Source organism: Dendrobates tinctorius, unplaced genomic scaffold (genome assembly GCF_039654945.1).
Source record: "Dendrobates tinctorius isolate UK_male_01 unplaced genomic scaffold, ASM3965494v1 ptg000099l, whole genome shotgun sequence".
In the NCBI taxonomy this organism is placed as follows: Eukaryota; Metazoa; Chordata; class Amphibia; order Anura; family Dendrobatidae; genus Dendrobates; species Dendrobates tinctorius.
This window is the reverse complement of record NW_027361767.1, coordinates 6,513,200-6,616,962: the sequence shown is the minus strand read 5'-3', so window position 1 is coordinate 6,616,962 and position 103,763 is coordinate 6,513,200. Positions and strand designations below refer to the sequence as shown.

At 48.5% G+C, this 103,763-nt stretch overlaps 2 protein-coding genes across 11 annotated transcripts; one reads left to right on the top strand and one right to left on the bottom strand.

The window, feature by feature from the left end:
* Nucleotides 1–9,111: 9,111 nt before the first annotated feature.
* Nucleotides 9,112–92,353, bottom strand: DOCK6 (dedicator of cytokinesis 6). Of its 9 annotated transcripts, none has more exons than XM_073587510.1 (50): nt 92,145–92,341; nt 59,811–59,901; nt 59,549–59,724; nt 58,671–58,739; nt 58,367–58,496; nt 49,382–49,594; nt 48,189–48,274; nt 44,228–44,294; nt 43,742–43,891; nt 43,452–43,532; nt 42,911–43,064; nt 42,332–42,456; nt 42,147–42,240; nt 41,360–41,522; nt 36,954–37,071; nt 36,801–36,871; nt 36,482–36,620; nt 36,035–36,136; nt 35,850–35,936; nt 34,841–35,072; nt 34,441–34,605; nt 33,816–33,994; nt 31,472–31,576; nt 30,927–31,010; nt 29,047–29,142; nt 28,834–28,974; nt 27,321–27,434; nt 27,023–27,193; nt 26,454–26,593; nt 25,981–26,150; nt 25,614–25,765; nt 25,336–25,518; nt 20,711–20,837; nt 20,506–20,590; nt 20,320–20,416; nt 20,078–20,212; nt 19,832–19,984; nt 19,411–19,569; nt 19,121–19,221; nt 18,516–18,708; nt 18,293–18,436; nt 16,822–16,953; nt 15,756–15,770; nt 13,063–13,188; nt 12,850–12,939; nt 12,211–12,447; nt 11,500–11,643; nt 11,310–11,416; nt 10,352–10,519; nt 9,112–10,253 (listed from the first exon to the last, which is right to left on the bottom strand). In XM_073587510.1, exons 1-50 carry the CDS (start codon nt 92,183–92,185, stop codon nt 10,211–10,213), a joined length of 6,345 nt encoding a protein of 2,114 aa, XP_073443611.1. In that variant the 5' UTR covers nt 92,186–92,341; the 3' UTR covers nt 9,112–10,210. The 9 variants fall into 9 exon arrangements, 8 of the variants coding, with proteins under 8 accessions (XP_073443611.1, XP_073443610.1, XP_073443613.1 ...); XM_073587509.1 differs by having other exon boundaries at nt 25,614–25,768; nt 92,145–92,340; XM_073587512.1 differs by lacking the exon at nt 92,145–92,341 and adding an exon at nt 87,381–87,412 and having other exon boundaries at nt 25,614–25,768.
* Nucleotides 33,901–40,290, top strand: ANGPTL8 (angiopoietin like 8). 2 transcript variants are annotated; one of them, XM_073587520.1, is made up of 5 exons: nt 33,901–34,029; nt 37,861–38,265; nt 38,430–38,576; nt 39,251–39,361; nt 39,948–40,289. In XM_073587520.1, exons 2-5 carry the CDS (start codon nt 37,942–37,944, stop codon nt 39,969–39,971), a joined length of 606 nt encoding a protein of 201 aa, XP_073443621.1. In that variant the 5' UTR covers nt 33,901–34,029; nt 37,861–37,941; the 3' UTR covers nt 39,972–40,289. The 2 variants fall into 2 exon arrangements, with proteins under 2 accessions (XP_073443621.1, XP_073443622.1); XM_073587521.1 differs by lacking the exon at nt 33,901–34,029 and adding an exon at nt 34,600–34,774 and having other exon boundaries at nt 39,948–40,290.
* Nucleotides 92,354–103,763: the final 11,410 nt, after the last annotated feature.

Here is a 103,763-nt window from a genome sequence, read left to right as displayed (position 1 = left end):
CATCTATATAGCACGATAGGAAAAAGGATCTGAATAAATTAGTTTTTTAGGGGGTTTTATGGTACAAACATACATCATGTATGCCACAAAAACATGGAGGGAAACAGGTTTTATTTAGGTTTGATAAAACTTTTAAGTGATAAAGTTATGTACCAATTACATGTGTTATAACAGCATTTTCGCAACAGAAATCCAATAAAAATCACGTTTTTTAAAAAAAATTTTAATTTATGGATTTGATGCACAATTTAAAATCTATGGGAGGGGAAATCGACAAATAAAAGAGAAAATGATGTGTTGCGGAATCAAAAAAATGCAGCAGAAATCAATTTCCGGAGAGTAAAAAAAAAGAAAAAAAAAAAGAAAAAAAAAACTGAGCACAGGATTTTCATAAATATCAACCGTAGCCTAAAATAAGGTAATCTTCATCTGATCGCCACTATTTAACCCATTAAATGCCACAAGCAAAACCAGCAGGGCATACATAAAATCGATTGTCTCATAAAATATTGATGTATAGTCCCGCCCCTGAGGAACAATCAAAACTGTAAAGAAGCTTCTGAGTGGGTTTTATAGCCCTGCCCTTTTAAGGCAGGAATCTATTTATATAATTGCCTTGTAATGTTTTCATTTCCTGTTCTGTCCAGATGTCACCGTATCCCAGAATTCCAAGCAGAGGAAGTTCACCAACGGCCATATTGGCATACCCAAGTGAGGGTGTCTCAATATAGAAACTGCTGCTAGTACCAACCTGTTGCGCGGTACCACCAGTGGAACACCGTCGCACCACACACACTCCCGCAGCCTCTTGCACGGTACCACCAGTGGAACACCGTCACACTGTGCCTGCGCAAATTCCGCGCAAGCGCAGTGAATCATTCGGCTGATCCCGACGGCAGATGCGCGATGTGTCTACAGGCAGAGGAAGCCGGTCACATTAAAGGGGTTTTCCCATGAATGAAAGTTCATTTTAAAAATTGTCTGTGTCTGAGCGTGTACAGAGCATACCTTATCTCCTGGGCAGGGGAGGAAGCTAAAGACAATACTGACATTACAGCAAGAGATCACAGAGGATTCATTTTGTGAGGTAAAATATTTCACTGACTGTTTTTAAACAATTTTTTACCTTTCAAAATGTATCCTCTGCGATCTCCTGCTGTAATGTCAGTATTGTCTTTTGCTTCCTCCCCTGCCCAGGAGCTGTGGTATGTTCTGTACTCGGTCAGACACAGGGGTGAGAGAGACAGAGCACAGGGGGGAGACAGCTCAAACGGGACAGCACATGAGGGGAGAACACAGCACAGGAAGGAGAGAGACAGCAGACAAGGGGGATAGCACATGGGGTAGACAGGTCAAAGAAGAGAGCACATGGGGAAAGAGAGAGTGGATAGGTGGGTGAGCACATGGGGGGAGAGATTCTCAACGCTGCAAAGCCTGCCGTCATCATGACATTACCGCCCTCCCGATAGCATCGGGCCTCCATCTAGTATTTTCATATTTGCCATGATTGGTTTATGAAAATTGGGGACAGAGCTGGAAAATTCAGGACTGTTGGAAACTACAGTATGATCATGCCATTTTTTTATTTTCTGGAAGAGATCCTGGCAGCTTAGGGTCCATAAAAAGACCATATCTGACCATATTCCTTGAAGTTAGGGCATACTTAAAGGAAAAATAATATGTATTATAATAAACTATATTTACTTACTAGACCCCACTGATCCTCAGTTGGTCTCCTGTTTTTTTCCTCTGACTCTGACAAAGCTTGACTGCTGCAGCCAATCATCTGTAACTGATTGGCTGCAGTGGTCACCTCTTATCCTTCCAGAAATGGAGGGCAGAAAAATCGGTGTAAGACACAGAGGTCTGATATGTGAGTATAGGTTTTTTTTGCACCACTCTGGACCCCATAATAATCCTTTTTTATACTAGTGAGCACCCCCTGTAGCACCAGTTTATAGATACATGTTAGATTGCCAGAAAATTACATTATAGAAAAAAAAATAAAGAAAAAAATGAGATAGGAGTAAAAAAAAAAAAAAAAAAAAAAAAAAGAAAAGAAAAGAAAATAAGTGAAAGAAGTAAAGAATTTAAGTAAAATAAACCACAAATGAATTTTTTTATAATAAATTTTATTAAATAGCAGTCCGAAGGCATAAAACAATATTAACATATTTGACATTGTCTCGTCAGTAACAAGACCTAGGGCTTCATGTATGATGATTGCTGGAGGATGTAAGAAAAATAAGTTTAAAATTATTACATTTTCACTGAAATCAAAAATTTTAAAAAGGAAATAATAATGCACCTAAATAAAGAGCAACCCTTCCTGCAAAAATCGAAGCCTCATACAGCTACGCCAAGCACATAGGACCCCATAAAATTATATTGTGACCCTCCTCATCTCTGGAGGACCAGACAGGTCCAAACATCACATACGCAAGAAATAGAAGAGGTGCAATACCTCATTTTGCCTGCAGGGGAGCTGCAGAGCTATTAAACACTACATGAAATGAGTGCATGGCTCTTCTTGGTCAAAAGCATCATTCTCAGCAGGGGCATGCTGAGACTTATAGTTTCACAATAGCTGGTGAGCTACAAATGAGACACAGCCCTGTTAAAATAAAAAAAAAAAAAAAAAAAAAAAAGCTCAAAGTCGATTTTTTTGATGTTTGGAAAAAATGTTCTTGCAAGAGCTGGAAAATCCTGTTTTTGCCAACCTCATTTTATGTGCCCTATTACGGCATTTGCCAAAAGCGGGGAGGACTGGCAACTTTTTGAAGAAAATATCCAGCCCCGATGGCGCTGCCCAGGATGAGGTGGCCGGTTGGCATCAAATGTTATTATCTAACTTATAGAAGCTGATGTCATCTGCTCTTGTGAAAGGAAGAAGATTCCAGAATAATAGCAAAATCAGCAGCACAGAGTATTTCAGGATAGAAGTCCGCTGATCTTGATGAGCGAGCGACCTGTTATCTCATGTCCCGTGTTCACAGACAGAAGCAGAAAGCTGAGTGAATCGGAGCAGTAGCCCACAGCAGCCCAGAGTATATAAGCCGAGTCCTGTGTTCTGTTACCGTGGCAATGGAATTCTACAAGACCTTGTTCACACCTAGGCTGGAATAAGGTGTAAGGGGTTAGGTGATGGTGTACTGCGGACGGGGCACTGGGGAGAGCTACTGCTGCCTTACAGAAGATTACACTGTATAGGAGGAAAGTGACGGGTGTGAACTGTGACCTACAGCAGCGGTACAGAGGCACAGGATAATGGTTCAGATCTCAGCAAAACTTCTTAAATGACAAGAAGGATGACTGCAAAGACCCCCCTTCCCCTAAATTTTTCCCCAACGCTCTAGAACGATGCCGTCTGTGCCCCCCACAGCCACAACACACAATGGACCCTTCTGCAGATCTTCATTAAACTCCCCAGTTTGTCTTCAGACTGTGGGCGGAAACTGGAGCCCATGGCGCGGCCACCAACAGAGCCCAGAGAGGCTCGTAACCACCACAACACCCATCAGGAGAAGAGAGAGTCAAGTATGACATCTCGGGGTTCAAGAACTCTGCCAAGATAACTTCCTCTGATCTCCGTATCCCGAGACCTCAGATCAGTGATTCATCCTCATGTTCCCAGGATTTACTCAGAACCCACCTCCCCTTTTACAGACTGGTAATTATCGCGGCAAAACCAGCAAATGGCTCCAGGATGATGGGCAGAGTAATGACTACTCCAGTCAGAGGCAGCGCCCGCTGATGTCACTGCCCGCTGCACCAAGAAATCTCAGAAGGAATGATAAACACAATGAGAACGGCTCCAGTCGTAGAATTCATTAATAGACCTTTCTATTTTTACCCCAAGATCATGCGAAGAACCAGGGCGAGATCTGGGATGAAAGAGCGGGCAAGGAGCCTGTGATGGCAGCACGACCCCGTCCTTGACCTCTAGGCTTCTTACTCCCAATGATATAAGGATTGGCCCTCATATAAAGTCTTGACAGCGGAGTTTGGAGGGGCACCACTAGGGCCAAGGTCACGTACCGCCAAGATCGTGCCGGACTGGGACCAAAAGGCAGATACCTGAAAGCAGACCGACTCCCGAGTAAGGCAACAGTTGTGAAATATAGTCGTTGCATCCAGAGTAAAAGATGCTGCTCGTTAATAGTGCCCCCTTGCTGTGCCTCCAAATAGTAATAGTTCCCCGTCCCTATGTGTAGTAAGTGTACCCCAGCGACACTACATATTAATAGTGCCTACATGTAGTAATAGTGCCCTCTCTGTGCCTCCATATAGTAATAGTGCCCACCCTCTGTGCCTCCATATAGTAATAGTGCCTACCCTCTATGTCCTCATATAGTAAAAGTACCCCCACTAGGTGCCTCCATATAGTAATAGTGGCCACCCTCTGGGCCTCCGTATAGTAAAAGTGTCCCTCTCTGCGCCTCCATATAGTAATAGTGCCCACGCTCTGTGCCCTCATATAGTAATACTACCCCCACTAGGTGCCTCCATATAGTAATAGTGACCACACTCTGGGTCCCTATATAGTAATAATATCCCCCTCTGTGCCTCCATATAGTAATAGTGTTCCTTTCTATGTCTCCATGTAGTAATAGTGCTCACCCTCTGTGCCCTCATACAGGAATAGTACCCCCTCTCAGTCCCTTCATATAGTAATAGAGCTGCCTCCTAATGCCCTGGCTGTAAAATTAATAAATATAGTATATTTATATACTGAATCTCCTCTCATTCCGCTCTAAACAATAAATAGTGGTATCCTCTTCCTTGTTCCTGCAGCTCGGCATGAAGTGACGCCTTGACTCCACCAGATGTCCCCAGACTAACCATCAATCTCTGGCCTGAAGCAGTGGCTACACTGAGTGGCGGAGGAGGGAGCCGGCGGCCACACTGAGTGGCGGAGGAGGGAGCCGGCGGCCACACTGAGTGGCGGAGGAGGGAGCCGGCGGCCAGACTGAGTGGCGGAGGAGGGAGCCGGCGGCCACACTGAGTGGCGGAGGGGGGAGCCGGCGGCCACACTCAGTGGCGGAGGAGGGAGCCGGCGGCCAGACTCAGTGGCGGAGGAGGGAGCCGGCGGCCAGACTCAGTGGCGGAGGAGGGAGCCGGCGGCCAGACTCAGTGGCGGAGGAGGGAGCCGGCGGCCAGACTCAGTGGCGGAGGAGGGAGCCGGCGGCCAGACTCAGTGGCGGAGGAGGGAGCCGGCGGCCAGACTCAGTGGCGGAGGAGGGAGCCGGCGGCCAGACTCAGTGGCGGAGGAGGGAGCCGGCGGCCAGACTCAGTGGCGGAGGAGGGAGCCGGCGGCCAGACTCAGTGGCGGAGGAGGGAGCCGGCGGCCAGACTCAGTGGCGGAGGAGGGAGCCGGCGGCCAGACTCAGTGGCGGAGGAGGGAGCCGGCGGCCAGACTCAGTGGCGGAGGAGGGAGCCGGCGGCCAGACTCAGTGGCGGAGGAGGGAGCCGGCGGCCAGACTCAGTGGCGGAGGAGGGAGCCGGCGGCCAGACTCAGTGGCGGAGGAGGGAGCCGGCGGCCAGACTCAGTGGCGGAGGAGGGAGCCGGCGGCCAGACTCAGTGGCGGAGGAGGGAGCCGGCGGCCAGACTCAGTGGCGGAGGAGGGAGCCGGCGGCCAGACTCAGTGGCGGAGGAGGGAGCCGGCGGCCAGACTCAGTGGCGGAGGAGGGAGCCGGCGGCCAGACTCAGTGGCGGAGGAGGGAGCCGGCGGCCAGACTCAGTGGCGGAGGAGGGAGCCGGCGGCCAGACTCAGTGGCGGAGGAGGGAGCCGGCGGCCAGACTCAGTGGCGGAGGAGGGAGCCGGCGGCCAGACTCAGTGGCGGAGGAGGGAGCCGGCGGCCAGACTCAGTGGCGGAGGAGGGAGCCGGCGGCCAGACTCAGTGGCGGAGGAGGGAGCCGGCGGCCAGACTCAGTGGCGGAGGAGGGAGCCGGCGGCCAGACTCAGTGGCGGAGGAGGGAGCCGGCGGCCAGACTCAGTGGCGGAGGAGGGAGCCGGCGGCCAGACTCAGTGGCGGAGGAGGGAGCCGGCGGCCAGACTCAGTGGCGGAGGAGGGAGCCGGCGGCCAGACTCAGTGGCGGAGGAGGGAGCCGGCGGCCAGACTCAGTGGCGGAGGAGGGAGCCGGCGGCCAGACTCAGTGGCGGAGGAGGGAGCCGGCGGCCAGACTCAGTGGCGGAGGAGGGAGCCGGCGGCCAGACTCAGTGGCGGAGGAGGGAGCCGGCGGCCAGACTCAGTGGCGGAGGAGGGAGCCGGCGGCCAGACTCAGTGGCGGAGGAGGGAGCCGGCGGCCAGACTCAGTGGCGGAGGAGGGAGCCGGCGGCCAGACTCAGTGGCGGAGGAGGGAGCCGGCGGCCAGACTCAGTGGCGGAGGAGGGAGCCGGCGGCCAGACTCAGTGGCGGAGGAGGGAGCCGGCGGCCAGACTCAGTGGCGGAGGAGGGAGCCGGCGGCCAGACTCAGTGGCGGAGGAGGGAGCCGGCGGCCAGACTCAGTGGCGGAGGAGGGAGCCGGCGGCCAGACTCAGTGGCGGAGGAGGGAGCCGGCGGCCAGACTCAGTGGCGGAGGAGGGAGCCGGCGGCCAGACTCAGTGGCGGAGGAGGGAGCCGGCGGCCAGACTCAGTGGCGGAGGAGGGAGCCGGCGGCCAGACTCAGTGGCGGAGGAGGGAGCCGGCGGCCAGACTCAGTGGCGGAGGAGGGAGCCGGCGGCCAGACTCAGTGGCGGAGGAGGGAGCCGGCGGCCAGACTCAGTGGCGGAGGAGGGAGCCGGCGGCCAGACTCAGTGGCGGAGGAGGGAGCCGGCGGCCAGACTCAGTGGCGGAGGAGGGAGCCGGCGGCCAGACTCAGTGGCGGAGGAGGGAGCCGGCGGCCAGACTCAGTGGCGGAGGAGGGAGCCGGCGGCCAGACTCAGTGGCGGAGGAGGGAGCCGGCGGCCAGACTCAGTGGCGGAGGAGGGAGCCGGCGGCCAGACTCAGTGGCGGAGGAGGGAGCCGGCGGCCAGACTCAGTGGCGGAGGAGGGAGCCGGCGGCCAGACTCAGTGGCGGAGGAGGGAGCCGGCGGCCAGACTCAGTGGCGGAGGAGGGAGCCGGCGGCCAGACTCAGTGGCGGAGGAGGGAGCCGGCGGCCAGACTCAGTGGCGGAGGAGGGAGCCGGCGGCCAGACTCAGTGGCGGAGGAGGGAGCCGGCGGCCAGACTCAGTGGCGGAGGAGGGAGCCGGCGGCCAGACTCAGTGGCGGAGGAGGGAGCCGGCGGCCAGACTCAGTGGCGGAGGAGGGAGCCGGCGGCCAGACTCAGTGGCGGAGGAGGGAGCCGGCGGCCAGACTCAGTGGCGGAGGAGGGAGCCGGCGGCCAGACTCAGTGGCGGAGGAGGGAGCCGGCGGCCAGACTCAGTGGCGGAGGAGGGAGCCGGCGGCCAGACTCAGTGGCGGAGGAGGGAGCCGGCGGCCAGACTCAGTGGCGGAGGAGGGAGCCGGCGGCCAGACTCAGTGGCGGAGGAGGGAGCCGGCGGCCAGACTCAGTGGCGGAGGAGGGAGCCGGCGGCCAGACTCAGTGGCGGAGGAGGGAGCCGGCGGCCAGACTCAGTGGCGGAGGAGGGAGCCGGCGGCCAGACTCAGTGGCGGAGGAGGGAGCCGGCGGCCAGACTCAGTGGCGGAGGAGGGAGCCGGCGGCCAGACTCAGTGGCGGAGGAGGGAGCCGGCGGCCAGACTCAGTGGCGGAGGAGGGAGCCGGCGGCCAGACTCAGTGGCGGAGGAGGGAGCCGGCGGCCAGACTCAGTGGCGGAGGAGGGAGCCGGCGGCCAGACTCAGTGGCGGAGGAGGGAGCCGGCGGCCAGACTCAGTGGCGGAGGAGGGAGCCGGCGGCCAGACTCAGTGGCGGAGGAGGGAGCCGGCGGCCAGACTCAGTGGCGGAGGAGGGAGCCGGCGGCCAGACTCAGTGGCGGAGGAGGGAGCCGGCGGCCAGACTCAGTGGCGGAGGAGGGAGCCGGCGGCCAGACTCAGTGGCGGAGGAGGGAGCCGGCGGCCAGACTCAGTGGCGGAGGAGGGAGCCGGCGGCCAGACTCAGTGGCGGAGGAGGGAGCCGGCGGCCAGACTCAGTGGCGGAGGAGGGAGCCGGCGGCCAGACTCAGTGGCGGAGGAGGGAGCCGGCGGCCAGACTCAGTGGCGGAGGAGGGAGCCGGCGGCCAGACTCAGTGGCGGAGGAGGGAGCCGGCGGCCAGACTCAGTGGCGGAGGAGGGAGCCGGCGGCCAGACTCAGTGGCGGAGGAGGGAGCCGGCGGCCAGACTCAGTGGCGGAGGAGGGAGCCGGCGGCCAGACTCAGTGGCGGAGGAGGGAGCCGGCGGCCAGACTCAGTGGCGGAGGAGGGAGCCGGCGGCCAGACTCAGTGGCGGAGGAGGGAGCCGGCGGCCAGACTCAGTGGCGGAGGAGGGAGCCGGCGGCCAGACTCAGTGGCGGAGGAGGGAGCCGGCGGCCAGACTCAGTGGCGGAGGAGGGAGCCGGCGGCCAGACTCAGTGGCGGAGGAGGGAGCCGGCGGCCAGACTCAGTGGCGGAGGAGGGAGCCGGCGGCCAGACTCAGTGGCGGAGGAGGGAGCCGGCGGCCAGACTCAGTGGCGGAGGAGGGAGCCGGCGGCCAGACTCAGTGGCGGAGGAGGGAGCCGGCGGCCAGACTCAGTGGCGGAGGAGGGAGCCGGCGGCCAGACTCAGTGGCGGAGGAGGGAGCCGGCGGCCAGACTCAGTGGCGGAGGAGGGAGCCGGCGGCCAGACTGAGAGGTGGAGGAGGGAGCTGACGGCTCACTGCTCTGCCACCATTTATAATGGTATCCGAGTACTTAGATTGCAGATACTGTTGTAAGTAATGTGGAGCCAATCATTCCACCACCAGACCTGACAGATGGCTGGTCCGGTCCCTCAATGAGATGAAGTACATATACGATATGACGGCACTGATGAAGGAGGCAGTGGACCACATTGTTCATATTAGAAATGCAGCGAAACCAATGACGGTGGATGTGGCGCCCCCTAGGAATTGAGGTGTGAACAGCCAGTATCTGCACCAATCAGATGATAGCACCATAGTAAATGAGAAATAAATATGGATTATTTCAAAACTTTTATTACAAAAATAGCCCATAGACTGGCATCATTTATACAGCAAACTGCCAACCGGCAAGACTACGACACAGTGTGCGATACAGGCGACGACTAAAACTCAGGCGACCAATCAAATGTCAGCATTCATCTCCCGAGACAAAACTGATGACTAGAATCTGATTGGTTGCCTCAGACAATGCGACTGTGATGCCCTCCTATATTACAGCAGAGCCAGTGTGGGCGACAAGGATTACATAGAGGGGCACAGCGGGATGATGACGGGGGCATCAGCAGTCACACGACACAGGGGGCATATTACAAAACTAGTGCAAGAAAGAGGAGCTCGGCAACCAATCAGATGATTAGAAAAGCAGTTATCTGATTGGCTGCCATAAGCAGTGTATACTTTTTTTAGTGGTTTTTTTTTTGTAAATGAGCCCCAGTGGACGGACGGCGCTCGATGCCAGGTACGGGCCATCTTCCATTAGTGTTATATTTGGTTGTGTTTTTGGTTCCTTCGAGTGGTGCCATTGTCCAGCCAGAGGTCCCCACCCGACCCCTCTTGTGGGGGCTTCAACTTCGCGGCCAAAAAGTCAACAACTAGGACTGGCCCATAACCGATGCCTGCGGGCCGACGCTGCCCTGAGACCAGACTGACTTGACATTCAGATTTCCTTCTGGCATCATTAGAGCTGGAGTGGACGAGCGGGCGAGGCGGCGGCGAATGGAAGGAATGCCTGCTGAGGTGGGCATCCGGGCATGTCTAACAAATCTAGCACCCTCCTACTCCATCTAATCATCTGCCCGCACACTCGGGATCTTCCTCATGTATCCCTTACTACTACCCTCATCTTTGATTCCTGAGCCTCGCCGGCTACTCTCTCTCCCTCCTTAGTTTTCGTCCTAGCAGCTCTCCATTGCATTCCTTATGTTCTCCCACCTCGGATCCTTCCTCCCCCCTCCACATACGAATCCACGGGCGATAACAATGTAAACATTATAAAGTTCAGAAGATCCGGTTCTGGCGTCACCATGGCCGGAGCTGTACGGACACAGAAATCGCTGATGCCCCCTGGTGGCGAATCCGATATCTGCACATCCATATTTATGTGTCAATTTTGCGCAGACTTGTCCGGGTGAGAGAGTCCCTGAAATAAGAGCAAGTACCTTATTATATAGAATTAAGAACGACGGCAAGATGTGGCACGTGGCTGCGGGCATACATGGCGCATGGGTGCAGGCATACCTGGCGCTTGTGTGAGGCAGCAGATCGTTATACAGCTGTGGGATCTTGCGAGACGTTAGTGGGGCCAGAGCTTCCCGGAGACGTTGGTAGTTCCTCTCCAGCTCCCGGTGATACTCCCGCTGATCAGCTCCGATCAGAGTCTTATTTTTTCGCAGGGCATCTTCACACCTAAAAATGGGCAAATATACACCAATATGAGCCGGTGCTTATTAGGGGATGGCATGATATCACATAGGGAACCTGTGCTAGCACCCCAGAAAGTACCCGCAGCATCAGCTACAACATGTGGACCAGAACAGGTCGTTTTCTGTTCGGTCTCCATCCCTATCTGTCATTTTCCATCTATACGGCTGCTCTTTATTCTTTTGCTTCAATTTTGTGGCCCTTGTTGGACTTCACCCATCACCTTGCAATGTGTGGCGCTGTATGGGCCTACCCAGAGCTGTGGGCTCTTTGGGCCTCCAACCTCATCATTGTCACTGTTCCAGGTCCACATAGTCACCTTCTCTATTTTGTCAATTTCTAGGCCCCTCTAGGCTGCCACGATTATTAGGATTTTCTCTCTGGGTCCCATCGGTCTCTAGCCCAATTATTATGGCCCTCTTTGGGCCCTCTCAACTTAATACTCGGTGTTCACCAATGTAACTCCATTATCGCTTTCTTTTCGTCACATATTAAGAAACAGAAAATCCAGTTTGGGCTTCTCCAATATCCAGTTGTTCCCATTGAGCACCTCTCGGAGCTATACCAATCCCCATCTTCTCTTTCCATTGTGACCCATTCAGTCCCTTAAATCTCCCACCCCAACCCCCCACTTTGGCACTGTTTATGCCATCCAATCTGCCCCTGACATTGTAGTCCCCCCCTCTGGATCCCTAAGGCTCCTCTCCCCTATTTTGGTCTACTTGAGGTCCCCCGTGTTACAATCTTATATTCTCCATTCTTCTAAAGTTCACACCGCTTGGTGAAGTCCCTGAAGCAAAGTCGGAGTTTGTTGTGGAGTCGGTAGAGACGAGGATCCTCTGGTATCTCAGAGAGGAACACTTGTGCCACCTCCAGCGGTCCCTGGAGCAAGAAATCACACATTAGTCTCCTCATGTCCTGGAAGAGTCTAGATGTGACCTTCCCTTGTTCACGTCTCCAATTACCTGGTTAACAGTTGTCCCCACACAGCCCTGAAGCACCATCTGCAACATCTTGGCATCAGCTGGGTCCTGGTGGGTTGCAAATGCCAACTCTTGTGTCTTCTTCTGCATATCTTCAATCGCAACTTCAACTGGTATCAGCACCACCTAGAAAACCAACAGAGATGTCCTAAATGTCTGCCATAACAGAAGGATGGCCCCAGTATGAAGGCCCCAACATGCTGAGCAATGGATGACCCCAGCATGAAGAGCAAAAAATGTCACCCCAGCATGATGAGGAGCCAAGGACGACCCCAGCATGAGGAGCAATCGATGAACCCCACCATGAGGAGCAAAGGATGACCCCACCATGAGGAGCAAAGGATGACCCCAGCATGAGGAGCAAAGGATGACCCCAGCATGAGGAGCAAAGGATGACCCCCGTATGAGGAGCAAAGGATGACCCCAGCATGTAGACCAGTACGGTGATAACCCAGTAGAAAAAGCCCCGGCATGATGACCTCTACCATGAAGGCAGAAGGACGGTCCCAGTATAAAGACCCCACCATAATGACAGAAAGATCACCTCATTATGAAAACCCCGCCAATATGACAGAAGGATGACCTCAATATTAAGACGCCGCTATTATGACAGAAGGTTGGCCCCAGCATGAAGACACCACCATGGTAAAAGAAGGATGACAAGTGTGTTTTGCCTGCCCCTGATGCCATTACCTCCTCCCGATGTAGGACGTTGACCCGCGTCTTGATATAGGGGAAGGCATGTGACGTGGTCAGCACGGTCTTGCGCTTGTACTGCTCATGGAGATCTCCGTGCGCCCGGCCGTCCAATGTGAACGGTGTACAGAAGAGGAAGGTCCGGAGGTTATAGTTCTTATCAAAGTAGGTGACCCTGTCCTTCAGTTCATATGTGTCAAAATATGGCTCCACGTAAGTGATCTGGATGAATGCCTGGAGAAAAAAAGAGGACGTGTCATGTCGAGGGTCACAAAGAGGAATAAGGGCCCCCGGCTTACGGAGAAGATGTGAGACCACACAGATCTGTGAGAATAAATGGTGGGATCTTAAAGTGATCCTTTAGATTCTAATCGCTTCTGAATTCAGGGCTGCCTTGTGTGGCTCCTACTGTAAGAAACTGCTCATGAGCCATTTTCAGACAAAAAGCTAGTGCCTTGAGTTTTGCAGGAACTTGGAAAAAAAAAAGTCCTGCAAAACAGATCTCATTCAAAAGGAAGAAAACTCTCCAGCTCAACCAATAGGTAGCCATTATGTACATCAGTGTCCGAACAATTATCAGGCCTTGAAGCGTGACTAGGGGCATCAGCCATCTGCCAGCATTGAGTCGCTGCCCACCTTGTTGGGGTCCAGTTTCGCTTTGTCCACAGGATTCGAGTCCTTCACCACCTGCACCGTCCCTTCTCCAAACTGTTCAGTGTAAAACTCCTGAAATCACAAGACGATATGGAGGCTGAATCACAGGTGGATATGAAGATGTAGAGCAGCCGGGAGAAGCGCACATACACAGGGTATATATACAGACCCAACAATGGAGCCCCCTCTACATACCTCCAGGCGGTGCGAGATCTCAGCCAGTTTAGTGATGGATGGTTCTTTATACACAAATTCTTGCTCGTCCAGGTCACCAAATTTGGAACCATAAAACCCAACACGGAAATATGTCCCAAACATCCGCTGCGCGTCTATGGGAAAAGAGGGACGGCCACATTAAAATATATTTATACATATGTAACATACATACAAATACAGTGGTGTGAAAAAGTGATTGCCCACTAAACCTAATAACTGGTGCCCACCCTTAGCAGCAACATCTGCAATGAAGTGTATGCGATAACTGGCAATGAGTCTTTTACAATGCTCTGGAGGGGTTTTGGCCCACTCATATTTGCAGAATTGTTGTAATTCAGCCACATTGGAGGGTTTCTGAGCATGAGCCGCCTTTTTACAGTCATTACAGCATTTCAATTAGATTAAGGTGAGGACTTTGACTAGGCCACTCCAAAATCTTAGTATTATTTTTCTTAGCCATTTAGAGGTGGACTTGCTGCTGTGCTTTGGATTATTGTCCTGCTCCATAACCTAAGTGCGCTTCAGCTTGATGTCACGAACAGATGGCCGGACAATCTCCTTCAGGATTTTTGGTAGACAGCAGAATTCATGGTTCCATTTACCACAGCAATTCGTCCAGGTCCTGAAGCATCAAAACAGCCCCAGACCATCACACTGCCACCACCATATTTTACTGTTGGTATAATGTTCCTTTTCTGAAATGTTGTGTTACTTCTGCGCCAGGTGTAATGGGACATACATCTTCCAAAAATTTCATCTTTTATCTCGTCAGTCCACAGAATATTCTCCCCCAAATCTTGGGGATCATAAAGATGTTTTCTGGCAAAACTGAGACAGCCTTTATGTTCTTATTGAACAGCAGTGGTTTTTGTCTTGGAACTCTGCCATGCAGGCCATTTTTGCCCTGTCTCTTTCTTATGGTGGAGTCATGAACACTGACCTTAACTGAGGCAAGTGAGGCCTTTAGTTCTTTGAATGTTGCTGTGGGGTCTTTTGTGACCTCTTGGATGAGTCCTCGCTGCGCTCTTGGGATAATTTTGGTTGGCCGGCCACTTCTGGGAAAGATCACCACTGTCCCATGTTTTCGCCATTTGTGGATAATGGTTCTTAGTGTGGATCGCTGGCATCCCAAAGCTTGAGAAAAGTCTTCATAACCTTTTCCAGACTGACAGATCTCAATGACCTTGTTTCTCACTTGTTCCAGAATTTCTGTGGATCGTGGCATGATGTCTAGCTCTTGAGGATCCTTTCTTCTATTACACTTTGTCTGGCAGGTCCTATTCAAGTGATTTCTTGATTGAGAACAAGTGGCAGTAATCAGACCTGGGTGTGGCTAGGGAATTTGAACTCAGCTTTCCAAAGATGTGATAAACCACAGTTAATTTATGTTTTAAAGGGGGTGGACAATCACTTTTCCAAACAGAGCCCTGTAGGTTTGGATTTCTTTTTCCATTAATAAAGACCTAATCCATTTATAATTTTGCAGATATTACAGACTTTGAACACGTCACTCGGATGCTGTTTTATAGAAAAAAAAGATTTTTCATACTTACGGGAAATCACAGTCCCAGGTGTGGAGATCAATGTGTGGTGCAAAGAGAAGGGAAGAGATAAAGAGAAAATTACAAATGGAATCTGATGATGAGTGATGCAAGCTGCCCACACATGGCATTGACTATAGGGGAACACATTGGGAGTCTTAGAAGGAGCTCCATAATATCTCAGATAGGATTCACTGGCTGATACTTAGTTGAGTGTATAAGGAGCATCGGAGATGACCATGTGTGGCTGCTCAGATGTGAATCCATCATTTACATGCCGTGCAGCAGCCTCTTGTGACATCGGGCAGAGTACCTGCACTTCTTTAGAAGTCACATCCATTTCTGGAAGAAATGAGAATAACGGGGGTCTCCACCTTGAACAACCCCTTTTTAATCATATGTTGTGAGGATGGATCCGCGGTGAGAAACCTGGTGACAAGTCTTTGGTGGTTTCTCTGCAGCACCACCGTAGGAGAGATGGAGCAGTGCACCCTTCCTAATGTAATCAATGGGCTTTTGAGTCCTCCAGAACAAGAGGGCCCTGGTTAATAGAGAAATATCCTCCTTAAAATTCTTAAATAGGGCATTTATGAATGGAATTTCGAAGCCAGGTAAACCCAGATATAAGTCCGACCCACAACATGGCTGCTAACTCCGAACACACATGATGGGTTCACAAACTTTGGTGAAGTTATTGTGAGTGCACTACAATACACATGTGACTATACAAGTGCACATACTACAGTCACACGCAGAACATGCCAAAACCAAGGCGTGCGCCCGTCATCCACAAGAACCCGTGACCGGCGCTCAGTAAATAGCCTCATGTGATTGCACATACACAAAGCCACGCACTGTCCTCCATCCACACCAGCTCTAGTTATGTAATAGGACTCAGCTGCTCTGATTTGTCTCCGGTTCCCATCAGCGGGTATGAAGCGTCACCCACCTACGGTAAATGACTGTCATCCGGAGGGCCGAGGAGGCCTACGGTCTCAATATCTCTGCTTTTCCTATTGCATAAATAGATCCTGGCAGCGCACTGGGCGGTGAGCGTTAGCTGCCGTGCAGCAAGTGATCGTGGGTCAGAAAAGCGAGGTGAACGCATGAGTTAATTTTCACACTTCCTACCTCCCAGCTTGTGATCTGCCCGGGAGCAAAGGGGAAAAACAAAGAAGTGGAGAAAATAAGATCATTCAGCAGGAAGAGGCAAACATAAGGACAAGAGAGGAGGAAGAATGGGGGAGGTGGAGCATAAAGGGGAAAGGAGGAAGGAAGAGTTACAGACAGAAGAGCGAGTAACAACATGCATATGTGCTAGAACCAAAGACGGAAGAGCAGAAGCCTCTAGCGCCAGAGACTGGAGAGCATGAGTATGTGCTAGATCCCAAAGAGCAAGCATATGCGCTAGTGCTAGAGACCAAAGAGCATGTGTACGAGCTAGATCCCAAAGAGCATACGTACGCGCTAGTGCCAGAGACCAAAGAGCACGTGCACGCGCTAGTGCCAGTGACCAAAGAGCACGTGCACGCGCTAGTGCCAGAGACCAAAGAGCACGTGTACGCGCTAGAGTCCAAAGAGCATGCACTAGAGTCCAAAGAGCATGCACTAGAGTCCAAAGAGCATGCACTAGAGTCCAAAGAGCATGCACTAGGGTACAAAGAGCATGCATACACGCTAGAGCCCAAAGAGAATGCGTATGCACTAGCGCCAGAAACCAAAGAGCATGCATATACGCTAGAGCCCAAAGAGCATGCGTACGCGCTAGAGGAACATATGTAAGCATTAAAGCCTCAGGTGTATGTGTACGTGGTAGAGCCAGAGGCCAAGCAGAAAGGAGAGGAAAAAGCAAAACCGCGAAAGGCGAAGAAGGAATTAATCAAGGAATATAAGGAATAGAGAGAGATAATACACAGTAACAAAACAGTAACACCCAACATCTCCTCACTATCTATACTAATCGCAGCAGCAGCAGGGTTAATCTGCACTATGGAGGGTCCTGTATGGAGCAGAGCTGAGTGTGGGGGGTCTGTATGTATCTGTAGGGAGATTGGTCCCGCTGCTCTCTAACCATAAGTGACTCTCCGCTGGGGGTCTACATCGCACAACTCTGAGTCTATAGATCTTTCAGCCGCCCCGCTCTGTCTCAGCTATCTGGCTTCACTTATTTACCCGTAGAAATAATAGCGCCCCTTACCTGGTTAGTGATTTTGTTGAATGCCTCCTGCAGCTTCCCGTGGACTGACGCCAGTTTCTTGTAGTCTCGATGGGCTTCATAAATGGGGATGAGAATTTTATAGACTTCGTTCACCGCCTCGAATAATGACCCCTGAAGACAGAAGACACAACATGAGCGCGCACGTATACGGTATCACCCAGGAAATAAATACACCGTATATCCAGCAGCTGAAAAGTTGTCCATATTTGGAAAAACATAACTGCTGCCTTCCAAAACCAGCAACAGACTTACTCAGCAGGAACAGTGGGACACGGGGCGGACATACGGGATAGGGAACAGAGGGACGTGGGGCAGGCAGAGGGAATAGGGAACAGAGGGACGGGCAGAGGGGAGCATGGGAGGAAGAGGGGAGAGGGAACAGAGGGAAGCGGGGCAGGCAGAGGGGAGCGGGAACAGAGGGATGCGGGGCAGGCAGAGGGGAGCGGGAGCAGAGGGACGCGGGGCAGGCAGAAGGGAGCGGGAACAGAGGGACGCGGGGAGGGCAGAGGGACACGGGGCAGGCAGAAGGGAACGGTAACAGAGGGACGCGGGGCGGCCGGAGGGACGCGGGGCGGCCGGAGGGACACGAGGCAGGCAGAAAGGAGCGGGAACAGAGGGACACCTTCCAACACGGACTTTCCTGTGTCTCTCATTTCAGAGATGTCAGCGGTCCTGGAAGAGCAGCTATCTCTCGGACCCCAATATACTCGCCTCCTCCCTGTTGCTGCCCTCATCCTCCTCACTATTTTGCAGCATCGCAGACATTGTTTTGGTGTTAGGGTCATTACGCGGACGCTGACTGCGGCACCGCCCAATAGTGAGGAGAAGAGCAATGGTCTGTATATAAGGCTAGTCTCTTCTAAGCTGCGTAGTATAGAGCTTTGCTAGGCGCACATTTAGGGGGTCTCGATTTGGGGGCAGTCACATGCGCAATTTTGGATTTGCCATAGGTCCAGATATGGGTAGTGTGCCATTTAGTTGGCCAGGTCTTGTGTATGACAAGTGTGTCTTACAGATGACCGGAGAGTCCACAGACATTAATTCACTTGTGTCCAGTTACATGGCCTTGCGCTGCTATATCAATGAAAATACTTTATTGCCCAAAAAGGACAGAAGGAGTGATAATTCTTCTGATTAGCCAATAAAGGTATCACTCCTAGAACACTTTTGTCATTTTTGAGCACAAACGTATTCACATTGATTTTTCTGGCTAACAAGGCACCACAATATCATTTTTATTGTACTATATCGGAAATTTAAAGGGATATTACACTGATGGCTTGCCTTCCTTGTGGTGAATTAGTGCCCTCCGATGTCATTGTGTAGCATTACATAGGAGTTGGTCTTTGCACTATATATACATTACAGCAGTGTCTATCCACTGCAGTTGGGGAACTATAACTCCCAGGCTGCCCGGGCATGCGGGACCCACATATAATGACGTCCTTACCATAGAGAAGCTGACACAGGCTTGCTCCAGCAGTCCCACCAGCCCAGCCTCTGTGAAATATTTCCCGGCACAGATCCCCTCCTCATCTGGTGACACGACATCATCCGACACCGCTGACTCCTCCAGCACATTGGAGGAGATGCTCTGCGGGGATACGAGGCAGACCGGTATATGACATATACACGCTGACATCGGACGCCCCCCATCGTAATAGTCACACTACCTGGAAACTAACGCAGCCCACGGGCAGGTGCCTGGCGTCCTCAATCATGCTGAGATACTCCGACACCAGTGCGGCTCCGTGGACCAGGCAGTGAGCCGCCTCGGCGTGGTTCCCACGCTCCGTGTGCTTGGCGGCCATGTTCTGGAGCCAGGTCAGACGCAGATCCGGGGAGTTCTGGTAGCCTTTAGCAATCCTGAATGATAAATGTGACATCAAGTATATTAAATAATGCCAAATCTCTCCCTCCTACACGTGTGTATATCTGGCAGGGCACGTCTCTGTGTATTCTCCCCTTCTAATATTGTGATACTTCCCTGTATGTACTGACCAGGAGGGCACTAGAGAAGAAGCCAACCAATACAAGAACTGATTGTAACGTGTCCCAATTCTACAGCCCTTGAGGGGATCGTAGCTTTTTTGGGGTCTCCTGACATGCTGCACATCTGGTTAGTGCACCTATATATTTTAACGGGACCCATATAGGAGCACGATGACTACTGCTGTGTGGACTGGATTACTGGGATAACTTACAGGCCCAAAGCCTGAGGCTGCACTACTGAGACTGAGGATAACACATGGAGTATATAGCCACTGAGTACTCTCACCGGTACATGAGATCCAACAGCATCTCCGGATCCTCCTGGTGTTCCTTCATCTTCACCGTATCCGTCAGGATCATGTGAAGATTAAACACCAGATCTTGGACCTGGAAAGCAGAAAAGAAATAAAGAACATGGCTGCTTACTTACCAAAACAGCGCCACACTTCTCCATGGTGGTGTCAGGTATTGCAGCTACTGAAATAAATGTGGCTCGGCTGTAATACCAGACACAACCTGCAGGTAGGAGTGGCGCTGGGGCATGGTGTGGTGAGTCTATGTGGCCGGGGGCATTACCTGCTCCGGGAAGGTGGTGTCTCTCAGCTCCAGATCCTCCTCCGAGTAAGTCAGGATAGTTTTCAGGGATCGCCGGAGATACTCTTCATTAAATTTCTGGGAGGTCCCCACTAGGGAGGACAGTGACATGGTCACCTGCATCTTCACACGGGCAAAGTTCTGATCCAAAATATTTAAAAAGAAAAAAAATCTATTAAAGAACCAGAGAAAGAAAATGTTTGTGATTGTTGCTGCCCCCTGGTGGGAATAACTATGTATTACAAGCAAGGCACGAGTAATGTGACGGAATCTTAGAATTTATCCCTTTATTATGGAGGTCCAATGATGGTGGCAGATTTCCGATAATCCGGAATCTATCGATACTGGACTATAAGAAGTTTGCTGTGTCAGTAATGATTACCTGGTGTGGTTTATCACTTACATTCCCGATCTCAAAGTTCTGTCTCATGAGCAGGTAGAGCGAGGCGCTGGCGTGGGTCCGCACGCTGCTGATGCAGTAGCTGCAGTGGCGCAAGAGGCGCAGGCAGAGATCGGAGCAGAGTTCGGTGTCATCCTCAAACAGCATCTCTGGGAACTGAGGGTTCAATGCAAAGACTGGGTAGAGAAAAGTACTGAGGAAGGGGAAGGAAATGACGGGGGTCCTCTGTGCTGCATCTGGCGCACTCACCTTGCACACCAGCGCCCGCTGGCTGGTGAAGCAGTGCTGCAGGTACAGGGCACTTTGGTCGCAGCTCATGCTGAGCAGTAGCACCTTCAGCACTCCTACCAGGACGCTTTCCTTCATTTCAGACAGCATGACCGTCTGAAAGACAAATGGGTGGTGGGCTAATCTGTGCGCCACCGTGATGGCAGGAGACTCCTCGAGAGCCACTGTCCAAAAACTATCCCCTGCCACGGCAGAGTACTCACCTGCACGATGATCTCCAGGGTGTCCAGCACCACCAGGTTGGCCTCGGCCGCCATATTTCCATCCACGGTGATTTCCAGGTCTCGTTCTGCCTGTGACCTGAGATTAGAGGGAACGGAATTACTTCAAACCTCGATTTGTTATCTGTATATTAATATGCTACAGATGATTGGGATTGTAGTACTCACTTTTCAGTTTTCTCACCGCTCGGTTTCCACTGAGTGACGTTTTTCCTCCATCGCACGTTTTCCTGGGTGGCGAAGGGGCTGCGCTCTGTAAAGAAAACCAGAGGGTGTGGGGGCACAAGACACGATCAAGGGGCAGCGTAGCCGCATTCAACACACTGGTCGTACAGTCCTGACCGTGGTGCCGCATTCACGTCAGGCTTCTCACCTCGGCTGCGTTTCACCATGTCTTGGCGGGCACCGATGGTTCCCAGTATGGCCTCCTCTAGTCTCGCTTTCATATCCAGAGATTTCTTGAAGGTCAGGCTGTTTATGCGCTCAAACGCCTTCTTACCCTACAGGAAAAAAAAAAATATAGAAAAGCACAAAAATATTAAAAAAAGAAAAAAAAAAGTACAGCGGACCCCTCATCTCATAAATATACTGAAGAATGTCTTATTGTGGAGGCATGAAGTGTCCACTGCACAGACTCAGCCCTTACAGATAACAGAGGTGGTCCGGGGGTGCTGTGCCTCTGTATACTGGTAGTAGGGGGTATGGAGACCCTCACCTCGTACTGGAAGCAGGACACTCACAGACTCAGCCCTCACAGATAACAGAGGTGGTCCGGGGGTCCTGTGCCTCGTGTATGCTGGTAGTTGGGGGTATGGAGACCCTCACCTTGTACTGGAAGCAGGACACTCACAGACTCAGCCCTTACAGATAACAGAGGTGGTCCGGGGGTGCTGTGCCTCTGTATACTGGTAGTAGGGGGTATGGAGACCCTCACCTCGTACTGGAAGCAGGACACTCACAGACTCAGCCCTCACAGATAACAGAGGTGGTCCGGGGGTCCTGTGCCTCGTGTATGCTGGTAGTTGGGGGTATGGAGACCCTCACCTCGTACTGGAAGCAGGACACTCACAGACTCAGCCCTCACAGATAACAGAGGTGGTCCGGGGGTCCTGTGCCTCGTGTATGCTGGTAGTTGGGGGTATGGAGACCCTCACCTTGTACTGGAAGCAGGACACTCACAGACTCAGCCCTTACAGATAACAGAGGTGGTCCGGGGGTGCTGTGCCTCTGTATACTGGTAGTAGGGGGTATGGAGACCCTCACCTCGTACTGGAAGCAGGACACTCACAGACTCAGCCCTCACAGATAACAGAGGTGGTCCGGGGGTCCTGTGCCTCGTGTATGCTGGTAGTTGGGGGTATGGAGACCCTCACCTTGTACTGGAAGCAGGACACTCACAGACTCAGCCCTTACAGATAACAGAGGTGGTCCGGGGGTGCTGTGCCTCTGTATACTGGTAGTAGGGGGTATGGAGACCCTCACCTCGTACTGGAAGCAGGACACTCACAGACTCAGCCCTTACAGATAACAGAGGTGGTCCGGGGGTGCTGTGTCTCGTGTATACTGGTAGTAGGGGGTATGGAGACCCTCACCTTGTACTGGAAGCAGGACACTCACAGACTCAGCCCCTACAGATATCAGAGGTGGTCCGGGGATGCTGTGCCTCGTGTATGCTGGTAGTTGGGGGTATGGAGACCCTCACCTTGTACTGGAAGCAGGACACTCACAGACTCAGCCCTTACAGATAACAGAGGTGGTCCGGGGATGCTGTGCCTCTGTATACTGGTAGTAGGGGGTATGGAGACCCTCACCTCATACTGGAAGCAGGAGACTCACAGACTCAGCCCTCACAGATAACAGAGGTGGTCCGGGGGTGCTGTGCCTCGTGTATGCTGGTAGTTGGGGGTATGGAGACCCTCACCTTGTACTGGAAGCAGGACACTCACAGACTCAGCCCTTACAGATAACAGAGGTGGTCCGGGGATGCTGTGTCTCGTGTATACTGGTAGTAGGGGGTATGGAGACCCTCACCTTGTACTGGAAGCAGGACACGCACAGACTCAGCCCCTACAGATATCAGAGGTGGTCCGGGGATGCTGTGCCTCGTGTATACTGGTAGTAGGGGGTATGGAGACCCTCACCTTGTACTGGAAGCAGGACACTCACAGACTCCGCCCCTACAGATAACAGAGGTGGTCCGGGGGTGCTGTGCCTCTGTATACTGGTAGTGGGGGGTATGGAGACCCCCACCTTGTACTGGAAGCAGGACACTCACAGACTCAGCCCTTACAGATAACAGAGGTGGTCCGGGGGTGCTGTGCCTCTGTATACTGGTAGTAGGGGGTATGGAGACCCTCACCTTGTACTGGAAGAAGGACACGCACAGACTCAACCCTCACAGATAACAGAGGTGGTCCGGGGGTGCTGTGCCTCGTGTATGCTGGTAGTTGGGGGTATGGAGACCCTCACCTTGTACTGGAAGCAGGACACGCACAGACTCAGCCCCTACAGATATCAGAGGTGGTCCGGGGATGCTGTGCCTCGTGTATACTGGTAGTAGGGGGTATGGAGACCCTCACCTTGTACTGGAAGCAGGACACTCACAGACTCCGCCCCTACAGATATCAGAGGTGGTCCGGGGATGCTGTGCCTCGTGTATGCTGGTAGTTGGGGGTATGGAGACCCTCACCTTGTACTGGAAGCAGGACACTCACAGACTCAGCCCTTACAGATAACAGAGGTGGTCCGGGGGTGCTGTGCCTCTGTATACTGGTAGTAGGGGGTATGGAGACCCTCACCTCATACTGGAAGCAGGAGACTCACAGACTCAGCCCTCACAGATAACAGAGGTGGTCCGGGGGTGCTGTGCCTCGTGTATGCTGGTAGTTGGGGGTATGGAGACCCTCACCTTGTACTGGAAGCAGGACACTCACAGACTCAGCCCTTACAGATAACAGAGGTGGTCCGGGGATGCTGTGTCTCGTGTATACTGGTAGTAGGGGGTATGGAGACCCTCACCTTGTACTGGAAGCAGGACACGCACAGACTCAGCCCCTACAGATATCAGAGGTGGTCCGGGGATGCTGTGCCTCGTGTATACTGGTAGTAGGGGGTATGGAGACCCTCACCTTGTACTGGAAGCAGGACACTCACAGACTCCGCCCCTACAGATAACAGAGGTGGTCCGGGGGTGCTGTGCCTCTGTATACTGGTAGTGGGAGGTATGGAGACCCCCACCTTGTACTGGAAGCAGGACACTCACAGACTCAGCCCTTACAGATAACAGAGGTGGTCCGGGGGTGCTGTGCCTCTGTATACTGGTAGTAGGGGGTATGGAGACCCTCACCTTGTACTGGAAGAAGGACACGCACAGACTCAACCCTCACAGATAACAGAGGTGGTCCGGGGGTGCTGTGCCTCGTGTATGCTGGTAGTTGGGGGTATGGAGACCCTCACCTTGTACTGGAAGCAGGACACTCACAGACTCAGCCCTTACAGATAAGAGGTGGTCCGGGGGTGCTGTGCCTCGTGTATACTGGTAGTAGGGGGTATGGAGACCCTCACCTTGTACTGGAAGCAGGACACGCACAGACTCAGCCCTCACAGATAACAGAGGTGGTCCGGGGATGCTGTGTCTCGTGTATACTGGTAGTTGGGGGTATGGAGACCCTCACCTTGTACTGGAAGCAGGACACTCACAGACTCAGCCCTTACAGATAACAGAGGTGGTCCGGGGATGCTGTGCCTCGTGTATACTGGTAGTAGGGGGTATGGAGACCCTCACCTTGTACTGGAAGCAGGACACTCACAGACTCCGCCCCTACAGATATCAGAGGTGGTCCGGGGATGCTGTGCCTCGTGTATGCTGGTAGTTGGGGGTATGGAGACCCTCACCTTGTACTGGAAGCAGGACACTCACAGACTCAGCCCTTACAGATAACAGAGGTGGTCCGGGGGTGCTGTGCCTCTGTATACTGGTAGTAGGGGGTATGGAGACCCTCACCTCATACTGGAAGCAGGAGACTCACAGACTCAGCCCTCACAGATAACAGAGGTGGTCCGGGGGTGCTGTGCCTCGTGTATGCTGGTAGTTGGGGGTATGGAGACCCTCACCTTGTACTGGAAGCAGGACACTCACAGACTCAGCCCTTACAGATAACAGAGGTGGTCCGGGGATGCTGTGTCTCGTGTATACTGGTAGTAGGGGGTATGGAGACCCTCACCTTGTACTGGAAGCAGGACACGCACAGACTCAGCCCCTACAGATATCAGAGGTGGTCCGGGGATGCTGTGCCTCGTGTATACTGGTAGTAGGGGGTATGGAGACCCTCACCTTGTACTGGAAGCAGGACACTCACAGACTCCGCCCCTACAGATAACAGAGGTGGTCCGGGGGTGCTGTGCCTCTGTATACTGGTAGTGGGGGGTATGGAGACCCCCACCTTGTACTGGAAGCAGGACACTCACAGACTCAGCCCTTACAGATAACAGAGGTGGTCCGGGGGTGCTGTGCCTCTGTATACTGGTAGTAGGGGGTATGGAGACCCTCACCTTGTACTGGAAGAAGGACACGCACAGACTCAACCCTCACAGATAACAGAGGTGGTCCGGGGGTGCTGTGCCTCGTGTATGCTGGTAGTTGGGGGTATGGAGACCCTCACCTTGTACTGGAAGCAGGACACTCACAGACTCAGCCCTTACAGATAACAGAGGTGGTCCGGGGGTGCTGTGCCTCGTGTATACTGGTAGTAGGGGGTATGGAGACCCTCACCTTGTACTGGAAGCAGGACACGCACAGACTCAGCCCTCACAGATAACAGAGGTGGTCCGGGGATGCTGTGTCTCGTGTATACTGGTAGTTGGGGGTATGGAGACCCTCACCTTGTACTGGAAGCAGGACACTCACAGACTCAGCCCTTACAGATAACAGAGGTGGTCCGGGGATGCTGTGCCTCGTGTATACTGGTAGTAGGGGGTATGGAGACCCTCACGCCTCACCTTGTACTGGAAGCAGGACACGCACAGACTCAGCAGCTCCAGCACACGTGTCAGCTGTGCCACGGTCAGGCTGGAGAACCAGCGCTGCAGACAGTCCTGCTCGGCGTTCTTCAGCACCCACAGGGCACATACCAAGAGGTTGCGACTGGACTCGGCAGAGAGGACACTGCCGGTGCGCATAGGCTGGGGGAGGACAGGACACAGGATGTAATAATAAAAAGTGGGGATCCCCTTTTTTAGGGGTGGGCGGGTGTTATTATTTCTGTACTTATACTTACAGCAGGGGGAAGAGAAAAGCTTGTGGTCTTCTGCGCTGTGGGTAGTGGAGAACCTGCGATTGCCAGAGCGACCGTCTGGCTGATGGTGCCGCTATCCGAGTCCACGTCATCCATCATGGAAGAGGCATGGCGGACCCTTTGGGCATGTGGATCTGCTGAGAAAAGGACAGGAGGGGGGTCAGCATCTTCTCAATAGACAATGCTCCTGTTCCCAGATCTCTGCTTGCTGTCAGTGAATGATTGGACACAGCAGTACTTGTCAGTGGTCAGGAAAGGTTTTTCCAAGACAAGCTGTTGCCATTCACTGACAGCAAGAAGGAATAACCCCATTAAGACTATTCAGTGTGTGTGTGGCATGGATAGTCACCCGTGAAGTCGTACAGCTGGGGCAGCGTTTCCATCACGATGCCAATCAGAGGAAGATAAAGTCGGGATATGCTCCGCTTTACCGCCGGCTCTGTATAGCGCGGGTCGGTGTCGTGGCTGCAGAGCAGATTGTGCAGAGTGCTGATCGCCTTCTTCTGGAGGAAGAAAACTCTGCAAAGGGAAGAACAACACGAGATGACGGAGGGAGGAAAACTTCATCTGACACACCATATATTACGCAGATCTCCGATTGCCAGCGGTGAATGGAAGCCAGCGTTAACAGGCTGCACATTCACAAAGCAGCGAGCAGAAATCGGAGGCTGCACGGGCGAGGATCGGCCCCGAGGTCATGGAAAGATGGAGCGGCAGAATCCAGTCTGCGCAATCCTCTGTCTAGCTGCACTGACATATTGTAGCAAATGAACATGTCCTTTTTTTATATTTAGGACATTTTCACTTTAAGACCGGACTCACCCTTCGACATCGGGCTCCAGTATTAGGGCGAGCTCGGTCAGGATGATGCCGGAGAGGAAGTGCTGCTGCCGAAACGGGACCGACAGCTCAAACATATTGGTGACCGTCTTGTCCTGAGCCGGGCTGGAGAAGATGGAGCTCTGAGGAAGACCGGACGGAAACAGTCAGTGCAAGCCAGATTATCAAACGTTCTGGATCATTGGACGGTCACACAACAGGATGCAGAAACCCGCTTGGGTAATTCTACGGTATGTTGCTGTTCTACACCCAGATTATGGGACTTTCTGAATCAGATGCCAGATTAAAGGACTTTTACTGGATGGAAACACTTCAGAGAAGGATAAGAAGCTTTGAAATGATCTTATTGCAGCCGGTGATGACTCTAGGACCATAGATTAGACAGCTGTGAGCTCTGACGCTGTCTCCAGGAAAGAGATAAGCGGCGGCGGGACACTCCAGGCACCTCTTATCGATAACAACCATACTATCCCCAATGGCTGGGGTCTATGGTGTCACGGTATATATATTAGATGGACAGCTCATGCTAATCAACGTGGGAGTTTCATTACCTGCGAGGTGGTGGAAGAAACAGAGGGCGACGGAGAATTGGGTGGGGAGAGGCGGCCGCAGGGCAGGTTTAAGGTGACATAGTGTTCATGTGAGCACACGATGCGGATCAGGTCCATGCGCAGGGAGATCAGCACATTCGGGTTCGGAGCCTTTGGTAATTTACTGTTGATCTGTAAAACATGGCAGCTCATATAGGGTGGGTATAGGAACGTGGAGTCCTTTATCTGCTCTGTCACAAATATGTACTGCCCCCCCCCCCCCCCCGTGACCCCGTACGCCAATATAAAATATCCCCACCTGCTTGTAGTATGAGCGGAGGAGGTGAAACACAAATCCCCGATCCATGAGGGACAAGAGATCGTTCAGGAAGAAGGCCAGGCTGCTGTTCAGCCGCTCGGCAAGTTCTGCATCCTAAGAGACAGGAGAAGGACGTTAAGAATAACTGTAAATGGAGGGAAAAAAGAAAGGGGAGAAAGAAAGAAAGAAATAAAGAAAGGGGAGGAAGAAATAAAGAAAGGGGAGGAAGAAATAAAGAAAGGGGAGGAAGAAATAAAGAAAGGGGAGGAAGAAATAAAGAAAGGGGAGGAAGAAATAAAGAAAGGGGAGGAAGAAATAAAGAAAGGGGAGGAAGAAATAAAGAAAGGGGAGGAAGAAATAAAAAAAGGGGAGGAAGAAATAAAGAAAGGGGAGGAAGAAATAAAGAAAGGGGAGGAAGAAATAAAGAAAGGGGAGGAAGAAATAAAGAAAGGGGAGGAAGAAATAAAGAAAGGGGAGGAAGAAATAAAGAAAGGGGAGGAAGAAATAAAAAAAGGGGAGGAAGAAATAAAGAAAGGGGAGGAAATAAAGAAAGGGGAGAAAGAAATAAAGGGGAGGAAGAAAAAAGGGGAGAAAAAAAGGGGAGAAAAAACAAGGGAGAAAAAAAAGAAAGGGGAGGAAAAAAAGAAAGGGGAGGAAAAAAAGGAAGGGGAGGAAAAAAAAGGAAGGGGCGGAAAAAAAAGATAGGGGAGATAGAAAGGGAAGGGGAGAAAAAGCGGAAAATAAAAAAAATAAAAAAATGGAAAACCACGCCCCATGTCCATAGGCTGCGTCTGGTATTGCAGTTCATCCCCATTCAAGTGAATGATGCAGCGTTGCAATATCAGACTAAGCCAAAGTAAAAGAGTGGCGCAGCTTCTGAATGCTTTTGATCGGTGGGCCGCTGTGCTTAGTTTCCCAACGTACGGGCAGATAAGGAATCATGGGAAATAAATTGTTAAAGGGGTCCTCCACTTCTTATGAAAAAAGGACCTTCAAAAATAATCTGATCAAAGATTGACCCATTGCGCTAAGGATCTCAGCGATCAACTGTGAGAAGCGTATCATTCCCCTGCAGCGCCACCACAGGAGAAACAAAGCATTACACAGTTCTCATGTGAAACAGACGAAATGTTCCTTTCGGCATTTTCTCCCAGACTTGGAAAGTGATCGCATGTCCTACTTCAGGAGCAGGTGTTTTCTCTTTCACCATTTCACCAGACCTTGAGTGTTTAAGTTAAGGGGGGGGGGGGAGCAACACAAAAAATCTTAATGTCTCTTGTAAAAAGGGAAAAAAAAAATGAAAATGAAAAATTGACCACATTGGGAATAGTGGCCATAGCCGACAGCCATTTCTACACTCTGGGAACACTCGACTTTAATAAGGGTAGATGAGATTAGAAAAGGGGGTCTTTTTCCCCCACTCTTGCATATGTCGGGTACTTCAGCGCAGTCCCATGCAATGCATTAAGGAGGGGTCAGATGAGGAGTCACAAGCGAGGTGTTAGACTGGTACCTTCAGGTATCGGCTGGTGATCTCCGTGCAGACGTTGCACACAAGGGCAGATATGTCGTCCACGAACCTCTCTGGGAACCTCTGTAGGCGGGGCGCGTCCAGCCGCTCGGAGTTGTGGAGGTGCAGCGTCATGCTCTTGGTCTGAGTCGGGGAAGATGGCAGCATTATGTGGAGATGCTCCCTCCCAGTACATCCCAGTCCAGAACCACTTACCATAAGCTGGAAGAAGAACCAGGCCTGGCTGAGGGCCGCCTCTCGCACTGGAGTACCGCTCACTACCCACTGAAGTGCCAGCTCCTCGTGTAACAGCTGCACAGAGAGAAAAGCGTCACATCCTGACCGCCGATTATCTGTACAGCCCCAGCCTTCAGTGTAGCCTACAGGTGCACACTGCCCCTCATTAATGGGAAATGTCCACATTCACAGGGTGCAGGCCTTATACCTAGCACCTCCTCCCTGCATGTCACATAGCTCCTCCCTCCCGTCACCCTGCATGTCACATAGCTCCTCCCTCACTGCAGTCACCCTGCATGTCACATAGCTCCTCCCTCCCATCACCCTACATGTCACATAGCTCCTCCCTCCCTCCTGTCACCCTGCATGTCACATAGCTCCTCCCTCCCTCCTGTCACCCTGCATGTCACATAGCTCCCCCTCCTGTCACCCTGCATGTCACATAGCTCCTCCCTTCCGTCACCTTGCATGTCACATAGCTCCTCCCTCCCATCACCCTGAATGTCCCATAGCTCCTCCCTTCCGTCACCTTGCATGTCACATAGCTCCTCCCTCCCGTCACCTTGCCTGTCACATAGCTCCTCCCTCCCGTCACCCTGCATGTTACAAAGCTCCTCCCTCCCTCCCTCCTTTATGTCACATAGCTCCTCCCTTCCATCACCTTGCATGCCACATAGCTCCTCCCTCACTGCAGTCACCCTGCATGTCACTTAGCTCCTCCCTCCCATCACCCTACATGTCACATAGCTCCTCCCTCCCTCCTGTCACCCTGAATGTCACATAGCTCCTCCCTCCCATCACCCTACACGTCACATAGCTCCTCCCTCCCTCCAGTCACCCTGCATGTCACACAGCTTCTCCCTCCCTCCTGTCACCCTGCATGTCACTTAGCTCCTCCCTCCCATCACCCTACACGTCACATAGCTCCTCCCTCCCTCCAGTCACCCTGAATGTCACATAGCTCCTCCTTCCCATCACCCTGCATGTCACATAGCTCCTCCTTCCCATCACCCTGCATGTCACATAGCTCCTCCCTCCCGACTGTCACCTGTGGTGGGGGGGGCAAATTCCCTGTCAAATAACTCCTCATCTGACTGTCACCCTGCCATATAGTTTCTCCAACTGGATTGTCACCCCATGGTGGGCAGGGAACACTCCACATCACATAGCTTCTCCCCCACTTTTGCTGTGACTTAGAATGTGCTTACCCATCACAGGGTGACAGTGAGGAGGGAGGAGCCATGTCATCAGGTAATGGGAGGAGCAGTTTCTATATTTCATTGCTCCTCCCTCCTGACTTACCATCTAGTAGGTGGGGCAGACTCCATATTTCATAGGTTCTCCCTCCTGCTCACTACTCTGTTGGGGGAGGCGCAAATGCCATGTCACATAGCTCCTCCCTCCTGACTGTCACCTTAGGGTGGGGGGGGCAGACCCGTGTCACATAGCTCCTCCCTCCTATCACGGTGCTGTGGGAGGGGCAGACCCCATGTCACATAGCTCCTCCCTCCTGACTCTCACGGTGCTGTAGGAGGGGAATGCACCATTTGACATATCTGATCTGCTCCCTTCTTTCTGTGCCACGCCGTGGTGGGAGGTCGGCTGACAGCTCATCAATAGGAAACATTTTGTGGCTCCTGAGCATAAGACGGTGTTCTATAAAGAAGCTATTACTGGTTAGTCGGGTTAGTGAGTCATTGAGAGATTTGTCAGAGCCCCCTCCGCCCCGCACAGAGGCCCCCGCTATGTATTACAATGAACTAGCGAGTTACCAATTACAACTTATTACAAGTCAAGGTCCATTTCTGTCTCCCTGCGTCCTGTGACCATTATCCCACAGACTGCCCTTTATTATATACCTTTCTGGCGACGGGGCGAGGCTGGGCGGAAGCAGCGTCACCCTCTATGTAGCTGGAGATGCGGTTGGGGCTGCGCTCATTGCTCTACGAGAGTTAGAAGGCGGCAGAGAGAAGGCGATGGAGAGGTAACATGGAAGAAAGGATGACGGGTTAGAGATCTGGTGACTATGGGAGAGAACACGACACAAGGTGGGTGGAGGACCACCATAAGATGCTAACAAGGGTGACATAACAGTAGTCTAGATCTGCAGCGGTGGTCTCACGCCTGTGCTGCCCCAGATGTGGTAAGACTACAATTCCCAGCATGTCCAACAGCTGGAGTACCACGGGCTGGAGCACATGGACCTACAAGACGTGCCTAAAGAATCGTGGCTCATACCCACCACTGCTACATACAAGGAATTTGCATGTGCCGCGGTGGGAGACATAAGGAACATGCTACACAGAGAGAATGGAGATGGCACAGATGAGGGGCTACATAGGGCATGCATGGATGGAGAGGCTGGCACATGCATCACACATATATAATGGAGGGCGAGTGCCACCTGTCGAAGCTCAGTGTTGGAACTGGGCTGGGTCCGCCGTTGCACAGATTTTGGACCCCCGGGACAATAAGCTGAATTCACCCAAGAGTGAGAGCGATCGATCCCCTGCAGAAGACAGAATTACCAGGAAGAGTGGCTGGATCAGTGGAGGGAAAATCAATGTAACCAGTACAGGAGGAAGGCACACCCAGTATAGACCAAGATGGAAGACATGCCCATAATATACTATGTTCAGGGAGGAGGAAAAGGCAGAACGTGAAGATGGAGGACACGTCCGAGAAAGAGGAGAAGAAGGGTAAAGATGGAAGACACGTCTGAGAAGAAGAAGAATGAAGGTGGAGGACAGATCCAAAAAGGAGGAAAAGAAGGGTGAAGGTGGTGGACAGATCCGAGAAAGAGGAGAAGGATGAAGGTGGATGAGAGATCCGAGAAAGAGGAGGAAGGTGAAGGTGGAGGACAGATCCGAGAAAGAGGAGAAGGGTGAAGGTGGAAGACAGATCCAAGAAAGAGGAGCAGAAGGGTGAAGGTGGAGGACACGTCTGAGAAAGAGGAGGAAAAAGCGTGAGGATGGAAGACACCTCCAAGAAGTAGAGGAATGGTGAAGATGAAAGACATGTCTGAGAAGGAGGGTGAAGGTGGAAGACACATCCGAGTAGGAGGAGAAAAAGGGTGAAGGTGGAGGATATGTCTGACAAGGAGGAGAAAAAGGGTGAGATTGAAAGACAGGAGAGTAATGGTGAAGATGGAAGGCACATCTGAGAAGGAGGAGGAGATTCAGGGTAAAAATCGAAAAAGTGTCCAGGAGGAGTAGGTGGGTGAAGACCGAAGATGTGTCCATCGGTCTCCCATGCAGGAGAGTGTGATATGGGGAGACTCAGCAGAGATTACATCAGGAGGATAAAGTATGAATATATAGGATGAAGCAAGGCTAGGAGGAGGAGAAGGAGGAGGATTGAACACATGCACAGTAAAGATTACGACACCAGGTGGACAAGGGTGAACAACGGAAAACAAGTCCAGAAGAAGAATGAAGTGGTGAAGAAGCAGAGCGGACCCGAGAAAGATTATCCCGGGCGCCGAAGGGTGAAGTAGGGATCGATACTTCATATTCTGTACATTAAACTGAAAGAAGGATGGAAAAAAAAAAAAGATTTAGGACTGACTAAACCAGAAGCAGGAGAATTAAATTGAAAGCCTTGCCTAGGAGGAGTAGGGTACAGATAAAGAACAAAGACATACCCAAGGATATGATGAAGGAAAGAGGATGAAGTATGAGGATACGTTTAGTATAAGGAAATACCAGGACGAGACGAAGGGTAATCAGGAGAGAACACATGAGCAGTATATACTACCCCAGAGAAGAGAAGGTAGGCATGGCTGACCAAGCAGGGATAAGAGAGGATGTAGAAGGAACATTTGAAGTAGTGTATGGCTCAGGGAGGAGAACAAGGACAATAAACAAGTACACTATAGCCAGAAGACACATCTCGGGGGCAGGGTGGGACTGGAGTATCATAGCCCACCAGGCCAAACGCTTTGAGGACCATCCATTATTTATTTCCCCATGAGGTCTTCAACTTTTCGGGTTCATGACTGCACCAGAATCAAGGCCCAATGTAGGGTCTCCCGTTATTCTGCCAGTCCGACAGTGCCCAGGAGGAAAACGCCAAGTATTGGCAATGCCCAGGAGGACGAGGAGAAGATGAAGAGGCATTATTTACCCAGTACAGCAAATAGCCATCAAAGTGAAGACATAATCAGTAAGAAATAAGAGACAAGAGAGAAGACATAAGCCCTGGCTGAGGCCCAGCTGCCCTGTGTACCAACGCTGCACGGCCCTGGCGCTCATGTCAATCATCTATCTGGATGCCAAATCTTCATTGTAAGCTGTAAAACTGAACTAGCGCCACTCTTGTTCCTGGGCATTATCTGGAATTGCAGCTCAGCCCGATTCTTGTAATGTTTACTTGGCTGCAATACCAGATGCAACCATGGACAACAGTGGCGCTGTTTCTGGGAGGAAAAACAAAAAACAGACTTTTTTGCCTGCTCCTACATAACCTATTATAATGGCGTGCCAGTCTTCAGTGCACATTTAGCTGGGAGCCCCCTCTAGTGATCCCCCCCGTGACTGACAGCCCTTTCATAGCCACATCCGGGCAGAGCTGGTACACCGGGAGCTGGAAATCAGGGAGTACACGACGTATAATACAAGTACAGAGGAGGACATGAAGGCAGAGAGGCATTACAACAAACAGGAAACCCCCCGCTGAGGCGAGCCGAGCCCCCACTTCCAGAAATAACTACGGCCCGGCCCTTATGCACAGGATGACGCAGCGTGTACCTTGCCTCCCATGATCTTCTGCACCTCCTCATCATCCGTGGAGCCGGGCGTACTGGTCAGATCGGGGTTACTGTTACTAATACTCCTGCAACGCGCCAGGTTGACGCTGGCGGGCCGCCCCGTGGCACGAGAGAGCGTGGCAGACTGGTATGCGGCAGTGGATGAAGCGTGGGAAATTGCTGTGGAAAGTGAAGAGGACGAGAGCGTCAGTGAGGTACCGGTGGGGGTGAATAATGCGACAGTGAACTCACCCTTCTTATCTTGTGTGACGGCCATTACTGCAAAGGGTTAAGTAAATCCGAAAAATGTACTTCAAAACAAAAGAAAAATGTGCCATACAAGGCCTTAGCCAGCAGATGGCGCCCATGTGACACGTTTAGTGCGTGTGGCCACTGGATGATAACAGAGAACAATTACTTCCGAAAAGAAATAAACAAAAAATAGTTTATACTCAAATATTAGGATTTAATCACATTAAGCCTGGCATTGATGGTTGTTTTTTTCTAATTCTATACCTTGACTTCTGTCCCCATGCTTTACACTGCAGCTCTGCTCTATGAGCAAAAAGCTCTCCAGGACGTCCGAGCACTGTAAGGTTATGCTGGGATATTAGATTGGCACTTACAGCTGCTGAGCTGGGCCGGCATGTCACTGGGAAGGTGGAAGGCGTAGTACAGATAGGATGCCAGGAGGCCGTTCCTGCCGTGCTGATCCTGAGAGCCCTCCAGCGTGCGGTGAATCTGGCTCACCAACAGGGCCACCACTTCAAAGGCCGCCCGGCCCAGGTTCACTGCCAACAAGAATGGGACAGGACTCAAATTGTGCAACAAACCAGTAAATCACGCCACACGCCAGGATTAGAGAGTCTGGGGATTTAACGTGACCATGTGCCGTGTCTGCAATACCAGACATGTCCATGGATCAGAGGGGCGCAGTATCTGGAGGAAAAACAAACACAGGTACGAATTTTTCTAATCCTGGAAAAACCATTTAAGACGCCATATGTAAGAACAAGAAGTACTGACCGATCTGCCCCCCAATGATTGGTGGTCTGACGATAAGCAGTATGAGCTTGTCCAGGAGCTGGTGACAGAAGCAAACAGAGGGGCCGAGGGCGGCGAGGCGCAGGTTGCCCATACTGCTCTTCAGCTCAGACTCCACGTTACTTTCTGTAATGATGACGTCCTTCAGCCGGAAAGGAAAACTCTGCTCCTCCAGCACCTGCACTAGGGTGAAGAACTTGTCCAAATGGGGGTCCTGGAGGGACAGAAAGAAAGTGGGTGACTGACATTCATGTGCAGAGCTCCCCCTAGTGGTGGCTGTATACATACATATGTGCAGAGCTCCCACTAGTGGTGGTTGTGGATATTCATATGTGCAGAGCTCCCCCTAGTGGTGGTTGTATACATACATATGTGCAGAGCTCACACTAATGGTGGTTGTAGACATTCATATGTGCAGAGCTCCCCCTAGTGGTGGCTGTAGACATTCATATGTGTAGCGCTCCCCCTACTGGTGGCTGTAGACATTCATATGTGCAGAGCTCCCCCTAGTGGTGGTTGTAGACATTCATATGTGCAGAGCTCCCCTAGTGGTGGCTGTATACATACATATGTGCAGAGCTCCCACTAGTGGTGGCAGTATACATACATATGTGCAGAGCTCCCCCTAGTGGTGGCTGCAGACATTCATATGTGCAGAGCTCCCCCTAGTGACGGCTGTAGACATTCAGACTTATGTACTGTATGAAGGGGAACGGAATTTGGAGACAATGGGCAGATCATCAATGTAATAATGACATTTCTCTATCATAAATGTTTTGTGGCAAACACCTATTTTATAACAATTTTCTCGCAGCGCTTTTTTCTATACATTTAATAGTGGGCAAGCCTTATAAGGGCCCTTTATGAGCCTTTTCTACATATCTGGAAAAAAAAAAATGGGAAAAAAAATGGTTCTATGATTTTCAGATATCACCAGCACTATTGCTGACCGACCAGTGACAGCAGAGGCCCCGCTCCACAAGTACTCCACCTGTGTGTGCACCGACGATGCTGCCACCAGATCTACCGTGAAGACGGCTTTATGATTATCTACCCACTTCATCCCCGGGAGCTGGACCTGTAGAACAACAAGTGGGATTATTACTGATCCTCTACGTATGCTGACTAACGTCTCCCACCCATATGGCGGACAGACGGTGCTGTCTGTGCACTCACATCAGGGGTCAGGACCGAGTAACTGGGTGGTGGTTTTTCCACAGACACCGGAAGTGAGAAAGATCCAGATCTCAGGCGGCCATGTTGCATCAAAGGGATCCACTGTGAAAGAGACACCGAGATTTACATAGGCATCTTAAAGGGATCATTCTCAGTAACCCTTCAGGAGCGCACCGCTCCCGTCTCCAGGCTTCGGTGGTGCGCTCCTGATGATTGATAACACATGTAGAGATTTTCAAGCCTAGAAACCGATCTAATTATCCAGTCCGAGTTCCAACCTGTAAAATCCTCCAGAGCTGAATGCACAATTCTGCCAACTTTAGAGCTGAAATCTCACAGGAAAAATACCACACATTGGATGAATGTAGAGGACCAAGTCCCAGCAAGCAATCTATCTGCCACGTACATTTTTATGCTGGGACTTGTAGTCCTTTTGGTCTCGCTCACCGTATATCCCGCAGGGGTCTCCAGGGAGGTGACCTGGTTCTGCCGGCAGCTCACATGGTAGAAGGTGAAGAGAAGGTGATGGTTTTCCGTCAGATTTCCAGGAATTTTCATCTTAAATTCTTCATAAAATTCCGGAGATCTGAGAAAGGATTGGGACTCGGATTAGGCGGAGGGACGGATGCCCGCATGGGAAGTACCTGGGCCTGTATTCAGTCTGCTGCTCCCTGTTATTATTAGCCACATGCCCACCCATTATAATGACATGCTCATTACAGGTATATAAAGATGGCCGCCACCTCAGAGGACAGACCCAACTCACTTATTGTGATACACGACAGCGGTGTAACTCTCGCTGTAGAACTCATTGCAGCTGGACCTGCCGAATATCACCTGCGAGGACGGAGACCGGGCATCAGTACAGGGCGTTCAGCAACATGGCGCCCGCTGAACCGCTCCACCTTCTTACACTCACCGGCAAGGCTTGGTTGGGGTCCTCTCCCGCCATGAACTGCACCTTTATGGCAATGTTCCTGACCGATCCCTGGCGGCTGCTGAAATTGAGGCACTTGGGGTAGACATATAGCAGGTTCCTGTAGAGATGGAGCGAAAGGAAACATATATATGGGTTCATATACCAAAGCTGAGAGATGACCGATCATACCAGGGCTAAAACGGAAAATATCTAAGCTTCTAGGTTTGACAAGCGGCATCAGATATGCGATAGGCGCTTATATCCAGAGTTCATGGCTGCTGCCCACACAGCTACCTAGATGGTGGTGATAGGGGCCTTCACCGGGGCGCTGGCTGACAAAGCAGCCCATCAGCCATCAGTGTGACACTGGCAATGAAGTAGTTAAACAGCAGCAGTCTGAGCCAGCTCCAGTCACTTCTGTACACACAGCAACATGGTGCAGGAAGGGGTTAAATAACCATAATACGTCGGTGGCCATCGGTCAGATCTTGATCCTTTCTCCTGCATTCTGAAGCATTTTCGGGTGGGAATGATAAATCGTATCTTTGGCACTGAGCGGGGTATGCCATGGATGCCAGTGAATGAGCAGCGACGGCCGTCATCCCTCCTGAATGATGTGGGCTCAGCCACAGAGGCCAATGAGGAGGCAGCAGACGGTGTCACCTCTGGGTAACCCCGGGGCGAGGTCACCTGTGTTTACCTGGCAATGACACCAGACGGGAGAGGACGGGTGAATGAACTCATGTAACAACTGAATGAATGGGGACGAGTCCGACATATAAATATACAGATTATATATATACAGAGCGGTGCCCGTTACGTAATATTATATAATATAGTTTAGAGCTTGATCGAAAACGTGCAGATCTGCCCAGATAAGCAGTGGCCTCTCGCCCTTCTCTTCCAGGACCTGCTGTAATCTGCAGCCTGGCTTACACAATCCAGCACCTCCTCACGCACACCCACCTCTCAGGTGCCTTTAACCAGCATGCAAGCCACATCAGCCTCCTCACTCTGCCCGGCACCCATTCCCTGCTGTGCAATGCTGCTCGTGCTCCTCATGGTGCTGCCGCTCTCTCTGGGTGAGGAGCAGAAGACTCCTGCCATGCAGGAGGACCTCAACGTGCTGGTGTACGGGACGCTGCAGCTGGGGCAGGCGCTGAGGGACACCTACAGCTCCACCAACGAGAAACTGCAGAGGATCGCCGGCCGACAAGGCAAGATGGAGAAGAGGATCGAGAGGCTGCAGGCAGAGGTGTCCAGGGCGAGGCAAGAGGTCGGGAGGATTGGCGAGCAGGTGGACATGCTGCAGGTAAAGTCCAAGCTGGGTGACCATCTATAACGCCATTGTTAGTGGTCATCTTCCCCCGAACAGAAGCCTCTTCTCTTATTTCCGCACCCCTCCACGGGACACATCAAATTTTCCCATGATGTCATACATAGTACAATGTTCCAATTTTCTGACCTCCCGGGCAGAGAGAAGAGCACGAGAGGAGATCACTCTCCCACAGAGCGGCGGAGGATCTGCGAGAAACCCAGAGGGAGTACACAGCGCTCCAGAGATGGGTGCACGATCTGGAGAAAGGGGTGCGAGCTAAGGAGCAAGTTCTTCCTGACCTCAAGGTAAGAGGGCACCTACATTATCTGCCATAGTGTCTACAGAGCGATGCTTTACACTCCCAGCACCCCCCACCACTATAATGATTCATACATTAAACCTTAAAAGGGTTCTCCGCCCAAATAATCACACCAGAGGGAACCCATACTGTAGAAAAACAAGGCATACTCACCCTGTGACTGGGTTCCCGCTGGGTCCTTTACCACTTGGGCAGAGAACCCCTTTAATAGTACATTTGGCTGAATATTTCTAAATATCCATTGCCCGCTTGGGAAGCAAAAGTGAGGGGGATATAATGTTCTAACTGGGGAAACAAGCCAGGTAACTGAGAACCCTGGAACATTAAAAGGAGTTCTCCGCTTTGGACTACATTATTCATAGTTTTCACTGGGTTGTAGCTGGTGTTAAATTTCCCTATAGCACCCCCGCAGGGGAAATGAAGTATTACACTGTTCTAACTCTGAAATCAATGGTCTATATGTGTAATACAGAAGCGGACGGGTCCTCCAGGAGGAAGACACTCTACATTTCGTCATAACCTGTGTTGTACAGTGAGCAGTGTCCTAAAACATGTTAGAACTACAAGACCACTAATGTTATATTCCAGAGAACCCCTTGTGTGGGCATACAACTAGCTTCCTCCAGATGACACCCGCTTGTTTTTTTTTTTTCACTATAGGACCGCGTAGAACGGCAGAGTCTAATCCTCCAAGTCATCACGGAGGAAACGGCGCGGCAGAAGAAGCAAATGACGGAGCAGAAGGAGCGACTTCTAACCGTCCTCAGACAAGTATGTGTGAGCGAGACTTCTCACAATTCGCCTAGCCCTGAAGTCGCATATTCCCAATGGCCAGCATGTTATAGAGCAGGAGGAGCTGAGTAGATTGATATATAGTTTGATGAGAAAATAGTCAGAAGAAATAGTATTTATTTTTTTTAAATTCTGGGCTTAAGTCAAAGGGGCGGTCCTATTCATTGATAAGACCACCCACTTAACTTTAAAAATATTTATGTATATATTGTACACATACACTAAATACTTTTAAAAGGGAAAAGATTCACATAAACCAAACATTTTTTTTTGCTCATTGCAGGCTCCGTAGTCAAGTGGATGGTCTTATTCATAGACAAGATGACCTACTGGACTCCTAAAATGGGTTAAAAAAAATGTGTAAAAGCTTATTACTGAATCTTTTAAAGTTACATATTAATGTGCTCAGTTCTTTCTGCTCTGTAACACGCTGCCCACCCACAGATCGGACTGCATGTTCTGTATGACAAGTTCCCTTTCAGAAAGTAACCTTAATGTCAGTATCTAAAAAAATGATCAACACAGATTCAATGACAAACCTCACATCATTTTTTTTTCTTAACAGGCCTCTGCTATTGGTTCTAGTTGAGAAAGTGCTCCAAGGGCCATTATTCTACCGGGTCAAAGCCCCTGTGACCATGAACTGAGGACAACATGCTGTGGATCGTGGCTTACCATTCAGGGGCAGCTAGTAGCCAGAGTCATGATGGCGTGAGAAGTAGGCGCTACTATCCCACAACATTATATACTAACGTAGACATCACAATAGACTGTAAATCTGAAGGACAACCCTTAAAGGCAGCCATTACTGTGCCCATAGCGGTTCCCATAAAGTAAAACATTTCCCATTGATCTGCTTCTGCAGATGTCATTAAAGGAGTATTCCCATCTCCAAGATCCTATCCCAATATGTAGTGGGTGTAATAATAATAATATTTGCAAATACTTCCAATTAGAAATGTAGTGCAGTTTTTCTGACTCGCTATGCCGCTTACTCCATGTGCAGGGCATTGCAGTAGCTTAGGTATCCATTGTTACGACCACTAACTGTCACTATATGAGTGGTTGTAACACTGGATATTTAAGCTATTGCACTGCCCTGCACAATGAGTAAGAGACATAGCGAATCAGAAGAACCAAACTACATTTCTAATTCGAGGTATTTAATATTATTATTACATGTACTACATATTAGGATAGGATCTTAGAGATGGGAAGTAGTTTCTAGCATTGTATGCATGCACCAGGAGGTCCAGGATGAACAAAACTCTAGTATATGTATGACTAGCAGTGTATGGACTGATGTATATAATTGTACGGTCTTTTTTGTACGGATTTTGGCATGTATCTGAATATTATAGCGCTTCCCGCAATGAGCGAGAAGCTGATGTATTATTTATTTTCTATGAGTTTCTGAGTAAATGATAATAAAGACGGAAAAAAAAAAAATCAACAATAAAATATTAGCCAATAATGATGTGTCAGTAGCCAGCGGAAATTTGTCTTCCTCTTTAGCCAACTTTGGTTTTAAAAGTATTGGTAAATTTATTGCTCATTCTATCTCTAAAGTGAAATTGCAGGGTGTTCTCCGTTATCAGCCATTTTTGGCTGGGAAGAAGGTGTCTGAAGTGGTGATAAATGGACGACTATCACCCAGGAGTCGTGCACATGGCTGCCATTATTCAGCCTCTTGTAATAAAGACCTTTAAAGGCAATGATCACAAGGAGCTAAGGATTTTTTGCAGCCCCCCCACCCATAATAAGTCACTATGGGTCTGTCCGCTGGGGATGGAGGTCATGGGAGATCACTGTCCGCCACATGCCCTTATTAATAACTTGGTACTGCCTCCAGATCTTCTCTTGTGCTGCACGCAGACGGCAGTCACAGAAAAGACTACAAGGAAGGTGAAGTGTCGTGTCGTTAAGGGTCCAGTGGGGTCTCGTGTGCTATCTGGTGGGGTAGAGGGACGCTCTGACCTGTAAGAGGTGTAGGGGGAATACACGTCCCGCGGAGTGATCTCCAGGATCTCTTTGGTGGGCCGCACACGCGGATCAGGATACGGCTTGACATGACGAAGTTCAGGAGAAAGGCAAAACTGTGGGGTCTCCGGAGCCGGGGAGACATCGATCTTCAGCTGAGCTGAAAATAGGACATTTCTAAGCTTAGACACACATACTCCGTGGACAGTACCACACACAAAAGGCCTTCTTACACTTGTCCAACACACAGTATCAGCAGATTGCACTGAACACATCGGCCTAGATATATACGCAGCAGATAAGTGTTACACACGATCGGTTTAGATACACTTGCTGAGCAGACAGTATCGCACACCAGAAGCTTAGACACAGCAGCTCAGCAGACTGTATCGCATGCTATAGGCTTCGATATGGCGACTCTTTTCAGTCGGTACCATGAATGACGAGCTCAGACACATTGATAGCCTTTGCTGAGCCTGTGTATCTGAGCTTGTTATATGTGATACCATCTGTAACAGAGTCACCATATCTAAACTCGTCATGTCCGATAGTCTTTGCAGAGCCTAACATAGAGCTCAGCAGGCAGAGGCACGCATGACAGTCTAAGAGATAGCAACTGGAGGCTTAGATACACATGCTTGGAAGACAGCATCACACATGATAAGCTTAGATGCACTTGCTCATCAGACTGTATCACACAGGAGGTGCTTAGATACAGCGGCTCAGCAGGATCACCGACGCTCGCTGGGGTCTGACGAGGACTATGTACAATGTCCGCCCGTACCGGTCACTGGCCGCAATCTCCGCAGGACCGAGGTCGGTCTTTTCATATCAGCCAAGAACTTGTAGAGATCCTCATCGCTCAGACGATCTCCTTCCTGTGAAGACGACAAATCGGCACCGCTTATCCCTACTCTGACCCCCATGCTCCTTTTAGGCAGTGGACAGTCACGGGTCGACGTTTCTCACCTGCTTAAAGAAGTTGGTGACGGTGAGCGTTGCTGGTCTGAAGGAGTTAAACCCGCACACTTCATCCCCGACGCTGAGCCTCTCGAAGGCTTTCTTCTTCCTTTCATTCCACGTTCCCTTCCTTTCTACAAAAGGGAGAAGAATGGAGAAGATGACATAAAGGTCACAGGAAACATCTGCTAATGGCCGAGACGGAGGAGCGCTAATTCAGGGAGGACGCGTCAGGAGTAGTCAACTGGGAAAATGGGGCATCGGACCGTTGTGACCAGTATGGCTGTGACCTTAACATTTTCCAGTCTGCCTTAAGCGATGTTACATCTGCCATAGAATGAGCCGTGTACACAAAGTCTAAGCAATGTCTGTCCCTTTAAATAAACCCAGTTTTAGTTTTAATTCTACATCTTTCTAACAGACTTTAGAAAGGGGTTAAACACCCTTTAAATCTCATCTGAAGACATTGGGGTGGCTGTATAAATGCCTTTACATTACCTTGACTGTTCCCCCTCGATAAAGTTGTCGAAAACCCACCTCTTCTGGGAATAAGTAAGGTCCCGATGACCCATTCAGTATTTTTCTTACCGCTCTCGGAGTCGGAGTCTCGCTCTGATGTCACCGCGCTGTTGATGATGTTCATCAAATGAATGGCCGTCCAGGCAAAAGGCATACGGTACCGGCCCAAACGGGAGCAGAACTGTTCCGCCTGGGCCCTCAGCTTGTCCACTTTCTCCTTGTTCTGGTGCCAGAAAGAAAAAAGGGAAAGATGATTTCTGCAATGTGACTCCAGATTCAATGCAATATCATATCATATTTTGAGCTATACCCAAGAGCTGACGGGGGGGGAGGGAGGGGAGAGGGAGGGGGGGGGGCCTCGCGATGTGACTCCATTGTAAAGGAATCAACCCCAGAAGAGAAACCCTGTCCACATAGTTAATAGGAACAATCTTGCCATAAGTAGCAGCTATGAGACAATGTCGCTATTTGAATGGCTGCACTCAGTGTCAAGCAGCTGCCGCTAAAGCAAACACAATATTGTTCGTGATATAAAAAAAAATTAAAATAGTATTATTGATTATGTCACCATACAGGCAGCATTATTGAATGCCATGATATAGTATCTCACCTTGATGCCGTCACTCTCCTTTAGGACCATGTAGGGTTCGCAGCATTCCCCTATGTCCCCCTGCTGTAGGACCTTCTCCAGCTGGACAACAGATCATACAAATCATTATAAGGGCATCTGGATACATACGCACACCAAACAGTGGCCAATATGGAAAATGGAAGACACCCCGCAACCCCTCCCTTTATAATCCCCCCAAAGATGAATATCGATAGAACAAACCCCCCTCCCACCGCTGCGGCTACTAAACCCAAATACAGAGTCACGGCCACTACCCTGTTCTAAAGCACCTTGATGACGAGAAATATGTCAGGTGATGGGTATGTGATGGAGAAGATGGCGGATCTGGCGAGGGTGGAGGGCGCCTGGTGGCCACCTTGTGTCCGCAGCAAATTTTTCATGGCGTCTGAGTTCAAGTCGAAATGAAAGCTTTCTGATATCTGAGGATAGAGCAAAATTAAATGAAAAAATTATATATTTTTTTTTTTTAAATATACACACACACATACCATACAGAACTGATCTATCATAAAAAATATGTATCAGTATATAAAAAGTGTGTTACAGAAGCAGCTGCCATGACGCACAATTGGAGGACCCCTTCCAATTTTTAGATAAGGGTGAAATTCTTGCTGTTGTCACAAAGAGGTGCACTTTAAAAATAAATCTATAAATAAAAATGTAGGTACTGCATATAAAGTTATCTCATTTACTGCATTATGTTTCTATATTGGGAAATAGGAGCTCATTATACACGGCAAATTCCAGAAACTGACCTTTTTCTTCTCTTTAGCGTCATACAAGGCCATGACACAAAATATTGGTTCAATCTCAATCTCAAACCTGAGAGAGAAAAACATAATACATTAAAAAAAAACAACACAGACGTAATAATAGCAGGATCAGAAGTCTGCCAGAGTCGGTGGAACAAAACAAGTTAGAGGAATCCCTGCGCTGCATTTTTAATTCTATACTGAATGTCCCATGTGACTCGGACACAGAATTTGACAGGGCTCATAGGTCCCTACAACCCAAATCCACTGATTCAGCCTGACCGAGAGATGTAATATGTCGGATACATAGATACAAAGTAAAAGAGAATATTCTTGCGGGGGCCCGCACAATGGAAACCATCAAATATAAAGAGCACGTTATCCAAGCACGATCTGTCATGGTGCACACTCCAGAAAAGACGCGCTCTGAGACCCTCACTAGACATACTGAGACAACAGAAATAAAAAGAGAGAAGAGCCAGCACTGCCAGTGGTCAGAACGCATAACATGAGGTGCATATGCACATATCTTACTGCATTCAAAATGAGACATTTAGCAAAATATTGATCAATATATTGAGCCACCCCGCCACACCAAGGCAATCTCATATGGGGGGTCCTACTCTACATTTTTATTTATTCACTGTGCCATTGCAGCCTCCTAAATGTTTTAAAAGCAAGACCATATCAAATGCAATCCATACCTGAAGCATATCTGCATCACTCCCGTGCAGCCAGATGGAGCAGGTGCAGATGAAGGCCAACCAGGTCTGAACACAGACATCTCAGGTTTGACCTCCACACACTGCCTGACCAGCAAACACAGATGAAGGGCAATGCAGGCTCAGACATGGATGCAAAAATAAATAAAGCCTGGGGCAGGGCGGGGCTGCCGTGAGTGTGCACAGCAGCCTAGATCAATCACAATAAACACAGAAAAGATGGCGAACATGACCCAGCGTGCACGGCAACAGTGGTGGTCAGCCACAAAACCAATTTGCAATAAAAAGAGAGAAGAGCCAGCACTGCCAGTGGTCAGAACGCATAACATGAGGTGCATATGCACATATCTTACTGCATTCAAAATGAGACATTTAGCAAAATATTGATCAATATATTGAGCCACCCCGCCACGCCAAGGCAATCTCATATGGGGGGGTCCTACTCTACATTTTTATTTATTCACTGTGCCATTGCGGCCTCCTAAATGTTTTAAAAGCAAGACCATATCAAATGCAATCCATACCTGAAGCATATCTGCATCACTCCCGTGCAGCCCTTCATCTGTGTTTGCTGGTCAGGCAGTGTGTGGAGGTCAAACCTGAGATGTCTGTGTTCAGACCTGGTTGGCCTTCATCTGCACCATCTGGCTGCACGGGAGTGATGCAGATATGCATGGACATTAAATTATTTTCAAAAATCTTAGCTGAGAGGCTAGCCCCTTTACTTCCTTCCCTGGTCAATAATGATCAGGTGGGATTCGTCAAAGGACGAGAAGCCCGGGATAATATTAAGACATTACTTATCTCCAAGGCAAAAACTAGCTCCACACCACTAGGTCTTTTATCTGTAGATGCAGAGAAGGCTTTCGATAGAGTCCATTGGGGGTTTATGGAGGAAGCCTTGAGACAGATAGGTCTAGGTCCTCACTTTCTACAGAAAATCTTAGCCTTATATAATGGTCCAACAGCACGGGTTAGAATAAATGGTTCATTATCCAGCCCATTTAAGATCAACAATGGAACCAGACAGGGCTGCCCACTTTCTCCATTACTTTACGTAGTGGTAATGGAACACCTAGCCAACGCGATCAGAAATAATATCAATATTCATGGATACACGATAGGACCTAACTCTTATAAAACAGCTCTGTATGCAGATGATTTACTCCTTTATATCTCACAACCACAAATATCGTTTCCAATGATTTTAAAAGAATTTGATAGGTTCGGATCACTTAGTAATTTTAAAGTCAATTATTCCAAATCAGAAGCCTTAAATATATCATTTTCTCAGAATGAGGTCCTTCAAATCATGAATAAATTTCCATTTAAATGGCAAGGAGAGTCATTGAAATATCTAGGGGTCGTGGTCCCTTCTGATCCTAATAAATTGTTCGAGCTTAACTATCAAGCTTTATTACGCAGAACATACAGAGACCTGGCGAATTATAGTAAATTTAAACTATCCTGGTTTGGAAGGATGAATGCTATCAAAATGGACGTTTTACCCCGTTTCTTATACATATTCCAAACTATACCGATTTCCCCCCCCCCTCATAGTTTCTTCTGTAAATTACGATCAGCTTTAACCAAATTCATATGGGGTAAACGCAAACCTCGCATAAGCATACAGACCCTTTCTCGACCTAAATCTATAGGTGGTGCTGGTTTTTCCAATTTTAAGAGGTATTTTCAGGCTACGACATTACTTAGGATTCTAGACTGGCACTTTTGGGCTGATGATAAACAATGGGTGGGGGTGGAGCAGGAGGGTTTGGATGTCCTTTTAAGACATCTGCCGTGGTGTTCTGGGGAGTCATTGACTGTCAATTGTAATTTAACTAGAGACACACTTAAAATACGGCACACTCTGAGAAAGAAGGGGTTCCCAGATAGGAATATTAGCCCACTTACATCATTGTTTTTCAATCCATCCTATCTCCCTGGATACTTGCGCGGATCTTTTCTCGGTCGGAGGGCACTGGAGGATACCCGATTGTTTCAGGTGCTAGAAAATGGGGAATTGCCTTCTTTTGTCTCTATACAGGCTCAGTTTCCAAATGAGAAAATTAGGTGGTTTGAATACTTGCAATTACAATCCTTCCTAGTAACACAATTTTGATAAAATTTCGATTTCAAACTTCACCTTTTTTGAGAAATTGTTCGTAGAGGAAAATAAGCCTCCATATGCTATATCTGTGATTTATGGGGGATTAAGCAGAGAGGGTGAAGCAGAGAAGTTAACATTTCAGCAGGCGTGGGAGAGAGACTTGGGGATAAGCTTGTCTCCTGAGGAATGGGAAAGGGGGTTTCTCTTCACTCAAACTTGCTAGCGCTGGGATTGCACAAGAGAAGAACTATAAAATACTTATGAGATGGTATCATTACCCTTCTAAACTACATGCAATATATCCAGCAGTTTCAGGGGTTTGTTGGAGATGTGAGAGGGAGGTGGGCTCTATGATTCACATTTGGTGGGAATGCTCTAAGATCAAACCATTCTGGGAGAAGGTTTTCGACAATTATCAACGAATCACGGGAAACCGTGTAGCAAGGTCGCCTCAAATAGCTCTTCTGTCAATTCCACCTTCTTCAAAAGGGACTCAGAAGAGAGATATTCTTCGGTTTTGTCTAACAGCAGCATGAATGGTAATCCCGCGGTTTTGGAAACTTACAAACCCCCCTGACATATTAGACTGGTATAAGGAAATGGCCAATCTGTGTAGAATGGAGGAGCTGTCTGCAGACTGCAATGGTACAAACGATAAATCTAGAAGGATTTGGAGTGGAAGGATTTTGTTTCAGGACTCACCTGATTTCCAGAATTTGTTCCGCTGAATGTTTCAGTTACATAGGAATTTGCACATTAATATATACATGATTTTAAGGACTGCTTTTTCCATAACCTTTTTTTTTTTCCCCTTTTTCCCCCTCTTCCCTTGTCTTTCTTTCCCGCTTTTTTTATCCTATGTCTTTCCTCTGCATAATATAGAGGATACTTCCGCTCTTGATACCTTGTTGGCGTTCGCCATATGGCTACTGTTATTGTCTACCATGATATGTTTGATTTACTGATAGATGGTTGTATTGTCATTTTTGAATATTAGATATTTTCTATGATTCTATATATTATCTGTTTGCATATAATATATTCTTTGTTTGTAAAATGCTCAATAAAATAGATTGAACATAAAAAAAACAACACACAAATGCCAAAGGAAAAAGTGGCGACTAAAACTCACTTAAGCGATATACACTTCACTAAGATCCTCTGTCCAAAGTGCTCCTTGGGCACCTCGGGAATAGTGGAGCGTTCAACAGCTTCATCCTACAGAAGAAAACCATGGAAAAAAGAAACTGTGAAATAAAATAATACAAGTTTACAGGGCAATAACAGAATAAGGAGCCAGGTTACTGTAATAAGAGGTTACAGGGGTAATAAGAGGATCAGGAGCCGGGTTACTGTAATAAGAGGTTACAGGGGTAATAAGAGGATCAGGAGCCGGGTTACTGTAATAAGAGGTTACAGGGGTAATAAGAGGATCAGGAGCCGGGTTACTCTAATAAGAGGTTACAGGGTAATAAGAGGATCAGGAGCCAGGTTACTGTAATAAGAGGTTACAGGGTAATAAGAGGATCAGGAGCCGGGTTACTGTAATAAGAGGTTACAGGGTAATAAGAGGATCAGGAGCCGGGTTACTGTAATAAGAGGATCAGGAGCCGGGTTACTGTAATAAGAGGTTACAGGGGTAATAAGAGGATCAGGAGCCGGGTTACTGTAATAAGAGGTTACAGGTATAATAAGAGGATCAGGAGCCAGGTTACTGTAATAAGAGGTTACAGGGGTAATAAGAGGATCAGGAGCCGGGTTACTCTAATAAGAGGTTACAGGGTAATAAGAGGATCAGGAGCCAGGTTACTGTAATAAGAGGTTACACGGTAATAAGAGGATCAGGAGCCGGGTTACTGTAATAAGAGGTTACAGGGGTAATAAGAGGATCAGGAGCCGGGCTACTGTAATAAGAGGTTACAGGGTAATAGGAGGATCAGGAGCCAGGTTACTGTAATAAGAGGTTACAGGGGTAATAAGAGGATCAGGAGCCGGGTTACTGTAATAAGAGGTTACAGGGGTAATAAGAGGATCAGGAGCCGGGTTACTGTAATAAGAGGTTACAGGGGTAATAAGAGGATCAGGAGTCGGGTTACTGTAATAAGGGGTTACAGGGGTAATAGGAGGATCAGGAGCCAGGTTACTGTAATAAGAGGTTACAGGGTAATAAGAGGATCAGGAGCCAGGTTACTGTAATAAGAGGTTGCAGGGTAATAAGAGGATCAGGAGCCGGGCTACTGTAAAAAGAGGTTACAGGGGTAATAGGCTTAGGCAGTCACATACAGTATATTTGCGCTCTCCTGGCAGTAGTAGTGCTCATATTACCTCATCAGGGGCAGGGTATAAGGACAGTATGTGGGGGTGTCTGCTGTCCCTCCTCTGCTCCTCATTGATCCTGTCCTTCTCCTCAGGAGGGGCTCTGTCTAGAAGGTTCGCTAATAAGGCGTCAGGTGCAGAGTTCTTCAAATCAAATATACTAGAGGCCCAGCTGCCCCGTGGGGTCTCATCCATGGATACAGACCCCCTTTTCTTTTCCTCCTGTGAAATCAAGGGAAAAGATGAAGACTGTTAATAATGACGTGGACATGGCGTACATCACCCATCACTTTTCAGCCTTCCATTAAAGAGGGTTTTTACAAAAAATGATGCCCCTTTCACACGGCATCCAAACACACAGAAAAAAAAAACAGTCAATGGTTTTCAGTTCCTCATCCTTTTAACCCCTTAAGACCAATGGGTCCTAAGTGACAAAACAACATTGCACCCAAATTTAATTTAAATTCTTTTCTCCCTCTTTCGCCTTCCCCTCATGGTCCCCCCGGCTGTGTCTGACACCCCTACGGCCATGACGCCACAGATGGGTAGACTGAGACACAACATCTGTCTCCACAGAGATGAAGAAATGGATGGGGTAGGGCTTGCAGATAAGAAAATACAGTACCATGCCTCATTTTTCAAATCGGTTTGCCCACAGCAACCAATCAGAACCCAGCTTTCATTTTACCACAGCAGTTTTGAAAATGAAAGCTGGGCTGTGATTGGTTGCTATGGGAAAGTACATAATTAATCCCATAGCTACAGCCACCATACATGTTTAGCGCATGTACACACGACATGTATGGAGCAGCCTCAGGAGTTGAGCACACGCCATATAGCCCAGGGTGTCAGCTGTGTTGTACAGCCGGTACCCGAGATTAGCTAGCTCGAATTACAGTAGTTTAACCTCTTAAATGCTGTAGTCAAAGCTTGACAGCGACATAGCAACGGCTTCAACATGGAGTATCACTGTTCTGCTGGCCATTAGCCCCCCACACAACAGCCAGGGTTCCTACTATAGTCCTCCATGTTTTCCTGCGGTTAGGCATTATAGGAGGTCCCCAGTTTTCCAATACAGTCCATTAAATAGGTGATTGCGGTTTCAAATTGCTTAAGAAAATTTAAAAAAATATATATATCTCAATAAAAAGGAGACAAGCAAATCTTTGGTTTGAATACTAAAAAGGAGGATTTTTTTAAAAACTACAACTGGTCCCGCAAAAAAAAAAAAAAAAAAAAATATAATAATAATAATAATAATAATAATTATTACAAATAGTACCAGAAATATTTAGACAGTGACATAAGTTTTGCATTTTAGCTGTTTATCAAAATATATTCAAGATAATTAATATGGGCTTAGGGCCCCGTCACACATAGCGACGCACCAGCAATCCCAACAACGATATGACCTTGTCAGGATCGCTGGTGTGTCGCTACATGATCGCTGGTGAGCTGCCAAACAGGCAGCTTCACCAGCCATCAGCACTAGGGACAGGAGGGTAACAAGCGAAGCACGTCACTTAGTTACCCACTGTGTACCTTAGTTACCAGCGCGCTGGTGCAGGGAGCTGGTAACCAAGGTACACATCGGGTTTCTAAGCAGCGCGCGGCACTTAGAAACCCGCTGTTTACCTTGGTTACCAGCTCCCTGCACCAGCGCACTGGTAACTAAGGTACACATCGGGTTTCTTAGAAACACGACGTTTACCTTAGTTACCAGCGCGCTGATCGCTGGTCTCCCGCCTGTCACACACAGCGATGTGTGCTGGCCAGTGGGAGACAAGCGATCAAAAAAATGTCCTGGCCATTCCAGGACGATCAGCGATACCCGGCAGGGGGGCGGTCGCTGGTCAGTGTCACACACAGCTATCTCGCTAGTGAGATCGTTGTTGCGTCACAAAACTTGTGACTCAGCAGTGATCTCGCTAGCGAGATCGCTATGTGTGACGGGAGCTTTATAGTGCCATCTCTCAGCTTTAATTCAAGGGTATTCACATTCTAATTGGATTAAGGGTTTAGGAATTACAGCTCTTTAATACGTGGCTGCCTCTTTTTCAAGGGACTAAAAGTAATTGGACATATATCCCAAAAGTTCTTTAATGGACTGAGTTGACTATTCCTTCATTAATCCATTATTGATTAAGCAGGCAAAAGGTCTGGGGCTGATTTCAGGTGTTGCGTTTGGAAGCTGTTGCTGTGAACCCACAACATGCGGTAAAAAAAGCTCTCAATAGGAGAGAAACTGACCATCATTAGGCAGCAAAAAAAAAAGAAAGAAATAAGCAGAGAGATAGCAGAAATGTTAGGAGTGGCCAAATCAACAGTTAGGTATATTCTGCAAAAAAATTAAAAAAGTGCACTGGTAAGCATGGAAACGTAAAAGTGCATGGACCTCCACTGAAGACAACAGTGGTGGCACAGACCTCCACTGAAGACAACAGTGGTGGATGATGGAGGAATCCTTTCCATAGTGAAGAAAAACCTCTTCACAACATCGACAAAGTGAAGAACACTCATCAGGAAGTCGGTGTTTCAGTACCTAAGTGTACCATAAAGAGAAGACTTCATGAGAGCAAATACAGAGGTTCACCATGGAAAACCAATTCCCGACCTTGGGGTTTTCCCTTTATGAGTTTCTGTTTTTGTCTCCCCTTCTTCCCAGAGCCATAACTTTTTTATTTTTCCGTCAATGTGGCTATGTGAGGACTTGTTTTTTGCGGGATGAAATGGACTTTTGAACGACACCATTGGTTTTACCATACCGTGTACTGAAAAATGGGAAAAAAATTCAAAGTGCGGTGAGAGAGAGAGCGCCATTTGCATTGCATTTTATTGCAAATGTTGCGGTGACCAAAAAAAAAAAAAAGTGATTCTGGAACTTTGATTTTTTTCTCCTGTTACTCCTTTAACCAATCGGATTCATTCTAGTTATATTTTGATAGATCAGGCGATTCTGAACACAGCTATACCAAATATGTGTATTGTGATTTTTTTAAAATTTTATTTTGAATGGAGCAAAAGGGGAGGTATTTTATATATTTTTTTAAAAAAAAAAAACTTTTTTTTTCTACTTTTTACATGCTTCAATCTTGGAGGAGACTTGAAGCTGTAATCCTTTATCGCCTGTGCCACACATGGCTATACTTCTGTATGTGTAGCAAAATTGATCATCTGCTAAGAACGCTGGCCATGGGGCAGCATTCACAGCAGATCAGCAATGACAACCGCAAGGGGTCACATGCAGACCCTGGGTTGTCATGCCAACTCTTCAGCGTCCGGCCATGATGTGAGAGGCGCGCTGTTGGGTGGGATTAGTGACGTCCTTCCAGCGCGGCCATGTTAAATGCCACTGTGGGAGATTGAAAGCGGCATTTAACAAATTACCAGCAGCGGGTGGATCGCGATTCCAACCGCAGCTGTTAGGGGCACATGGCATCTGATCAAATCAGCTGTCATGTGCCGAAAAAGCTATTTTTTTCTTATTTGCATAGTGTCAGCCTCCTAGCGACAGCAACATACACCTATGGTAACCTCTGTCCCCCAGGAAAGAAAAACAACACATGCGGGCTCAGGAATGTGGGGACACGACCTATGACGTGAAGGGGTTAAAGTTGACCAATTTATTTATGGTAAAGTTAATTTGTCCAATTACTTTTGATCCCCTTAAATGAGGAGGCTTTGTAGAAAAATGCCTGCAATTTCTAATCTTTTCACAGGATGTTTTTATTCGACCCCTTTAAAATAAACCTGAATGTCTCTTCAATTCAATTGCTTCTCAGTGGTTTCATTTTACGTCCAAACTCGTGCAGAGTAAGGTGCTAAATAATAGCCGCAGTGCAAATGATGATGTCCCCTGGAAACGCCAAGCCCCGACACACTGAAGCCGAAACGCGCGTCAGGGCTTGGCGCGTCCAGGGGACATCATCTGTGTGTGCATGTAATGTAAAATGTCTGTAAGATCTGAAGTGAAGTATGATGTTCTAGAACCTTCTAGAAATCTCCCATTGCTACACACTGAGGAGACGAGCCTGTCATGTAGCTGCAACCCCCCCTCCTTATCAGCTCTGTGCTTGCTGGTAACATGAAACCGTCCATTTCCTCTCGCAGCCTTCCCCCCTGCAAGGGAAAGCATTGCTGTGTTCTGAAACCATGAAGCTTGAATACAGGTATAGGAAATATTAAAAGAAGCCTAGTGCGCACTTCGCTTGTGACAGAGATAAGAAACTCAAATTTCTGCAAAAGGCACAAAGCCAGCTTTCCAAACCCCTAAGTTTCACGATTCTCGGACTTCCAGAAATTGAGATATGGATTGCTCCCAAATGGAGTGTCCTATTTAGTGCATTCTTGATGTTTTCTTGTTGGGTTCGTTACACTGGGAAACATGATACCCTTGGTGAGTTCATACGAGCTTCCCCCATTAAGATATGGATATCATAACCTTTTTAGTTAAGTTATAACTGAGAGAGAAGGCGGGTTGGACCTCACCAGACCGCCCATTTCGTGAGGTCACAGACCCTAGGCTATAGGTATTCCCTACCAAATTCCAGTCAGTTCAGCTGGAGTCCTCCTGCCAGAGAGACGTGCCGATGAGTGGGGACGTTTGGTTAAGCGCCCCTCCCCCAGCCACATGGTCTGCCTGATACCGACTAAGCACATGTGAGTGTTACTTTCTGTCTTTTTAATCCCCTTTATGTTACATTTGTATTGTACATATGTAATGTCTCAACTTTATAGCAACTTTTATCTATGTAGTCACTGCCCGCATTCTTTTGGGAATAAATGATAAAATCCATTAGCTCTGTCTCCATGCGCTAAGAAACGAACTCTATGCACCTTTTTTAGATAATCGCTACTAATTTGGGGTTTGTCACGGACCCTCTTAATTAACCCTTTGATTAAGTAAAGCGTGGCTGGTGGCAGCGTGGTGTGCGCGGCTGGCGAGGCTAGCTGGCAGTACAGAAGGGTCTTATATTGCTGAATGAGTGTTGAGGCCACAGCATTGATAATTCCCTTACTGCAGTAGTCTAATTGCCTGTGCACAACAAGCAGCCAGTCCGGAGACTAATTATCCTAGGTGCAGTTCCCCGACTGACCTGAGGGTAAGGGGGGCGCCGGAGTGCTGCGAGTTCCAAAGTGGAACTGAGAAAGTGGGATATACATAAATCCCCGCAGTTCTTGGAAGGTTGTTAGCAGTGGGGGGGCAACCAAAATACCCCCCTGCGATAAACTGTTAGAGCAAGATTAGCTTGCTGTGTTTTTGCCACATGGTGCCAGTGGTGGGATAACTAAGATAAGCCCCCACTGTGCCTGTGATAGCCGTGTGCCGGCTGTGTGTCGTGTCCCACCGTCCGCTGACAAACCCGTGTCGGTGGTGGAATCGTGACCTATTGGTGGCACAGGGTCCGCTGTCCATCACAATTTGGCGGCAGCGGTCCGCTGTTCGTCACAGTGCACTTTAAGGTAATCCACCCAGAGGCATTAATTTCAGCTATATTTATATAATCTTATTAATATTGTGGTCCTTATTACTTCCTCTATTCATTTTGACATGTATCTTTTGGGCCCCTCTTGGATCATTTTTGCAATTTGCACTGTGGCTACTATTTAGCACCTTACTCTGCACACGACACTTTTCCTTATTGCACTTTATTTACCCTTTGCATCGGCACCTTTATGGTATTGATAAGCTTATTTATGATACATTGATAATAGCAGTTTTTCTCCGCAGGGTTGTAATAATTTTATATTATTGGTGTCCCCTGCGTTGTGCCCTATTGTTCCCACCCCCTTCATATATATATTGTGGTGTAGTAACCACTGTGTCCGCTAGGGGGTGCTGTGCGGATGTTCTAGGAGAAAGGATGAATGGTAGAACCATGAAGGACTGTTATGTATCTCAAGGTGGGTGGCCTTGAGATGGAGACTGATGTCATATTTGAAGATGTGGGGCAGGAGGGTAGAGACGTGTCTACTGTAGGGCTAGCAGACACAGACGTTGACGCATCCTAATGTGGACAGGCCGGACGTAGGGGCGACCGGAGAAAGAATGGTGTCGGACGAACTTACTGACCTGACGTCACCTGATGGGTACCACAGTGTGAATGAGAAGGGTGTGGTAAACAAAAAGAGCGGAGCTGACACACGGACAGAGAGTGTCTTGGGGGTTTACCGTACGATGTGGTGTGACTGTGACGTGTTATTGCCAGTAGCCACCACTAGGACAGAATCTAGTGCTGTGCTGACTGAAACTCGTGACAGGACTGATGGTGAAAATAACAGGAGTAGAGACACAGTCAGAGGGTAACTGGGGGGTTCACTCGACTAACGGGACTAACCCAGGAGTACCCTTTGACGATATGATTAAAGAAGTAGTGGTGCAACACATACTGGTCAAAAGAGAACTAGAGCAGGAGATACAGTTAATAAAAGAGACAGTGAAGGAACATCTCGAACGAGAAAGTGTGAGGAGACAAAAGGCCGAGCACAGAGTGAAGGAGCTCGAGAAAGAAGTCTTGAAGCTCAGAGGTCACCTGTCAACGTGGCACAGCGTGAACAACACCTTAAGAGAGGATGTGGAAGGGTTTGAGAAAGAAGTCTAGGCGCTCAGAGATCACCTGTCAATGTGGCAAGATGTGAACAAGTCCCTTAGGAAAGAGATGAAAGAACTCAGAGGAATAGTTAAAAGTCTTCTGCAGGAGAAAATTGGACGAAGACTCACCGTGGGTGAGCGTAAGTGATAACAGGACAGAACGGCCAGTAGCCCTCGGGGCAAAGGGTCATGAAGTGGTCAAATCGTGTGAAGTTGGTGAGTTAAGAACGGAAGAAGACAGTCAACCGGTCGGGTCAACGGCAGTGAGGGAAGTGTCCGTGGTAAAGCTAGAGCCTTCGGTCCAGAAAGAGAGCAAGACCACAACCTTTCAGTTTGTGATTGAGGTACCAGAGGACATGCAAGAAGCCTGTGCGGAGGAAGGTGTGCATGAGGCTTTCAAAGAAGCGGTCAAAGCGTGTAAGGTGCGCTGGGCACCTGAGACTCGGCAGTTGGTGATAGTATCGGACAGAGAAGATACATCAAACCGAGTAGCTGTCCTGAAAGAGATGCATCTACAATGTTTCCACACCAAACAGCGGGTCAGGCAGAGTAATGTGAAGGCTGCTCGACGCCTAGAGTTAGAAAGGGAGGCTATGGATCAGCTGGGTTTGCGGAAAGATGTGGCGCCGGTACCCAAAGCTCTGATTGGGAGAATCATTGGAAGATCCGGGAACGTAATGCAAGACCTTGTGAATATCTCCGGTGTGGTGAGAGTGAGGATCCCTCCTGATGATGAAGACCAAGTATCCAGTGAAGTGGGTAGGATTCCCATCATGGTGGTTGGCTCCGTGGAAAGCCTGAGAGACTTTCGGATGCTTGTGGAGTATCGAGTGGAGTACCTGCAAGAAATTGAGCAGTTGAGGCTGGACCGTCGGCGAATTAATGAAGAAGTACGGAATACCAGGTGGCGGCCGCCTCCAACCCAACAAGATGTAACGACCCGAAGGGTTCCACCAAGAACTGACCGGGCAAGTGGCCGAAGAATGTCAGTGAGTGGCAGTTCGGCGGGTCGTACGAGGCTGAGAGACATTAGTTCCTTTGAGACGCTGAGTGGGTCAGACTCAGGCCAGACAGTAGACTCAAGTAAGACGGATGACCGTACCAACCGGGGGAGCTGGACGGGGAACGGAACAAATAGAGAGACGAAGGTGGTGACTAGACAGTGTCTGATGACGCAGACAGACTGTAACTGGAGGGTCAAAGATCAGGACCGATATTCTAACCGCTGGGGGCAGGGGAGGCCGAACGTAGAGAGGAGGCCGTATGACAGATGGAAAAGGTTCTCTCAACCTGTGGGGCAAAGTGTAATGAGTGCCCGGTCTCGAGAGCCTGATGTGATGTTGTGTGTTCAACCTCACAAGTTTGAACAGAGGGGGGAGGTATGTGGTGTAGTAACCACTGTGTCCGCTAGGGGGCGCTGTGCGGATGTCCGAGGAGAAAGGATGAATGGTAGAACCATGAAGGACTGTTATGTATCTCAAGGTGGGTGGCCTTGAGATGGAGACTGATGCATGTATTGACCAGCAGTGATACTGCTGAGGTGTCGTTTCAATGTGTAAGGGAGAAGTCTTAAGGTAACTAGAGAGATGGGCGGGTCTGGTTACCTACAAACCCACCCAGGGGTGTGTCTGAAAACGCCTGTAGTAAAAGGCTGTGTGTGTGTGTGAAGGACCTGTGATGAGGTCAGAATCATGTGACCCAGTGGGCGTGGCTATGAACGATATAATGTGGCCAGGGTGAGTCACAAGTGGTGAATGCAGGGACCTGGTTGGTTCAGAGCGGAAGGTCCCGTGCGCAGGATTGTCTCCTGGCTAACAGCCGGTGTGTGGCTGTGTGTAATGGCTGCCAGAGCCTGAAAGTTCCCTGGAGGGATATGGACGTCTGCAGCATGAGTGACGGAACCATGTGGAGACCCTGCCGTGGGTGAGATAAATGAGGCTAAGAGAGCCTGTATGCTGGACATTGAGCAACCTGTGTGAACACGGGGTTTACAGAGGGAAGCTATAATTGGACGCTCTGCTGTTTATGTGAAGTTTTGGTGATTGCTTCTATCGGTTTATACTGCATAATAAACCGCATGGACTGCTATGATTTATGAAAACACGGTGCCGGATGTGTTTTGTTCGCTGCCAAGCGAGAATTCCCCAAGTAAATGACAGCGCTACCTCACTATATATATATTTTTTTTTTGTTCTGTATTGTTAATAAAATATATAATATTGTACTATTGAACTTATTTAGTTTTTTTCTTCTAGAGCTGAAATAACGATGATTACATCACTGTCCAAATATTTCTGGACCTAACTGTATATTAGTTTTATTGGGACCTGCAGTGTGAAGGGCAGAAACTCTAACAGTGAGCCACAGGCTGCCCTGTAATATCTGACAAACATATAACATACCTGCTCCTCTGCACTTGCCTTCTCTTCGGGAGCCTCATCTAGCTCATAGATCTGTCGGGTGAGGTTCTTCTGACGTTGTCTCTGGCGCTCGGCAGTGATCGGGGTGTACGCGGTGCTTTGTTTTTGTGATCTAAATGGAGGTGTATTTTATATAAATAGAAAAGGGAAGACTGGCAAACCAGAAAAAAACACCGGTTGAGAATACCCCATATAGATTAGAAGAGTGGTCGTAAACTTGTGAATCTTTAGCCATTGCATGCTGGGAATATAGTGTGTGTCTGAACCCTGCGGGTTGATCACTTACCTCCTCTGGGCAATAACCCAGTCGTGCGTATACACCTTTAACGCATCTCGGACTCGAGCGTCCAACTTTCTGTAAAAGAAAAATGGGGGGGGAAATAAAAATGACTAAAATTGAAAACAGTCTATGACTGAAAATGAAAAGCAAAAATCATAAGTGGGAGGGGGGGATGTCGATGACACCGGAAATATTAGGATCTGTTGGATGGGATTCTCAGGTAGTTGCAGGGGACAAGGGAGTATTGGACCCCCAGATGAAGTGGGGTTGACGCGCGTCGGGGTCCGAGACGGAGGCTGATGTGGTGACACTATTTTTGGGTATGTCTGACTATAATACATCTCTATCTCTTTACCATTAGCTTAATTTTGTGTATTACATTGCACTATTTGTGTGTATTACATTGCATCAAATTTTTATAGACACAACTTTCAGAACGGCATTGTAATTAGCTTTGTGGATATACATGCCCGTTATCATTACTTTTTTGTAGTATTTTCCCATCCAGTGGCTACCCCTTGTATGGTCTTCATTATTTTGTTTCTATCATGCGGCCGTTGCTTCATGATTTTAATTACTTTTAAGTTTTACTATATAGTTGTGTACCTCAATAAAATATTTATTGCTTATATACATTTGTTTGATTTCTGATTACTGTCGAGTAACCCTTATATATTTTAGGCTTGCGCTGTGTGCTCATTTATATTGGAATTAACTTTTAGAGTATGTGTTTTTTTCTCTTCCTTCTCTTAATGCAGAGGGCCGTCTAGAATTTTCTGCCTAACGATCTAAATTTCCTTCTTCTTTACAGGCACATTGTACTGGTATACACATATATCTCTACATACTGGTACATAACCCTCCCATTGACTCGCCAAGCTCACCCTTCTTCCGGTGCAGCAGGTTCTAGTGTGCGGCATTCTCGTGGCTCGTACAGGATCTCAATATCATCGGTAGGAAAATCGTAGAGATCCCTCAGGGCTTCACATTCTGAATCAGGGGGGTGGTTGGTCAAATACGTCTCAAAATCCAGGGGCTCAACCACATCCGATAGTGGGACCTGCACCAGAGGTGTACAAAAGGAAGTGTAATGGAAAGGATGACAAAAAAAAATGATAACCATGGCTGAAAAGATCAGAGACTCACAGCCTGCATCCCCCCGGCACGCTTCTTCGATGGCTGTGGAGACCCCCCATACTCTCTGGAGACCTGCTTCCGAACTTCAGATGCCACAGTCCTGTAATAGGAAACAGACACTCATCATCATCATCATCATCATCATCATAAACAGCGATAAATCAGGATTGCATGTGGTTATCTATGCAGGGTCAGGGCAAGTGGAAATATGGCCCCAGGCAGGGGATGCATCCAGGGCCCGACCTCCGGTCTTTATCCTCTGTGCCACTTGTCTCATGTAAGCTCCGTAATCCTAAGTCATGGGACTATATACAAGTTGTACCTTCTATACAGAAGATGCCCAGGTTATACCAACTGTACATATATTATGAATAGAAGATAGCAGGTTATACCGGCTGTACATATATAGTTATATACAGGAGATGGCCAGGTTATACCAGCTGTACATGTATATAATTATATACAGGAGATGCCCAGGTTATACCAACTGTACATAAATAATTATATACAGGAGATGCCCAGGTTATACCAGCTGTACATATATAATTATATACAGGAGATGCCCAGGTTATAACAGCTGTACATATATTATGTATAGAAGATAGCAGGTTATACCAGCTGTACATATATAATTATATACAGTAGATGCGCAGGTTATACCAGCTGTACATATATTATGAATAGAAGATATAACCTGCTATCAGCTGTACATATATAATGAGTAGAAGATGCCCAGGTTATACCAGCTGTACATATATAAATATATACAGGAGATGCCCAGGTTATACCAGCTGTACAAATATAATTATACACAGGAGATGCCCAGGTTATACCAGCTGTACATATATAAATATATACAGGAGACGCCCAGGTTATACCAGCTGTACATATATAATTATATACATGAGACGCCCAAGTTATACCAGCTGTACATATATAATTATATACAGGAGATGCCCAGGTTATACCAGCTGTACATATATTATGTATACAAGATAGCAGGTTATACCAGCTGTACATATATAATTATATACAGTAGATGCCCAGGTTATACCAGCTGTACATATATTATGAATAGAAGATATAACCTCCTATCAGCTGTACATATATAATGAGTAGAAGATGCCCAGGTTATACCAGCTCTACATATATCATTATATACAGGAGATGCCCAGGTTATACCAGCTGTACATATATAATTATATACAGGAGACGCCCAGGTTATACCAGCTCTACATACAGAATTATATACAGGAGATGCCCAGTTTATACCAGCTGTACATATATAATGATATACAGGAGATGACCAGGTTATACCAGCTGTACATATATAATGATATACAGGAGATGCCCAGGTTATACCACATGTACATATATAATGATATACAGGAGATGCCCAGGTTATACCAGCTATACATATATAATTATACACAGGAGATACTCAGGTTATACCAGCTGTACATATATAATTATATACAGGAGATGCCCAGGTTATACCAGCTGTACATATATAATTATATACAGGAGATACTCAGGTTATACCAGCTGTACATAATTATATACAGGAGATGCCCAGGTTATACCAACTGTACATAAATAATTATATACAGGAGATGCCCAGGTTATACCAACTGTACATAAATAATTATATACAGGAGATGACCAGGTTATACCAGCTGTACATATATAATTATATACAGAAGATGCCCAGGTTATACCAGCTGTACATATATAATAATAATATACAGGAGATGCCCAGGTTATACCAGCTGTACATATATAATAATATACAGGAGATGCCCAGGTTATACCAGCTGTACATATATAAAAATATACAGAAGATACCCAGGTTATACCAGCTATACATATATAATAATATACAGAAGATACCCAGGTTATACCAGCTATACATATGTAATTATACACAGGAGATGCCCAGGTTATACCAGCTGTACATATATAATAATATACAGGAGATGCCCAGGTTATACCAGCTGTACATATATAATAATATACAGGAGATGCCCAGGTTACATAACTATGAATAGAAGGCAGCAGGTTACACCAGCATGATACCCGCACTGTGTATAAGACACATATTTATATGTAATTAGCAGGCAGGTTCCTCCAGACTCGTGATTTATAATGACTATTGTGGTCAGTCTACAGTCAGTCCTCCGTCTCCAGCACATCAGGAAGTTTCGCTTTCACCCTTCACCAGGTGATACCTCCACCGCAGATTCTCCTACAGAGCCGGCTCTTCCAGGGTTACATAAACTCCTCGCCTCCGTATAATTATAGATGCAGCCTTCTAGATTCTTTGCATTTTAATTTAGATCACAGACTGAATATGAGTCAACAGTGTGATGCAGCAGCAAAAAAGGCAAATGCAATTCTAGGATGTATTAACAGAAGCATACAGTCTAGATCACGTGAAGTCATTATTTCCCTCTACTCCTCTTTGGTCAGACCTCATCTGGAATATTGTGTCCAGTTTTGGGCACCACATTTTAAAAAAGACATCAACAAACTGGAGCAAGTTCAGAAAAGAGCGACCAGAATGGTGACCGGTCTGCAAACCCTGTCTTATGAGGAAAGGTTGCAGGATTTGGGAATGTTTAGTTTGCAAAAGAGAAGACTGAGAGGAGACTTAATAGCTGTCTACAAATATCTAATGGGCTGTCACATTGTAGAAGGATCAACTTTATTCTCATTTGCACAAGGAAAGACTAGAAGCAATGGGATGAAACTGAATGGGAAGAGACACAGATTAGATATTAGAAAAAACTTTTTGACAGTTAGAGTGATCAATGAGTGGAACAGGCTGCCACGAGAAGTGGTGAGTTCTCCTTCAATGGAAGTCTTCAAACAGAGGCTGGACAGACATCTGACTGGGATGATTTAGCGAATCCTGCTTTGAGCAGGGGGTTGGACCAGATGGCCCAGGAGGTCCCTTCCAACTCTATGATTCTATGATTCTAATGTCTGGTAACGTTTAAGGACTCGTCAGTGACAAGTACGCGGTCTGTGCCGATCGCCAGTCTCAGGATGGAAGCGAACGCATTCCTTCACTTCCAGTGAGCGGAGACTTGGCTCACAGACAGATATGCATCAGCATAGGTTTGTTACAATGTATCAGTGCAGGTAAAACCTATTATCCTTGCTGTTTATATAGGAATGTCTGCACTAGGCCATGAAAAAGCCTCTCGGTGCCTTGTGATCCCATTCACTGACAGCAGGCAGAGTTGTGGTGGAGAATGGAGTCCTGAGAGATGTCAGAAGGATTGCCCAGGCAGGGGGAACGCCCGCAAGCCCCGCCACCCACCGTGGGTTACTGACACACTTCCACTCATTATACCCTCAGAGGAAGCGTGCACAAAAAGGGTCCGGAAAGTGGGGAGCTATAAAAGAGGACTTAATGGCATTACACCCCCCCCGCCCTGCAGGGCTTATCCGCTATTGTGAGGACCCGAGACAGCCTGACGAGCGAGACACGCACCGAACGAGAGGCAAGGGGGAGAGCGAGACGCTGAGAACGCTGCCATTCATTACTGCATTTGCACCTCTTTTTGTTCAATTCATGCTGCGTTTCGCCCATTTTTCATTTGCACCTCATTTGTATTTTACTTTTTTTTTTTAAAAATTTGATTTACTTATTTATTTAAACGAGTGGTTTTTATTTTCTGCCGATTCTTCAACTGCAACCTGTATTTAAAAAAAAAAAAAAGTTTACAAAATGTTTGCGCAACGTAAGCGCACTCCAGTCCACCCCGCAATGACTTCATATACAGCGGAAATTCTTTGCGCCAATTTTGCAACATTCAGCAGAACATGTGACTCTGCTCTAAACCCCCTTTCGCCTCCCCCATCCAAAAAATGGATGCCAGACAAAAATAAAAGAGCATTTTGGGTTTTGGTTTTTTGCAAATGTTCATAGTCAAGTGCGCCATTTTGACAAATTTATATAAAAAAAAATATATCAACAAAAACTACAAGGCAAAAATGTAAATGAAATTTATATACAAATATTATCTTTTTTTTTTTTTCTTAAATTGCAAATGACACAATCGGGTCCATAGTGATACTCAGAATGCATCACACACTGGATGGGTTTAAATACTCCAGCTCAGCAGACAGCTCACACACGGCACTCAGCTCAGCAAGCGGTATTACACACAATGGGGTTAGATAAGTAACAGTATCACACATGATGAGATTTGGATACAACAGCTCAGGCAGCCCAACCCAGCTCATCAGGCAGCCCTGCTCAGGTAGCCCAGCACAGCTCATCAGGCAGCCCAGCTCATCAGGTAGCCCAGCACAGCTCACCAGGCAGCCCAGCTCAGGTAGCTCAGCACAGCTCATCAGACAGCCCAGCTCATCAGGTAGCCCAGCACAGCTCACTAAGCAGCCCAGCTCCAGCACAGCTCAGCAGGCGGCCCTGCTCAGGCAGCCCAACTCAGGCAGCCCAGCACAGCTCAGACAGTCCAGCTCAGGCAGCCCAGCACAGCTCATCAGACAGCCCAGCTCAGGCAGCCCAGTACAGTATAGCTCACCACGCAGCCCAGCTCAGGCAGCCCAGCTCAGGCAGCCCAGTACAGTATAGCTCACCACGCAGCCCAGCTCAGGCAGCCCAGCACAGGCAGCCCAGCATAGCTCACCACGCAGCCCAGCCCAGCTCAGGCAGCCCAGCTCCGATTTAGTAGACGGTAACACACGCAATGATTTGATATATACCAGATCAAAGACAAGCTAGTTACTTCGATTTAGTATAAACTGTCAGACATAATAGGATTAGATACAGCATCACCATTTTAGATGACACAGTAGGATTACAGCTCAGCAGTTAGTAGGACAAATGATGGGATTAGAAAGTCTGCCGCAGCAGACAGTATCAAATAGGATACAGGTTTAGAGACCGTGACATACATGAGATTAGCTACACCAGTTGGTAGACATGATAGGATTAGATACTCCAATTTAGCAGACAGTATCACATATGATGGGATCAGATATATTATCAAATCAAATATAATATAGGTTTAGATACACTGATTCAGCAGATGATACAATAAACTATGGAATTACATAGTCTGATGGAGTAGATACAGGCTTAGATACACTGGCTCAGCAGACAGTATTACACACGATAGACCTAGATACAACAGACAGTATCACTCATATACTGAACAATTACAGGTCTGCATTTCTAACATACATCACTACTACATGTGTACGGTACAGAGCGTTACCAGGAAGAAGTGTTCAGGCAAGTTGGAAAAATGCAATTTATTCAATGGCCAGTGTAATAGCTAAAGGGCAGGGGGGCTACAACGCGACACCACCAGACTAGACAATTTTAGGTTGATAATTGCAGTTCCCACTATATAGAGACTCAATTTGTATTAGGGTGTGTTCACACTGCGTCTTTTCCCACTTGGTCAAAAACGTGTTTTTCATGCAGAAGATTTTTCAGGAATTGAGCCTTTTTTCTGGAGTTTTATAAACCTAAAGTATCTTTTTTTTTTTTTGCAGTTTTTTTGCTCGTTTCCTGAAGGTTTTTTTTCCAGCATATTTTGGGACATCTTTATGAAAAGCAAAAACATTGACAGAAATGTTCAAAAAGGATACCCGGGCAGTGGAAAACACCAGAAGAATGGACGCTCGCTTGTTACAAATGCTCGGGCATCTTCAGAGTGTTCAAAAGATACTCCAGAGACTGAACATATGACCAGAAAATTGTTTTCCATCCTAATTAATAACACTATTCTATTTTGATAGTTTGGTTAGCGCTTTTTTTGCCATTTTTTTTATTTTTAAGAGGACCTGCTAAAAAAAAACAGCAGAACAGAGAAGTTGTGTGAACAGTCCCTTAGATTTCTGAAAACCTTTGATCCTGGTTCTCGTTCTGCTGAATGCAATACTCCAGGGGCAGAAATATGCAAATTGAGCTCCTTTGTTGAAATGAACTGGTCTCCATTCTGAATGGGTTTTCACGAACACGACCCATTGAAGAGTGAGACATTGTTGATGGCCACCATCCATGGTGCTGCCAACGTCTTCTAGTCATCTACATAGACCCAGGCCACCTTATCCTCTGTAGGAATCAGCTTATAGAGCGAGCTTCTGTTGGAGCAATCATTTCATGATTTGGTCAAGGATCTACTTTGATGGTGAGGACTTAATCACTAGGTCGAGCTTTGGGCTCCTTCTTAATGACTGATCGAGTTTCTTTTGAGGAGAAGCCGGACCAGTTGATACCAAACCTCCAATTGTCCACGTTCCTCAGTTCACCCTGTATTGTTTTCTGTAAAAACGAGTCATGAAGTCTTCCGAGTTCTTGATGTGTCCTATCATGTTATACTCTACATCAGGACCAAGTCTATCATGTCTGTCCACCATTGTCACCTGGCACCACCCAACCCTGACATAAACCACTTGTCCCAGCCCAAATCATCTTCTAAGGTCAGAAGCCATACACACCTCAACCCTACATTCAGACGGGATCAATTACCCCAGTCTACGGTAATCCTGTCGGCTTTAGTAAATCACAAAGGCTTCAAAAAGATCAGCACAAGACTGACATGGCCCTACAGGGATATTTTGTAGGCTAAACAAATATTTAGTATATGGCTAGAAACATCCTCGTCATATTAGATACTGATGCGGCGGACACAAGAAACGCATAGGTCGCAGGTGAGGGCATACAGGTGGGTTGCACATCAACATAGCGCGATAACCCACAGCCATGTTAGAATCCAAGTGACCATTAGCCATAATTTTTCATCGCGGCCGGAAAGCTTCAGTGCAGGAGTCTGGTAGGAAGAGAAGGCCGGTCACTATAAAGTCTCCGACACCATGGACCGGCAGTTTATGACACAGCACAGAGCTCAACCCATAGGTGATTTATGTGTATTTACACTGCGCACTCTGCCGTAGAGGCCCACATAGCGCCAGAAGGCGCGTACAGTCACAAAGCCCATGTAATGACTATGGAGCCTCACAGGTACAATGGCAGGAGGGGAAGGAGTCTGAGCTGACACAAGAAATATGTGCCTACAAGAGGAGACACCACCCAGCATTACGACTTACACATGCCAGATACCGAAGGGTATATATATATATTATATATATATATATATAAAAAAAAAAAAAAAAATTATATATATACACACACACACACACATACATACACACACAGTACAGACCAAATGTTTGGATTGGACACACCTTCTCATTCAAAGAGTTTTCTTTATTTTCATGACTATGAAAATTGTAGATTCACTCTGAAGGCATCACAACTATGAATTAACACATGTGGAATTATATAATTAGCAAAAAAGTGTGAAACAACTGAAAATATGTCTTATATTCTAGGTTCTGCAAAGTAGCCACCTTTTGCTTTGATTACTGCTTTGCACACTCTTGGCATTCTCTTGATGAGCTTCAAGAGGTAGTCACCGGAAATGGTTTTCACTTCACAGGTGTGCCCTATCAGGTTTAATAAGTGGGATTTCTTGCCTTATAAATGGGGCTGGGACCATCAGTTGTGTTGTGCAGAAGTCTGGTGGATACACAGCTGATAGTCTTACTGAATAGACTGTTAGAATTTGTATTATGGCAAGAAAAAAGCAGCTAAGAAAAACAAGTGGCCATCATTACTTTAAGAAATGAAGGTCAGTCAGTCCGAAAAATTGGGAAAACTTTGAAAGTGTCCCCAAGTGCAGTGGCAAAAACCATCAAGCGCTACAAAGAAACAAGCTCACATGAGGACCACCCCAGGAAAGGAAAACCAAGAGTCACCTCTGCTGCGGAGGATAAGTTCATCCGAGTCACCAGCCTCAGAAATCGCAGGTTAACAGCAGCTCAGATTAGAGACCAGGTCAATGCCACACAGAGTTCTAGCAGCAGACACATCTCTACAACAACTGTTAAGAGGAGACTTTGTGCAGCAGGCCTTCATGGTAAAATAGCTGCTAGGAAACCACTGCTAAGGACAGGCAACAAGCAGAAGAGACTTGTTTGGGCTAAAGAACACAAAGAATGGACATTAGACCAGTGGAAATCTGTGCTTTGGTCTGATGAGTCCAAATTTGAGATCTTTGGCTCCAACCACTGTGTCTTTGTGCGACGCAGAAAAGGTGAACGGATGGACTCTACATGTCTGGTTCCCACCGTGAAGCATGGAGGAGGAGGTGTGATGGTGTGGGGGGTGCTTTGCTGGTGACACAGTTGGGGATTTATTCAAAATTGAAGGCATACTGAACCAGCATGGCTACCACAGCATCTTGCAGCGGCATGCTATTCCATCCGGTTTGCGTTTAGTTGGACCATCATTTATTTTTCAACAGGACAATGACCCCAAGCACACCTCCAGGCTGTGTAAGGGCTATTTGACCAGGAAGGAGAGTGATGGGGTGCTGCGCCAGATGACCTGGCCTCCACAGTCACCAGACCTGAACCCAATCGAGATGGTTTGGGGTGAGCTGGACCGCAGAGTGAAGGCAAAAGGGCCAACAAGTGCTAAGCATCTCTGGGAACTCCTTCAAGACTGTTGGAAGACCATTTCCGGTGACTACCTCTTGAAGCTCATCAAGAGAATGCCAAGAGTGTGCAAAGCCGTAATCAAAGCAAAAGGTGGCTACTTTGAAGAACCTAGAATATAAGACATATTTTCAGTTGTTTCACACTTTTTTATTAATTATATAATTCCACATGTGGTGATTCATAGTTTTGATGCCTTCAGAGTGAATCTACAATTTTCATAGTCATGAAAATAAAGAAAACTCTTTGAATGAGAAGGTGTGTCCAAACTTTTGGTCTATACTATATATACACACACACACACACACCCCCCCCCCTGTATATATATATTTTTTTACTTTTCTCCTCTGACGCTGACCAATCAAGACACAGCTAGGCCCACAGAGAAGTTCTGTGTTATACACCTATTATTACTGAGGGACACAGCTTTAAAAACTGAGGGGCCCAGAAGAGATTAAAAAAAAAACAAAAACTGTTCCATAATCAGTGGAGGAGGAACTCAGATTGAGGCCACGTTCCCAAATTCAGTATTTGATCAGTATTTGTAAGTTAAAACCAGGAGAGGAACAAATCTGAGGAATATTATGAAAGAAACACATCACGACTTCGGCATTTTTCTAACCACTCCTGGTTTTGGCCTCACAAATCCCGACCAAATACTGAAGGTTTGAACTTGGCCTACGAGTTCGTGCAGACGTCGGGGCACGGACTGGCCGCGGCTTTCCCAACCTGAGCGTTATACATATATGAAACTGTCACACTCAGATTGGGAGACCCGCGGCCAGTCCCTGCTCGCATGTCTGCATCAACCCCAAACGTAAAAATCCAGACAAAGGTCCGCAGCTACACTCCCACAATGGGGATCTGATGCTGCAAATTTTCTGCGTCCATTCAATAACTTGCGTTTTTTAAATGAGTTGTGACTGCAGTTTTGCCTCTTTTTGGTTTGTGAAACTGTGAATAAAGGTTTATTTATTATAGTGGTTTGAAAAAACCACTATATTGTAATCCGAACGCTGCTAACTTATTCTTCTTCTTCTTATTATTATTATTAAGTTGATTTCCGCAATTAATGCGGCCCGAACCGCTACACGCACAGACTCCATTGAGGTGTCGTTTCGAAGCCAGCGTCCATGAGAGGTGTGCTAAGTATTTTTCGTGTCGATCGGATTTGTAGTTTTTGCGCAATTTGCGTTTGAAATTTTTTTTTCCCGTCATTGGAATGCACTGTCTCCAATGCTTTTCAATAGGAAATGGCAAAACATGCCCTGAGGCGATTGAAATGGCAGTTGAGCTCATTGATATGCGCAGGCACACCCAGTTACTATGCCAACGCCTACGAACTTCACCTGAACCCCAGCACAGAGCCTCTGCCACATAATATCAGCTCTTAAAGCGAAACCCACAGCACAAATGCAAATATAGCTTCATCACATGACACATGCCCCTGAGAGTGAATGTGTGCACCAAAGTGGATTTAAAAGAAGCCCAGTGAGCCAAACTAGCTCTTAAAGGGCCAGCGCACCCAAATGAGTCTTAAAAGGCCGACACACCAAATCGGAGGCAGAGCCACCCCGGCCTCCAAATCGGAGGCAGAGCCACCCCGGCCTCCAAATCGGAGGCTGAGCCACCCCGGCCTCCAAATCGGAGGCTGAGCCACCCCGGCCTCCAAATCGGAGGCTGAGCCACCCCGGCCTCCAAATCGGAGGCTGAGCCACCCCGGCCTCCAAATCGGAGGCTGAGCCACCCCGGCCTCCAAATCGGAGGCTGAGCCACCCCGGCCTCCAAATCGGAGGCTGAGCCACCCCGGCCTCCAAATCGGAGGCTGAGCCACCCCGGCCTCCAAATCGGAGGCTGAGCCACCCCGGCCTCCAAATCGGAGGCTGAGCCACCCCGGCCTCCAAATCGGAGGCTGAGCCACCCCGGCCTCCAAATCGGAGGCTGAGCCACCCCGGCCTCCAAATCGGAGGCTGAGCCACCCCGGCCTCCAAATCGGAGGCTGAGCCACCCCGGCCTCCAAATCGGAGGCTGAGCCACCCCGGCCTCCAAATCGGAGGCTGAGCCACCCCGGCCTCCAAATCGGAGGCTGAGCCACCCCGGCCTCCAAATCGGAGGCTGAGCCACCCCGGCCTCCAAAATCGGAGGCTGAGCCACCTGGCCTCCAAATCGGAAGCTCAACGACCCCGGCCTCCAAATTGGAGGCTGAGCAACCCCAGCCTCCAAATCTTACCCAGAGTGGCCCCACCCACCAAATCGGACCCTGTGGGGCCCCGCTCACCAAATCGGACCCTGAGGCCCCGCCCACCAAATTGGACCCAGAGTGGTTCCGCCCACCAAATTGGACCCAGAGTGGTCCCGCCCACTAAATTGGACCCAGAGTGGTCCCGCCCACTAAATTGGACCCAGAGTGGTCCCGCCCACTAAATTGGACCCAGAGGGGCTCCGCCCACAAAATCAGACCCAGAGGGGCCCCTGCCACAAAATCAGACCCTGAGGGGCCGCGGCCACAAAATTGGACCCTGATAGGCCCCGGACACAAAATCGGACCCTGAGGGGCCCCAACCACAAAATCGGACCCTGAGGGGACCCAACCACAAAATCGGACCCTGAGGGGACCCAACCACAAAATCGGACCCTGAGGGGACCCAACCACAAAATCGGACCCTGAGGGGACCCAACCACAAAATCGGACCCTGAGGGGCCGCGGCCACAAAATTGGACCCTGATAGGCCCCGGACACAAAATCGGACCCTGAGGGGCCCCAACCACAAAATCGGACCCTGAGGGGACCCAACCACAAAATCGGACCCTGAGGGGACCCAACCACAAAATCGGACCCAGAGTGGTCCCGCCCACCAAATCGGACCCAGAGGGGCCCCTGCCACAAAATCGGACCCTGAGGGGCCACGGCCACAAAATCGGACCCTGAGGGGCCACGGCCACAAAATCGGACCCTGAGGGGCCGCGGCCACAAAATCGGACCCTGAGGGGCCCCAACCACAAAATCGGACCCTGAGGGGCCCCAACCACAAAATCAGACCCTGAAGCCAAAGTGGCCCCTGAGAGGCACCCACAGTTAAATCGTATCCTGAGTTGAAAGTCTTGCAGGGGCAGCAGGCAAGTCTCTCTTAAAGGGGCAGCCCGGGCACCATTTCAAACCACTATCTGTACTTCCTTCAGGAAATACACATCTAGTATTATTGTTACTATTCAGTTGATTTCCGCAATTAATGCGGCCCGAACCGCTACACGCACAGACTCCATTGAGGCCTCGTTTCGAAGCCAGTGTCCACGAGTGGTGTGCTAAGTATTTTTCGTGTCGATCGGATTTGTAGTTTTTGCGCAATTTGCGTTTGAAAAAACATTTTCCTCAATGCATTTCAATGGGAGAATGTTGCCATAGGGAAAACATGGGACAGTCGTGAGGTGGCAGTTAAGCTCATTGATATGTGCAGGCACACCCAGTTACTATGCCAATGCCTACGAAATTCACATGACCTCTCCAGGACAGAGTTTCTGGCAGATAATTTCTGCTCTTAAAGCGAAACCCACAGCATAAATGCAAATCTAGCTTCATCACATGACGCATGCCCCTGAGAGAGAATGTGCGCCAAAGTGGATTTAGAAGCCCAGTGAGCCAAACTGGCTCTTAAAGGGCCGACGCGCCAAAGTTATTCTTAAAGGGCCGGCGCACCGAAATGAGTCTAAAAGGGCCGGCGCGCCAAATCGAAAGCTGAGTGACCCCAGGCTCCAAATCGGAGGCTGAGCCACCCTGGCCTCCAAATCGTACCCAACGTGGCCCTGCTCAAAAAGTCAGACCCTGAGTGACTCCACCCACCAAAACGGACCCAGAGTGGCACAGCCCACCAAATCGGACCCTGAGGGGAACCTCCCACCAAATTGGACCCTGAAGGGCCCCACCCACCAAATCAGACCCAGAGTGGCCCCGCCCACCAAATCGGACCCTGAGGGACCCCGCTCAACAAAACGGACCCAGAGTGGCCCCACCCACCAAATCGGACCAAGAGCGGTCCCACCCACAAAATCGGAACCTGAGGGGCCCCAACCACAAAATCGGACCCTGAGGAGCCCCGGCTACGAAATCAGGCCCTGAAGGGCCCCACCCACAAAATTGGACCCTGAAGGGCCCCGGCCACAAAATCGGACCCTAAGGGGCCCCACCCACAAAATCAGACCCTGAGGGGATCCGGCCACAAAATTAGACCCTGAGGGGCCAAGGCCACAAATCGGACCCTGAGGGGCCCCAACCACAAAATCGGACCCCGAGGGGCCCCACCCACGAATTAGGAGCCTGAGGGATCCCGGCCAACAATTCAAGCCCTGAGGAGCCCAGGCCAAGGAATCAGATCCTGAGGGGCCCCACCCACCAAATCAGACCCTGAGGCCAAAGTGGCCCCTAAGAGGCACTCACAGTTAAAAAGGATCCTGAGTTGAAAGTCTTGCAGGGGCAGCAGGCAAGTCTCTCTTAAAGGGGCAGCCCGGGTACCATTTCAAACCACTATCTGTACTTCCTTCAGGAAATACACATCTAGTTATTATTATTAAGTTGATTTCCGCAATTAATGCAGCCCGAACCGCTACACGCACAGACTCCATTGAGGTGTCGTTTCGAAGCCAGCTTCCATGAGAGGTGTGCTAAGTATTTTTCGTGTCGATCGGATTTTTAGTTTTTGCGCAATTTGCATTTGAAAATTTTTTTTTCCCGTCATTGGAATGCACTGTCTCCAATGCTTTTCAATGGTAAATGGCAAAACGTGCCCTGAGGCGATTGAAATGGCAGTTGAGCTCATTGATATGCGCAGGCAGACCCAGTTACTATGCCAACGCCTACGAACGTCACATGACGCCCCGAGGACAGAGCTTCTGCCACATAATATCAGCTCTTAAAGCGAAACCCACAGCACAAATGCAAATCTAGCTTCATCACATGACACATGCCCCTGTGAGAAAATGTCCGCCAAAGTTGATTTAGAAGAAGCCCAGTGAGCCAAACTAGCTCTTAAAGGGCCGACGCGCCAAAGTGATTGTTAAAGGGCCGACGCGCCAAAGTGATTGTTAAAGGGCCGACGCGCCAAAGTGATTGTTAAAGGGCCGACGCGCCAAAGTGATTGTTAAAGGGCCGACGCGCCAAAGTGATTGTTAAAGGGCCGACGCGCCAAAGTGATTGTTAAAGGGCCGACGCGCCAAAGTGATTGTTAAAGGGCCGACGCGCCGAAATGAGTCTTAAAGAGCCACCCCGGCCTCCAAGTCGGAGGCTGAGCCACCCCGGCCTCCAAGTCGGAGGCTGAGCCACCCCGGCCTCCAAGTCGGAGGCTGAGCCACCCCGGCCTCCAAGTCGGAGGCTGAGCCACCCCGGCCTCCAAGTCGGAGGCTGAGCCACCCCGGCCTCCAAGTCGGAGGCTGAGCCACCCCGGCCTCCAAGTCGGAGGCTGAGCCACCCCGGCCTCCAAGTCGGAGGCTGAGCCACCCCGGCCTCCAAGTCGGAGGCTGAGCCACCCCGGCCTCCAAGTCGGAGGCTGAGCCACCCCGGCCTCCAAGTCGGAGGCTGAGCCACCCCGGCCTCCAAGTCGGAGGCTGAGCCACCCCGGCCTCCAAGTCGGAGGCTGAGCCACCCCGGCCTCCAAGTCGGAGGCTGAGCCACCCCGGCCTCCAAGTCGGAGGCTGAGCCACCCCGGCCTCCAAGTCGGAGGCTGAGCCACCCCGGCCTCCAAGTCGGAGGCTGAGCCACCCCGGCCTCCAAGTCGGAGGCTGAGCCACCCCGGCCTCCAAGTCGGAGGCTGAGCCACCCCGGCCTCCAAGTCGGAGGCTGAGCCACCCCGGCCTCCAAGTCGGAAGCTCAACGACCCCGGCCTCCAAGTCGGAAGCTCAACGACCCCGGCCTCCAAATTGGAGGCTGAGCGACCCCAGCCTCCAAATCTTACCCAGAGTGGCCCCGCCCACCAAATCGGACCCTGTGGGGCCCCGCCCACCAAATCGGACCCTGTGGGGCCCCGGCCACAAAATCGGACCCTGAGGGGCCCCGGCCACCAAATCGGACCCTGAGGGGCCCCGGCCACCAAATCGGACCCTGAGGGGCCCCGGCCACCAAATCGGACCCTGAGGGGCCCCGGCCACAAAATCGGACCCTGAGGGGCCCCACCCACAAAATCGGACCCTGAGGGGCCCCACCCACAAAATCGGACCCTGAGGGGCCCCACCCACAAAATCGGACCCTGAGGGGCCCCACCCACAAAATCGGACCCTGAGGGGCCCCACCCACAAAATCGGACCCTGAGGGGCCCCACCCACAAAATCGGACCCTGAGGGGCCCCACCCACAAAATCAGGCCCTGAGGGGCCCCACCCACAAAATCAGACCATGAGGCCAAAGTGGCCCCTGAGAGGCACCCACAGTTAAATCGTATCCTGAGTTGAAAGTCTTGCAGGGGCAGCAGGAAAGTCTCTCTTAAAGGGGCAGCCCGGGCACCATTTCAAACCACTATCTGTACTTCCTTCAGGAAATACACATCTAGTATTAATGTTGTAATCCGAACGCTGCTAACTTTTTCTTTTTATTCAGTTGATTTCCGCAATTAATGCGTCCCGAACTGCTACACGCAGACTCCATTGAGGTGTCGTTTCGAAGCCAGCATCCACGAGAGGTGTGCTAAGTATTGTGTCGATCGGATTTGTAGTTTTTGCGCAATTTTGCGTTTGAAAAATTTTTTTCCCGTCATTGGAATGCATGTCTCAATGCTTTTCAATGGGCAACTTAAAACGTGCCCTGAGGCAATTCAAATGGCAGTAAAGCTCATTGATATGCGCAGGCACACCCATTTACTATGCCAACGCCTACGAACGTCACATGATGCCCCCAGGACAGAGCTTCTGGCACATAATATCAGCTCTTAAAGCGAAACCCACAGCACAAATGCAAATCTAGCCTCATCACATGAAGCATGCCCCTGAGAGAGAATGTGCGCCAAAGTGGATTTAGAAGCCCAGTGAGCCACCCTGTCTCTAAAACGGCCGACGCGCCAAAGTGATTCTTAAAGGGCCAGCGCGCCAAATCGAAAACTGAGTGACCCCAGGCTCCAAATCGGAGGCTTATCCACCCCGGCCTCCAAATTGGAGGCTGATCGACCCTGGCCTCCAAATCGGACCCAGCGTGGCCCCGCTCAAGAAATCGGACTCAGAATCATAGAATCATAGAATCGTAGAGTTGGAAGGGACCTCCTGGGCCATCTGGTCCAACCCCCTGCTCAAAGCAGGATTCGCTAAATCATCCCAGTCAGATGTCTGTCCAGCCTCTGTTTGAAGACTTCCATTGAAGGAGAACTCACCACTTCTCGTGGCAGCCTGTTCCACTCATTGATCACTCTGTCAAAAAGTTTTTTCTAATATCTAATCTGTGTCTCTTCCCATTCAGTTTCATCCCATTGCTTCTAGTCTTTCCTTGTGCAAATGAGAATAAAGTTGATCCTTCTACAATGTGACAGCCCTTTAGATATTTGTAGACAGCTATTAAGTCTCCTCTCAGTCTTCTCTTTTGCAAACTAAACATTCCCAAATCCTGCAACCTTTCCTCATAAGACAGGGTTTGCAGACCGGTCACCATTCTGGTCGCTCTTTTCTGAACTTGCTCCAGTTTGTTGATGTCTTTTTTAAAATGTGGTGCCCAAAACTGGACACAATATTCCAGATGAGGTCTGACCAAAGAGGAGTAGAGGGAAATAATGACTTCACGTGATCTAGACTGTATGCTTCTGTTAATACATCCTAGAATTGCATTTGCCTTTTTTGCTGCTGCATCACACTGTTGACTCATATTCAGTCTGTGATCTATTAGTATACCCAAGTCTTTTTCACATGTGCTGTCACTTAGCCCTATTCCTCCCATTCTATATATGCTTTTTTCATTTTTATTGCCCAGATGTAGTACTTTGCATTTCTCCCTGTTAAAAACCATTCTGTTAGTTGCTGCCCACTTCTCCAGTTTATTTAAATCTTTTTGAATCTTCTCTCTCTCCTCTCTAGTATTAGCTATCCCTCCTAGCTTTGTGTCATCAGCAAATTTAATCAGTTTACCCTCAATTCCTTCATCTAAATCGTTGATAAAGATGTTGAACAATACAGGGCCCAGGACAGAGCCCTGTGGTACCCCACTTGAGACATTCTTCCAACTGGATGTGCAGCCATTTACGACCACTCTTTGGGTCCGATCACTAAGCCAGTTATGAATCCACCTAACAGTTGCCTTGTCCATTCCATACTTAGTCATTTTTTCAATAAGGATTGTATGAGAGACTTTGTCAAATGCTTTGCTGAAGTCAAGATATACTATATCTACAGCATTTCCTTGATCCACCCAATCAGTGATACCGTCATAGAAGGAAATTAAGTTAGTCTGACATGACTTATTAGTTACAAACCCATGCTGACTCTGTTTAATCACTTCATTCTTATCCAGGTATTGACATACATGTTGTTTAATAATTTGTTCAAAGATCTTTCCTGGTATAGAAGTCAAACTCACCGGCCTATAGTTGCCTGGGTCCACCTTCTTCCCCTTTTTGAAGATAGGAACAACATTTGCTCTTCTCCAGTCTTCTGGCACTTCTCCTGTTCTCCAAGAATTTTCAAAGATTATGGAGAGGGGTTCAAAAATTTCTTCTGCTATCTCCTTCAGTACTCTGGGGTGTAATTCATCTGGACCTGGAGACTTGAATTCATTTAGGTTAGCTAAGTGTTTCCTCACTATCTTTCTGTTTATAGATATCCTGGATTCTTCTATTCCCTTAATAGGACAGTGAATAACAGTTGATGTTGCATTTCCTTTCTGAGAGAAAACAGATGCAAAATAGGAATTTAAAAGTTCAGCCTTCTCAACATCCTGTCCAGCGTGGCCTCGCTCAAGAAATCGGACCCAGAGGGGCTCCGCTCACCAAATCAGACCCAGAGTGGCCCCGCCCAGCAAATCGGACCCAGAATAGCCCCGCCCACCAAATCAGACCCTGAGGGGCCCCGCCCACCAAATCGGCCCCCGAGTGACTCCACCCACCATATCGGGCCCCGAGTGGCCCCACCCACCAAATCGGACCCCGAGGGGCCGCACCCACAAAATCGGACCCCGAGGGGACCCACCCACAAAATCGGACCCTGAGGGGCCCAACCCACAAAATCAGACTGAGGGGCCCCAACCCCAAAATCGGACCCTGAGGGGCCCCAGCCACAAAATCGGACCCTGAGAGGCCCCACCCACAAAATCGGACCCTGAGGGGCCGCACCCACAAAAACGGACCCTGAGGGGCCCCACCCACAAAATCGGTCCCTGAGGGGCCCCAACCACAAAATCGGACCCTGAGGGGCCCCGGCCACAAAATCGGACCCTGAGGGTCCCCACCCACAAAATCGGACCCTGAGGGTCCCCACCCACAAAATCGGACCCTGAGGGTCCCCACCCACAAAATCGGACCCTGAGGGTCCCCACCCACAAAATCGGACCCTGAGGGTCCCCACCCACAAAATCGGACCCTGAGGGTCCCCATCCACAAAATCGGACCCTGAGGGTCCCCGGCCACAAAATCGGACCCTGAGAGGCCCCACCCACAAAATCGGACCCTGAGGGGGCCCCGGCCACAAAATCGGACCCTGAGGGGGCCCCGGCCACAAAATCGAACCCTGAGGGGGCCCCGGCCACAAAATCGGACCCTGAGGGGCCCACGGCCACAAAATCGGACCCTGAGGGGCCCACGGCCACAAAATCGGACCCTGAGGGGCCCACGGCCAAAAAATCGGACCCTGAGGGGCCCACGGCCAAAAAATCGGACCCTGAGGGGCCCACGGCCAAAAAATCGGACCCTGAGGGGCCCACGGCCACAAAATCGGACCCTGAGGGGCCCCACGGCCACAAAATCGGACCCTGAGGGGCCCCACGGCCACAAAATCGGACCCTGAGGGGCCCCACCCACAAAATCGGACCCTGAGGGGCCCCGGCCACAAAATCGGACCCTGAGGGGCCCCGGCCACAAAATCGGACCCTGAGGGGCCACACCCACAAAATCAGACCCTGAGGGGCCACACCCACAAAATCAGACCCTGAGGGATCCCGGCCACCAATTCAAGCCCTGAGGAGCCCAGGCCACCGAATCGGATCCTGAGGGGTTCCGGCCACAAAATTGGACCCTGAGGGGCCCCGGCTACAAAATTGGACCCTGAGGGGGCCCGGCCACCAAATCGGACCCTGAGAGGCCCCACCCACAAAATCGGACCCTGAGGGGCCGCACCCACAAAATCGGACCCTGAGGGGCCCCACCCACAAAATCGGTCCCTGAGGGGCCCCACCCACAAAATCGGTGCCTGAGGGGCCCCAACCACAAAATCGGACCCTGAGGGGCCCCGGCCACAAAATCAGCCCGAGGGTCATCGACCACAAAATCGGACCCTGAGGAGCCCCACCCACAAAATCGGACCCTGAGGGGCCCCATCCACTAAATCAGACCCTGAGGGGCCCCACCCACAAAATCAGACTCTGAGGGGCCCCAACCACAAAATCAGACTCTGAGGGGCCCCAACCACAAAATCGGACCCTGAGGGGCCCCGGCCACAAAATCGGACCCTGAGGGGCCCCGGCCACAAAATCGGACCCTGAGGGGCCCCGGCCACAAAATCGGACCCTGAGGGGCCCCACCCACAAAATCAGACCCTGAGGGGCCCCACCCACAAAATCGGACCCTGAGGGGCCACACCCACAAAATCAGACCCTGAGGGATCCCGGCCACCAATTCAAGCCCTGAGGAGCCCAGGCCACCGAATCGGATCCTGAGGGGTACCGGCCACAAAATTGGACCCTGAGGGGCCCCGGCTACAAAATTGGACCCTGAGGGGGCCCGGCCACCAAATCGGACTCTGAGGGGCCCCGGCCACAAAATCGGACCCTGAGGGGCCCGACCCACCAAATTGGACCCCGAGGTGCCCCGGCCACAAAATCAGACCCTGAGGGGCCCCACCCACAAAATCGGACCCTGAGGGGCCTCAGCCACAAAATCGGACCCTGAGGGGCCCCACCCTCCAAATCAGCCCCTGAGGGGCCCTACCCACCAAATCGGACCCTGAGGGGCCCCACCCACCAAATTGAACCATGAGGTGCCCCGGCCACAAAATCGGACCCTGAGGGGCCCCACCCACAGAATCGGACCCTGAGGCCAAAGTGGCCCCTGAGAGGCACCCACAGTTAAAACGGATCCTGAGTTAAAAGTCTTGCAGGGGCAGCATGCAAGTCTCTCTTAAAGGGGCAGCCCGGACACCATTTCAAACCACTATTTGTACTTCCTTCAGGAAATACTCATCTAGTTTTTTTTTAATATTTCCTGGTATTTGGCTTTCACAAAGCCTTATTGATACAGTCATGTGGGGGTCACATACGTTTTTTTACCTGCAGATTTTCTGCATCTGATGCAATTCTATGGGGAAAATCTGCATATAAAACTCTGCATTCTGGCAAGAAAAACTGACGTGCTGCAGATTATAATAAAAGGAATTTTGATATCATTATGTGTGATATCTTGAACGATTTCAATATTTCACTTATAAGCCATGGTACTGCTTAGGAAAGTTTTTTTTTTTTCTGCAAGCGTCTGCATCATCATGCCCAATAGCAACACACATTTTTTTAAGAGTCTTCTTTGGTGCTGAAACCCACTGATCCTGCATGTACAAAAACGCAATTGCATTTTTTATCTATATGCATTTTTTCCCCAAGTAGCCTATAGTGAAAGCAACAACTAAAAACAAGCAAAATAAAAAAAAAATGCAGTTCAACAGCAATTTTAAATGCACAGTGGGAAAGAGTTCAGTAAATCACATCCACTAGACTTGATCTGTTAAAATACAAAAAAAACCATGCAGAGTTTACGCTATGTGGGAACACTGTCTTGCATGTGAGAGAGTCGGGGTTTTGAGGATTTTTTTTGGGAACTGGTTCTGCTCCAAAAACGACAGATTAAAAAAAAGACAAAAAAAGACAAAGAAATTCAATTTTGAAATAGCCTGTCGGCTTTTAAAGAAGAAACTGAAAAGATGCATGTAAGTAACGCCGCTGCATAATTAAACCACAAAATAATAATTTAAAAAAAAATTATATATATATATATATATATATATATACATATATATCCATCCAACAATGTAGACCAGCTCACTCCTGTGAACCACCTGGAACCTCAGCTGACCTGGTTAACTCCGTTGTGCCCGGATCTGGATGTAGGAGTCCATCCATACAAATATGAACAACGACAAAGCAAAGTCCAGCAATAACGTGAGCAATCCAGGATGCTGTTAAAAATGTTTTCTCATTGATTCTGGACCGTGAAGAAGGCGGGTTCTACCGCTGAAACGCGTAGTCCTATCTGCACGACTTTCCTGCGTTATTGCTGTTTTGAACTGCTTGGACCATTGCATTTTAATGGATTTATGAATAAAAAGAAAACATTTTTTAACAGCATCCTGGAATGCTCACGTTATTGCTGGACTTTGCTTTGTCGTTATATATATATATATATATATATATATATATATACTGTATATAGAGCCTCAAAATTCACATCACATCCACTTAAAAAAAGGATGAATGAAGCAAACATTTACTAAGGCCTTGTCATCGTGATTTTCCAAAATCGCGGTAAAAACACAATGTCTTTACTGCAATTTCTTAAAAATAGCAGTGAAAAAAAACCAAACCCACACGAATTGCATTTTTTGAGCATTACGTGTCAAATACTGAGCCGGAGTCCTTCAAAAATAAACATGAGTCCCGGCGTTTCCTCTCAACATGTCAATTCTTGAAAGCCTCCAAATCCCCGGCCATGTGAGCGGAGCCTCAGACACCTGTTTCCCCCCGATGGCCATTTCTGGCAGTGAATGAGTTAACCGTGACTGGAGCCGCTCCCTGCATTCACCTGTTCTGCTCTCATGACACAGAGAACAGGTGTATCCCAAAACTGGGCCATACACACCCCTGTGTAGTAATAACACACACGCAGCGCTCCGTGCGAGCCCGTGTCACCCTGTAGAGGGAGGGGCTTAGTCACCTTGCGGTGGGAGGGGCACGCTCCAGGTTACAAACTGCTGTATCACCCTAGTAGGGTGGAAGTCGCATTTTCCTTTTTCTTGCTGACTGTTTCCCAATCTTTCCCTGTGAACTTTCGCTCACACCCATTCCCACACCTCTCTGTCACCCAGCCGCAGGCTACGTGCTGTACACATCACACTTCAATTAACCAAAACAATAAATCTCAGATACCCCCCCAAAAAAGGTGAGAAATTTAGCCCTTGTTACCCACGGCAACCGGAAGCCATGTCTGTGTCTACCAGTGTAGGGAAGAACACAACAGCAGAATTCTTATTGGTTGCTGTGGGCAACAAGGCCGCCTATCTTCTCGAAAGGCGAGCCCTTGTATATAGCAGCATCAATAAGGAGATTCCGAAAACCTTCGTGAGAAACCGTGTCATGGCCTAACTGTAGCCTCCCCCACTAAATTTAGGGCCGCGTTCACATAACGCAGTGTGGTTTTTAATTTCAATGGCACAAAGATTTTTGAAAAAAACGTAACGTGGCCTAAGAATGAAGCCAGAGGGCGCGGGTGACGCTCCGTTCACCTGTGGCAGGCCAATGGTCACACAGTCCGGCCGCACTCCAAGGGCGATTATACACGGGCTGAGTACAGACTACATTTCGAACGTATAAAACCGGCCTTATGCTTGCCTGATAATTTTTGGGCCAGTAACACCAAACCACTTTAAAAAAAACACAAAAAAAAAAAACCTTTGGGTCCCAATTCATTATTACATTTGCACTTTTTTTATTTTATAGCTTTTGGCGTTTTTTTGCCTGTTTGTTCTTTTTGCGTCTTCTCTAATTTGAGCCATTTAAAAAAAAAAATAAATAAAGTCTATGGCCACGATCCAAGGCGGCTCATTTTGGAGCGGATGCTCTGGATTCGTTCTAAGGTGCGGTAGGAGTAGCGAATGCCACCACTTGTGATAAATTTGACCAGTGGTGGGGGGGTGACCTGTCCACTTTGTCAGGGGTGGCGCAAGAATGACGTGAAAACACCAGATGTCGCAGCAAAAATTGCAACTTTCCAAAGCCTTTGTTCCCCCAGAAATCCGGCAAAAAAGCTTTGATGAATCGCCCTCTATATTAAAGGGTTTGTTTGTTTGTTTTTTTTGGTTTCAGCACTGTGGACAAAGTTTGGGGTTTCCAGATATTTTGGGGCCCGAATTCATCAATTGCGCCTTTTTAAACCATTTTGCGCAAACATACTGCAGTCCTCACCTTCATCGGAAAGGTTTAGCACAACATGTTACCTTTCATGCCGCACAAAAAGAGACAAAAGGCAAAAAGAGATTTTTTTTTTTGAAGAATTTGATGCAAAAAATGTCAAACACTAAAAAACAAAAATTTAAAAATTTTAAATTGATAAATTGAGCCCTTGGTTTTTTTTTGCATAAATCAAGGCAAAACTGCCAGATTGTGTCTGTAATTTGACTGCACCGTGTGAAGGAAACGCTACATGAGACGGTACACAAAGGGGAGGATTTAGCAAGACCCTAAAACCTCGCTGATGGTGCGCCAATTTTAACAAACCTTAATTTGGCGCATTTAACATCATCCCCAATCTTAGATATAGGGCAGCACGGTGGCTCAGTGGGTAGCATCGCAGCGCTGGGGTCCTGGGTTCAAAATCCCACCCAGGACGACATCTGCAAGTAGTTTGTATGTTCTCCCTGTGTTTGCGTGGGTTTCCTCCGGGTTTCCCGGTTTCCTCCCACACTCAATTTAGATTGTGAGCCCCGATGGGGACAGTGATGATAATGTCTATAAAGAGATGCGCAATTAATGGCGCTATATAAGCGAATTAAATAACACGTGAACTACGCCATTGTCCACATGTATATGGCGCTGACAGGCACAGTACAACAGGTGGTGGCTTTATATTACGCGTTGTGTAATATATATAGGTATATATAACATATAGGTACAGAGTACACCACTCCAGCCACGTGTCACAGTCAATCACCAGCCACAAAATGTGAGACGCTATTACCCCCCTTCACCAAAATTTTCAAAATCCCTGAAAATCCATCCATACTGGGTGTCATAACCATACTCAAAAGTAAAAGAACCTATGAAACTGGTCGCTGGTCCCACACCATCGACTGGTTGCCTGGTGGCATGACGTAACATATGCCACATGTGGATCCATCCTTAAAGGGGTTGTTGAAGGGGAAAAAAATGGCTGCTTTCTCCCAAAAACAGCAAAGAGTAGATCTGCAATACCAGTGAACCTGCACACAGGTGTGCTGCCATACTTTTACAATTGCGGTCAATGAGGCACAGGCCTGAAGAAGGCGAGGCCATGATCCCCTGTAGACAGCTTCTACGCCAAAATGACAGAACAAAAAGTGCTCCCCCCTTCCCACTATGAGGGAAAACCGGACTGATGTTCAGTAAGATCTTTCTCCTATAAATAGTCCCGGTCTGCCGTTGGTATACATTCTCCATACATTGTGACCGGAGTGACAGGAGGCTGCAGCAGTACTGAGCACGGCCAGCTACCGTCACCCGCACACGGCACAATGCAGCTCTGTGCAGACTGCTTCACAAACAAAAAACCCAAATAGCATTACTCATCCTCGCCCGGTAACGACCCTCCGGATCACATCGGATATACGGACAATGAGATGAATAATGGTGGATTATCCAGACATTCCAGGACAACACCAGATTATTTGTGGCATAAGAGGGGCTATCCTCCCTAAAGACTGGGCATATTTGATGCCCAAACACTCATCTAATGACACTTTCACTGGTGACCACCATTCCACACCAATACCCCAACTATAACGACGTTTCCAAATGGTTTTAAGTGGTGTGCAGGTGATTGGCCAAAAGGACAGCAATTTTTTCCCCTCCCCCTAGGAGCCACCTGGATGTTTCAGGACAGAGTTGAAGTATGAAATAATTTGGCAGAACTTGACATACCCCTTCTGACATGAGTAAAGGTGATCTTTTGGACATTTATTGTATCCACAATATAAGATGTAGCTTCTGTTATAAATAAAGGACCAATTGCAGGTGTGAACAAAGCTTAAAAACGAACTGCAACCGTGTGAAAAGTGACCAGCGTGTGAAAAGTGACCAGCGTGTGAAAAGTGACCAGCGTGTGAAAAGTGACCAGCGTTTGCTATTTTAATCATGCCACTCCCTTGAGTTTTTATGTTTTGTTTTTTTTTTCTTTTTAAATCTGCCATGCAATTCTAGAGAAATGGGCCTTTTTTTATTTAGTGATTTTTTTGTGGCTTTCTACAAAGGGTTGCGACTCATTAATTATGCAGAGCAGCCTAAAGACACGCCCCTGAGGATCCTCTGAGCGACAATCTCTCCTCCCTTTTGCTGAAGACCTAGAAAATTAGCATATTAGGTGCATTGAATTAAAAGGCCCATATCACTGCAACCGTTTGGTAGATTTTGATCTGTTGGAACAAAATAAGGGCAAAAATTTATGGCTTTTGACCTGGTAACGTCTTCTTTGCTTGTCACTATACAGGTCTAGGTGTAGTCAAACTCCAAAAATTTGCATATAGGTACCTCAAAACAATACCAGAGACTATTATATTCCAATTTAAAAAACAAACAAAAAAAACAAAAACAAAAAACCCCACAACACTAACTGCCTTGTAATATCACGCAACTTGTGTGATAACCCCGTTATATCACATATACTGCGGACCGAAACCTCAGACTGTGTTCAGACAGCCGCATTTATTTTTTTTTCATGACTTTTTGTTGCAGATTTTTCCTCAGCAAAAAACGCTGAAAGAATGAACCTGCTGCAGATTTACAGTAAAACCTACAAAGAAAAAAAAACAAGGAAAGTGTGCAGAGACTCCAGGAATCTCATTCACTTTGCAGGTCCTAGTAAATCCTTCAGGTTTCGTGACAAATCTGTGCAGAAAAAAAAAAAAAAAAAAAATGCGTCAAAACTGCAACGTGTGCACAGTCCTCATAGTTTACACATGAAAAAAGCAGCAAAAGGTTATTTCTTAAGGCAAAAAAAAAAACAACAACACACATTTGACAACTGAAAACAAAATATGCCTCATGAAAAATCCTTGTCAAAACAGAAGTTTTACTAAACTCATACGTGCCCCTCTTGGCCAGTGGCTTTTGCAGCACGGCGGCCATTTTGTTTAATCAATAACGATGGATAAATGACATCTGCCACCTGCTGACTAAAACTGCCCACAAAATGGCTTCCCGAAGGTGACAGGTGCAAGGATATCTCTTTTGGCAAATACAGAGCGTATGTTTCCAGGGTTATAGGTAAGGAAAAATAATAAAATTATGAGGGGCGCCATTAATGGGATTAAAATAACGACCAGCAATTAATCATCTGGTAAATACCAGGGAGAAGATAATGTCCGGATGATGTAATAAGCTCAATTACCGGTAACCACATTATCATTCCTGTAATATACATCGTGTAATGGCAGATAGAAGACTATAAAGGGTCATACAGAGACAGGTGAAACGCGGCGAAACCAGGAAAATGTCAGGGGCCGCTGTACCCAGGCATCCATGAGTGGGCTCAGGAGCGGTTATCCAGCCGGCACCCCGAAAAAGGATACAAAAGAATAGGGGATGGTGTCTCCTTCCGCCCATCGGCCCAAAGTACCGTGCCTGCAGGGTCCCCACGGGCATCGTCATGGCAGTCACAGGGCTACTGCAGACCCCCCATGTTTGCGGCCTGTGACTAATTTTCATAGACGTTAGGTAATTAACAATATACTGCAATATTACAGCATCGCAGAGTACTGTACAGGATCAAATCACCTAGAAAAATAATAAAAAAAATCCATCTTTCACAGGACGTAATAAAAATCTAAAAACTAACATATTGGTTATCGCCAGGTGCACAGCTATCCGATCACGTAAAATACCATAAGGACGAATCAGGACCCTGGTGTGACGTCCATGTTGGTACTCCTCGCCAGCCAGGCCAGTGCGGGCATCCCGGGCGTCTTTTATGGTTATTAGGCCTCCGGGACAGTAATGTTAGGATGTTTCGGGGGTCTCGTAACCACAAAAGGTGCCCGAGACGTCTGCACTGTGGTGGTCCGAGAGCCAACCTGGATCCGGCGAATCTTTTTGCTCAACTCTAAAGCATGAGGTGTGGTCCGACTAAAAATATTTACAGGGGTCTCGAGCAGCACCTTTAATTTCAACCATTTAGCAGCCGGCGGGTTTCGTACATGTGCACAAAAACTATGGGGCTCCTGACTGTTGCCTTGGAAACAGTCCCACCCAGCAAGCAACAGCTCGTTCTCTCTGCTTCCTTTCTCCTCACTTGGCGGCCATTTTGTACTGCCAGATGGCGGCCGTGGGAACTCTTTTCCACTTGGGAACCCTCACATACAAAACACAGAGAAATCCTCAAAAAGATGACATCACAGCACGCAATGATGACATCATAGCACCGGTAAGCCCCACCCACTTTCCCATCATTAGTATAAGGCGATTAAAAAAAAAAAAACAACAAACTTGTTATGGTCCAGGATATTGAATATTACTGTTTATAGCACCCACCTGATCACTAATAACTCTATAGTGGGGGGGCACTGTGAAGATAGGTGGTCCTGTCATTTACCCAAGCAGCAGGCTCATATCACACTGCACAGATGATGACACATTAAACCGGTTGCTCTGCATTTTACCAGAGACACTGGGAGGGAACCGAATATTTCCAGGTCACATTCTGAATAATTCACTATCTTACATCAATGCTAAGCCCAAAGCAAAGAGACCAAAGATAGATAAACACCAAGGACATAGAGAGTAATCTTCCCACAAAAAGGGGAGTCGGGGGGACAAAGGAGCTGGCCTCAAGAGCTTACGCTCAACAACAAAATAACAGAATCCTGACCCCAAGAGCTTACACTCTAAACAAGCAATAATCAAAAAACAAAAGCTCACACTCTATTCGAAGCCATGACATGTCCCACATGAGCAGCTCCCACGAGAGGACAGTCCGTCTCTCACAGACCGATATGAGAGGAAGTGCGGCTCTCCCAACACAATAACAGGACGCGGGAGAGGGGAGGACGAAGGAAATGAGGAACAAAAAAATAGATATGGTGACGACGGGGGTGCAAGGGGATGTCTGGAGAATATGGGCTTCAAAATTATGAAAAGTGATTAACAGTTTGGAAACGATAATCACACCTTTGTATCAAAACCTTATTACAGTAACCTGTCTCCTAAGTTTCGTATTACAGTAATCCGTCTCCGGATCCTCTTATTACCCTGTAACCTCTTATTACAGTAACCCGGCTCCTGATCCTCTTATTACCCTGTAACCTCTTATTACAGTAACCCGGCTCCTGATCCTCTTATTACCCCTGCAACCTATTACAGTAACCCGGCTCCTGATCCTCTTATTACACCTGTATCCTCTTATTACAGTAACCCGGCTCCTGATCCTCCTATTACTCCTGTAACCTCTTATTACAGTAACCCGGCTCCTGATCCTCTTATTACACCTGTAACCTCTTATTACAGTAACCCGGCTCCTGATCCTCTTATTACCCTGCACCTCTTATTACAGTAACCTGGCTCCTGATCCTCTTATTACCCCTGTAACCTCTTATTACAGTAACCCGGCTCCTGATCCTCTAATTACCCTGCACCTCTTATTACAGTAACCCGACTCCTGATCCTCTTATTACCCCTGTAACCTCTTATTACAGTAACCCGGCTCCTGATCCTCTAATTACCCTGCACCTCTTATTACAGTAACCTGGCTCCTGATCCTCTTATTACCCCTGTAACCTCTTATTACAGTAACCCGGCTCCTGATCCTCTAATTACCCTGCACCTCTTATTACAGTAACCTGGCTCCTGATCCTCTTATTACCCCTGTAACCTCTTATTACAGTAACCTGGCTCCTGATCCTCTTATTACCCCTGTAACCTCTTATAACAGTAACCCGGCTCCTGATCTTCTTATTACCCTGTAACCTCTTATTACAGTAACCTGGCTCCTGATCCCCTTATTACCCCTGTAACCTCTTATTACAGTAACCCGGCTCCTGATCCTCTTATTACCCCTGTAACCTCTTATTACAGTAACCCGGCTCCTGATCCTCCTATTACCCCTGTAACCTCTTATTACAGTAACCCGGCTCCTGATCCTCCTATTACTCCTGTAACCTCTTATTACAGTAACCCGGCTCCTGATCATCTTATTGCACTGTAACCTCTTATTACAGTAACCCGGCTCCTGATCCTCCTATTACCCCTGTAACCTCTTATTACAGTAACCCGGCTCCTGATCCTCCTATTACCCCTGTAACCTCTTATTACAGTAACCTGGCTCCTGATCCTCTTATTACCCCTGTAACCTCTTATTACAGTAACCTGGCTCCTGATCCTCTTATTACCCCTGTAACCTCTTATAACAGTAACCCGGCTCCTGATCTTCTTATTACCCTGTAACCTCTTATTACAGTAACCTGGCTCCTGATCCCCTTATTACCCCTGTAACCTCTTATTACAGTAACCCGGCTCCTGATCCTCTTATTACCCCTGTAACCTCTTATTACAGTAACCCGGCTCCTGATCCTCCTATTACCCCTGTAACCTCTTATTACAGTAACCCGGCTCCTGATCCTCCTATTACTCCTGTAACCTCTTATTACAGTAACCCGGCTCCTGATCCTCTTATTGCCCTGTAACCTCTTATTACAGTAACCCGGCTCCTGATCCTCCTATTACCCCTGTAACCTCTTATTACAGTAACCCGGCTCCTGATCCCCTTATTACCCCTGTAAACTCTTATTACAGTAACCCGGCTCCTGATCCTCTTATTACCCCTGTAACCTCTTATTACAGTAACCCGGCTCCTGATCCTCCTATTACCCCTGTAACCTCTTATTACAGTAACCTGGCTCCTGATCCTCTTATTACCCTGTAACCTCTTATTACAGTAACCCGGCTCCTGATCCTCCTATTACCCTGTAACCTCTTATTACAGTAACCCGGCTCCTGATCCTCTTATTACCCCTGTAACCTCTTATTACAGTAACCCGGCTCCTGATCCCCTTATTACCCCTGTAACCTCTTATTACAGTAACCCGGCTCCTGATCCTCCTATTACCCTGTAACCTCTTATTACAGTAACCCGGCTCCTGATCCTCCTATTACCCTGTAACCTCTTATTACAGTAACCCGGCTCCTGATCCTCCTATTACCCTGTAACCTCTTATTACAGTAACCCGGCTCCTGATCCTCTTATTACCCCTGTAACCTCTTATTACAGTAACCCGGCTCCTGATCCTCTTATTACCCTGTAACCTCTTATTACAGTAACCCGGCTCCTGATCCTCTTATTACCCTGTAACCTCTTATTACAGTAACCCGACTCCTGATCCTCTTATTACCCCTGTAACCTCTTATTACAGTAACCCGGCTCCTGATCCTCTTATTACCCCTGTAACCTCTTATTACAGTAACCCGGCTCCTGATCCTCTTATTACCCCTGTAACCTCTTATTACAGTAACCCGGCTCCTGATCCTCTTATTACCCCTGTAACCTCTTATTACAGTAACCCGGCTCCTGATCCTCTTATTACCCCTGTAACCTCTTATTACAGTAACCCGGCTCCTGATCCTCTTATTACCCTGTAACCTCTTATTACAGTAACCCGACTCCTGATCCTCTTATTACCCTGTAACCTCTTATTACAGTAACCCGGCTCCTGATCCCCTTATTACCCTGTAACCTCTTATTACAGTAACCCGGCTCCTGATCCTCTTATTACAGTAACCCGGCTCCTGATCCTCTTATTACCCTGTAACCTCTTATTACAGTAACCCGGCTCCTGATCCTCTTATTACCCTGTAACCTCTTATTACAGTAACCCGGCTCCTGATCCCCTTATTACCCTGTAACCTCTTATTACAGTAACCCGGCTCCTGATCCTCTTATTACAGTAACCCGGCTCCTGATCCTCTTATTACCCTGTAACCTCTTATTACAGTAACCCGACTCCTGATCCTCTTATTACCCTGTAACCTCTTATTACAGTAACCCGGCTCCTGATCCCCTTATTACCCTGTAACCTCTTATTACAGTAACCCGGCTCCTGATCCTCTTATTACAGTAACCCGGCTCCTGATCCTCTTATTACCCCTGTAACCTCTTATTACAGTAACCCGGCTCCTGATCCTCTTATTACCCTGTAACCTCTTATTACAGTAACCCGGCTCCTGATCCTCTTATTACCCTGTAACCTCTTATTACAGTAACCCGGCTCCTGATCCTCTTATTACCCTGTGACCTCTTATTACAGTAACCCGGCTCCTGATCCTCTTATTACCCTGTGACCTCTTATTACAGTAACTCGGCTCCTGATCCCCTTATTACCCTGTGACCTCTTATTACAGTAACCCGGCTCCTGATCCTCTTATTACCCCTGTAACCTCTTATTACAGTAACCCGGCTCCTGATCCTCTTATTACCCCTGTAACCTCTTATTACAGTAACCCGGCTCCTGATCCTCTTATTACCCTGTAACCTCTTATTACAGTAACCCGGCTCCTGATCCTCTTATTACCCCTGTAACCTCTTATTACAGTAACCCGGCTCCTGATCCTCTTATTACTCCTGTAACCTCTTATTACAGTAACCCGGATCCTGATCCTCTTATTACCCTGTAACCTCTTATTACAGTAACCCGGCTCCTGATCCTCTTATTACCCCTGTAACCTCTTATTACAGTAACCCGGCTCCTGATCCTCTTATTACTCCTGTAACCTCTTATTACAGTAACCCGGCTCCTGATCCTCCTATTACCCTGTAACCTCTTATTACAGTAACCCGGCTCCTGATCCTCTTATTACCCCTGTAACCTCTTATTACAGTAACCCGGCTCCTGATCCTCTTATTACCCTGTAACCTCTTATTACAGTAACCCGGCTCCTGATCCTCCTATTACCCCTGTAACCTGGCTTCTGATCCTCTTCCATCTCGGCCCCTTCTTATGTTATTGCCCCTCGCACTTCGGCACCAGTTTGTAGACAGACAGCCGGCGTCCGGCAGCCATTGTTTGGCTCAGCTGTGGGAACAGATGGCGCGGCAGCGTGGAAGGATTTCAGGTCACTGTACTGTAGTCTGGTTGAATGAATTAGTGAAATGTTACACCCCGGTCTGTTACGGCGGAGAAGCACAGGGGGGTTGCGGTACCCTTATAACACAGGACGTTCCCTAATGCCCGGGGGCGGGGTCTCGACCTAAGTGATCACATTTCCAATATTCCTCAGTAATTAGCTGATGAATATTCATGAGCTGTACAGTCAGGGGCAGCTGTAACTTTTGTTGTTGTGAGGCCTCTGCTTGCTGTCAGAGAATTGTCACTCTTCTTTCCAGTCACTGACTCCATACTTCTCACAGCTGCAGGTTTGTTACAGTTGCAGCCAGACTCTTTCACTCTCCCCTTCCTGGTTTGTTACAATGTGTCAGCGCAGGAGAAATGTAAGACCGGCCATGACGGATTGGGAACTACAAGTCCCAGCAGGCACGGAGCATGCCGCGGTCAGGGCATGCTGGGGTTGCAGTTCCTCAGGCTGCAGAGTATGCCACCTTCCTCTGCATCTCCTCCACCACTAGCAGCCACAATGCCACTGTCCGCCCCAGTATAGCGCCGCCATCAGCTGCACCTGCCCGCTCCCCCTCCTCACCTGTTTATCTTCTGAGCGAAGGCCCTGCGCTCCGCCGCCATCGGCTCCCTCCTGACCACAACTCCTCCAGCAGCAACTGTACCGGCGGCAGGAGCCAGGCTGAGCCGATCCCGGCAGGACAGCCCGCAGGGCCGGCCCGCGCCCGCCCCATCACCGCCCACACTCCGCCGGCTCCGGGAGAAAGTCTGCAGCGTGCGATAGACTGGCGACACCGTGCGCTCATGCGGGGTACTGCACGTGTCAATGTGCGTTATTATCAGTGGTACTATTGCGGCCCCAAGTGGCGAACAGTGGTATCGCGCGGCTTCTCTTTTTAATAATCGGCTTTTTTTTTACTCCGTTGCCACCCAGTGGATTTCTGATGTATTACTCCAGATTGCATATTTGGTGTTCGGAGACACGGTGTGGTGATATTAGGTACTGTACCAATGGGGACACCTAGTGGTTAAATGTGGTACTGCACGCTGAGAAATGCTGGTCACAATAAAGAGCAGGAATCTCCAACTTTTTTTTTTTTTGCTTTTTTATTATTATTATTTATTTCTATAGCACCATTGATTCCATGGTGCTGTACATGAGAAGGGGTTACATACAAATTACAGATATCACTTACAGTAAACAAACTAACAATCACAGACTGATACAGAGGGGAGAGGACCCTGCCCTTTCGGGCTTACATGCTACAGCTTTGAGTCACATTAACACAAAAAATGCCCACTTAGGCAGTAATAATGGCCCAAGCGCTAATGGCCCAAGTACCCCCTTCTAAAGTAATAATGGCCCAAGTGCCCCCTAATAATGTAATAATGGCCCAAGCGCTCCCTAATAATGTAATAATGGCCCAAGTGCCCCCTAATAATGTAATAATGGCCCAAGTGCCCCCTTAAGCAGTAATAATGGCACAAGTGCCCCCATATGTAGTAGTAGTGGCCCAAGTGCCCCCTTATAATGTAATAATGGCCCAAGTGCCCCCTAATAATGTAATAATGGCCCAAGTGCCCCCTAATAATGTAGTAATGGCCCAAGCACCCCCTAATAATGTAATAATGGCCCAAGTACCCCCTAATAAATAATAATAATAAATTAATAATGGCCCACATGCCCCCTTATGCAGTAATAATGGCCCAAATGCCCCCTAATAATGTAATAATGGCCCAAGTACCCCCTAATAATGTAATAATGGCCCACGTACCCCCTAATAAATAATAATAATAAATTAATAATGGCCCACATGCCCCCTTATGCAGTAATAATGGCCCAAATGCCCCCTAAGACAGAAGTAATTGCCCAAGTGCCCCCATATGCAGTAAAAAGGGCTCAAGTGCCTTCTAATAATGTAATAGTGGCCCAACTACCCCCTTATAAAGTAATAATGGCCCAAGTGTACCCCTTAGGCAGTAAAAATGGCCCAACTACCCCCTTATAAAGTAATAATGGCCCAAGTGTACCCCTTAGGCAGTAATAATGGCCCAACTACCCCCTTATAAAGTAATAATGGCCCAAGTGTACCCCTTAGGCAGTAAAAATGGCCCAAGTGCCCCCTTATAATGTAATAGTGGCCCAAGTGCTCCCCTAATAATGTAATAGTGGCCCAAGTGCTCCCCTAATAATAGTGGCCCAAGTGCCCTCTTATAATGTAATAGTGGCCCAAGTGCTCCCCTAATAATGTAATAATGACCCAAGTGCCCCCTAATAATAGTGGCCCAAGTGCCACCTTAGGCAGTAGTAATGGCCCAAGTGCCCTCTGTAGGCAGTAGAATCATAGAATCATAGAATCGTAGATTTGGAAGGGACGTCCTGGGCCATCTGGTCCAACCCCCTGCTCAAAGCAGGATTCGCGGCTAAATCATCCCAGACAGATGTCTGTCCAGCCTCTGTAAAACAGAAGCCGCGGAGACACCATCACATGTTTCTCAACGCAAGCAATGACCAGCCAGGTGTTTCCCCGGGAAGGAACAACCACGGGAAGGGCAGTCTCCAATGAAGAAAACCACCTATGCCAAAACATGGTATCCACAGACAGCTGTTTCAGGGTATTGCCCCTCATAAATAATAATAAATTTTATTTTTATAGCGCCGACATATTCCGCAGCACTTTACATTTCAGAGGGGATTTGTACAGACAATAGACATTACAGCATAACAATAATCACATAGATTATAACAAATACCAAGAGGAATGAGGGCCCTGCTCGCAAGCTTACAGTCTATGAGGAAAGAGGTAGACACGAAAGGTGGGTGGTAACAGTTGCCCTGATTGTATGGACCAGCCATAATGTTAAGTGTGTAACAGTACAGACACAGAGGGCTAATGGATGCATAAAGCATGTGGGAACATGATGCTGGGAACCTGGTTATGGTAAAACTTTTGGCTCTGCCACACAGGGATAGGTTAGGTTAATGTGTTGAGGCGATAGGCCAGTCTGAATAAATGCGTTTTCAGGACACGCTTAAAATTGTGGGGATTGGGGACTAATCGTATTGACCTGGGAAGTGCATTCCAAAGAATTGGCGCAGCACGTGTATAGTCTTGGAGACGGGAGTGGGAGGTTCTGACTATTGAGGATACTAACCTCAGGTCATCAGCAGAACGGAGGGCGCGGGTAGGGTGGTATACTGAAACAAGGGAGGAGATGTAGGGTGGTGCTGAGCCATGGAGGGCTTTGTGGGTGAGGGTAATAAGTTTATACTGGATTCTGGAGTGGATGGGTAGCCAGTGTAATGACTGGCACAAGGTAGAGGCATCGGTGTAACGATTGGCGAGGAATATGATCCTGGCTGCAGCATTCAAGACAGATTGGAGAGGGGAGAGTTTGGTAAGAGGGAGACCGATTAGAAGAGAGTTACAATAGTCAAGACGAGAATGAATAAGAGAAACAGTAAGAGTTTTTGCAGAGTCAAAAGTAAGAAAAGGTCGAATTCTAGAAATGTTTTTGAGGTGCAGATGACAAGAGGGAGCCAGTGATCGAATGTGTGGGGCAAAGGAAAGCTCGGAATCAAGTATGACCCCAAGACAGCGGGCCTGTTGCTGGGGAGTAATAGTGGAACCACACACAGAAATGGCAATGTCGGGTATAGGTACATTAGTAGCGGGAGGAAACACCAGGAGTTCAGTCTTTGACAGGTTCAGTTTCAGATATAGTGAGGACATGATATTAGACACAGCGTTTAGACAATCGCCGGTGTTTTCTAGAAAGGCTGGCGTGATGTCAGGAGAAGAAGCGTATAATTGGGTGTCATCAGCATAGAGATGGTACTGGAAACCAAATCTACTGATTGTTTGACCAATAGGGGCAGTGTACAAGGAGAAGAGGAGGGGGCCTAGAACCAATCCTTGAGGAACCCCAACAGTAAGGGGAAGGTGAGAGGAGGAGGAACCGGTAAAAGAAACAGTAAAGGAGCGGTCGGAGAGATAGGAGGAGAACCAGGAGAGAACGGTGTCCTTGAGGCCAATGGAGCGGAGCATAGTGAGGAGGAGCTGATGATCCACAGTGTCGAATGCTGCAGAGAGATCCAAGAGAATTAGCATGGAGTAATGACCATTTGATTTAGCTGTTAGCAGATCATTAGAGACTTTAGTGAGGGCAGTTTCAGTGGAGTGTAAAGAGCGGAAACCGGATTGGAGAGGGTCGAGAACAGAGTTTTCTGAGAGATAGCGGATAAGACGGGAGTGGACCAGGCGTTCCAGGAGTTTAGAGATGAAGGGAAGATTAGAGACAGGTCTATAGTTAGCGGCACAGTTTTGGTCGAGGGATGGTTTTTTAAGTAGTGGATGTATGATGGCATGCTTAAATGAGGAGGGAAAAATACCAGAAGAGAGAGAGAGGTTAAATATTTTAGTTAGGTGAGGGGTGACAGCAGGGGAAAGGGACTGGAGGAGATGTGACGGAAATGGGTCACTGGTGCAAGTAGTTGGGCGAGAAGATGCAAGGAGCCTGCTTACTTCTTCTTCTGTGACTGGTTCAAAATCAGAGAGTGAGTTAGATGCAGTGGGGGAGGGAGGACAGTGCATGGTATGAGGGGATTTGGAGATAATTTCCTGTCGGATCTGGTCAATTTTTTCTTTGAAGTAATTGGCCAGATCGTCAGCTCGGAGCTCCGTGGTTGGGGCCTGTACTCTTGGATTGAGTAGAGAATGAAAAGTGTCAAAGAGACGTTTCGGGTTATTGGACAGTGAGGTGATGACGGTGTTGAAATAGGTTTGTTTGGAGAGGTGAAGGGCAGTGTTGTATGTTCTAAGCATAAACTTAAAATGGATGAAATCTTCGTGTAGATTGGATTTTCTCCACAGACGTTCGGCGCACCTGGAGCACCGCTGCAGGAAACGTGTTTGCACCGTGTGCCAGGGTTGTCGCCGTCTGTGTTGTGGTGTTCTATTTATAGGGGGTGCAAATTCATCCAGGGCACTTTGAAGTGTTTCATTGTAATGCTTCAATGCAGAATCAGGACATGAGAGGGAGGAGATAGGGGCCAATGAAGACTGCAAGTTCTTCAGAAGTTTCTGGGTGTTAATGGCCTGTATGTTTCTATAAGTATGGACAGTGGGGGTGACCTGAGCAGCCTGGCAGTTCTGTATAGAGAATGAAAGAAGATTGTGGTCAGAGAGCGGGAGAGGGGAGTTTGCAAAATCATCCACTGCACAAAGCCGAGAGAAGACCAAGTCGAGGGAGTTTCCGTCTTCATGAGTTGGAGAATTAGTAAGCTGCGAAAGGCCAAATGAGGAGGTTAGAGATAAAAGGTGAGTAGCAGATGGGGAGAGGGGAAGAGCAATGGGGATGAGTAAATCTCCCATGATGAGGGTAGGGATGTCACAGGAGAGAAAATGTGGAAGCCAAGTGGCAAAATGATCCAGGAACTGATGGGAGGGGCCGGGAGGACGATACACCACCGCCACTCACATGGAGAAGGGGTGTAGAGTCTGACGGCATGGACCTCAAAAGAAGGGAAGACAAGTGAGGGTACTTGAGGGATAACCTGAAAGGTACATTTTGGTGATAGGAGCAGACCAACGCCTCCACCAGCTCTATTGTCTGATCTTGGGGTATGAGAGAAGTGTAGTCCCCGTATGAAAGAGCAGCAGCAGCGGTGGTATCTGACTGCTGGATCCAGGTTTCAGTAAGAGCCAGGAGGTTAAGAGAATTAGAAAGGAAGAAGTCATGAGTGAAGGAGAGTTTGTTACACACTGAGCGAGAATTCCAAAGTGCACAATTAAGAGAGACAGATGGCATGCTGGGAATATTAATAAGATTAGAGGGGTTTCTGAGTGTAGCAGTCGGGAGGTTTGACTTTCTATTACATGGGGGACCAGGGTTGGGAGCAATGTCTCCTGCGACTAGGAGAAGGAGGAGTAGTGTGGAGTCATCAGTGTGGAGTAGGAAACTGGCTGGTAGGAGCAATGCCTAGTAAAAGACTGTGAAAAATGAGGATGATTGACCTCAAGGAGATCAACATCCAACACTGCGGAGACACCATTACGTGTTTCTCAACGCAGTGATTCTAGAGCACTGCCCCCATCCCTTATGGGAAATATGCAAAACATGCAAAACAGAAGCCGCGGAGACACCATCACATGTTTCTCAACGCAAGCAATGACCAGCCAGGTCTTTCCCCGGGAAGGACTCCACACTGATGAGGGGCAATACCCCGAAATAGCTGTCTGTGGATGGATACCATGTTTTGGCATAGGTGGTTTCCTTCATTGGAGACTGCCCTTCCCGTGGTTGTTCCTTCCCGGGGAAAGACCTGCTGCCCACTGCTCCAGTTTATTTATATCTTTTTGAATCCTCTCTCTCTTCTCTAGTATTAGCTATCCCTCCTAGCTTTGTGTCATCAGCAAGTTTAATCAGTTTACCCTCAATTCCTTCATCTAAATCGTTGATAAAGATGTTGAACAATACAGGGCCCAGGACAGAGCCCTGTGGTACCCCACTTGAGACATTCTTCCAACTGGATGTGCAGCCATTTACGACCACTCTTTGGGTGCGATCACTAAGCCAGTTATGAATCCACCTAACAGTTGCCTTGTCCATTCCATACTTAGTCATTTTTTCAATAAGGATTGTATGAGAGACTTTGTCAAATGCTTTCCTGAAGTCAAGATATACTATATCTACAGCATTTCCCTGATCCACCCAATCAGTGATACCGTCATAGAAGGAAATTAAGTTAGTCTGACATGACTTATTAGTTACAACCCATGCTGACTCTGTTTAATCACTTCATTCTTATCCAGGTATTGACATACATGTTGTTTAATAATTTGTTCTTGCAAATAAGTTGTATCCTTCTAGTCTTGTATTCCAATCATGTGTATTGTCCCACCAAGTTTCAGTGATTCCAATGACATCATATTTCTTTTCCTGTGTTAGTAGTTCCAATTCTCCTTGTTTGTTGCCCATGCTTTGTGCATTAGTATAGAAACATTTTAGTTTGTGATTGGTTTCTCTTTCTACAATATTTTTATTATTTAGATTCTTTCGTCTTTGTTCTTCCTTTCCACTTCTAATAGCAGAGTTCTCAATAGCATTTGTCAGGTGTATGGCTTTTTCTGGCCTTTTGCTTCCCTTCCCATGTTGTTCTAGTGTAAAGCTCTCCTTACAAGTGTAGCAAGGCGACTTCCAAATACATGCTTTCCAGTCTTCGTAAGGTGCACCCCATCTCTAGCAAGTAGTCCATCGTATAAGTAATTCACTCCGTGATCCAGAAATCCAAATCGTTGCTGACGGCACCATTGACGTAGCCAGTTGTTCACCTGCAGAATCTTATTCCACCTCCTTGTTCCATGGCCATCCACTGGGAGGATGGAAGAGAAGACCACCTGCGCTCCCAGTTCTTTCACTTTCTTGCCTAAGTCTTCAAAGTCTCTGGAGATGGTTTCCAGGTCGTTTCTTGCAGTGTCATTTGTCCCCACATGTAGTAGCAGGAATGGGTAGTCATCTGTAGGTCTGAAGAGTCCTGATATCCTGTCAGACACATCTTTAATTTTTGCACCTGGAAGACAGCACATTTCTCTTGAAGTTATATCCGGTCTGCAGATAGCGGCCTCAGTTCCTCTCAACAGGGAATCCCCCATGACCACCACTCTCCGTTTCTTCTTCACAACATTTTTCTTTCTCCATCCAGGAGGACTCTGAAGGCGTACAAGGTTGCTGTTTGTTGGCAAAGTCTTATCCTGATGTATTTCTTCATCGTTTTCCTGCGTGAGAGCCTGGTACTGGTTCCTGAGCAGTATGGGTGCTGACTGCCTCCTGATCCTCCTGCTTCTCTGGGTCACATGTCTCCATTCCTCTGTTTCTTCAGGTGCACTTCGAATTTCTTCTCTTTCTGTAACATGAAGAGATAATTCTGCTCTGTCCAAGAACTCTTCACCTTCCTTAATGATCTTCAACGTAGCTAACCTCTCTTCGAGATTTTGCAACTTTTCCTCCAATGAGGACACAAGCTTGCATTTGTGGCATGTGAAGTTTAGCTTTTCCACTTGTAAGTCTGAGAACATGTAGCACGAAATGCAGCTCACCAAATGGCTCCTGGCCTCTTCCATATTGTTATTGTTAGAGATATTGATAAATGAGCCAAAATTCCAGTGATCGTTGAGCTCGCGGAGACTCTTCACTTATCCCAGAAGGCACTGGGAATATGCAAATATGCAAGTTCCCCCTAATAATGTAATAATGGCCCAAGTGCCCCCATATACAGTAATAATGGCCCAAGTGCCCCCTTATAAAGTAAAAACGGCCCAAGCGCCCCCATATAATGTAACTAGCTGAAGAGCCCGGTGCAGCCCAGGTATAGTAACTAACTATAGTTATAACAAATTATAATGATTATATATATATATATATAAAGCTGAGTGTAGAGCCACGCCCACTCAGCATAGCCACATTCACTATAATATCCCACATCATCCCGTCAGCCAGAGCTTACCGGACTACTACCCCTAATATCCCACATCATCCCATCAGCCAGAGCTACCGGACTACTACCCCTAATATCCCACATCATCCCGTCAGCCAGAGCCACCGGACAACTACCACTAATATCCCACATCATCCCGTCAGCAAGAGCCACCGAACTACTACCCCTAATATCCCACATCATTCCGTCAGCCAGAGTCACCGAAATACTACCCCTAATATCCCACATCATCCCGTCAGCCAGAGCTACCAGACTACTACCCCTAATATCCCACATCATCCCGTCAGCCAGAGCTACCGGACTACTACCCCTAATATCCCACATCATCCCATCAGCCAGAGCCACCGGACTACTACCCCTAATATCCCACATCATCCCGTCAACCAGAGCCACTGGACTACTACCTCTAATATCCTATATCATCCCATCAGCCAGAGCTACCGGGCTACTACCCCTAATATCCCACATTATCCCGTCAGCCAGAGCCACCGGACTACTACCCCTAATATCCCACATCATTCCGTCAGCCAGAGCCACCGGACTACTACCACTAATATCCCACATCATCCTGTCAGCCAGAGCCACTGGACTACTACCTCTAATATCCTACATCATCCCATCAGCCAGAGCCACCGGACTACTACCCCTGATATCCCACGTCATCCCATCAGCCAGAGCCACCGGACTACTACCCCTTATATCCCACATTATCCCATCAGCCAGAGCCACCGGGCTACTACCCCTAATATCCCACATCATCCCGTCAGCCAGAGCCACCGGACTACTACCCCTAATATCCCACATCATTCCGTCAGCCAGAGTCACCGAAATACTACCCCTAATATCCCACATCATCCCGTCAGCCAGAGCTACCGGACTACTACCCCTAATATCCCACATCATCCCGTCAGCCAGAGCCACCGGACTACTACCGCTAATATCCCACATCATCCCGTCAGCCAGAGCCACCGGACTACTACCCCTAATATCCCACATCATCCCGTCAGCCAGAGCCACTGGACTACTACCTCTAATATCCTACATCATCCCATCAGCCAGAGCCACCGGACTACTACCCCTGATATCCCACGTCATCCCATCAGCCAGAGCCACCGGACTACTACCCCTTATATCCCACATTATCCCATCAGCCAGAGCTACCGGGCTACTACCCCTAATATCCCCCATCATCCCGTCAGCCAGAGCCACCGGACTACTACCCCTAATATCCCACATCATTCCGTAGCCAGAGTCACCGAAATACTACCCCTAATATCCCACATCATCCCGTCAGCCAGAGCTACCGGACTACTACCCCTAATATCCCACATCATCCCGTCAGCCAGAGCCACCGGACTACTACCGCTAATATCCCACATCATCCCGTCAGCCAGAGCCACCGGACTACTACCCCTAATATCCCACATCATCCCGTCAGCAAGAGCCACCGAACTACTACCCCTAATATCCCACATCATTCCGTCAGCCAGAGCCACTGGACTACTACCTCTAATATCCCACATCATCCCATCAGCCAGAGCCACCGGACTACTACCCCTAATATCCCACATCATTCCGTCAGCCAGAGCCACTGGACTACTACCTCTAATATCCTACATCATCCCATCAGCCAGAGCCACCGGACTACTACCCCTAATATCCCACATCATCCCGTCAGCCAGAGCCACCGGACTACTACCCCTAATATCCCACATCATCCCATCAGCCAGAGCCACCGGACAACTACCACTAATATCCCACATCATCCCGTCAGCCAGAGCTACCGGACTACTACCCCTAATATCCCACATCATCCCATCAGCCAGAGCCACCGGACAACTACCACTAATATCCCACATCATCCCGTCAGCCAGAGCCACCGGACTACTACCCCTAATATCCCACATCATCCCATCAGCCAGAGCCACCGGACTACTACCCCTAATATCCCACATCATCCCATCAGCCAGAGCTACCGGACTACTACCCCTAATATCCCACATCATCCCATCAGCCAGAGCCACCGGACAACTACCCCTAATATCCCACATCATCCCATCAGCCAGAGCCACCGGACTACTACCCCTAATATCCCACATCATCCCATCAGCCAGAGCCACCGGACAACTACCCCTAATATCCCACATCATCCCGTCAGCCAGAGCCACCGGACAACTACCCCTAATATCCCACATCATCCCATCAGCCAGAGCCACCGGACTACTACCCCTAATATCCCACATCATCCCATCAGCCAGAGCCACCGGACAACTACCCCTAATATCCCACATCATCCCATCAGCCAGAGCCACCGGACAACTACCCCTAATATCCCACATCATCCCATCAGCCAGAGCCACCGGACTACTACCCCTAATATCCCACATCATCCCATCAGCCAGAGCCACCGGACAACTACCCCTAATATCCCACATCATCCCGTCAGCCAGAGCCACCGGACAACTACCCCTAATATCCCACATCATCCCATCAGCCAGAGCCACCGGACTACTACCCCTAATATCCCACATCATCCCATCAGCCAGAGCCACCGGACAACTACCCCTAATATCCCACATCATCCCATCAGCCAGAGCCACCGGACAACTACCCCTAATATCCCACATCATCCCATCAGCCAGAGCCACCGGACTACTACCCCTAATATCCCACATCATCCCATCAGCCAGAGCCACCGGACAACTACCCCTAATATCCCACATCATCCCATCAGCCAGAGCCACCGGACAACTACCCCTAATATCCCACATCATCCCATCAGCCAGAGCCACCGGACAACTACCCCTAATATCCCACATCATCCCATCAGCCAGAGCCACCGGACAACTACCCCTAATATCCCACATCATCCCGTCAGCCTGGAGTCAGAACCAGAGCGCTGAGTGGAATGGCACTAGCTTCCATACCGGGGATCCCTTTAAGAGAGGCCTGGGGTCAGAATTAGAGCTCTGGATGGATTTGCCCTGACTTCCATACCGAAGATCCCTTTAAGAAGGGCCTGGGGTCAGAGTGGATTTGTCCTAACTTCCATACCAATGATCCCTTTAAAAGTCCCTGAGGTCAGAACCACAGAGCTGAGTGGAACGGTCCTAACTTCCATACCGGGGATCCCTTTAAGAGAGGCCTGGGGTCAAAACCAAAGCGCTGGATGGATTTTCCCTGACTTCTATACTAATGATCCCTTTAAGAGGGAAGATGTGCCTACAGGATGGAGGATGTGTGATGGGTATATGGGCAGGGAGGGGGTGATTCATTTCTGTCATGTGCTCTCTGCTCCTTTCAAGGGGGCAGACAATGGCTGGGAGCTTATGTTCCCAGGGATACTAGATTTCTCCCACCATGTCACTGTCTGCTGCGGTGTTTTCAAGTGGGAAAACTGTTGGTCATAGCAGCCAATCACAGGTCAGCTTCTTTTGAACAGCTCTGTTAAAATGAAAGATGCTTCGTGATTGGTTGGTGACACACACACATTAATTTTTATATATAGAGATAATAATAGCCCAAGTTAACAGTGTCCCAAGTGCCCCCTTATGCAGTAATAATGGCCCAAGTGCCCCCTTATAATATAATAATGGCTCAAGTGCCCTCTTAATAAAGTAGTAATGCCACGAGTGCGCCTATTATAATATAATAAACTGGAGCAAGAGAACCATCTGATGCTGCGCTCTTCTAGTCACCTGACCA

Bases quoted from the DNA above. Each gene is read 5' to 3' on its own strand.
- ANGPTL8 (XM_073587521.1), top strand. From the start codon at position 37,942: ATGCAAGCCACATCAGCCTCCTCACTCTGCCCGGCACCCATTCCCTGC. The intron at 38,577-39,250 runs GTAAGAGGGCAC...TTTTCACTATAG, and splicing joins AAGTTCTTCCTGACCTCAAG to GACCGCGTAGAACGGCAGAG. The intron at 39,362-39,947 runs GTATGTGTGAGC...TTTTCTTAACAG, and splicing joins TTCTAACCGTCCTCAGACAA to GCCTCTGCTATTGGTTCTAG.
- DOCK6 (XM_073587509.1), bottom strand. From the start codon at position 92,185: ATGGCGGCGGAGCGCAGGGCCTTCGCTCAGAAGATAAACAG. The intron at 49,595-58,366 runs GTATGTTATATG...TTGATTTCACAG, and splicing joins AGGCAAGTGCAGAGGAGCAG to GAGGAAAAGAAAAGGGGGTC. The intron at 34,606-34,840 runs GTCAGTACTTCT...TCTTGTTGGCAG, and splicing joins AATCATTGGGGGGCAGATCG to TGAACCTGGGCCGGGCGGCC.